Here is a 119,652-nt window from a genome sequence, read left to right on the forward strand (position 1 = left end):
CCTTAACGATTGTTTATTGGAATGCCAACGCTATCGTATTTTAAAAACAAAAATGTTAAGTCAACTATTACTTTAATAAACTTTTATATTAGTTGAAAACTTAGAAAATTCAGGTCTTAGAGCTTTTGATTTTACTGTGATTGAATTTTACCTTGATCAACTGTATTGACTTCTTTGGAAGTTGACTTTTATTAACTTTTTCAACTCAAGTGCGCCTTACTTATTTCATATTCAAAAAAGGTATTGATGATGTTTGTTCACGCACTACGGCTTTTCACGCTCAATTTCCATGCGTTTTTCAACTCCTTGGAAATCATTGTTTTAAGCCATTAAATAATTATATTTTTTAAATCATTTCTGAACTTTATGGCCACGAAACATAAACTAAAAATATTATGGTTTTATTATGATGCTATATTTAGTACCATAATAACATTTTCACGATATATTTTTATTTTCGCATTCTATAACTTCGACAAATATTTAAACAATTGTTTTAATAATCAATATTAAACTAAAAAGAAAATTACTTAAAAAAACATCTAAAATAATAATATTTATACTTGCCTTAATCGAAATTGTTTTCAATTAAAATAATAATAAATTATTAACAATATTGTGATGGAAATGTTTTGCAAATAAGACTTGTTTTTTTTTCATTTTTGTCCCAATCAAATGAGCAGATTTTTTTTCCTGTTCATACTAATTGATTTTCACAAATTTTTTTCAATCTTTACCGACAACAGTGATAAAATTTATATTGACATTTCATTCTTTCAAAATATGAGTTTATAAAGAATTATTTTGAATATATTTTTCACGCGAATATAATCTTAATGAGATTTAAGATTCAGAGTTTGGCATTCAATATTCTTACAATTCCACAGGTGTAATATTTCAATGTAACTAGTAAACTATTTTACCATCACATCTAAAGGAATACATTTAAGATTATAGACTATAGTATATGACATAATATTATAATATGTGTTTAATGTTTATAACTCGCAATACTTGTTAATTATATAATGATATTATTTAACTAAATGTAAACCATTTGTTATTTGGTTTAATAATTAGAATTATTAATTATTTAAGATATGTTCTGTTAATAATATGTTCGTGAAATCCTACGCTTTGTATATTATCATTGTAATTTGTAGCTAAAAGTTGATAATAAATAAACTGGTCCAATATTATAACTACTCGAGAAAATAACTAATAAATCTCGTCGTATTTTTTGTTTAAGAAAATAATAATTTCTGCTGTTCCACCTTTGTGTTTGTTGTCATTGTGAAGTTGACGTATTTTCATTAAACCAGCGTTTCACATTTACAACTGCAACATTACACCAAAACGTAAACCAATAATATTATCGTAAATAAAAATAAAATAAAAAGATTCCCAGTAGCAATAAAGAACACTGTTGATTTTTTTTCAGTCGGAAGAAAACTAAATTACGCTACTGTTTACTACTATTACTACTACTACCTAATACTACTACTATACTACTAACGAGTAAGTAGAAGAACATTTATCAACCTACACAGAGGAAAAACATTGCTGTAAAAAAATGTATAAAGATCGATTATAACGGGGTTGAGTGGGTACAACGTAGAGGATTTTTTTGCCGGTCATTCCGTAGCTTAACAATAATATTATGAAGCTTTATATTTCATGCATGCAAATGATAATTCGTTTAATGATTGAATAATGATTTTAAAATAATCAAAATAATCTGGGAACTCAGATACTATATCGTATCAATTTCGTAACAAATCAATGCAATGACTAATAGGCGTGTTAAATTTGAATTAAATAATAAACCATTATACATACGAAAATCGATTATGAACGAAGGCCGTCTATCAGACTACATTTTTATTGATATTCTTTTATATTTATATTAGTGATTTATTTTTCTATTAGTAACAGTGGCAGGTCTAGGGTTTGATTTTTTTTTTTTTTTTGGGGGGGATAAACATTACACAATTTTTTTTTTTTTATAATTGTTGATAAGTACCTTTAATATCGAGTTATATTCAAATAAAATCAGTGCCATATATACGTATACATATCTTGGAGAAATACTCATCTTTGCCGCATCTGTAGACAGTATCGTCGAAAATAATTGAAAACCACCGAAACTGAAGTACTTTTTCAATTAAAGTTTGTAATACTTCTTAACCACATACATTTATTAACTCATTCTGAGTGTTCTTTAGATGAAGGTATGTTGCATTAATTTAATGCTGATGTATTTTTAAGATGATTCTCAAGTTTAGTATCTTCAGCGGCCACTCGAAAAAGCAAAAGTTCACTAAAATTCCAATTGTCACTTACACTGTTAACGCATATTCTGTTGACATAAGATTTTGTTCTAAAAGATAGTCATCTCTGTGTCCTCGTAAAGGAATATTTTGGCGTCCAAATAAAAAAATCTCCTCAATAGTTGGTTGAAGGCGAGACCGATTTTCTTGTACCTGAGCTTACAGTTGAGAATTCACTTGGTTGATAACTTCCAATTGAGGGGCGTCATATTTTATTAAACATTTTGTACCTGCACTAACTGCATCTTTATGATATTTTAAACTCACATGAGTCGTAAGGTAGCCAACAGCTATATCTTTACTATAAAGTTTTTCAAATGACGTAAGGCGTTTTTTTTTACCAACATTCCTAGTTGACTACTCTGGTGAGATACATATTCACCAGCAAACAGTACACAGTACTTGCAATAAAGACCACCGAGGAAAATATCTAAGAAAAAAAGCGAATTTATCAAGCGAAAAAAGTACTACAAGAATAATATTTACTAGTATTGCTATAAAATATTCGTTACACAGACATTGGGGTTCCACGAATTTTTTTTCTAAAGTGCCAGGGTCGTAAAAGTTTGGGAACCGCTGCAATAGAGTGCAGTGGGTGAAAGTTCTTGGATTTAAGTCTGTGACTGTCAATGTCCCATCCGATTTCCCTCAAGGAGGTCATCTCCCTCTTACTCTTTTCACTATTAGTAAATGGAAAAAAAAATGATGTCCACAATTGTAAATTTCTTATGTTTTCCAGCGATCTTGCCGAATCGACTGTGTTGCCTTGCAGAATGAATTGAAGGACAGTTTATTTTTCCAAACATCATTATTATTGATATAGGTACTCATAGGTATAATATAATACATTATGTTATAATATTTTAACGAGGATTCGTTTTTAGAAATGACTTAAATATATTATATTGTTAAAATCTAAATATTGATATTAATAGTTGCCTTCATATTTAGGTGAAAAATCAAATGATTGCCCCATAGTTTGTCCTATAGAAAAATTTAAAATTGAAACCTTTTTTAAGTGTTTAGATGTTATAATAAATAATTTAAGTGAATATTTTAACACTGAGATGCTGGGAATCTATAAAGATATGTCATTGCTTACAAAAAAAAGGATAAATGAAGTTAAAGCCAATCCAGATTCTTTACCTGAAGATAGCTTTCTACTTTTTTGTAATATTTATTACAGTTTTATGAATCAAGTTGATTTAAAAAAAGAGTACTTACAATTTTGCAATATTTATAGTTCATTTGAAGAAACTATTGAATTACCAATTTATCTTCACACCAAAATGAATAGCAGTTTGATATCAGAATTTGAAGAAAAAGAGGACGAAGAAGAAGAAGAAGAATAAGTAGAAGAAATACAAAACCACGAGAAAGAAAAATTGTTTCCGTCACGAAAAAAGGTTACAAATGTTGATAGCATAAAGACTGTATATAAAATATTTCATATAAAATATTTCAAGTCAATCAATTAGCTACTATATTTCCTTTGTTAGAAACAGCTTTAAAAATTATTTTGACCTTACCAGTTGCAAGTGTCTCAACAGAACGTAGCTTTTCCAAACTTAAAATAATCACAAATAGACTCCGGACCACAATTTCACAAGATAGGTTAGAAGATTTCATGATTATAAGTTGCGAGAAGGATATTTCAAAAAGTATAAACCATGAAGAAATATTGAAAATTTTTTTTTGAAAACAGTAGTATTTTAAGTAAACACTTAATTTAAATTTTAATTCTTTGTTGCATTTAAATTTTTAAAGTGAATAAGTTTTGTTTTGTCATGTTTATGAATAAACAAAGATTTTATAAAATTAATATTAAAAAGGACTTAGTAAGTACTAAGTACACTTAGCACTAATATATTGTAAATAGTTAAATCTTCCTTGAAATCAGTTATAATATCTCAATTTTAAACTAATTTTGAGACATTGTATATTATTATCCTTTTTTACATGATAATATGATGGTATATATATATATATATATATATATATATATTATATATATAATAAGTATATACATATTGTATATATTTTGTATATATTACATATTTTCCTTAAAAAAATGGTTGTCTTAATTAACCTAACTATTATTCATTTTTTAACTAATTAATACAAATTGTCTTCTTTTTTTTCGAACTATTAGATTTGTTATATTTTGATAACACCCAAAAATTATCAAAAATTGAAAAAATATAAGACCAATTTATTGAATATTGGTAATTTGTTTTTTCTAACCAATATTTGTAGGTGGGTGGGTGGTGGGTCATCAGAAATAATTTCAGCAACACATATTTTTTCGAGGATAGCCGCCCACTGGTGAAGTACATAACTCAATAACGCTATTGATATGCCGAATACCAACAACATGGTTGCCATGTATATGAATGTTTGAAAAATCTAAAACTCGTATCTGTGTCACATAGTTACCACTCGTAAATATTTAATACTTGCGTTCATTTCGAATAATTTTCAATCCTACGAATTTTCGTATAATTTTCTCCGCTGATTATTCTGTCTATATATCATCAGATGAATATGTCAAATAGATATGCTTCTATGCCTAACATGGCCATTATGGAATCAAATTCAGCCAAAATGTCAGAGATTAGGTGGCAATCAACACCAAATCTAAAATTTCAGCAAGTCGCCAACGCTATTCCGCAGAGACCGGAATCATCAGAACATCGCGGTGACACCAAGAGTCTGCTGGACGACAAAATGTGTGTATCTGCGCCGGATATCCACGAACGTCAACATTTAGCTGGCAAAACACTTGCAGTGACTGGGTGGCAATCGACGCCAAATTTAAAAGGTCAGCAGGTCACCAGCGATATACCGCAGAGACCGGAATCGTCAGAACATCGCGGTGACACCAAGAGTCTGCTGGACGGCCGGATGTGTGTATCTGCGCTGGATATCCCCGAACGTCAACATTTAGCTGGCAAAACACTTGCAGAGACTGGGTGGCAATCGACGCCGAATCTAAAATGTCAGCAGGTCACCAACGATGTACCACGGAGACCGGAATCGTCGGAACACTGCGGTGATGCCAAGAGTTCGCTGGATGGCAGTATGTGTGCATCTGCGCCAGATATCCCCGAACGTCAAAATATAGCTAGCGATTCTCCAGAGTTGCCGCTTTCGAATGCGACGCAAAACACGGATGGTCCTGCACGTCGTTCGTTTTGGCGCCGGACGAAGGAATTCGGACGAATCGTCAGGAGGTTGTTTTGTTGTTGTAGTTCTATTGACACGACAGACTAGTATAATGTACATTATAGAGTTTAACGTCCCCAATTATCGTTGTAAGTGTTATCATACTATTTTCATTGATAGTGACATATACAAATAAATATATACAAACTAATGTTGTCTTCAATAAATAGCATTCAATCGAAAACTTGAATAAAAATACATTAATATGACCCAAAATAAATTCAATTAAAATTTGCTGACACACTTAAAACTTAACATCAAATATGCATTATTATAATCCAAAATAAAGTGAATATCGTTGTTACAACATGACTTTGTAAATTTTAACCGTTATATTATAAAACAATATCTATTATTCTTATAGAGTTGCCATTTTTAATGTGCAACGAGGTTCACAGGATCAGCTAGTATATATATATATATATATAAATGAATGTTTTTCTATCTGCCTGTCTATGTGTGTGTTCTTTATGCATTCCTAAACCGTCCATCCGATTGCGATGAAATTTGATACGGAGATAGATTAGATTTTTCTTCTTTATCTATACATACGCATAACGCATGTATGTTTTTTTTATTTATTGGATTTTAGTACGGTTAGGATTTTGTATTAATTGAATGTATTGATTCGCCGTAGGTTGAATTAAGTAAAAACGACAAACTTTGATACTTTAGAGTTAAATTATACACTTACGTACGAACCATGCAGGGTCTTCGATCCACCGCAGGTAGATTCCTTATCTGATAATATAGGTACTGCTCGCGTAATCACTGCAGGCGAATATCACGGACAACGCCGGTCGGTGGCTATTATAATATCATTTACACTTAAAAAGACATTGCTTCAACAGCGTGTTACACCCAAAAAGGGTCGAATAATCAGAATTTTTTTCCTGGCAACACCTGGCAACTCAGGTAGTAATAAATAATTACCGATGATAATAATATTATTAGATTCTGCTTTCTGCGATGGTTTTACAATAATGTGTGATGAATTTTGGTTTGTGTCTTTATACACAATCAATTGTTTAAATAATGTAGTTTGAATACTTAGACACGGACAGAAGAAATATGTATATAATATATATAATAATATAAAAATAATTTCGTAAACTTTACAGTTTGCTTTGATTATTTTGATATCACGGGTTCTACAGTCTTATTTATTGTGTAGGTATTGTTAAAAATGTTGATACTTGGTTTATGTTTAAATTAAGTGGTTAGTCAAATAATATCTTATAATATAATATAATGTTGTATGTATAATACTAATTAATAAAAATAAAAATGTATACAATTTTGTAGGTACAAATTTTAAATAAATCGACTTTAAATATTCAAGTTCATTTTGCAAAAACAAACTTGCTCTAAGTAAAACGGCATACATTCAAATTTGTAGTGGGCCAAACATCTTAAATTGCTGTGTGGATACCTTGAATATTAACTCAGATAATATTACCTACAGTATTGGCGTGACCGAAACTAGTATGCAGCTTTCGTTTTTATGGTGAATTTTTTGCTAAATTTGTTCTACACATTGGTGGATTAAAATAACCCTGAACCTATAGAGTAGCGGATCACATATGTGACATGTGTGACACCGTTCCATGATATACTGTAAAGTATAAGTATAAATATGAATAATAATAATAAGGAATAAGGTTTATATACGTAGCATAGTTATCCGAGTACACATATACACAAACAATTGTTAGTATATATAAGAGACACACCATGTTAACATCGTTAGTTCTTGGACCGTTAAAGCTACCCGCCAGCCAACGAACTCCGGATGACGATACTGTTAGTAAGTCTTTCGATATTTCTGTAGTTAATAAGTATCGTGTATTTAATGAGTATTGTGTAATAATAAAAACATATCAACTAGAACTTAATATTTGATCTATCTTTCCTGAAGCTCCCGAGTTACTGTCAAAATATAATTCATAAGGCTCTGAAAACCCTCACTGAATTATCTAAATTTAACAGGTTCCCCAACCCCGTTACACTATTATTAGGTACCTGGAACACGAATGAAGAGTCGTTCTATAGTAGACGGAGAGCGTCAATATGTGCCCTTCTAATAATTTCTTAGTAGGTAAGCTTAGCACAAAATGTATCATGCCGTTCTGCAGATAGTGGTCCCAGCCTAAGTAAGAGGCCCATATAAACGTGCAATATTAAGACAGTGACCAGCGAAGCCGAGGAAACGATTCTGAACTTTATCAAGTCGTAGCATATCCTTTTTGGCATAAGGGGACCAGACAATGAAACCTAACTAGGTGACATTATATGTAACGAATGAAGATATTTGGTGACGCTTAATGAAACCGATTACACGAAACGCCTGACGTGCAATAAAATTGATACTATGTGGTCGGAAATCGAGTGAAGTGGCGTAAAGGAATACGCCTAAATGTTTTTTTTTATCCACTCGAAAACGAGGCATGGTCCGTCATGGCATTATGTAAATCTTAGTACATCCTGCATACGAAAAAAGGACATTACCTGGCACTTGCTAATATTAAGAGATATTTCGACAGTTTTACACCAATCAGTAAATTTATCTACCTAGTACCCCCCGAAGAATATTAAACAGTTTTCCTGTATATTATCATTGTACCTACTCATTAGTCGCGGTACTCTGAATTGCCGAATTCGGACAGCTATGTGCGGTAATGAAAATAAAGTGAAGAACGAATATTATAAATAGTTTAATTTTAATTTTGGTTTTCCTCTTATTTGAATGGGACCATCCCCACAATGGCAAAATTTATTTAATAAATATATAATTAACTATACATTATTATTTATTTTCATTTTTATTCGGTTTGTAAAAAACATATTATAAGAAAAATGAAACGTCAGGATGAAACAAGGAAAATCCGAACTCTATAGAGTTAAAATTTTTTTATAAAGAAATAAAAAACAATTATTTAATTGAAAATAAATTCTTTGACTACGCACAGACTACTGGTACAACGAATTTAAATAAATATATTGGATTAGCAAAAAATAGCCATTTATTTTTTTTTGTTCTTAACAAAAAAAAAATGTTTAATTTCTATAATTAAAGCTTCTATAGCAACACTTTAAAATCAAGATACATTTTAAACCCCTTTAACAAATACAAAATTTTGTTTACAAGAATGCCTGATACATTTTTTTTATCTAATATTTTATTGTATCTATTAATTTATCTGCGTTTTATCTCGATAAATTTTGATTATCTTTTAACTGTTAAATAATTTTAGTTGAGTTTATTTTTATGTTTATCTAAATAGATTTTCGGTTAATAATCTTTATCTTTATTCAGATGAAAAAAATATTGGAGAAATAAAAGTTGAAATCAGAAAATTAAAATTCTGACAAAGAAAGAAAATCACTGCTTCCAATCCTCATATACGACATACCATCAGTGTTCGGACTTATCTAGATAAATTTATCTAGATGAATATCTAGATAATTATTTGTTCATCTTTTATCTTATCTAGATAAATAGTTACAAGGTATCTAAACGTTCATCATAGATAATTTTTTTACTCATCTAAATGAATTCATCTAGATACATTTTTTATTGATAAAAATTGCAAAATTGTACAAACGCATTTAAATATTTATACTGGTTCTCAAACCAAGTTTATGGTTTATAAATAATATAATTATTTTTATTTATATCATCATTATTATTATTATGTTCCTAGTGCCCAACTAAAATATACCTAAATTTAAAATCCATTTAAAAAAAAATTGTATCTTTTTTTTTATCTAGATAAAAAAGTATTTATCTTTATCTTTATCTAGATAATTATGAGTTAAGTTATCTTTTATCTCTATCTAGATACATTAGATTTGCATTATATTTATCTTTATCTAGATAAAAAAAACTACTTATCTAATCCGAACACTGCATACCATACGCAATGTATTATGTACCCAAATAATAATATAAACTTAAACTACCAATACTAATTCACAATTGCACGTTAGTTATAATAATATGATGTACCCCTCCTAGTTGTACAGAAAATATTCACTTTACCGAGTTAAATGTTTTCATGTAGGTTACCATAGGACGTAATGAATGGAAGTATATCTTGCTATTTTCGATAAAATGTTTTGCGAAACCAGATTTTCAGAGATAAAATATTATTGAAGTTTATTCTAAAGACATTTCATGGTCGTTGGGCGGGTGCAATATATACGACGATAATGCGATAATATTTGATTAGACGTTGTTCGTACACACTCGAACGCAACCGACGAAGTGTCCATTGACGTGACCGTACCATTAGCGTAAGGCAAAATGTTTATTTTCATTTCAAACATTTTAATAACAATATTGCTGTTGACGTAACGACGTGCTAGTCGTGACACATTCAATAAAACAGATAGTTATATAAGTTTAAATCTGACAGCGCTCTGGCTTTAAATGAACAGCCATCTTAACCGCCGTAACCGCATTTCATCGACATAACATCATATATTATATTGTGCGGTTGAGAACTGAATTATACAAACGCTCGGAGACAGACTTAAAGGTCATTACCGTGTGCTTAACCGCGTGCGCCATTTAACCCGATCGACCGCAGTTCTGACAAATGAATGTCTATCGTACGATGTGTGAAAAACGTTAGTTCTGATTTTTATTCTCTTAGACGTCACTCGAGATTAATAAATTTGCGGCGACAACTGGCAATCATATATGGTCACCGTCGTAGTACGCGGTCGACTACGTCTTCATTCCTCTCCGAGAGACTCCGTGCCGATGAAAATTCGCAAACTACAACAACGTGGTATAATGTAATTTATTATAATAATATTAATATGCCTAACGTTGGTTACTTGCCAGGTCTTATTGCATACACGTCGTAACTTGTAATCGGTTCAATGGTAGGTTTCTAAACTACTTATTATATTTCTCGAGAGCTTTGCATGTAGGTAATAATAATATAACGCTAAGTATACTTAGCGGAGGCTTCTGACATTCGTGTCAAGGCGTGCGCGGTGGTGAAAAATTCTACTAAGCGTAAAATAACAATAATAATATTAAAAGTACAACACATTAGTTTAAATAAATATGGCATTTAATATTTAAAACAATAATTTATAGTAATATCTAACACGTACAACTCAAGTACTAAGTAGGTATATTGAAATATTTGTCACATAAAAAGTTTTGTTTTTGGTAACAAAAAACCTATTCTTTGGAAAAAATTACATCGTTTACGCTCCAATTATAGGTCAAACACATAAATACAACGTTATCGTCGGTAGGTATGTAAGTCTTATAAAAACGAATCGATCAGTCTATTGACGTATAAGAAACACTTTTTCATTTTTATTATAAATCGTTAATAAATATCACCAATTTACATAAAATAAATGTTTATATAATTATTTATTATGTATTTATAGCATAATATAAAAAATATATATTTTAATTAATCATAATGTAATGGAATGGCTCTCGTGTCTATGTAAAAATAAAACGATCAAAATTTATTTTAGCAATAACGATGGAATCAACAGCGTTGATCATTTTCTTCGAAAAAAAAAACTCTATCGCCACCCGTCGTTCCCAACTGTAACCGTAGTATTCAAGAGTTCGTGCGAAAGGTCCAAGGTACCTTTAAATTTATTTTTGGTATACAAAATATTTCTTTTTTTTTTGTTGATCTTATATAACATCTTGTCATAATTCCCCTTCACACTCTTGTTAAAAACTACGCCGGGGCCACAACTTCAGTAAAAGTAAATTTTCTACACGAACGCGTTAGTACGAAATTACGAACGAACGATGCGAATATTACTGTGGTTTTCACCTATACACGATGTCTTTGCCGAATTCGTTGCCGGATGATAATATACAATATTTTTATAACATAGGTACCTAACGACATTGGTAGTATAAATTATAATGATAAACGATTAAATGTATATAAAAAATAAAAATCTTAACGGATATAAAAATATGATATGACACGTAACAGATTTTGATAACAGGTTATTCAATATTTGTAATAAAAAAAAAAAAAATTAAATAAATAATAATAATGGCACGCAGATCACAAATCTTCTTTGATTTCTTTGCGTTCGGTCGCGGGCTCGTCGTTCGCAACCTGAACGGTCACGGAGTCCTCGGTGTCGCTAACGTAACCGTCGTCTGACGTGTACCGGATGGGATAGATGAGCAGAGGAGACGCAGACAACGCGATTAAATTGCGTTCGTCAAATTGCTCCAACCATTCGGCCCTGTAACAATAATAGATGACATTTTTTTTTTGTTATTTCGAGATGGTTTCCACTCCCTCCCCCCCCCCCCAAATCAAACGAGACCGAACAATACGAACTTCGAGCGTGCTGGTGAATAAATCGCGCTCACGCTTTGCTCGCACAACACTCTGACGGGATTGTCGAAAAATTATATTATATTTTATATTATACGTAACAGTTGTAGCTGATACAATATATATATACACATGAGAGACTATATATTCGAACGTACAGGGTGACCCACAGTGAATTACCGTTTCGTGTGCGTAGGGTAGTTCGAACGAGGACAGGTGAGAACGTTGTGCGCCACTCTGTACCCATATTACAATAATATACGAGCGGACACCATGTTCAATATCAAATGGTATAATATTATTATAATATCGGTCGTTATTATTTTACGTATTATTTACTATCTATACAAATGCGATAGCGATTTCGATACAGCAAAACAAACAAGTATCAATTGATACTTATAGGTAGTATAATAGTAGTAAGTACTTTTTTAAGCACCTACTTTGTAAGTATTAATATCAATACTAATATAATATATATTAATATTATAAATTACAATAATATATAATATTATACCCATCCGTTAGTCGTTTCGATACCGTGTACCAAACAACGCATATTGAAAAAAATCTGATTCCGTCAAAGTTTTAAAACGCGAGGAATTAAAGTTCTTGGAAAATAATTTTAAACTATGTTGTTTTTATTTATCTTTAACGGCCAAAGCCATTCGTCATAGTTCGTATAAAATTCGTTACACAAAATGATATCATCGTAATCGAATCCATCATCTCTTGAACTTTTGACACTATAATCATATATTATGATATACGATGTGGGTGTTCTATCGTGGGTGAAAATAATCACGTTATATTTTACACGCACTTAATTTTGTGTTTTTTCTTCATGGATCGTAAGCTGACTAAAACTATAAAAGTTATGTGTACCCATGTAATCATTTTAATCGTTGTATGAACGTGTAATAATTGTTTAAATATTCTTAAAAAATATAGAAAAGTGAAAAAAATTCGTATATACAACTATTAATTCGTTTCACTAATGCCTATAATATTATAAAAATCAATATCTTTCTTTTTGGTTTAGGACTTGTTTGATTTGTTTTTTTTTGTCTTCATATGTGTATATATTGAGTAGTGGGGTGTGGAATATGCGAAATGTGTGGAGTGGACCTCACAGTAAAACACATTATTACTGAATGCCAAAAATATGATGACATGAGGAAAAAATACGACATATCTCAACAAATCGGAGAAGCATTAGGACCTGACACCCAATCAATCCACAACATCATACAGTATATAAAAGAAATCCAGCTATACAACCTAATTTAGGTCATTTTCCACAAGATATATAATATGTAATTGTAAATATTTTTAATCACTGTAAATTGTAAACTAATGGCCACAGAAGCCGATGTTTTAAAAGATCAATTAAAAAAAAAAAAAAATATCTTTCTTGAAAACTTTAACAATTTACAGTTTTATTTTGTTTATTTAGAGAAACTTAATGTCGTAACATTCAATATTAATATTAACCGTATTTGTGTGTCAACTTCAAGACATTATAATACAGATATATTATGCTATATTATTATAATCAGTAGGTACATTCGTTCGACTTGTAAATTCAAGCTCGGATAAGGCATGAACGCAGTGGACCTATGAACTACAGCCTACAAACCTCGATTGACCACGAATTTAGAGCACGACAATGTCGGATCACACTTTTTTCGATACAAAGCACAAATAATTTTTTAACGTTTTTTGATTAAACACAAGAGCTTATAGTAACTGATAGATTAGATTTTATGTGTACCTAAAAGATAGGGATAGTGTAAAATTGTTTACACCAGTCGGACCAGTCGGACCACAGTACAGTAGGACGTGCGATTTTAAACTTATTATAGTTATAACTTATTACATATGTGTTTAAAATAAAATAAACCCTATGTAATTGTATTTTATTTTAGATTCTGAGCGAAGCGATGAATGTATTGATTTTACAATGTGTGTTTATTTTTTTTATTTTTTTTTTATTTTTGTGTCTGTCATCATCTTTTAGGACAGTAAAAGTGCTTGGATTTTCTTCAACAGTAACTTTTCTGATAGGAAAGTGAATCTAGTTGGTACTTTAGGGGGTCAAAAGTAAAAATTTCCCAGTAGTTTTCACAAGCGACGTGAAAAACAAAAGAAAAATTAAGAAAAAACGGGAATTTTTACGCAAAATCTGTTTTCGAGAAAATCGATTTTGGTTTTTGGTGAAACTCTAAAACAAATGACCATAGGGACATGAAATTTTGACTGAATGTTTATTTTAGCATTTTCCATACACCATAAATTTTTGAAAATATTTTGACTCTTTTTGAGCTGTTTACGGACATTGTCAGTTTTCAATTTTTTTAGTTTTTTTTTTCTATAAATATCAATAAAATTTTATCTGTTGAGTAAAAAAACTTGAAAATTGAATAGAAGGCTCCTAGGTTATTGTTTCAAAGATAGATGAAAAAAATTAAAAATCCATAGTCACAGTTTTTATTTATAAGCATTTAAAGTTCAAATTTTGACAAAATACGGAAAAATCATGAAAATTAGCAAATTATTTTGAGTTGAGAATTCATAAAAATTTTACTTTTTAAATCTAAGATTTGAAAATGTAATATAAAATTACTCATAAGTTTGTCTACCTTTATCAAAAAAGATGTCTACAAGAAACTTAAATTAAATTTTTATGAGCGTCTGAAATTTATATTTTTACAACATTTGATATTCACTCTCATGTAACAATTTTCTTATTTTGTTGTAATTAAAAAACGAATGACTGTAGATACTTGAAAATTTCACTGAATGTTTATATTAGCATTTTCTATACACCATACAATTTTGAAAATATTTTGACTTATTTTGAGCTGTTTACGGACATTGTCAGTTTTCAATTTTTTTAGTTTTTTTTTTCTATAAATATCAATAAAATTTTATCTGTTGAGTAAAAAAACTTGAAAATTGAATAGAAAACATTAAAAATACATAGGCACAATTTTTTTTTATAAGCATTTAAAGTTCAAATTTCGACAACATTTATTAATTATTTTGTAGTTAAAAATGTATAAAATGTTTAACTTTTATGGCTAAGGATTGAAAATTTAAAACAAGGCTCCACGTAAATAGGTTATATATAAATTACTTTATTCACAATAATATCATCAAATATACTTGGTAAAATCATAGGCTGACTGACCGTTTTCGCTCAGAATCGTTTTTCTTATACAATGATATTATATCATTGAATTCAAATTTAACACCATCCATTACAGTGACCCACTTGTAACCTACTGTACAGCAGAGCGACATCCACTTATCCACCTTTTTTATTGTTATATACGTGTTCTAATAAGTTGAAAATATTATATTACCTATAATTTATTTAAGTTTGATAATGATGGGCTTTTGTAAAACGTTTGTATGTACAATATACTTATAAACACGAATTAAATGGTTAGTCAAAAATCTGTTCACAAATGACTAGTAAAATATAATTATTGGCTAGCACATAATTTTTCGGTCTACGAGTACTGCCGTACGTCTTAATCCAGGCATGGTATTGGATTCAAAAGTTTGTTTAATATTAGTTCAATAACATTTCCAAAACCAGCTATTAAATATGTTATCAAATCTAATATATGTTTTTAATTTTGAAAATCAACAACACTCAAATGTATAAAATTTATAATTAAACATTTCAAAATATATGATTGTTCAACAACTTGGTTTATTATTTTTTTGCATGGTCATTATGATAGTTTTATAATTAAATTTATCTCTGAAGGTAGGTGGATATAATGAATGAATTATATTTAAATGACATTTCATAATATTGCGCACTTGGACGATGAACTGTTACGAGGAAACAATAATTTGTACTTCATTTTTATGTTGAAGTAAAATAAAATGAAATAAAATGTTAATTATAAGATTGAAAACATTGAGAGGTACGCTGGTGATATCGCAATAAACGTTTCCCAGTCTTTATTTTACAATATTATGCTTAATGATGTGATGGAAATAAATAAAGAGCACATTTTAAATATATAAAATGCAATATTAAAAAGGTGGGTAAGTGGGTACCCCTCTGCTCTACATTAGGTGTCTAGTAGATCATTGACCTCTGTAATGGGAGTGTTAAATTTGAATTCACTAATATAAAAATCATTGTAGGTATAGTCACGAACGAATACGAAGAAGGTCCTTCGTTTAATATTATAGTATAATATTTTTAAATTACGAAAACAATATCTAAAACCGTTTTTTTTTTGCGCGGTGAACGTTTGGACACGTTGACCCAAAATCCAACACGTTTGGGTACAAATAGACACATCGTATGAATACATAGAATAAAATATATTTGAGTACATAACTATTACTTAACGTGAAAAATCAGAGAAGTATGGATACACATAAACAAGACACGTTTGGGTAAAAAAAACTAACGATAACATTTATACGTAATACACGTACTGTACTAAATTATTTTAAATTGCAAAAAATAAAGCAAGACGAAAATAATGGTTTTTGATTTTTATAGATTGAATATAATGATTAAATTTTTTATGTAAAATATTATGTTAAATTATTACATTTTTTTATAGATTTTATATAATTTGTAGTGATAAAAATATTTTTAAACTAAAGTTACAAAAAAATAAAAATGTTTGGGAGACAATTATAAGAGCCAACGACCTCGTGGTATCTTCTGGGTAATGCTAATTATTATAGTCTATAAAATATGTAACATAGTAATAAAAAAAATGTGCTCCTAAACGTGAGTAAACATAGTACATACCAAACGTGGTATTATTTTTTTAAATATGATGTACCCAAACGTTTGTAATGATATTTTTGGTGTCTGAAAAAATGTGTACCCGATCGTTTTATAATTCCCGAGTAAAAATACCGTTTTTTGCCTAAATTAATTAGTAATTAGGTATTTCTTTTGATAAAATCGTCACAATCTGATTTTGTACCTATGGAAAAGACTCGTTTCTAGTTTAATTATTAGCGTCGATATTAATGATATAGTATTCATTATTATGTTCTTTCGTACTACCAAGGCATAATAATAAATGTATGAAAAAGAAACGTTCGTCCGCTTTAGAAAGGCATACTTTGCTCAGCGAGAATGGGTATATTGACCGTATCGAACGTTACTCAGTCTTAAGTCCATGTAAAATGATATGGAAACATATTATAATGATTCTCTATTCAACACTCGAATACTACGGTATTACGATAATAATTGGTACGAACGAGTTCCGTTTGACTTCTCACAATGCTTATTACTACCTACCTTTTATAATATATTTATTGTTTATATCTTTTGGTATAATATATTCGATCGTCATTATTCATTCACACGCGCAATAATAATAACACACACACACACACACACACACACACACACACACACACACACACACACACATACACACTATACACAGAACTTACTGAGGATGTTGGTTGAACATTATCGGCAGGAATTCGTCCACCGGCAGCAATTTCTTTAACGGGTTGGCGTTTAACAGTTTCTTGGCACCACGTCCGCTCAACAAATATCCGAGTGTCCAATACGAATAGCCTGGCCGCACTAGGAGTTTTGAGTTTTCCAACCGGCTCTCATTGTTGTCGTTTAACGACTTTCGGCCAATGTAACTGTTTCGACACGCAACAATAGTATAATAATAATAACTTACATAAAATATGACGAACGCGATACGAATGGTAAGTGCCTTTTACGTATATTTCTACAATAGGTTTGTAGCAACACATTTTTTTATACGTACACTAAATCCCAAGAAACTTTTAGGCGTCTCAATTCGTTCAATACCATTTGTAATTTGAAACGGAAATACGGTTCAAATCTAGCGTCGTCTTCTAGCACCAAAACTTCGTCTAAACCTTCATAAGTTGTCTGAAAAAAACAAAAACAAAAATAAATGTCAACGTTTTCACAGTTAGGTAAATATTTTTATTTAAAATCTAATATTTGTAATATAATATTTCTTAAAAACGCCACTTTTACAATATTGTATCCATGACTAGGTCGATTTGATGCATTGTATAAAAGTATTTAGTATGTTCATAAATTTTGCAATTTTAACAACAAACAACAGTACAAAATAAACATATACTTAGTACCTGGTATTAATAAAATATTAGATCACACAGATGTATTTTTTAAGTTTTATTTAAATTACATTTTATATGGTTAATATACATATTATTACGTTATATGCGGCGCTAACTACTCGAAAATATACATAATATATATTCTGTGAAAATAACTGTAATTTAACTTCTTGTTTAGGTACTCAAGTCGAGAACCATGTGTTCTTAATCAATTCTGGAAGTGTTATACTTATATATGTTTTTGAATTTATACAATTACAAATCGGTACACGCATACACCTATAATAGTATATATTAATTAGTTTTGGACACTTGCCTAATCGATATTAGTCAAAGTGTCAAATACGAGCGAATCAATAAACACTATATTCAGTCAACGCTTGCAATCGCATTCCGCCGTGATAGATGATCGTTTATACGGGTGGGGTAACACATAAAACAATAAATCTACATGGCCGGAAAAGTGGTGCAAAAGAGAAACACATAAAACAAAATAACTACACTATTTTCCGCGTATTTTAACAAAAAAAAAAAAAAACTGATTCCAAAACTAGAAAAAGAATACAATTTAAAACGACAAAACCGTGGACGGGTCACTTGCAACATTGCAGTTGTTTACTAGCAACAAATTACATGAAACATGTTCACTAGGTCACGCGTTCGGAAACCATTTCGGTATTGTCTACGACAGAAACGTAACGCAAATAATCATAACATAAACATCTGTTGGATATTCGTTGGTTCTTTTATTAGCCGGTTTATTTTTATTTTATATTTTCAATTAAAACTTTTCATTACTAAATTGCATATTACAATATAATATACCTACGTATATATTGTATATTATTCACGTAGGTACATATTATCATGCACATGCGCGCAAAACATGTTTTCGTATTACAATAGATACAATTTCGTGCCTTCTAAAGGTAGGAAATGTATAAAATTATGCATGATACGTGCCTAATAAATTACAGGGGTCTTATTTTAGTAAAATAATCATCAAATAACCGTAAATCTAATTTTTGTTTGTCTACTGTAAACGTATTTCGATAATGGGTCTCCGTCAATAGCTTAGCTGCAGACAATGAGTTATTTTATAGTAACGCCATTGTGTACGGCACTTATCGGCGCGCACGATATTTCGCGGTCGAGAGATAAAATTGAACATTCATTATTCCGCGTGGCTCCGCCAAAAATAGTGAACATAAACTTCCTAATGAACACAGATATAGTGGCGGAGGTCACTATACTGTCGACCCCAACAACCTCAGAAAATTACCACGACGTTAATAAAATGTGAAGTATCTGTTCTGTCTATAATGTATGTACATGTGCTCACAGTAGTCGTTAAATAATTCCGATAAATCGTATTACAATCTGCGTTTTCCGCGTGTACGAAAGAAGAAAAAACTGTACATATTTTCGCAAAAGCTAAATGTTAAATGTATTTCCAAGTACCTACCCGTTTAATTTGCCCGACTGCAGTGCTTTAAAACAAGGTCTGAGCGTTTGCGTTTGTGCCTTGCGGTTTTATCATAATATATTCATTATTTTTATCAGCTCCGCCCCCTCCTCTAACCTTCTGGATTAAAACTCTAGAAACGCAGGTGCGATATACTACTGGTGTATAGGATTAAGTTTTAGCGGTATTACAAAAATGCGTTTTTCGCTCTTCAAACGTTTTACCCTCTATATTCCGTTTATAACTATACACTGCCATATATTTAAGACATACATCTCTGTATAAACGTGGTAAGTTAAATTCGAATTAAGTTTTGGTGGTGTATGCGTGTCAAACGTTTTACTCTCTATAACTATACGGTGATCGTGATAGACGATACAATGCTCCTGACACGTGTATTATATTATGGAATAATTGTCGAAAATTATAGGTTCGTGCGGGGGCGTGACGATCCAACTGGAATTCCGTTCCCGGCGATAAAACACTATACATTCCTAGAAGTTGTATAAACCAACACGCAATTTAACCTTAAATTTTCATTAATTTTTCAGAGCATTTCAAAATAAATATAAAATTTTGATCCAGCACGGCGATATAAATAGGCAAAATGGGTACACCGCAGTCGTGGGTTCATTTTTACCGATATTTCATTACTATAAAATATTACGATACTAAATTTTAACGCCTAACTAGTAATATTACATTAACTGGAAAAACTTAAAAATCAAATAGCCTTGCATATGATAATAGTTACAACTAACTCCAAACGTCCTTTGACCGCAATTTTATTGTTTTAGCGCTCTCGCCACTACCACGACAGCGTTTAAACTGTGATTACGGTAGCATTCTTACCACTAATTTTCCCATAAAATGATTGTCTCCACACGGCTGACCACTGTTGTAGTCATGGTATACTTTACACCAATTCCGTTAACTCTGCCACGACATTCTATCATCAAACAAATCCAGTGCACTCAATGTGAGTTGACATGTGAAGTAAAAACATTAAAAACTTAAAAAATATGTTACAAAAATTAATTTAACGTAAATTCAGTTAACTCTCATCATAATATGCTCACACGGTAAAATAAATTAAAATACAAAAGTGTATATTAATTGTTTTAATATTACTCATTGACTAAAGGTACTTGTGGTTAATGGACATTGGGCACCCGTAAAATACACCAATAGCCCTCAGAGTTATTGTTATATTATTATCCTGTGAGGCGTCAATCACAAAAAATAGTTCTATACGCAGAGGGTTAAGAATAATCGGATTAACAATAGTTCAAACAATTATTTAACATTTACTGGCCTGTCCCAAATTCGTACAAGACGAAGTGTACGGACATAATCAGCTTTAGGGCTACAAAAACATTTACAAACCAAATGACTACGCCCTAGTTGCCAACAAAAACACAACGATATCGGTTGAATATAATTCATAATGAATAATGTCTAATATGAACTAATACCAATAGGTTATACAGCTATAATATGGAATCCACCGGAATTATAGACGTAGAGACCTGCAGGTCCTTTCGTGGCCTGTTTTTTTTAAATGTTAAAAATAATATTTTATTTTTAAATCTTAAAAATATAATATTATTATTCATAGTCATAAGAAATGTAAACAATTATTTCATTATAATAAATATTTAAACAGATAGATCAATATATTTTGTGACAGGAATATACCCAAAGAAAAGTTTTAATTTGTAATGATCGATCGATATTCTATCAAACAAATTCGCCCAACTCAATCTCACTAAAACCAAACACGATTAAATTTTTCGATTAAGTAGGTATGTGTACATATAATAATCGTATTAAGATCTTAAAAAATAATATTTGTTTTAATGCTTTGAAACATCCAAAGATAAAAAGAAATAATTTTTTTATCACATTTTAGAATGTTACTACAAAATTTACCTTTTCATCGTTCGTTAAATATTTTTACGCAAGTAAAATATCAGCGGAACAGAGCACAATATTCTTATAACCGAAATTTAATTATTGAAACTAAAAGAATCCACACTTACATTAAAATACCTAAACAATTATCTAATTAAGTACACTCTAAAAAACTCTTGATGTATAAAGGTTGTACAAACATATGTACCTAACCCTTAATTTAAATTATGCAAAATTATTTTTTTCTTAATTATTATAGATGAAGACGATTGATAAATACAATTTAGTACACATTGTGTAACTAAGCATATAAAATACTAAAAATATGTTTTTACATTAACATAATATGAAAATATTATATTTTAAGCTATATTATCAATAAACATTAAAAATTTAAATTCTTTATCGAAACTCAAAAATTAATGCTATCATCAACATTTTGTAAATAATACACAATAAATTAGACGAAAAATTACAATCATTTTTTTAATACTCAATATTCGTTTTATTACTAGCCCTAAAAGATAAAATGAGAATAAAAGGATAAAATAGGATTTTCATAAACATTTTTACAAAATATATAGACTCCATATTATGCTAAAATAAGCTTTGTATGCAAAATAAACATTTTTATGAATACTGTGTTATAACACTTGTCTACAGTTTTATCCTCGTTGAACAGTATGTAACTCCTCAGGAAAAATATGTTAAGATATACAAATCCGGACTTCGTTATCTTTATGAAAGATGAATAGCATATGAAAACACAAATCATGGGTAGAGCAAAACAATTTAATTCGTGTAAAGACTAATACAGGATTATCGCATACACTATTGAACAATACAAATAAACTGAATTATTATTTCATTAAATATCGAATTACAGTAGTAATAACAATCGATTTAAGATTTTAAATAAATTAAAAGTCGATGTTTATTAATATTTTTTTGATTAAAAATGTAAAATAATTTTCCTCTAAATGATTATCGCCTGTTGTATAATTAATGTTATATGATGAGTCAACTTCGCTATATTATATATTATCGTTAAAGTTTATACAAGTATACTTCAAACAACATATGTACCCACTACCAATTACTGCAATTTATGAATATCAGATGGTATTCTGTTATAAGACGTGATGTATGCTCCTAATGTAGGCACTATATTAAAATGTACATTTAACGCTAAAATGGCATTTTCGAAAATAAACAGACGAAAGTATATACTTAAAGACCATAATTTCAAATTGTTGAGACATAATTGTTGTACTACTTAAGAAGTGTCATGCGGAGATAAATACTTCTGTTTTTGAAATGAGAACCCACCCCCCACTAACTCCCTCTCCCACTTCGACTGTAAATTATTGAGCGGATAAATTTTCTGAAAATGTTGACGTACCTATCAAAATCATATTTGAACGAGTATACTTCAAGTTATTTCATTTAATTTACAAAGAATAAGAAGGTTCATTATAATGAATTTGAAATGAATAGAACCTAATGGTGATTTGAACATTTTAGTAATTTACACTAATCTATCAACATTTATAGTTTAAAAAATGATCCAAATGACAATATTTTTTTGTCAGTTAGTTTTTTGTTTTTATTATTTGATCTGAAACTATACTTTAACGAAGTCTAACATATCCCGATCCCATCAGTCACGCTATTAAAACTAATCATGGATAAACTCTTCCCACCTAATCTTGTACACTTAGTATATTACAGTACTATAATGACGTCATGTCTACGTTATAATTTATTTTATCAAAACCACTGTTGAAAAATTCGTTTATAATTATTGCTGGCAATGTTGGAGCATATACATTCAAAAAAGGAACGCTAACAATTAAAGAAACACCAATACATCGCGTATAACTTAAAACTGACACAATTCTTACATCAAACACATTATAACCAAACATATGGACAGGATACAACTAAATCTTGCCCAATCGTCTCGCATCGTTTACATAGGAGTAAGTGCACGTGCACTGTCATTATACACATTAAAGTAAGTATATAAATTAGTTCATTCAAACAAAGATTTCGAACAGAGCTCAGTTCAAACACCGTTGGCAAAGCCTTTTCAAAACATTTCTCGTTTTGTGAAAAGATTATTGTGCTATAAGTTATAACGTTTTTGTCATTATAACTGAATCACGATTATTGATTTCTTCTAAATATTAGCACTCAGTATTTTCCTTACAGGCTTACTATATTTGTTTTACAGTTTATATAATTTTATATAAATGTTATATCGTTTATTTACTCATCAATATTTGTTAAATTATCTATTAAATACTATATAATTGTATTATCATAATTTGTATTCTTTTTATTGAATAATGAAGCTTGAGCAAACGTATGATTTAGATATTAAAGTAAATAAGTTAAACGACTTTGTGATTATGTAAATACTGTACTATAAATGTAACCATACAACTGGACTGCATCACTGACTGTACTTACAGTTTATTGTAGCTAGTAGTTTTTACAAACATCCAAAGGCCCTATATATATGCATTATCGAGGTCGCTCTATATCCGTATAACAATGAAAATATCAGTAATGTTATAACTAAAAGGTTAATTGTCAAATACACTATCGATACGTGCACACGCGCGCTTAAAATTATTGAATACTAATACTAATTGTGTACTTCCACACTTTTCTTTAAAATAAACGTGCTCTTCATAATATGCAAGAACATTAAACATAAAAAAATGGAAAAATGGAAATTATTAAAACATAATAATAAACCACGTTTAAGACTTCTGTAAATTATTACACAGATTAATATTAAATATTTTTTCTAACAATAACTAAAGCAAACTCGAAAATACATAACGACATCCTTTAAATACGACCTCTAAAATATAGATGAACATGCTTGTAAAATCATAAGCCACCGATTTACATCATAAAACTTATGAAATTATATAGAATTAATATTTAATATCATTAAGCAAAATAATATATTGCCAATGAATTATCTTTTTAAAATCGTTCAATAATTCTGTTTGCTAAAGTATTTTATGAAATAGAAATAAATACTCGACTTTATTTTAACATCTTGATCATAAACTATTTATCATAACTAATTTATTTTCTATTGCATAACGCGCATGGGTTATCTAGACGATATCAAATATCAAAATTGTATCATCTTCTATAAACTAAATATAATAATAAAATCATAAATCATATTATGATGAATAAAAATATAATTAAACTGAAAAAAAGAAAAGAAAATCCTAAATCCAAGTCTAGACTCAACATACGTTTACTCGTTAAAATAAGAATTCGCCCTCGTGTAGTGGTAATAACGTAAAATAATTACCATATGACTAAAATCCTTCGAAAATAATTTACTATACAATTAACAAAATTAATAACAACTATGAAAAAAAAAAAAAAACAAAAAAATGTATGTAACTTTAAAACAACTCAAATACCTACTTCAAGAATAAACGGTTAAAAAACATGCAGGTAAACCGCAAAACTTCTATTGAACCCTGCTGTTGAAAACACCATTTTACTCTAAAACTAAAGTAAATATAGGTACATAATAATATCATCTATAACTTATGAATTCACGGAACGCGCTATTTCCCTCGTTTTATACGAACTGGACTCCGATAAATACTGTTAAATTCGTGAATTGTGTAACTCTTAGTTCTGGGACTATATACACGTAGTATACAACCTTATAAATTACTATAAACTTTAACCTTCGTATAGTTTCGTGAACTACTGTGGTTTAACATATAATGATTTAGATTTAGAACAAGAAAGTATACACATTTTGTATATATATTAATATGGTATAAAACTATATTCAAGTAGCATATTATATTAGTGCAATGTTATTATAATCAATAACCAATTTTGATTTATCTGACAAACTGCAGATATATTGTAGCCAGCCGTTTCCTATATTTCTACGTTTTATACGGCCGAGCATTCAGTTATGTTATATGTATAGTTCAGTCACACATCCATATGAAATCCATAAACAAGAAAGTCTTTTGTCGCTATATGAGTTCTATATAACATTTTAGATTATTTATTCGTTATAAACGAGTGGATTCATATGTACATAGTCATAAAAAATATAAATAGTAGATGATGTTACAAGCTATAAAATCTAAAATTACTTATAAATTATAAATGAGGAGAAATTCAGTAAATAATACTACCCCAAATGCAGATAATTTATAAACATTTAACTATTTATTCTACTATACAATAAAATATTTAATTAAAAAAAAAGTAAAAATAATTCTTTGAAAAACAATTTAATCATACATTTCTAATTCTTTCCTATTTAACACGGTTGAACGACAACAAGCACAACTAATCACACAATCTTTCAATTATATTTTCCGCTGTAATTAAATTACAAGTAAATAAGTTTAAAAAACAAAAATAGATATAAACCAACGGATAAGACCAGAAAGATACTTTTGGAGTATATTTTCGCTTAAAAAAGTATTTATAGGTAGGCAATAAAAAGAATAATTAATACAAATGCATTCCTGTATTTTTAAACCATATAATTGCCTGTGACTAAAGTAATTACCTAGACAATTGTATAAAGGTAACAACGCAAAAACTAAAAACAAATTATATAGAATTTTATAAAATTATATTATTTGTAAATTAGAGAATTGTTAATTTGATATTTAGAGTGAACGGGCTACAAAATATTCTTATCATTACACATGCGCTCATTAATAGTGAAAGTTCATAAATAGAAGTTTTCCAATATAATATTATGACTACTATATTATAAACGTACAATATGATAATATTACATTCCAATTGATTGGTACGCGCGCGTGCGTATTTTAAATCATAAAACAACCGCTATAATTGAAAACTATTTTACTATTGTGTAATAAAATGAGACACAACTATTTTGGAAATCTAATAACGACCAGAAAATTCAAAATATGCGATAGGGGTTAATAACGAAAACATTGAAACGTCGTATTGCAGTTATTATTACATCAAATTATTATGTTACAATACTTATACTATAATATATAACGCGTTGACAAAAACACTTTGGTCTTTCAATCGAGAGAATTGGAAAAACATACAAAACACCGTAATATATCCTAGTCTTTACATTAAACACACACACACACACACACACACATACACACACACCCCTACATAAATTCTACTCTAGTTTCCTTCTATATATTATATTCTATAGAGTATTATAGACACACCGCTTTCGATGTCGGTTTCGACGGACGTCCGGACAACACCGACGAGAGGCTGTTGTTGTATTACACTATAGTAGTGTAACCTACCTAGCCTTCCTATTCCACGTGAATGCGCACTTGTCCGTTTGACATCACGAATGAAACTCCTCTGAGATTTATTTGTAGTTTGAACACAAAGAATTATCGATTTATAAGACGCTTTCGGTATTATTGTTAGATTTTATTATTTCATCAGACATAGGCAGATCAATTGAATTTTTTTCACTTATCATTTGATAATAGTTATGTTCAAAACAACACTTCCCGATAAAAAAGGCAAACATTCGTGTTATACATAAACTACTCTATAGTAATGACTAATAAGTAATGTTAACTGCATACAGTATATAATGTCATAACGTCTAATTTATTAATTATTCAAGTTTGTTTGTTTCGTTTACGGTCCTATGATAATAATTGAAAAAATAGCCTTCGCAATTCACAGTACTATATGATACATACAGGGTGATTCCCCAAGCACGCTCAACATTTTGTTTTCCTTTATAAACAAATATTTATTTAAATTTAGATTTTTAGAATTTTAAAGTTTAATGCCCATAATATATTAACAAAAATACCCTTTTTGTATCGTCCCGTGTTAATACAAACTTCTTTTTTTCAAATATGAATCTCTCTTTTTTATTTTAAATTGTTGAGTAGGTAGTTGGTTTTTTTTTAAATGTTGATTTACATAAATTCAAATTCAAACAGTTAGGTAGTTTTTTACCTACTAATGATAATAATCCAAGGAAAATAAATATGGGGGCTATGATGAATTGAAAATTATAGTATTTAATTATTATAAAAATCATCTGAATAACAATAACAGTACAACATTGTGGTTTTCATTAAAAAAAAAGTTTGTATCACCACTGCAATCGTATTAAAATCTAAGTACATAATTGAAAATATGTTCTTTAAGTTTAGGTACTAAAAAATTACAAGTCACAATTTGTATTTATGCATTATTAAAGAATAAAATGAGGTGCGAGCGTGCTTAGCAAGCAACCCTGTATATATATATGTATATTGTAAAACCCCTTTTCTTCATAAACATAAAATAACACTTTACAAATTAATGCGACATATTGCGGGACAACATCTTAAGTAACAATAGACTATAGTATAGGAAAAAGTCCATTAAACTAATTGTATTATTATTAATCTTATTGTTTTGAAATATAATTGTTAATAAACATATAGATAGACATATAGCGACCCAAGGCTTGCCCAAGGACTTGTGGCGTCCGGCGCAAAGACAAAGAGACCAGGTGCGTACATATTAGTGGCGCCAAATTTCCAACAGACCCGCAGGGGCATTTTCCCCACATCACCTTAAAACCTTCTCCAATTCAACTTTTGAATTTTAAATTAAACTACTGAAAACGCTTTTTATTTAATTAATTATTGTTAAAATGCAATAAGTTTATAATTAAAATAATGTACCAACCTATAAAATTGTTTATTGTATTCAAGTTGTTTTTGGGCTAAAATTGTAAAAAAGTTTACAATGTAATACATAACAGACTTAAGTAGATGATAAAATGTTTAGTTAAACAACATATCGATAAAATAATCGATACGAAAATCAAACATTATTACTAAATTTTCTTATAACTGATTTAATCTCTAACACCACCCACTCATGGTTATATGGGGACTGCAGTACATGAAAATAGGGATCATTGGTGACTATAGTGTGATCAGTGTATTTAAAAATAACACAATTAGGGGATGATGCGTTAATGGTTAGATTAAAACGTTGGTTATTTGATATTAAATTTATGGGTACGGTATTGTATAAAAATCTGTAAGCCAACACAACTGATACCATTGTTTACCTCGATATCATAAAAACACAATTGTTTCTCTTGTTCAAATGTTAGGTTCTTTATCGTTCAGATGTTTCTGTGCGAGTGAAACCCATAGTTTCTCACTCCGTGATGACTATGTAATAAAGATATTGATGGCGTTTAATATCAATGGTTTAACCTCCCTAAATTTAATCAATTTAACAAAAATATAACAAAAACATACCATTATAGTCAACATTTTTGTATAGAGATTTTTATATAGAAAAATTTAATTCCAAACAAGTGGTTAATTAGTTATAAATATTTAGGTTTTGATGAGCGTAATGGAATGCCACAGAGAGTACCGCACAAAATGTTGGTTAGCTACTCCACTTATCAAAACTTTATACACCATTATAGCTTATCGACAATTAATTCAAAATATAATTTGTAACTGCTCAGAAAATATTCTGAAAAATAATCACACTGTACGTATACTATTACAGTAATATTATATACTACAATAAGTATACATATAAATACCACACTACGGATTTCGTTTTAAGACATTTCTCAACTTCATTACTTAACACCCCCAAGTCCCCAACCAGCACACCCATCCATCAGTAAACAGGCGTCTTCCTCGTTCATCTTCTGCGTGACATTAGTTTTCGACGGTGCAATATCATTGGGATAATGGATTTACGACAGTTGAAAAAATCGAAAAGAAACTTACGACCACAAAATCCTATTTATAGTCTCCGCGGCGACAATATCATCGTTATCGCCAACGAACCAACGACACATGCATGTGCCGTAACTAATATTTATTTTATCACGAGTGGATTTGAGACTCCAAAAAAATCACTATAACAATAATGAATTTTCTTACAGCAATAGAAGAAGGAACTTAAAGGATAAGTTTTTCATGGCGCAATTCTCAAAACGGCATCATAATAATATCCAATCCGAAACACGAGGGTAGATCAATATTACGATAAATTTACGAAACAATACCACCTCACTGAAACAATGATCGCTTATAACCAACCTTATTTATAGTTGAGAATGTTTATACTGTTCTACAATTTTTATACTCCATTCTCGTATCTGTACAATATACATATTATATTGATAATTTATAATGCACCTCGTGAGCGAACTAATTCACTAGGTAACATATTATATAATGAATAGTAAAAATATTATTGATATATTATGTCTATCGTAGTATACACGGGACACGCTCAATAATAACTTAATTTAATTTAACAAAATATTTAAAATAGCATTTTTACCTTTGCCCAAATTCTGTAATGGCTCATGAAGCATCCAATCTCTCCTTTAGTAATTGGCCTATAAAAGACAACAATTAAAACATAATTAAATATAAAACGTTCTTCAAAGCAAAATAATAAAACTAATTTACCGTTTATAATAGGGGTCTTTATAACCAGGCATGAGCCTCACGCCCATGAACTCCAAATCCGTTTCGGTCAGGGCTCTGGAAATAAAAACACAATTAATTTACACTCTACGTTATCGTCGTAACCGCATTCAATAATTTAGGAGCTTGGGATAAGTACTAGGTATAAAGGTGTATTCCAGATTACTGACACTTACGCTTTATTCGTTTTTACAATGGCACTCGAACTACATAATACCTACGATTCAAACCATCGGCAATTTATTTTACTATATTGGACATTTCTTTAAGACCAGCCATTGAACGTGACAATTTCGAAATTAACTACTAAGTGAAATTCTTTTTTAATGTATTTATTTTAATTTATCTAACATTTTGGTTATTTAAATTCAAAGCATTGGAATGTATTTAATCTTCGGAGGTCACATACAATTTCCCATCTATGATTAATAATTTTACGCTTATCTGATCTAAACAATCTTAAAGAAAACATCCTGCTAAAACGAATCCATTATATTATTTAAAAAGCCCTAATCTTATACAAGATAGCAATTTGGTTGTCAAATTAAGAACTCGACACTTATTGTTTCAACCAAACCTGTTTCACCAAATACATGTATACACTTGAATAAAAATATCGACAGCTCTCGATTGTATAGAATATTACACAGCTGCTTTTCTAGACATTTCGAAAGCTTTCGACCACGTATGTTACCAATATCTCCTTTTAAAAATAAAACTTTCTGTTTCCTTAGAATTTTTTAACGATTTAATTCTATCTAACTGAACGGACTTTTACATTTCTCGTTGAATCAGAACTTTTCTACGAAGCTCCAATACAATATAATGTTCTTCCAAGGACCAACATTTAATAACACGTTCGTTGCAAACTACAAAGACGATAAAGACATTATATTCTTCCGTAGGGCCCAGTCATCACTACTGAAAAACAACAGTCACATTTAAGTAGGGAACCTGGCCAATTTGTAAACAAAACGATGCTTCGAAGTTACTGAATCCAACTAATCTAAATCTATACACATAGGATTTTCGTTAAGAAATGGAAATTGTCCAATTTAATAATATACAAATACCAAATTCACAAAAGACTAAATATATATGAATAACGTTCGACAAACGTCTTACTTGGTCTCCGCATTAACATAAAATAAGAATCACACTAAACAACAGAAAACGGTTGCTCCATAATTTATGATCAAATCATTTGAACTCACCACGCATATCTAACTATAAATATTTACAAGCTCCTTCTAAAGTCAAAATTAACAACAACCAATATTATTATTTATTACTTACATTGCAAACGTATAGATAGTTATATTACATTTATTAAAATATAAAAAAAAAAATGTTTGTTTCTTTCTAAGTCAAGATACACATCGTATATAGATGCACATAAAAAATCTGAAATTATTATAAGTACCCAAAAATCATTTAAATGTATATAGTAAAATATTACATTTTGTAGTGACGTATTAATTGTATGATCATAATGGTATAATATATACGTGACTCAACAAAAACATTGATTACATTTTTCACCCTTCGCCAAATAATATGATGAATATTATCGTAGTTTAATCAAATTATAAAAATGTTGATCGATTATCTCATTTTAATAAGAAACTTAAACATCTTTGAAATTAATATTATACTTAAGATGAAAAATGAAATACATATTCAGCAAATATGTAGAGAAACAAGAAAAAGCTTTAAATATGTGAAAACTTGATTTATTTAATTTATTTTAAGATGGGAAAATGATTTATATCGAGGGAGAAATTGAACAGGATAAATGGTAAAAAATGAAATATACAACAAAATCCTTTTATTAATTACAAAAGACTATAATATTATAACTATAATTATTTTTATTTTAACTGTTAACGAAACTTTAAAATTAATTTTCCGTTACATCATAAAAAAGAAAAACAATAATAAAAATCAACAAAAATACAAGAAACTTTATCTTACTTTAATAAAACAATTATAAAATTATAAACAACGTCAGTTATATTTCTTAAAGTTTCTTAAACAAACGATCCAAATTTCAAATGGATTTTAACTTCAACTAACCATTTTATCGGGTACCTTATCTAAAATTCAACAGAATTGTATTTCTAATAAATATGTTAGTCGGATACTTTTAATTTATGAATTCTGAAACTATTAAAACTGGAGTATTTATAAAATAAAAATATCTTCACATATATGCTTTTTAAATCTTCATACGCAATTAATACCTACCTAGAACATTACAAATTCTCCAGTACCTGACAATTTCTTGAAAAAGACGAAAGCTTTAATAAAACATTATTTTAGATTAAAGCTAAGCGACACTCAACGACTTAAAAATTACTCTAGCATAAAAATATCATCGATATATAAGTACATTGTTTTCATCGGTACACTGATCCTTATATTGTTTCTATAAGAATATAACCCACTTGAGTAAAAACCAATAACAACATTTATTAGAGTTTAGGCGAGTATTGCGAGTATTAAACTGAATAGTGGCAGAGGATTGGGTAAATATTTTAGGTAAACATATCACACTGCGGACCAAATATATTACATGGAAACAGATTGTACCACATGATAATAAAATGATAGAACAACGTAAATCATAGAGCAGTTGGCATCGTAAATGGTTTCAAGTTGTATATTTATCACTCTAATGGGGGGGAGGGGGTTAAATTTAAAATGATGTCCGCAACGGAAAATGTTATGTCACTATAATACAAACATGATATCATTAAGCTATTCACAGTTATTCTTTTGATTCACGAACACTAAAGATTATCAAAAATAATTAAGCTCAGCATAAAACATCATCTTGTCCGGAAATACTTTGAATAATACTATTCAGTAGAAATGTTTTGTTTTGTTTTATTCAGTTAGTTAGCATAAATATTTTACAAGTTATATAAATCATATTGTATACCATACCCTAAATTTAAATTGTTTTCGCATAATGGTATACCTTCGGAATACAATCATAAACATCAGCTTGAACAAGGTTGATTTTATGTAATATTATAAACGAATTATGTGATTTTAAAATCCATTATAAGTTTTGAAATATTAAAATTATTATATAGGTACAATAGGTACATACATATATATAATATATATATACGGCATACGAATTAATAAGCAGAAACTTCAAAAATTATTTTTATTTTTTATTGAGCGAAAAATATTTTAAAATTTAAAAAAGAAGCACTTGCGTGAATACAAATTATTTTTCCGCACCATGGTGCGGTCAACGTTTGATTGGTATAATATTGTAGTCTGCGTGCATACAAATCAAACGTTCGCACAAACCATATTTTATAAAAAAAATTCTAAAACGACTCTCACCCGTAGCCTTATAAATTATAGTGTTCCCCGCCGAACACAACTCAAACGAACAAATTGTAAACAACTCGTTCGTATGTGCACAACAATATTAACTTTTTCAATCAATAATGTTATAATTTAATTTGCCTAAATTTAATTTGTGAAGTACCTAGTAAAATACACACTAGACTCCTGAATATGATTTGAGTGGTTGGCACTCGTTAGCGCAACTCGAAATGTTATTAGCTGCCTAAACTTTTTGTAAAAAACCACAATGGTTCATTTATACGAATAGATAGCAAGTTTTTTTTAGAATATAAATTGGAATTACAAACAGATTCGGATTGTTACTTTTAAATTTGAAAAACATATTTTTTTAATACTCAACGGAATTATTCATAACACAAAACCAAACGCAAAAATTATTAGTAGTTTCGATATAGGTACATATTTTATTTGCACCAGTTTAAGTCGGTCAAACAAAAACAAAACTAAATTTTACTAGTGCAGCCAAAATAAATACTCACATCTCACATTATATATATTTAATAACTATAATAATAATAATACACCACGATTTACGTGAACAAGTTATTAATTAATGTAAGTCAGACACTTATCTATTATCTCACTTGTTTTCATAAGCATTAAATATAATTAGTATATGCTTATAAGTTTTACAAGATTAAAAATTACATCTATCTATTTTTTTTTTTTTTCAATGATTTATATTTACAACAAACTAATTATTATTTTGAAATATAATATTTTTACCTGAACATTTTTGTTAGTAACAGCTTTGAAAGAGAGACAGAGGCGCCTGTAGCCTTTTTGTATATTATATAAAAATGCAAAATGACTGAAATTTAATAATAAAAATAATTAATACCAATTAAAAATTATTTTGTACAATTATTCTTCTATCCTTCCAAAATAAAAATATTATAAAAAAAAATTCACTATTGGTATTTTGTAACATAAATATCGAATATTTAACAAGTAATTTAATATGAATTATAACCTTTAAATATTTACATATTATTACAAGACCATTTATGATTTGTTATTATACCAAAAATAATAAATCGAGAATTTTGAGATTTTGAGATTTTACACTGTTGCACGGTTATCGAACTGTCAAGATTCAAAAATAGTTTTATAATATATAAGCTTAATATTATGACGTTCGCATGTCTATATTAGATAATTTGTATTTAATTTCATCATCGAACAAACATGTTAAAATACAGTAAATTATTCTTTCTTTTAAAAATTATGAATACAATATTCAAACAAAAAACACATAAAAAAAAAGAAACATATAATAAATAATATGATACAAAAATATTATGTGGCTTGGCGCAGCGCGTTGGCTGCTACCAGTCCCGCAATACGACTGAGAATAAGTAACGCCCGCTGACACTAATTCCCGGATGGGTGACCACCCCCGGGTTTGTAGTAGTGAAAATCTTAACACACATACACGTGTTTGCTTTCCTACCGTAACAACCGTAACAACATCTTAGCATACCAAACTTACCAACCACAGTTCATGATACCCTATAACAGCTAATGATCATAGTTTCAGGGCTTAAGTTCAATATAAAAAATAAAATACCTACATAATATATTATCTATAAATGAAGCGAATTGATTATAAGAGGAATATTTGTATAGGTGCATAAAATATATAATTACGTTAATTACAGCAGCGACAATGACAGATGCTGTTTTTTACTTTGTATGGTGAAGTTACGTTAAAGCAAAATTATCATTAAATAATATTCAGTCCAATTGTATAAACGTAAGAAGATTAAAATACTGGTGTTCGGTTACGTAAGATACACTTAATAATTTATTATTATTATTATTATTATTATTATTGTTACTCAAGCGTGTTTAAGAACGGAAAATACGAAAACAAAGATAATAAATAGTACGAGACCCGACAGCAGTTGAAATAATTGTGAAAAAAAAACGAACGTAAGTGTATATAAATTGCATTATTTTTATTTCCCGATTGCAGTTCGGTTTATTCTTAGAGTAAATAGTTTTTGACTCGGAAGGAGCGCGCGTATCGTGGAGGTATGAGGAGAATAAATCTCGCCCCTCGGCTATCTTTTTTACAACATAAGATATTATATTAAAGTTAGTATTTTTTTTATTTTCAATGCGTGCATAGTTTCATTTTTTACCTTGAGTAATAAATTCAAACCTGCGTTACCACAGCATCCGAGACGAATTGAACAATATTTACATTTTCAATTCTCTGTAATTCATACACCGAATTTGGTCAGGCTCAACTACATTTTAATTTATTCAATAATATCAATCATAAAAATTATTACATACCTATTATATACATCAGATACATGCATATGATATTAATAATCTATGATGCCTGCAGCTAATATCACCAAGTATTTTATTTATTTCACACACCTAAGTTATATTATGAATATTAACGGGAGTAATTCGGAGTATATTATAAATATTAACGCAGGGTATACAACATACGTGGGATGTATAGGATAGTAAAATTCTGAAAGCAAACATTATTTTGTACGTATATAAGTAATATTATTATAGTGCATATTTGACATTAATTAATTTCAAAAATCCAACAAACTTCCCCCGTCGATTATCTATGGGCAATTTATATAGGTGGGGGGAGGGGCACATGGTTCGACGCCGAGTAATTTTGTAATTCGAAAGCGTAAATATTTGTTTACTTTGGTCAATAAAACACAAAAGCAAACAGTCATCGATAAGAATTTACAATACCCTCACACGAATCAATCATTTGGCATACCGAAAACGGTTTTATTCCGAATACGCGTTATTGTTCTTATCACCCGATATATTATTATTTATTGCCAAAACGGTCGATTCACGGGGTCACGTGTTTTTCTTAGACGTATTAAAAACGACACCGCGTCACCGCGTATATATAAATACGACTTACAGATAATGTCGCTTCGACAAAACGTTTCGCTATATTTCATGATTGATTTTTTTCCCGCGAGAAAACTGCGACATCTTAGATCCCGTGAGGGAAAACGCGAAACGCCATCACGGCGGTGCGACGATGTTTACGACGGCGGTACATTCGCGTCACATCTATGCTCGCCCATTTTTAACCTACACGATCTACTCGTATATCGGCTCATACGTAGAAACATTTGGGGTGTTTGAACAACCGTTTACGTCGGAAAACGGTTTCGTATATTATGTAATGTATTCGTAGTGATTCAACAAGCATAACGCACAGCCCTCCATCCCATTTTGCTCTCCTGCAATCATGCGTTTATTCAAATTCTAGTTTTTCGAATAACTAACTAGGTGTATACTTAAAGGTGATATTTTCAAATACATATAGTTGTCGTACGGCGTTACAAAGTGTTTTGTGGTGATGAAATGTCTTTTTTCAAACAAGAACTTCATATTTTTAAAAATGTCAATGCATCTAAATCAAAGTTTGCACGATTATCTGAGGTCGTGGACTTAAAGTAGGAATACTAATTATGATAGTCCATGGTTTAAAAGTTATGAGGACTTTGACTATATTATTAAAACCATAGTAATTAATAGGTATTAGTTATTAATATCTGTCCATTCAGATTTTACAAATTGTAAAAATTGTCTGAGAAATAAATAAGTACTCTACTTACAGTGTTTTTACAACTGTTTTCCGCGGAACCCTGGGGTTTCGCGAATAAGTCGTAGGGGTTCTATTACTCAAAACTTCTATCCTTCTCTTTTGATAAGTTATTAATATTAATTTTCATAGAGGTTCCGCATAAAAAAATAAAATATTGTTCGGTGTTCCGTGATCTCAAAAAGTTTAAGAAACACTGCAGTCTATTAAATATTACATTCATGGCTCATCGTATGTTCAATTTATACCTAACCATAACTCAATGAATACATTATGTACGCGCAACATATATAGGTAGTAATTTTAAAAAAAAAGAAAAAGAAAAAATAAATGTACAAAATATAAATGATGGAATTTTTTTAAAACGTGACGTACACATAATATAGTGCGGTGTTAAGTGAAGTTCTACTCGCGTATATACAAGGTAAGTAAAAGTATGACGTACAACAGTGTATGTATATCGGTACCTATAACCACAAAGCACAATACTCAAATGCTGTCCGTCGTATGAATGTAATATATTTATATATATATAAATCAATTTCACCGGGGAAAAAAGGAGAAAAAAAGCGGCGACAAGTGACTATTTTTCTTACACGCCACGTAGTAGACGGTTCTCTTTTTCTTTTCGTTCTTTAAACATTCGTTTCGTGTTTGTGAAGGATTTAAAAATAAACGCATTTTGCCGTTTTTCGGACCCAACGGCCATCTTGGCGAAATCGGTTTGTTTTTTAAAAAATATTCTCGCACACTATAAGAAAACGATTGCAACGGGCAGCAATACGAATATTGTGCTACATTTTATTCGCGTTCCGTGACTCTAGTGTGTTATAATAAACGTGATATACATGATTATGGTTAGGAAGGGGGGGAACGACAACGACGACTCACCTCGGCCGGAAGGTTTGTCCGCGGCGGCGCGGTGGCCTCATATATATGCGAGAGGAAATTTTCTCCTCGACGTAAGTAATTTGTACCAGTGCGGTGAGCAGGTACCTATATATAAAATATATATTAAGCATTACAAGTGTATGGGTGGGTGTGTAAATTTGTGTGCGTGTGTGTGTGTGTGTGTGTGTGCGTGTGTGTGTGTGTGTGTGTGTGTGTGCGTGCGTGTGTGTGTGTGTGTGTGTGTGTGTGTGTGTGTGTGTGTGTGTGTGTGTGTGTGTGTGTGTGTGTGTGTGTGTGTGTGTGTGTGTGTGTGTGTGTGTGTGTGTGTGTGTGTGTGTGTGTGTGTGTGTGTGTGTGTGTGTGTGTGTGTGTGTTTGTTTCATAATGTTAGTATAGATATAGTCGTAGACCGCGTACCACCTGGCACCGAGGAAACGTGTTTAGCAGCTATTATCAATTTTAATCTCCGGACTTCACTTCCAGATAATAATAATAATATTGTGTAGGTGTTTTTCAAACGAACAGCAGTTAATATTTATTTTTTTTTTAATTCTGCAGTATTACGTTCCACGACTTCACCGCAGGATGAACAAATAAAGTACTTGCAACATAACAGACACAAATAATATATTTATGTCTTGTTTTTGATTTTACTTGCTGAATTATTAGGGTACGCAGAGAAGTTCAGCAAACGAATGCCTCTAAAATCACCAGCTACAATTATTTTCGATACTCAAACCTGGTATAACACCAAGTACCGGGCACTACGGTCATCGGTAAACCATCCACAAACATAACATACTCTGGAAAGCAAATGTTTTACTAGATACACGCTCTGTCTAAATAAAACAAGACAAAAATAAAATCTACAAGATTTTCGACCATTTTATTTAAATTGAATATCAAATATCGAATCTAATGCACTATTTCATATAAAAATCACATTCTTTGATTTTTTTGTATTTTTTTCATAAATAATAATAAAGTACTGGGAAATTGCAATATCTATAAAATAGATAATGTAAAAGCGAAGGTATACGATGGAAAAAAAGTAATAAGAAAATGATAAAAAAAAAACAGTGAAACACAATACAACTCTAATTTGGATGCGGGGGCTTTCCGAAATATTAAATAACGCGCGCTCAGACACATACGTAGCGGAAATTATGTTGTATTATAGAGCGTAACCTATATATTTTATTTTCACAGTTCCTTTTATTTTATTTTCCGTGAACAATTATATACAAAACAAACATTTTTTATGAAAAATTCATTTAGGCGCATTTTTAATTCAAATTACGTTAGAACCATTGCACTTTTGAATTAGCTGCAAAATGTATTCACTAAAAACATAAATATTATATAATATTAAAAACGTGTTTTTATATCATAAAGATAACACATTTATATATTTAACTATACATTTAATCATCATAATATCATTCCAATTGACGTTTATTATGCACCAAAAAAAATAACAAATAATTACACTAATAAATTGTACATATCATATTATGAATAAAAATCATCGTCGCATAAAAACATTTAAGTACCGCGTAAAAAACAATTCGTAGACATTAATTTGTATTATCTATTCGTGTGAGTTTTATTTATAAGTTTATAACATAACAAACTAACAATATTACACAAAACCCTACGATTGACGAGTGAGAGAGGAGATGGGACGAGTGAAAGAGTAAAAATTAAAAATACCACATAAAAATTTATTAATATGTCAACGTTGTATATGTACTATATATAATATATTGTATAGATTATCATTACGAGTAATTATATTACCACTATAAATTCGTAAAATTTACACAACTAAACAATTGTACGTTTTACATTCGGTGCCGACAAATCACATCGAACAAATAATTTATGGTTTTATATAACGACTGGTGCTTTTATGCCAAGTTTGAAAACAAATTGTATATATACACCGCAACCTTGAATTATAGTAAACGCACGCGTCGTATTCGTATAATTCGTTAGATGAAAATTTTTTTAAAAAAATGCACTCTTTTGTTTATCTACGGGTATACCTATAAATATGTTAATACAATCGAATAACGAGAGATCTTTATGGAATGGTATAATTTGAATTTGAAAAGTTTTCTTGGAAATTGTTTAATCGAACAAAATGTAATTTTAATCGACGGCCGTAATTAATATTTATACAGTGCACCGATTCGAATGAACGTATAGTAAATATACCAACACGAGCTTTTGTTTTCGGTAAATATGAGTTACAATTTATTATTAAATGTGTTAAGGGCCGTGTGGGAAATCTGTCATTGTAAGAAATACCCGGATACTGTTCACGTTGCCCTATATAAACACGTGCCAAGTAAGAGAATATCGATAATTTCTAACGGTGTTCAGTCATTATTTACGAAATGACCATGTTAAACGGACCACATCAGATCACATAGCTAATATACGTACCCTAATAAGAAGCAAGCCATTTAACGCGACCCCAGATGGATCAAAAGTCATAAATGTTAATACGAACATTATTACCAATGAACGGCAGTACGCCACACACAAGTATCGTTTTCAAACCTATTCTAACTAATTGAATTCATAATATTTTAATAAGTCAGATATTATGCCAATCTCATCACACTTTTAATTCGATCCTAGAATTATTTATAAGATAAAAAACAACAAGTTTTTAATTAGATAACAAACACATTATATTATTCTTAATAGTTTGTAACTATGGACTAATTCAACACAACGCGCTGTAATAAATAATAACATTAAATAATATTATAGTTATTAAATCGCATATTATATGCATAATTTTGAGTTTTATCGTTAACACACACTATTTTCTAGTATGAATTCATCACACAAAATGGTAATAATTCGAGAGTAGAGTGTAAAAATCATATAATATTACTATTGAAGTTGTACACAATTCGCAGGTGACTTGATAAATATGTTATATAAATTCCGTTAGCCGAATTGTATAAAACATTATGGAAATCGAATGGACCAAAATCGTGTATAATATATAAATGTACTAATTGAATAGTTAAGTTTTTCAACTAAAAATAATAATAAAAAAATAACAATTATTACAAAATCATAAAAACCATCATTTTATGAAGAGCACAATAACCATTAACCATACATATCTGTGATAATACAATATATAACCTATAATAATACAGAAAACTAAAAATATAAATTCACCACTGCGTGCAACTGAATTGATTTTAACATAATAAACAAAAAAACGATATTTCGTTCTAAATATATTTTACAAAATTCTAATAAATACGTGCGATTAAAAACAAAAATTAAAATTACATTGTTCAAACACTAAAATAAAAATATATATTTATATGTGTATGTACTAATTCTAAAATCTACTGCGTACCTTCTCAAAGTCTAATTTACAGAGCTTAACATACGTTTCACGTTAAATAACATTTAATTACGATGTGTTGGTCCAACTTACATAATAAATTAAAAATTACTGATAATATTTAAAAATAATTTAAATATAAATTGAAAATTTAATTACATCATACTTATTTTGGTACTCAATAAACATATATATATATATATTATTTCTCAAATAGTTGCTTGATAATTTATTAAGTTCAACTACCACACAACAGTATAAAATGACAAAATAACTAATCAAGTTAGACAATTCAATTTGGAAATATATTTACAGACATTTATCAGATGTTCATTTTTGCGAATTTATATGCACGAGATTATTTTAAAAACGATAAACTAATTATACACTTATCCATAGTACTTACCTAAATAATAAATGTATTGTTTTTTCGATTTTTTCATTGGCTATTTATTTTATAATAATAATACATTTTTAATTAGATACTAAAAACTGTGTAGAGCTTTCATACTTTTAAAAATGATTCCTACTTAAATCGACTTTTGATTTTCAAACTGCAGTATAATCACGGTTTATTATAGAATATTGCCTAATGCTGAATATTTTCCCATACATTTTTATGTATCGGCATACGATAATCGATATTGAATAAATAGTCTATTATATAGATACATAAACGTTAAGCGGAGAACCGCATAGTGATATGATATGGTAACTAAATGTAATCACCCTAAAGCTTGCAACCTAGCAAAGTACTTTTTTTCATTTTGAATTTTAAACAGATATAAAAATGTAAAAAATAATATTCTGTAATATACCTATAGTTACTATATAAATATACGAAAAATCGATATTTCATTTGGATTATCTAAAGTTAACTGTAGCTAAAGTACAAATGTCACGTAGGTACACGAAGACATACTGTCTGATTAAGTACTAATGATTTACAATTTAAAAACAATGATTAACCATCGAATGCAAAAAAGAATTCAAAACAGAGCTCGGTCTAAAATAACAGAAATTGAGATTGTATTTCAAAATTATAAAACGTAAAAAATGAAAATAGAAAATAGAAAATTAAAAATTATATTATATATAGTAATTAGCAACAAAACTAAAATCAATTTCTGAAAAAAACACGACAGTGATTTTACCATTTTTATAATAGTTTATCTAGCAACATAATATAAGCTTTCGTAATTGTCTATAATCTAAGTAGTTATCATTAATGTCTAAATTAATACCGATCTATAAAGCTCTATGATTTTTGCCTATTGATCCAAACATCACAAGACTCAGATGAAAATGTAAAAGTAATTGAATGAATAAACGTTTTAACATAATGAAGGATTTTTTTTAATATTGAAAAAAAAATACAAACAAAATTAGTAAAAAAATTAACCGTTTGACACACATTAATATTATATTAGACAAACATAATCAAAACTCAAAAAAATCTATCACTATAGTACATTTTATATATATTTTTATATTTTACGAACAGTTAGTTTAAAGCGCGTCATGAAAATTACAAGCTTTTGAGGGCGCATCGGTACGGAAAACCGCTGCAACAGTAGATTTCGTAACAGTACGGTAGTACACCTCGTCGACAAACGTAGTCGAATCGTATGTATCACACTTACTACTTAGGTAATTTATTTTAATTTGTTTGCTAGCAGTATAAACACAAACATCAAAAAGAAACTAAATTCATTCCATCGAATTATTGCACAACAAAAAGTTTCAATGCAACGCTCTTCAGAAGCATAACATAAAAAAAACGACAAGGTAAAAAAAAAAAAACATTCAAGTATTTATTTTTAATTTGCTGTTAAAACATTATAATATTTGGACCTGATATTAATTACCTACAGGGATTTATACCCAGAAATATCGCTTTTTACGATTAAAAACCACTAGCTGCCTACATACAAATATTTTTAAACAAAAGTTGAATTTATTTTTATTTTTAACGAAAAAGATTTTGAAACATTTATAAACTGTATATTTCAAAATTTAAATTGAACATTTCAATAAAAAAATTAAAAACTAGTTATTATGCGTTAGTAATCATTTAACAGACAAATGAAATTTGTTGACGAAAAATTATATTATTCTTAAGACTAACGTTTTTCTAGTGAACAATAGACAAATAATACACATTAATTTGTGTTATATTTTTAACTGTACCTATATTTATAAATGGATTTTCTTGAAGCTAAGTTTAATTATAATTTTTCACCGTGAACTAATACAATTTAATAATATAAATTAAAATCTGATTGTTGTGATATACTTTGTATAAGAATCTTAATAATTTAAAAAAATTAATAAAATATCAGAATTTAATACTTTCTTTGTTAAGTAATATTTTTCTATTCTAATCTATTATCTCATACCTAGTTCATGTATTATCAAATGCACTAAAATATATGATACAATAAAAGTGAAATAATCATCTAAAAATAAACACTAAAATGAAATATTTTTTAAATGATTCAAATTCTACTACAATAAATTTCAACCATATTTGAATTTTATATTTCAAATAAAATATCGATTCATGCAAAAATTGCAATTAAATTACATATCTACATATCCAAACTCATATTTGAAAATTCCCTAGTATTGTATAAATTAAACAATGAAAATTGAATTGCAAATTAATTTTTGTTGCGTACAGTTTAAAATTTAAATAATTTACGGTTAGAGTTTCTTATCAAATTAAGTTATTTTTTTAAAACATAAATATAAAGTAAATATTGGGATAGCTTTATGTAATATTTCAGAAAGTTAATATAAGCATTCTAAATTAACCAAATTTAACATTTAAAATTGTTCAATATTTACCTTTAAGAATTGGCAAGACCAATATTATTTTTTTGAATACAAAAATAAAATGCACTACATGTTAAGGTTGATTCTAAGGAAAGTGATTATTCATAATGCCGAGTTTTTACCTGTGTTCATTGTTTTTGGTAAAAGGATTGTTTCAAAAGTTTTATGTAAACTTTACGATTTAAATAGTTATCTATTGAATACATTGTAGATGTTATATTTGAACTTTTGATTAGTTTTTCTTAAGAGTAAGAAAAATATCGAAAAATTGCAAAAACTGGTTAAGTTTATTTCTATGCCAATTTTTAAGAAAATTAATTTTTTAAAACTAAAAAATAATAATCATAAAACTAGAACTTTCACCAAAAACTAGTTTTGGTAATATTTACGCATTCATTTTTGGTTAAACATCGACTATTCATGTGTTTAACAAAGCATTTTTTTAAATTTATGTTTTTTCTTTTCATTCCTTTGTTTGTGAATTTAAAATATTTAGATAATACCTATTTCTATATGGTCTGATTAACTTTAATGAAAATATTAACCTACGATAAATAGAAAACTCTTGAAAAAATGTAATCGATATGTATAGATATTTTTATCCTTAGTAAATTAAGGTTTTTGGTAAAGTTACAACGATATCAAAAAAAAATGTATACTATTATTATTCATAGCATTAGATACAATTCGTAATTCCAAATATATTATAATACAATTCTGACAAATTGTATTTTAATAATTGCTAAAAATGTTTGTAAGTACAGTAATTCTTTCTTCTAACTTGCTTAAGATGTTAAAAAATTCTTTAAAAACTATAGAAAACCGATCTCCTCTTAAAATCGTTGTTTTACGTGCTTACATTTAAACGTACCTACTCAATAATACACAACTATCCTGTGCTGAGATTAAAGAAGAGAGACAATTTCCCGATATCTAACTGATCTCAGAATCCTGTCTTGGTTTTTATTTAATCTTTTAAAGATATAATATTATAATATGTAATTTCAACTATATTATTAACAGGTAAAGTTTGAAGAAATATTTTTCTAAAATTTATAGACAGTGTTGCTTTTTCCAAGTTTAAGTTAACACACATTTAGCTAAACAGAACAATATGTTGTTTAAAAAACTTTAATTTTAATTTAAAAAAAAGGTTGAACTGTTGAATTAGAATCAGTAAATAAATGTCTCATAAATTTTAAGTAACAATCGTTTTGTTTAATATAAAGAAGATCCGTTTCATCTTCCAAGTAAATAACATGTGAAAACAACTATGCATAAAAATGTGCAATCGCCGTAAATTTTATTTGCCGTTAAAAAAATATATTTCGATATTTTAAACATCTAATGCAATATGTAATGTTTAAATTATTTTAACCCCATAAGTATTTTTCAACTTGAGATATTAATTAACTTTCCTTTTTAACTAACAGCTTCAAAAGAGTAGTCACATTGACATATTATGTCATATCTACGTAATACTCAAGTAAGTATAAATTGTTGAAAAGTATCTTATACAATGCATTTTTAAATGTTTAGTACCCTGAATATTTTTCAATAAAAATATAATATAGTTATACAACATTATAATATGTATGTAGGTATCATAAAATATTTCATACCAAATGTTTACAATACTAAAATATTTTAACTGCTTGAGTAGATCTCTAATGATTTTTAGCAATGGTTAACGAATAATAATATTTAATCACCAAGACGGGCTTGAATATATTCACAGTTATAGATGAAATTTAAAAATTAAATTAAATTAATTTCCTAACCTAAAATTTAATTAATAGTTTAACATATTTAATTTTAAGCAACATATTATTGTATTATTACTAAATGTATTAATTAATATAAATCGTATTTGTCACCATTTATCATTTAAGTAAATAATATGTAAAAATAGTTGATTGGTATTTGAAAATAATTTTTTAAAATAATAAATAGTTCAATTAAAATATTTGCCTATTATTTATTTAGATAATCCTCGGAAATAGTACCTGATATTGGTTTTTAAATTACAAAGTATGTTATTATTCTGTAAGGCTGAAATAAATATTTCTTCTTAACACTTCAAAGTATAAATTAAAAATCAATCATTAATTGTTTAGTGTTCTATTTTCTAACATTATCATTTTCAATAACGTGAAATTATGAACCATTTTACTTTAATAGTTAGTATTATAGATTGCTGTAACTTTTACACATGAAAAACAATTTTTGACACACAAAATAATTATTACCCTTTAGTTTTATTAAGTTTACTTCTAAATTACACAAAATTACACTACCTAGTCAAATAAAAATAAAAACACTAGAATTCATAACGTTAAATGACCTATAGTATTATTATAAATTAAATCGTAAACAATATGGCAATATTAAAGTTTAAAAAATATAATATTATTCTACCTAATGTTTAAGGTTTCACTAAGGTTATTTAAACACAATGTATCTTCAAGAACAACGGAATGCAGAACAGCCAATTAAGTTAAAATATATTAATAATACAATTTTTCTGATAAATATTTGATTAAAATAAATAATGTGATAAAAATAATTGAAAGGGTTCAAAATTGATCAAATATTATTATTACTTCTTTAAACAATTATTTAAGTATCATCAATTTACATACATATAACAGGGATACTTTGTAATTATTTATTAGGTATTGGTTTTACACACTGATAAGCTAAATTTGTTTTAATTTTGGTACCCGAGAATAAAATACGTTTTGACATCAACTCTATAAAATAATTATAATTTATTTGACAAAACACTATATATAGGTAATAAATTATGCATAGTGCATAATAATAATAATAATAATATATAGTATTATAATAATATAGTATTTTCCACGACCACGATATATTATTTTAAATTTATTTTTTCATTATTTCGAAAATATAGAATATTCATCGGACATTACAAAACCATTTATATACCTACCAAACCGTTTATTGATTTTATTGGCCTCTCCAGACAAGCGCGGACAGGTTGGTCGAGATCAAAACTATAAGTGCATAGTAGGTATAGGTAATTTGTATCTTTCTTAAGGGAACTTGTCAACACTTTGGCGGCTCTTATCATAAGAGTACCTGAACTGGTAAAACAGAATAGTTGTAATTTATTCGCACTTGTAGCTTACCAAACTTAACACGATAACATGCTTAGGACCGCGACGAAGTAGGGTAATTTGTAGATATACGCCGAGAAGTGAGGCACAATGACAGTTGTACCTGTATAATACGTGTATATACATTGCAAACAGACAGTTTATTGTGTACAGCTATTATGCTCATTGCTCATAACAACATCCGTCTCAATAAATCTCATTTCCATTTATATAATACGTATTATATATGGTGTACGGATGATTAAAAAAAATAAAAATAAATATCCAGATAAGATTAATGGGAAAAAAGTTTTGCTATTTAATAATTTATAACAAAAGAATTATTATAAAAATATTACCATTGTTCTAGATAAAATAATATAAAACAAAATTAATGCAGTTTTTTTTATTAAAATATCAAATTATTATACTTTTCAAGTAAAACTACAAATAAAATAAATATCTGTAAATATTTAAATGTTTTGATTTAACTATCCCTGCAAGTAAATAATACGTAGGTATAACTTATCGTATGAAAATCCGGTTTTCTTTTTGTTTTCTCGATGCGTTGTAGCAAGCATGATACATTTGTTATAATAAAATTAAAATGTTAGATTGTAATTATTAGGTACGATAATACGATCATAAATCTTACACCTGGCGTTTAATTAATAACATTAACATAAACGACCCCTTCTTTTTTTAATGCGCAATTTTATGAAACAGTTGCAATACACGTTTGTTTAAAATATGAAACAAATAAACAATGTTTTATATTGATAAAACCAAATTTACTTTATACATATTATACTACCAGCAGACACAGATCCACCTTATGGTTCGAAGCTGCAAGTTTAATAAAAAAAAATCGATATAATATACCATTTAATATATTAATCATTTCCGGTGACCGTAGACTTTTTAGATAAAGGTTAAGCTACAAGAAAAAATTGTGTATATGAAATAATATTTTCTATTCTTTATTCTTTATCCTCGTCGTAGTCCTTTTCTTCATATTACATTATATATTTTTTAATTCTGGTATCCGTTTTAAATAAATTGTCCAATACATTATTATACCAATATATAACCATTGGCAATATTCATTAGACTTTGACGTCAAGATTGGCAACGAACCAAAAGTCCAAAGCTTTACTGTTTATTTTATAACCAAATCATGTACAATAATTGCTTGCATGACCTATTCCTTTCTAGAGCACTTGGCCTTAAAAGCTTAAGGTATAACAAAGTGTAATTCAATTTTCTCGGAAGCTTTTAATATGATTTTATTTTGAAATATGGATAACTTCTACAAGTCAAATGCCATACCAACTGTGCCAGCATATGCAAATGATTACGGAAAGTTTTTCACGCTTTTGAATGACGAGTAGAGTTGTAACTTAAATTTATAATTGTTGGCATGACCATACAAGAGTTTAGAGCAATAATCAAACACCGCTAGGTGATCAGTGATAACTAGTAGGGGATATACAAAAAAGAATATTTGCTAAAAGAAAAACACCAACAAATTTTATTTTTTTATTGTATATAATAAGAAATGTTTTTCTTCAATAAATTACAATCTTATTATCATATTTGTATGCCTATAAACTACGTCATTGATATTTGATAATATAATAATTTATAATTAGTAATACTTACCTAAAGTTAGTATTATTTTATTATATATTTACAAAATAATTGGAAATTAGCAAAGATATATATAATGCTATTATAATACAAAAAAATCAGCTAGTGACGCTGAGGCGTAAATAACGGAAAAATTAATAACAAAAGAACGGCTTCAAACAATGTAGACAAAGTAAATTTAAAATAAAAATGATATTGATTTGTAAATCACTTTAATCTGTATAAACTAGTTGAATCTTTCACTTGGCGTGTCTCAAGGGGAATTGTGTCAAATGCAGAATTCACAAAAATAGGATTCGGTATTATTGGCAAAATATTTTAAAGAATTATTCATACAATTTCACTGACATTTACAATCATTACCTATTGATATGTAGTATCATTGACAAAATAAAATTAACATTATTTTATCAATACTTTAAAGATGAAGTGATGATAAGTATAACTTTTTTGTTTGGCTAGCAATGTTATAACAAGATCTAATGCATTCAATTTACTATTTTAATACGAAAATAGGGGTTTTACTTTGAAAATTCACGAACAAAAAATAAATTTACAGACCATTTTATTTCTTACTTTATGTGTATATCCGATATCAGTATTTTAAAGCGCGGCAAATTTCAACTTACTCATTCACAGTCCTAAATGCAGCATAAAATCCACCTTGTTTTTAAGACAAAAAAAACGACAATGGTCCATTATACACTGCATTGTCTTCTCCAATATTAGAATATATTACACAAACAATAGGTATTAAAAATGATTAAAACATTATTACACTAACACGCTTTCTTCCAGAACAAGTATTAAATATATTGTATAAAACAGTGATAGTAAGTAATAACGGAAAATAATATATAATAGAAAATAATACCCAATCCACAGCTATTTATACCCATGCTTTTAGAAACCACGTACCAGAATTCAACAAATTCATGAAACCTTGACTTGAGATAAAATTTAATCCACCTTCACACGCCTAGCTAATACGAGAGATTATATTTAAAAAAAAACAAAATATATTTTAGGAGAATAAGTTACAATAATACTAATAAATAATATTTTAGAATATTATTAGATTGCACTTAATTAGATTTCAATAATATATAAAACTTGTCCTATAATATATTGTATTTGTTATAAGTCTATTAAAAAGATAAAACTTTTTATTTTTTAATTGTATATAATAATTTATAATCAAATTTGTCAATACATGAAAAAAAAACTTTGAAAAAATAATTTTTCATTTATTCCAGAAATTAAGGGAATATTTAACTAAGTGAAAGTGTGCGTAAGAACTTACATAGTTCTTAAATTGTTTTAAATTTAAATAAACTCAAGGTCCCGAAAGTTTTTTTTATATGATTAATTCGGGAGCTTTCAAATGCCGTCATCGTATATATCTACACCACGTTTGGTAAAAATCGACTTTTTAATTTTTTACATTTTGAATTTATATTAAATATTATGTGAGTTAAATAAAAAATAATATCTTTCTTGATATTAAATTATTTTTCGACGTTTCTTAAGTATACGTGTTGGTCCACATTTTATACTTTAGATACCTACACCTACACCTTTATTTTTTACAAATAATCTCAAATATCATTTAGTACCATATACTAAATATTTTATATAATTAATACAGACAGTATTCCATGCGCGTGAATCATATGAGATACTTAATTGATCTTTCCAATTAATATCCTTTTAGTACATTTCTAAGAACTCATATTTTTGTGATGTAAAATGAAACGGAAGTACCTACGAAGCATCAAAGAGGTATTCATTACCACGTTTTATTAATTATAATGTCCGTACAAACATATCGATAAATCAGATCTTAGGTAATATATTTTTTTTATTATAATTACATATTATAGTGTTTTTTTTATATAATAAAATATTTTAAAATACTATGTTATTTATTTCCACAATCATATTTCTTATAGTTTTTTTAAAATAAACATTAAAAAGATGAGAGAATATTTCCTTAATGTGAAATAAACTAATTTCATTAACCATTTAATAGAACACATATTGTATGATAGATTTGGTACATTGGTTTCCTTGCTTTTTTGTAGACTTAACGACTCAACACGGTTAAACTCACTTATTGCCTATTGATGAATCCATTATTCTATTAACTGTTGCAAAATAATTTTTTATTTATTTTTTGTGTTAATCATTTTATAAAATAATGAATATAAGTAGCATTTTAGAGGTTAAGATAAATATGGCCTATTATAGGGTTATGTTAGTTAGTAATGTATTATACTTTTTAATTTAAAAGCTATGGAGGATAAAACTTTTTCAAGAACTTTTCAAAATTTATATTTAAGTAAGCTAGTAAGAATAAACAAAGAAAATTTTAAACAAACATCAAACATTTTTTTCTTCAAAGGGAAAATCACAGGTCTTCCAGCGTATAAGTTTTCGACAAATTTTACAATTTCCTGGAAAACTGCTGTGAAATGAAAACAATTACCTGCGTAAAGTACCATCTGTGAACGACTTTCAACATATCGATAAGTCATATTAAACTTTTGAGAATATTTTCTACTCGAAAAATATTAAAAGAATATTATATTGAAATAAAACCATTATTATACCCAATAGATAAGACAACAAAAATTACGTTGTGGACGATATAATATTTAATAAGTTAACATTTTAAGTTATATGTAGACCAAATGCATACTTATATATTTTATTATTACTAGTAATGTGCATGTGTATTTTTCACAATTTCTAGAGAAATATTAAAAATAAATAATCTCAAAAAGTTTAACATTATAACGGAAAAAAACATAAACAAAACATTCAAAATCACAAAAACTTTAAAATTAATTTACACAGTATGACACTAGATTGATAATATTATATATTATTATGATAGTATTAATTTTTAACACAGTACAGTTCAAATCAACAATTTTAAACTAATATTTATCCATATTTGTTTATATTATTGATTTAAAAAATATAAAAGCTGAAACAAAATTGAATATATGGTGTACTAAACTAATATAAACGAATTCATTCGATACTTGTGCAACCGTCAACTAAAGTTATATGTAGTTTGTAGGTGAAACAACTTATTAAATAGGTACAATTAATACAGTTTATAATGATAATAGTCGAAACAGACAAGACTAGGACTTGATAATAATATTTACATTTCTGTTAATACTGTCTTATAATAGACCACTATAATAGTTATGCCGTATGGTAATTTTATAAAATTAAAGATTTGATTTTTCGATTAGGTTGAAATAATATTTTATTGTCCACAGAAAATAAACGATAATTGTTTAAACCTCAAACTTTAAGATATAAAATATTTTCAACGCTTAATATCCTAAAATTTAAATCCCTTGAATAAATATTCAACTGCTGTATAAAATATGACCCTGGTCCCCCTTCGCAAAACTGAAAAATCTTTCCAAAAACACAATTCAAAAAGACTACTTATTTATAAAAATAAATCATAAGTTATAAATTAAAATATTTAAGTTGACGTATAATACGTTTACATGCGCATTGGAAAGTTTGTTTACTGTATACGAGATGTAGGTATATTATATTTCGTAGTAGTCGTACCTGTGATCTTAAAATAAAATTATGCATGATAAAATACGAATAACCTTTCTTAAAAGACCTTGTTATAAGATGTTACCAGTAAAAACTTCTTGCAATTTATACGGATTAAAAATCACAAGTCCTGAGGTGATATGCCAACAGAAATTAAGACGGACGTCAGACTTATCGACATATATCGTAGTACCGCAACACCAGCAGCCATCACCTACACTCCATATAGTTTATCAAATAATAATCAATCATATTCCAAAATCCACGCACAACTCTCCGCCACCCCCAACCCCCCCCCCCCAAAAAAAAAAAAAAACGCAACTTATCGCTGTTTTCCCGAATGATTCTTGATGTCCGTCACGATTTAACACGAGGGTCGTTGTTTAAGTCTCGTGTATCACAACGTTCATCGCAGTTACTAGTTACATCTTTAAAACAGTTTCGATCGTTTTTCTTCCCGGGGACACAGTGTATAGTCACGTATTATAGAACTTTGATTATAAACATAATATACATTATAGTAGCGCTTTGTCACCACTGGCGAGACTTGGGAATCATTTATGTATAACATCGAATAATAATCAATCAAACGCCAAAGGCGAGCGCATCTCTTTACCACCCCACGCACATCACGCTTAACACCACTATTAAAACGTCTCATGGCAATTTTACCCGAACTCCTACGCCGAGTCTTAACGTCGCGCGTCGGTCGCGGTGTGGCACGAGTGATCCATTCAGAAAAGTCGCGTGTCACCGTTTATATCGATACTCAATACCTATATAGCAACATTACCACGTCTTTAAAACGGTTTTGGTCGTTTTGTGTCCCAGAACCACGGTTTAGTATAGCGTATAAAACTTTGGTTATAAGCATACATAACAGGGCGTAGTCGCAACTGCCGACTTTAAAATCGTTTGTCTGGCATATATAATATAATATATTATACGCATTACCACACCTCGCCGAATATGTATGTATAAAATATACACGTATGATATGACCTCGGGGACCTATTTAAAATATTCTCATCGCTAAGGCCCAGCACCGCACGGTCCGGCAGGCAAACATGACGTTCAATTTTTCGTTTTTGGGAATTAAACACAAATAAACTTTTAATTTTACGCGTACTTATATATGGTAACATTTACATACGTACATTGTCATTCGCATTGCGTTGAGCACGTAAAAAACTAACATATTATAATAATTGCGTCGAATTCATTAATTATTTATTATATTTCCGTCACTCAGAAAATTGCGTTAAACAATACTGTCGCGATAAGAACGCAAATCACGGCGAGCAGTTTACGGGACGTCGATAAATCAATACGTCATTTATATGTGTACTGAACGTTAATGGTTAGAAAAATATTATATTGGTAGGTACCTAATATATATAATAAACGCGTACCTATGACTTAAATGGAATTTTGATCACTCGTCCACATTCTTAATGATTACCCTGTATCAATGTGTATATATAATATTATGTATTATAATATAATTTAATGTAAAATATGTTATATAAGCGAACAAACGAGCGCGTGAAATGAAAATTAAATAAATCCCACACACACTTGAACGTAGTAAACCTCCTACTAGGTGCGAAGTAAATCACTTGGGTTTTGTTTTTTTATACCTCGCCCGCTGTCACCTTCATATGGATGAATGTCTATTACAACCACATATATAACCGTCTATTGCAGAGACTCGTGTGTGCGAATTTATTCATTAAAATGAATTCAAGTTAATCGTCGAGTTCAATTGCATGATATATAATTTAAATATAAACACAACGAGTACTATATATTTAGGAATATATATAAAATATATATATTATATATATATAGAATATAAAATTTACAAACCGTTAATGGCTTTGGATCGTTTCCATAGGTGGAAACCTAGTCTCAGCTGACCCACGACGGTGAATTAAATTATACGGCCGTATACGTTTTAATCGTTCTTGTTTTTTGTTTTTGACTTGAGTTTATTTCTCGAAAATCTGGGTTTTACTTTCCCCCACTTATTATTTGGTGGTACATCGCGCGTACGATCCAAATATATCACATTAAATTCAGAAAAATAGGTACGCAATACATGACCTTGAACCCTTTAAGCAAATACACATAATATAAACACATTATTATTCCGAACGATAAATAGTGGTTAGGTACCGCATACATTTTAATTAAACTGTTCTGTTAGCAATTATTTATTTATGAATGTAAGGTAAACTACAACTTTGTCATAAAAAAATTAAAATCATACTCAGTTACATTAAATCTTTAAAATAGATATAATATTATATAATATTACATTATTTTCCACTCATTAAATGGGATGCACAGAAAACACCCATGACACTGATGTAGCTAAATTGCCTATCCACAACGCCGTGTTGCCATAATTTTATTATTTAAATGTAAAAAAAAACTTCTTTTCATAGAAACCGAAAACTTGAACTAATGGTAGTAAATATTTGAATTGAACTTAGCAAAATTATGAATTATCGCACAGAAAATCTGTTTGTTATAATTGTTGTACTATGTGATAATTGTACTTAAAATACACAAAACTACATATTTCACAAAATTAGTTAGATAAAAAAAAATGCAAAACATAAAAATGCTTTTAAAAAAAAAATGTATTTCACATTCACTAAAATATTTATTTTCAGTGAAAATTGTGATAATTAAAATATACATTGATACACCATATGAAGTCATATGAAGTCTATCTCAAAACTTACAAAAGAACCTCCCAGAGGTTTTAAAATTATTTTACTTTGTAAATGTATAGGTAGATACTTCTAACAAATACGTATATTTAAATTATATCCCTTGGCACTATGTAATCAAACTCAAATCTAATTAAATGTAAACTTTTTTATAACGAAATTCAATCGATGTCATGGATACAATAATTCAACTGGACTAAGTGTACATATTATTATAGATACACAATAATACCATAATTCACACACAATAGTTGAATATTATGACTGACTAATTACTGAACTTTTGCTTATACGACGTTAAATATGTATATACATACATCGGTTTAACTGGTAATATTTCGACAGACAACAATTATATAATAACTAATTGTTGAATAATTTAAAAACGTAGAGACATAAATATGTTTGATTTCATATCGAAGGATTCATAACAAACACAAATTTACATGTTTTTTCATTTACATTTTTGGTTTTATTATAACTATATATTAACAATAATATTGATAGTTGTATACAAAATGCCTCTTCAAAGTTATTCGTACCTCATTCATGCTAAAATATGTTAATTTTATTATTGGTCATAAAATGTCTCCTAACTTTCAAGAAATATCCTTTTATTTTTCTTTAATTTACTATTTGTATGTTATTTCTATATTGTTAACTATTTTCATTAACTAAAGTAAATCAAACACACATTTCAATAAATGAAATAATATTATAGATACTTATATATTTTTTATTTAATTAATACTAGAGAACGATGGATGATAAGAATAACATATTATATTATATATTTATTTATTTTTATTATTGATCTTAAACTCGGTAACTATGGCCATTAGCTGTTTTTTTGTTTGTAGGGGGGAGGAACGGTTGGAATGGTTAGTTGAAATAACATGTTTGTATGTGTGGCAAGGATTTGTAGCTAAAAATCCAGGGTGGTCACCCATCCGGGATCTAGCAACACCGGTCGATACGTACACTCAGAGCATTTCCGTAGTTGAGTGTACGGACCACGCCACACCGCACCATAACATATTATATTTTATAACTAAAAATGTCCATTTATAGATGAAAAATATATATGTTTAAAATATATGAAAACATTGAATATGAAAGTATAGTATATAATAAAACAGTTCTTCTAAAATACAGTTGTATTAATTATTTATGGTAATTGATAAATATTTTCATCGTGATTATAATTTATATCAATACCGAGAGAAAATAAAATAGGTTCAATAAATATTATGTACATGATAGAAATTATTTATAATTATAATAATACTATATATTTGAATACAATTCGAATAAATTTATACACATTTATAGTAACATTTTAAAATAAGGAAACAATAATTTAACATTATTTATCACCATTCCTTCAATGATTTAAAATTATATGTACTTGTACAGATTTCTCCACAGAGTCAATGGCTCGGAGCCAAATGGAGGGAAATTTAGATTTTACCAGGCCGAATATTTTCTACAAAAGCTCTAATGCTCTATGCAAAATGCATTGTTCAAAAACATATAAACAGTGTTTATTTGACACTGTAAATAGAGATAACTATTATTGGTATAGTGCACATTATTTTACAAACATTACATACTGAAGTTCAGTAAGTAATAGTTAGTTAACAAACAAATAGATCATCCAACATTTTTATGCACCCTTCAGTTAATTAGTTACAAACTTTTACGTAAGTTTTTTTTAAGTATTTTTTAAAAACTTAAAATCACCAAAGAACTTTAATAGTAATTCGCTTATAAGAAAACATACGATATTATTGCGGTAAAAACTTTTATAATAAATAGAAAAAAAGATGCCATTTTTAAAAACCAAAAACTTTTTCTACGTTAAACACTTAAAAAAACATCAAGCCGAAGAATTATGCTTGCGTTTTCATTTTATTTTTTTATTCTTTTACACACTTTTCAACAAAATAGTGTTATTCAAGGAAATTAAACAAAAAAAAATATTCAATGCATGAAAAACATTTTTTTCCTTATCATAAGAAATTTTATGAACCCTATAGAGGAATAAAATATGTGCGATATAAAAGGTAAAGTAAAAATACGTTTTACTGAGGAAGAATATGCCACGTTGACAACAAGTAACAAATTTATAAATCACGAAGTTGATAATTTATTCAAAACTTATTAAAATACATTATTATTGGGTGTTAAACAAATTATTATAATATTAATATCGAGTAATGTGTATATAAACAAATTATAACACAATATTATTACACGTCAAGAATTCTACGTGTAAATAATGTCTAAGCTTTTTCACTACCAACATATTTATTTGTACGGTCAGTTTATGTTTACATTTACGACTTCACAAATATAATCATAATTTTGATTAATACTAACACGAGGTACATTATGGTTCCGTGATGGAGTATAATATTATGCACTTTTTCCTTATGTCCATAAAATATAATCACGTTAACTGTAACAAAAACACTCGCGTTTGGAAAGACTTAACATGTCACAACATAATGATGAGTTTCACCAACAATAATAATAACTAATAATGTAATTAATGTAATTTCATAACTAATTTTATGTCTATGCCTATCTAAACAATTCCCATTACTTTTATTCACTAACAAGTAACAATGTATTTGTTCAAGATTCACATACTTTTAGTGTAATAACAGAGGGTAACACTTAATTATAAAGAGTATCATATGTACAAACATACACATTAATATATAATACATACATTTGAAAAATGTATAAGTATATATATATATATATATATTCAAAATCGTATCTACATAGTTTATGGGTTTAGATTGTTTGACAGATAAACAAGAGTACCTACCTATCTAATATATGATGAGAGATTTCTGAAGTGATTTTTTATGTGGTAAAAATGTGAGGAAGGCATCGCTGTCATGTATATTTCAATAGTCCATGATTGTGTGTTGTAAAATTATGACTATATCGGGTGTCCACATGAATTATTAAATTACGCGATGTTGTTTTCTGAGTGCTGGTTTTGACGGATACCCTAGTTATAAGATATCGTTTTTCAAAGTTACAAAATATATATAGAATGTTCACTTCGATATAAACATGGGGCGCATTAGACTAAGATTTCAATGATGTTATTTGATTTTGTCAGCTCGGGAAATCGGTTTTATGTAATAATACATTTTGATTTTTTTCTCCTCAAAAAAAAAAAAAAAAAAAACGATAGCAAAAATTTCTCTTTCAAATATTTATCGGTTTAAAATAATTAGTTAGAATATCTAACTTAGATACTAAATAAATATCATGCGTAACAATAAAATTGTTTACTATAGGTACCATTATTAGAGGTGAATAAGATTTTCCAGAAGTTTTAATTGAAATAAATTGTAAATTATTATGATTTATAAATAACTCAAGTACATAATTTACCACATCAGATATTTCAAATCTTAATAAAGCAATTATTAAAGTTCAACTATTTCAAAGTTCTGAGCATAATGCACATTATGCACTTATGAACTAGACGTCAATCGTCACTAGCATTTATAACTTATATACCAAAAAGTATACGGTCTCACGAAAGGTCTTATTCTAGTACGATAAACAAAAGTAAAACCTTTCGTAACACTTGTTATATTGATTGTAAATTATAACCTTTAGTTTTTCTATAAAAATAAACTAATAAAACATATCCTAAATAATAATATGTAAAATAGTAAAGTACTAAAATAATAAAACTTTTCCTCGATATACTTGAAATTTTATCAGTAAAGAGTATACTCAGTATACTTTTATTTGGCGCGTTTATTTTCAACAAAGCATCTTTGTATTGTAAACATGCATACGCCATATATTTTATTGTATGAAGTAAAAGTTATTTTTTATTATGAGGCCTTATCGATATCTTTTTCAAGAAATATTAATTTTTAATATGTTCTCTGTTTTAAAAATACATAAAACATAAATTAATACATTTTACGATTTGCTTTGATTATTACGTTATTCGTTGCTACCGACAGTATTTACGATAACTGCATGATACTGTTGCCATTATATCACATGAGACATGTGTTGTAAGTTTTTTTATGGGCGAGAAAAATTGCCACTATGAGAAAACCGGTGGTGGATGAAAGGGCAATAAAAAAAATGTGTACCCAGGAAGCAAAATCCTAAATACATCACTGTTTACTAATAAAAAATTTGCTTTTAATATCTATTGCAGCAATACTTTAGATTAAAAGAAAAATTACTTTTAAAAAAATAAATTTTAAATACCTAGTCAACAATACTATTAAGATAAATATGTGTTTTAAATATTTCATGACAAATTTACATTTTTAAATTATCTTTATGATTTTAAGTCTAAGAAAAAATAAGACTAACAATCAAACTTAAAATAATATGATTTTTATATAGTAGTATTTCCATTGTTTTTATACAATTAACCATCGTTTTTCAATATTCTGTATTTTATATTCAATATATATATATACTAACTGTATAAATACATTTAATTTAACAATGATAAGCACCTATAACAACTTGTCAATGAAATTCAATCATTTTAACATTGAAATTTAACATTAAATTAAATCCAAAAATAATTAAAATCATGAGCCAGCATTATTTCTGAAAATATTAAATTATAGGTATAATTTATTAACGTAAGTATACCTACTTATTTTGTTTGAACAATATATATAAATGGGTTGACATTAATAATTAACATTATAAATAAGACATACTTATCATTTAAAAATCAAATGCCAATACTATTTATATAAGTAAATAATGAACTGTTGAAAAATGAACATTTCACTGATATAAGTCTTCACTAATTGAAATCAAAAGCAAATAACTGCAAGGCATATTCATTATTAATGTTTTTAGTTCATTACATTAATGAATAAATCGTAAACAGTATTTCGAGAAATACATTGTATTTCTACAATTAAACAAAGTTATAACCATTTACTATTAACCAAAGTTTCATTTTCATAAAATGATTAGATTTCTTGAAATAAAAATTTGATATCAACATTTCCTGTAGTAGTTTCTAACTTTGCGTCAAACTAAAAATATTCGTTAATATTATTACGCCATGTATAGTAAAATAAATATTAACTAGTTAGGTTAACGTTAACAAACAACAAAACTACAACCAAAAGTACACTGTAAATAAGTTTTGTAATTGATTTCATCTATTATAAACCTGACAAAAATATGTATAATTTAAAAATTGAGAATGATGGAATACATTTTTACAAGAATTATTTACTTTTTATTCAGTAAAAGTATTTAAGCTTTCACAAAAAATGTGTGTTATTAATTTTTCAGAAAAATACTTTTTACAGTAGAATATTTTATCTAAAAGTTACAGACATAACACTTTAAAGCTCCACGTACGCGATGAATGCATAGTTCATTATATTATGTAATTGTAAATGCATGTATCCATATATTTATGACAGTGGTCGAAAGATGAATGTAGACTATAGTTCGGGTAAGTCAACGTTTTTACTTACATTTCTAATTAACAGTTATTTATATAAATTAGAAAAGAAAAGAAATTTACAAACAATAACAGAAAACATTCGTTATAAATCCACTTTTAAAAGAAACAATAGAGATTTATAGATTTAAAAAAAACTAGAAAATTCGACCAACGCAATATTCATAAAACGAAATTCTGATGGAGATCGAACGTAACGGGAAAATGAGAACTCAACACTGCATCATCGTCCCACATTTCTCTATCGACAAGATAATGTTATATGTACACTATACGCGATAATCGAAATCCCATCCGATTTGTTTGGTAATATAATTAATATTTAAACAAAGAAAAAATAGATGAAATATCATCAATACAAGTGATATCAGATGAAATAAACAGTCTTCCACTTCTTAAACAGCAAAGAAATAAAACATATAAAATTTCTTTAACGAAACAAACTAAATAACTTTGATAAAAAAAATAATAAATAATACCTATTTAAGATTGTTTTAGATTCTGAGTGGAACGATTGACTTTACAATGTGTGTTTTATTTGTGTCTGTGTACACGATAAGTAGTCGAAATTTTCACTGGTTGTTTAGATTTACATTTTCTATACACGATAAAATTTTCAAAATATTTTGATTTATTTTGAACTCTTAAGGAACATTTTTAGTTTCCAATTTTATTAGTCTTTTTTTCTATGAATGTCAATAAAACTTTATTTGTAGGGTAAAAAGCTTGAAAATTGTATACAAGGCCTCTACTATATTGTTACAATGACATTTAAAAATTATTAAAAATCCTTAGTCACAATTTTTTTTTATAAGCATTTTAAGTTCAAATCTTGACAAAATACGGAAAAATCACGAAAACTAGCATATTATTTTGAGTTGAGAATTGATAACAATTTTTCTTTTTAAATCTAAGATTTGAAAATGTAATACAAGGTTATTCATAAGTTTGTTTACCTTTATCAAAAAAAAAAATGTTTACAAGCAAATCAAATTAAACTTGTATAAGCGGTTGAAGTTTATATTTTTACAATATTGGATATTCACCCGCGATTTCTCATGTTGTGGTTTTGTTATTTTGTTGTTTTCCAAAACCAATAACTGTAGATACATGAAAATTTTACTGAATGTGAATATTTTTATTTTCTATACACCATAACATTTTGAAAATATTTTGACTCTTTTTGAGCTGTTTATGGACATTATCAGTTTTAAATTGTTTTAGTTTTTTTTTTATAATAATATATACTATATACTGTATATATTACCTATGGTGTACCTAACTCTTGTTAAGTATTTAAGTAAATGTTATTAAATGCTTTCATAGTGTTCAGAATTCTTTTTAAATTAAATATAATTTTCGAAAGTATTTTAAAAATATACTACCCTAGACGTTTAAAAACCAAATACTTTTTAAAAAATTCAAAAGAATTAATCGTCTCACTTATGATTGTTTTTTGATAATACTTATATTATTTTATTTATAGTTAAAATTAAATTATTTAAAATTTATTAGAATATTAAATTTATATTTCAACGACTGCTAATTTTTTAATTAATATTAAATAAAAATATCTCTAATTTTAATTTATTTTCATTTTTCAATATAAAATTTAATTAAATAGGTAGTACAACGTTTTGTTGATACTTAAATGCGACATTAGAACTTTAAATTAGTAACTAAACTAGTCACAAAATGCATTTCCTTACCTATACGTAAGTAATAAGTATACAATTAAATAAGTGAAATTAAAAAAGTATTTAAATACGTCATGCCAATTAGGTATTTACATATTTTGTTCTTAAATGCGTTTTCTTAAAATTAATTGAAATGCATTTTTAATAGGTACATTAACTGAATGGATATATTTGTACCTGTATTTAAATACAATTTCAAAAGTATTTTTTACAAGACTGCCAAATATTAGGACGACTGGCGGGAAATGAGTAGGTAACAAAAATATAAATATTAACTAAGATTTATATTTCCAATTTTTTTTTTTCGATTGGGTCGATGTAAATGTGTGGAAATTTTATTTAAAATATCTTTAGTGTACCAAAATACGGTACATTTAGTTAGGTATATAATATTTATTTTCATATATTATAATAAACCTACTTGAATAATTGTTAATTTTTACCACATCGAGAATTTTAAAACCGATTATTATCTTAATAAATAAGCATTAAAACAAAAAAATCACTGACATAACTTAAATGAAATATGCAAAAATATACACGTTTGAATTTCAGAATTTTTGTTGTGTAATATTATCTCATGTAGTATATTTTCATGCTGCTATATTTAAAGGAAAATATGATTTTTTTAAATTTGTAAGACCGAACTCTGAATATAATATAGGTACACACTTCACACATAACAACTATAATATAGGAGACATCATGCTAAAATAAGACATTCTAGAAACTTTAGAGATATTGAACCCTTAAGATCACAAATTGTAACGCATATTTCTATTAGAGTGATAGATATTTAATATTTTAATTTAATATATTTAATATATTTAAATATAATTATTTCATGTAAAATGATACCTATACTCTCGAGATTTCAAATATTTAATAATACTTTTTCTAAATTATTCAACGTTATATAATAATAGTTTCATTTCATATATTTTAAGAATTTTGTTGCATATTTTTTTAGCTATACATAGTTTTGTGTTATATGCACATTCATATGTAACTATCAAAAAAATATGTCATCTCCGACACTATTTAATGATAAAGTTAATCAAATCAAAGACTTAGTTATACAATATACATATTAAGCATCTAGTTTGGTATGCAAATGATGCAGTACATATTGTTGAAGATAACTTCTTGCAATAAATTCTTATTTGCTCGTATGCTCAAACGGCTTAAGCAAACCCCAAAGATGACAAAATACATGAATAATAAATAATTTATACTCTGACAAACGCACGTTATAACGTAATACTTCTAATTATAATTTAATTAATAAGTACTTAAATATGATTTGATGCAAGTAAAGAACTGTAAAGCTCAAACAAAATTTACTTCATTTTTACTACAAATTTACCAACATGTAAATATCTAGGATTAATATAAATTGTTTATATTCGACTTAGATGATTTCGTATTCATCTAGCGTTAACTAATAACAACATGGTATAATCAACAAAGAAATGCAAAACTATTATGTGAATCATTCAAAAAAATACAAAACGAAATTTAAAAAAAAAAATCTATACCGAATACAGAAACATAGAACTATAGAAGGTGTTGGGCAATGTATAGTTTCGTATCACTCGCCTTAGCACAGGATAGTGGTGTATTATTTACTGTAAATTTGAAAGCAATGATAAATCATTGCGTTCGAAAAAAACAATTCTTACCAGATTTCGATTCCCTATAATATTTAAATATAATACGTTATATAAATACGTTTCAAACATTTAAAGTGCACTGCACATAAAAACAATTAGGAGTACCTACAGATTTTCAATATTTATTGAATATAGTAATGCATATAACAGATACTTAAATCATTATACTAAACCTTGTTTTAAGATTTAAAATTTGTATACCAAAAATGCAGTTAAATTAAAATAAATTAAAAAATAGGTGGACAAGTGGGTGTTGCTATAACGGATGGTGTTAAATTTAAATTAAATTATATAATATCATTGTATAGGAAATTATTAAGTATATTAATTGATGATATTATTGTGAATTAAGTAATTTATATATAACTTATTTACGTGGAACCTTGTTTTCAATTTTCAATCCTTATAGCTATAAAAGTTGAACATTTTAAAAATGTATAACTACAAAATAAATATTAGATTTAAAATTTGATAAATTTTGTCAAAATTCAATCTTTAAATGCTTATAAAAAAAATTATGCCAGTGTATTTTTATTATTTTGCAACTACTAAAATAACAATATATCAACAGCATTATATTAAAATTTTATTGACAATTATAAAAAAAAAAAAACTAAAAAAATTGAAAACTGAAAATGTCCGTAAACAGCTTAAAACGAATCAACATTTTATGCTGTATAGAAAATGAATAATACATATAAACATTCAGTGAAATTTTCATGTATCTTCAGTCATTTGTTTTAGAGTTACAACAAAATAAGAAAATTGCTACATGAGAAATCGAGTGAATATCGTAGATATCACATTTACATATCGAGTATAAATATGAACTTCAAACGCTCATAAAAATGTAATTTGATTTGTTTGTAGTCATTTTTTTTTTTTTTTATAAAGGTAGTCAAACTTATGAGAAATCCTGTATTACATTTTCAAATCTTAGATTTAAAAAGAAACATTTTTATAAACTACTAACTTAAAATAATTTGCAAATTTTTGTGATTTTTACGTATTTTGTCAAGATTTGAACTTTATATGCAAATAACAGAAAATTGTGACTAAAAAACTGTGTTATTTACATGAATAAAAATAAAAAGTATTCACAACAGTATACTTTTCACCAACTTTTTAAATGAATTGAATGCCCTTATAAATGTGTTGTTATCACTCATCTTATACTAGTGTCCTCGGTCGTCTAATGTCTTATTATGTCAAATAATTAATTTACAATAGGTACCTTGCAAACTAAACAGTAGGAAGTAGGAACTAAACTGTAAGAAGTTGCCACAAATTTCCTATATTTTAATTTGGTTAAAACATAAAAAAAAATCAAAAGATAAAGTTCACCACTGGGAGACTTATTTTTAACGTGTTTATAATGTTTATATTATTATAATATTTCAAATAAAATATTAACAAAAAAAAATTGTCTAGAATAAATAATATTCAGTCTTTATATAAAAATATATTATTACTACACAGTGTTAGGTATATTATAAACAACAATAATAATAAAATACTTTAAAACTATTTTAAACGAGTGCAAAAACAAATACTTTAATACTTAGACGATTTTTTTAAAATAAAACGTTTTTAATATTAAATGATTGAGGCACATATTCGTTAGAACAGCTATAAATTGTAATTAAAATCTTTAATCTTTAGAAAAATATGGCGTATATGATAATTAATATATTTTTCAAGACCGGAAATTAGATAAGACTACTATCTGACCGTAATCCCACTACTGTTAAGCTAATATGAACCACTATTCAAATGAGTAGAGTCAGTTGCATTGTCACTTAAACATTTCCCAAAAAACAAATATAATAAATTGTATTAAGGGTAGAAATTACACAACAATTCTTCTCTTTTAGTAAACCATAAACTATGGAATAAATAGTGGGCCTTTAATCGCTTTAAAACTCTATGTATGTAGTTAGACGGGTACAAATTTTGCTATTAAATTCTAAAGTGGCAATAATATTATATCATATTATTAAGTGAACACAGCAAAGCTATATTGACATTTAATCTCGGTAAAATGAAGATATCGAAACTTGAACAAATCCACTTAAATGTTTCTAGCAAATTAAAAATATTTTATCCGTGTATTATTTATTGGAAATTCAATGCATCTGTACAAGCTAAAAAACAAAAAATTTGTTAGTAATAGAAAAGTATTGAACTAGGGTCAAAATACTATAAATTGTATTAGTATCTTATCGTGTCATTACTAACTAATGTATCATAAACTTTACTTCCGTTGCAACGTAGGTACGGTACCGCGGGTACACTCAGGCTATATAGTATACACTCTCACACACACTAACGTAAACGAAGAAATAATCAACCATACTATAACCCTAAATATAAGCCATAAATGGGATATATTATATCAGTTTTACTCAATTACGAGTTTAGCTATTTTGATTGTCTGTCGGGTGGTACTACTGAGTACCTTCCCTCTCTGTTATATCAACGCTATTCTCCATCAAAAAAATTACTTATTGTATAAAATGTTTGTATAGATTGTAATTATTCTTTTAATAAAAAAAAAAAAAAAAAAGCTATTTTGATGAACTTGTGTCTATAGTTATAACTTATAAATTATAATTTATATCATACACTTTACGTTAGTAAGTAACAAAAAATATACCTACGATTAATTGTAATAGGATATAGTAAAACTAAAACTACTAAATACTTTTATACTCCAGATGATAGATTTTTTTTTTAATAATATTTTTGTAACCTTTTAAAATGAACCGTATTACTTCAATCCCAATATTAAAAAAAATTAATATATGTAGGTATAAGTAATAATTATAGATAAATAGAGTATATTGTACAATATAGAAATTAGGTACTAACGATAAAAATACAGAATATTATAATGAAAACAACCAGCTGTTAATATTCAAAAACGTGTAAGATATACAGACTACCTATCCCATGCATCTTTAATACTTTAAAGATAAAATTTTGCAAAATCTATAACCCCACCATTTTAAAATAGAATTTAAATCATTGTTAGACACCTTGCGTAGTTTTCGTAAATTTTTCTTCGATTAAATAATAATAATAAATAATATTATTAACACGAATTATTTTCATATTAGTTTTTTTAATATCTACCAAATGTCCCTGTTTACATAAACATATTATACTTGAAAGTAATAAATGTACCTACCAGCTACCTGTTATTAGTTTTCACTTCAATCTCAAACTCATATCAAATCTAAATCAGATATTTAACTACCTACCCACTAGATTGTTTGTCCCTCTCAATAATAATTTGTATAACTAACAATTTTTTCAAACTATTAATGTATTTTTAAATACGTTGTAAACAAAACTGTAGAATATATACTTTTGTTTAAATGTAAAATTCTATAAACATGCCTTAAAATAAATTAATAATTGAACTTGTAATTTTTTTTTTAAACAAAATGCTATTAAAATCTAAAATCTTTAATAGTAAAAAAATAAATAAACTTTTTTTAAGCATAAGTACTTTTATAAAAAAATTAATATTCTCAGCTATCCACACAATAATATAGTAAACATTTCAAATAAGATTTTACAATCTGACAAACACTAATAGTTAATACCCTATATATAAGCTTACAATACAGTTTAATATTTAAAATATGGTTTTGAATCTTAACAATGAGTTACATAAATAACTAGGTATATTATGTAAATTGTATACATTTAATATTTTCTTGTTTGTTCACATTTGTATATAACATTTCGATATCAAATGTTTAAAGGTATCATATTATAACACATAAAGACTAGATTAATCACTTAGGTCAACACAGGTTATCACTATTTCACCTTTCAGCATGAATCTATTCATTATTTCCAATAATAACAGAAAAAAATAAAAACACGTCATTGTTAAGTCAATACTCTGCTCAGAATCAAAAATGTAGTATACGAAACACTTTAAAATACTCGTATTTAAGATTATATAAATAAAATATAATACTGGTGAAAACAGAAAGAATTATTATTTGTATTATGATGTTATATATTATATGATTTATCTTAATGATATAAAATAAAACATTATTAGAGCGATAAATTATAATAAAACTTACAACTTAGTGAGACTTACTTACAACTTTAAGACGATCAAGGGTTTAAGACAAATGGCGAAGTTCACAAACGCCAAGAGAACAATATTATATTACTTTTATAGTGGTCTCGCAAGTGGATGGGATGTCATATTGAAATTTAAAGACATTTTCATCACATATTATTAAATACCTAAATGTAATTTAAGTTACGCCGTTTTTTCTGCTTTGAAGATGGCAATTTTCCAATTTTTTAACATAACTTAGGTACAACCAATTTTCAATGCAATATAGCACATTGAATGAAATTTTTGGAAAATGTTAGGGTTCTAAAGTATTTATAATCGTAAAAACGGATACTTTTCACAACGTCCACTAGGAATCTAATTAATAAAATTAATCGAAATATGTAATGACTAATACTTTAGATATACCATCATACGTGTAATCTTGGGTGAGGGAAAGGCAGCCCCCCCCCCCGCCCCATCCCAAAAAATTGTAAATTGGGGGCCAATATATAGTTTTGCTCCCCTGTTTTAAGGTCTATTTATTGAATATGAGAACACAGTTTTATTTTATTTAAACTATGGTGTGATCTGAACACGTGTGATATACAAAATATATGGTCCGGTTTTTCTAGTTCCTTTAGCGACTGCGCCTAAGACTATTCAATAGTCCCAAGACATTTGACATGCGATTTGTCTCGCCCCTATAGACCCTGATAGAAGGTTAAATCGTTGTTCCAACAATTTCCAGGCGAATTAGTTTACAAGTTCGCGGAGTCACCTCCGTGTCTCGTGACTTACGTATAGCTTACTGACCCGTAGATCCAATATCATCTATTAGTGCAGACGATCCCTTAAATCCAGGAAAATGAAAATTTGAAACCACCAATTAAATCCTAGCGTACGAATTGCCCATTACATAGGTATCGATTGAACCGACAGTCGATATCTCATGTATAATTATTATTACGATAAATAGACCATAATACTCAAGTTAATACGCGTAACTTCACCAGTAGGTTACGCTTCTCACTCTTAAAATATAAACTAAATGGATCGTAAATGAACAATTCATTTCTCAAACAAATTGATACAACATTTCAAATTTAACACCGTTTACATTCCATATTCAGAAAGTTCTAACAATAACATACTAGGACACATTCCCAGTTCAATTTATTTTATTGGCATTTCAAAATTTACAATTAAATTGCCATTTAAGTGTTAACATAAACTCAAGTAAATCACGACTAGCTAGAGCTGCACATCTCAATCACGGCTACTTACTGAATCTTACTTGAATCGTTTTATATGAAAGAACCAGCTGATGTAATTTCTGTTTTTGAATCCTATATTATCGTTTGAAAATATTTTTTATATTACTATCAAAAATGCGACGGTTTTTATAATCAGGGCGCGTGCCGGATGTTTCACTCTAGTACACTCACGCCTATATAAATATATATGTACATATTATATAGGTAGTAGATTATCGTCACTATATAATTTATGGCATGGTACAACGACACTTTTTCTTCATAATAATTTTAATAATAACATTAAATACCAAATAATAATTGATTTAGTTATTATCATGTAAAGTACTATTCATTATAAATTATAAGTACATCGTATTCTGAACAAACATAATTAACTAAGCCAAAATATCAAAACATATTTATTTCATTCACGGAACATTAACTCTATTTTCGTATTTATATTCAAATAATCGACAAACGTCATAATCCGTCTAATATACACTACATTTCGTACAATATAAGACATTATAGTGAATATTTTAACTATGTTGAGTAAAAAGTGATTTCTGTTTTTTTGAAACTGTACGTAAGTCATAAAAACACTACGAAATCCACTTTGGTGGATTCTTACTAAAAAATATATATATTGCAGCTGGTCTACAAATGAAAATAGCAATACAGTGATATAAAATATAATTATCCAGTGGAAATAAAATTAAAATAATAGCAGACTTTCCTTCTTTACCGGTTATATCAACCGTATTAATTTTTAGTACATACAATATACATATATGTACCAAGTAGTGTGTCCAAGAATAATGGAGACCTTTTTCAATTTCGCTACCATTGTCAAGATTTCTATACTTTTAGTTTTTAGACAGTATCATTGTGTATGTTTATATACGTGTGATATTATTGGATTTTTATACAATTTTATACTATATTAGGTACTCCGTTAGCCATTATTAAATTGTTAATGAAAGTAATATGATACGAAATTAATATATTTTTTTAAGTACTCAGTATAAATCACCCTCTTAGATGAAAAAAAAAACTAATTAAGATTTATAAAAAAGAACATAAAAAACAAAGCTCGAGCTCTGTTAAATCAGTCATGGTTTTACTTATTCATATTTGATCAAAATACAAAATAAAACATTTTAATAATATAATAAATCATAGTTACCTACGGATTACCTATACCTTATAGCAGAAGTATTCAAACTTTATCATCCCACGGCTCTTTTGTGTGTACACAATATTTTTGTTTGCTTCCAAATTATTATGAAACAATTGAAACATTACGGATACAATATTATAGCCGATATGGATGATAATAACGGGGACTTTAGAACTATAAATAAAACTTCAAATAGTCGAGTAATGTGTTTCATTATTGTTTCTATAATCGCTTTAATGATTATAAATAATATTTATATTAATTATACTTGACCTACATTAAATTTGGTTTCCTGTGCTTTGACGCGGATCCCTACAACTCTCGCGACGCCGCTGGGAGCCGCGAAGCATAGTTTGAATACATCTGCCTTATAGGTTCTAGGTAAAAATATTTTTTTATATGTTTTAAATATTTTTAACATCACACCTGTTTTACGTTATGCTAGAAAATATAGGAAGAACTATTCTATTTCGAAAAAAATCGTTGTATGGATATTCTGACTACATGGTATTAGTAAATGTACTAATATAATTTAATGTATTAAAGTTGTGTAACAAAATAGCTTTGAAAATTTCGAATGGTTGGCAGTATAGTGATTGCCACAATATCATTTTAAACTTTTGAAGAGCAATATTTTTTCAGTGATGATGTATCATTTTCAACCAAAGCCTACGCAACTTGATATCGTTTCCCCTGCCGTATTTTCTTGAGCTATCAAGTATAAAATTGTTATAAATTACGAATAAATATACCAATGCACTGTCAGACAACTAATTTAACACAGATATATACATTCTTCCAACAGACTTGGCTATATAAGCTGGCGCCAGTTTAACAAAGCATAACAACATTTAGATTAAGAACTAATATATAAAATAAAAAGTGTCAAAAATTCAAATAGATATTAAATTACTAATGTATATAAAAAGATATAAAATTAAAAAGCTTTTGGTAAAATTGGAAGTAGTGACCATTAACAATGTTGTCTTATGCAATTATCGATGTCATGGTGTATAGTATTATTAGTATTAGATTCTGAGTGGAGCGATGAATGTATTGATTTTACAACGATGTGTGTTTTTTTATTTTTGTGTCTGTGTTCACGATTAGCAGTCGAAATAATGCTTCGATTTTCAACTTCAGTATCTTGTTCGATGGAAAAGTGAATCTAGTTGTTACTTTTGGCAGGTCAAAATTTAAAATTCCCAATAGTTTTCAAAAGCGCCCGGAAAAACTAAATAAAAATTAAGGAAAACGGGAATTTTTACGCAAAATTGGTTTTTGAGAAAATCGATTTTGGTTTTGGGTGTAACTCTAAAACAAATGAACGTATATACATGAAAATTTCACTGGTTGTTTATATTTGCATTTTCTATACACGATAAAATTTTAAAAATATTTTGATTTGTTTTGAACTGTTGAGGAACATTTTCAGTTTTCAATTTTATTAGTATTTTTTTCGATGGATGTCAATAAAACTTTATTTGTTGGGTAAAAAAGCTTGAAAATTTAATACAAGACTCCTACTATATGTTACAATGATATTTGAAAAATATTAAAAATCCTTAGTCACAGTTTTTATTTATAAGCAATTAAAGTTCAAATCTTCACAAAATACGGAAAATCACAAAAAATTGCAATTTATTTTGAGTTGAGAATTTATAAAAAATTTTTCTTTTTAAATCTAAGATTTGAAAATGTATTACAAGATTATCCATAAGTTTGTCTACCTTTATCAAAAAAAAAAATGTCTACAAGCAAATCAAATTAAATTTTTATGAGCGTTTGAAATTTATATTTTTACAACATTTGATATTCACTTGATTTCTCATGTAACGATTTTCTTATTTTATTGTAATTAAAAAACGAATGACTGTAGATACTTGAAAATTTCACTGAATGTTTACATTAGCATTTTCTATACACGATAAAATTTAAAAAATAATTTGACTCTTTTTGAGCTGTTTACAAACATTGTCAGTTTTCAATTTTTTTAGTTTTTTTTTTCTATAAATATCAATAAATTTTTATTTGTTGGGTAAAAAAGCGTGAACATTTAATGCAAGGCTCCTGATATATTTTTACAATAGCAGTTGAAAAATATTAAAAATACATAGGAACAATTTTTTTTTATAAGCATTTAAAGGTCGAATTTGGACAAAATTTATCAAATTTAAAATTTAATAATTATTTTGTAGTTGAAAATTTATAAAATTTCCAACTTTTATAGCTAAGGATTGAAAATTTAAAAGAAGGTTCCGCGTAAATAGGTTATATATAAATTACTTTATTCACAAGAATATCATCAAATATACTTTGTAATATCATAGGCTGACTGACCGTTTTCGATATTATATCATTGAATTCAAATTTAACACCATCCATTACAGTGACCAACTTGTAACCTACTGTACAGCAGAGCGACATCCACTTACCCACCTTTCACTATATTATATAGTAAGTATTCACTAATAAATAATATTGAATATTGTAATAATATTCTATTTTTATTTCATATTATGCTTAGATTTTATTTATTATCTTTTTCATTATGCAATTTATAATTTTTAGAAAATATTATAATACGTTTCAGATATAGACAAAATTCAAAAAAATACGCAATTCAAAAATTAATACTATTGATCGTATACAATCAAAACATTGAAGTTTATAAGACACTATAAAATTAGTTTATACAGATTTTATAGAGTTAAGACCATCAGAGACAAAATTAAATAGATTACATAGAATTACATAGGTAGCTGGAGGCTTGAATTCGAGGAAAAGTCTTTTGCATTATTCCACAACTTTTTAATAATCCTATATATACATGCGTGAAATTATAGTCAGTTGTTTATTTTATTATTTTGAATATGAGAAATATTTTTCATAACAAAATTCCATAACTCAAGCCTCGAGGGTTTAAGCACTTTAAACGTTATGTATAATTTAAAAAATGTATTATATTAATGAAAATTTCGTTTTTTATTTAAATATAACCTAATAATTTGGGTAATATGATTTATTAACATCTTCCTACAAAATTAATCGTATTTTCATGTTCCTATAATGAATATACCAGAAAATTCTACTAAAACAATTTAATTGTATGTATTTGTAACTCATATGCATATACAATAACTAACTATAAAACCAGTTTTAAAATATACAAATTAATAACATTTTAATATAATGATGTATGAATGTTTATAACAGTGTATAACACGTAAACCGAATCGGCCTTGTGGGAACACATTTGTGAGGAAACTTAATTTCCTCTAAGATGAAAAATGTACACCATGAATATAATATGTTCGTATAGTATCCTTAACTTAACTAAAAACTTTATTTAACGCCATTAACTGCATTTGAACCGAGTTTCTTCTTAACCAAAAAGTTCGGAATACTTTTTATTTATGGTGTTCTCTCTTTTGTATATAAAGACGTCTAGAATTTAGATGGTATAATAAACAGGGAATATGAACGAGATTTGAAATCGAATAATATGCTTATTTTCTTTACCTATTGATTCCATGCAATATTATAATAAATATTATTAAATGTATACATATATATTATATATACCTATATTCATATTTGTATAAACTTTTTTTTTACTTTCATCACAATTTGTATTATTAGATATACATATAATAATATTTTTTGTATATTATTAACTGTATCTTATATTGTCATTCCCGCAAAATCGTTTCCTAGACATTTAAAAAAAAGTAAATAAATAAATCAGTTCTTCAGTTGGAAACTCGGAATTAAGTTCAAATTATATAAGTATTAAACGGTATCATATTACACACGGATAACATCATAAAAACAATAAATATGTTATAATATAATACTAGTAAGCTCCATGCACTTCGTTGCCCGAAAAAAATGCCAAATACGTAAATCAACTATAAAATACATTTAAAAGAACACATTAATTTTCCTACATTTCTTTCCCAAGTAAAAATGGTATTATAAATCTACTTTACAAAAGTAACTTATTTTTTAGAGTCTAGTATTCTCCACGGTAATTACAGATCTGCAAAATTATGTGCCACACGCACTTAGTTTGGAAGTTATAGACACTTAAGAGGACGCCACACCCGCATGTGTTATTTCCGTCTTACAAACGCGTAACATACCAAATGTACGCTCAAAAATTCAAGTTTTATGCCGTTAGCTTAAAAATTAGAATGAATCGACCTATTTTGAAACTTGATGGTAAGAACATTATCTGTGTTTTGTTGGAAGTTTTTTTATGATGATTCAGTTTTTAAGTGAGATATAGCGTGTATAATAGATGTAAATTTAAAATGCTCATAACTCACTTAAAAACCGAATGATCGTAAAAAAACTTCCAAACAAACATAGATAATGTTCTTATAGCATCAAGTTTCATAATAGGTCAATTCTCTCTAATTTTTAAGCTAATGGCATAAAACTTGAATTTCTGAGCGTAAAATTGGAATGTTACGCATTTGTAAGACAGAGACAACACATGCGGGTGTTGCGTCCTCTTAAATACCACCGCCGTATTTAGTGTCATATAATGGTGGGTGCGGACGGCAGGTCACCATACTTGAGCAATTAATTGGTCGCAACGCTATGCAAATCTAAAAGTATTAATCGATTGGTTAGTCAAACAGTATATTATCGACCATAGTCATAAACTCATAACTATCAACTTGAAAAAATAATACAGAAAACATTATGAGAGTTACTACGACGACGACGACGATGATGGGTAATGATGGCCGGGTGGGTGACTGTGCAATCATTACGTGGAAAAAAAGTGACCAAATATCAAATACAGGTTAAAAATCTTAAATTATATCCAGTCATACCTATAATGACAATTTTATTTTATGTAACCAATAGAAACCATTTATACTATGCAAACAAATTCTAACTCTCATTTCCTACTACCTAATTACTATTATTATTACTAAAGTCTATAACTATTAACCAATGGCAACCATTTATAAAAAAAAAATTTTTTTGATATCAATCGTCAATCTTAAAATCTTCGTGTACCTAACTGTATAAGCACCTCTATTAAATACGAATTTCTTAAAATCCTTCCATAGTTCAACCTTTCATGGTGGTACGCAGGTACCAAGAAAGTTTCAAGTTTTTAGCTATCATAGTTTAGGCTGTACGTAAATTAGTCAGTCAGGACATGTTCGATTTATATACATAGACAGCTATATAACTGCTATTAAGAGTTTATTTTCTCTACCATTGTTTTTTTTTTAATACGTAATTGTAAAACATTTTGTAGGTGATTTTCTTGTAAAGAGCTCTACAATTATTAATATTGGTTATCATTTTTAAGTTTATAATATTTCAAAAAAAGTTTTTTTCTGTGTTTTACAGATCTCATATTATTTATTGTGGCTTATAGAATTGTTTTAAATTTTATAAAATTAGTAATTTACTATGGAAAGGATTTGTATATTGCCGGGTGGAAGGGAAGGAAGTGGTGTACCTTGAATTGTTTAAGACCATTTACATTTTCGAGTAGGGGCCCTATTTTATACTTGACTTTAGGGCCCCTCAAGTGTCTAATTACGCCACTGGTATAGGTGTGTAAAACACGTCGGGTTAACGATAAAACTCGGCGTCGTATTTTTAATAGGACTGAGGTTATTTAATAGTTATATCCGTATATTGAATGTGCATATAATATATCAACGATGCAACAAAAACGGGAAATTCGAATTCAAATTTACAATCTCCCTTGTGCACACGCGTATCTTTAATCTATATATATAGTATATAACAATATACGCACAGTTATGGTATAATACTAAGATAACGCCACACCCGCATGTTGTCTCTGTCCATAGGCGCAAGTAGGGAGGAGAGCTTTAGAGCCAAAGCTCCCCAAAAAAGTCCATAGCCCCCCCCCAAACATTTCCTACATTTTGTTTTAAGCTTATTCAATATTATAAATGTAAGGTTTTAGCCCCCCAAATCCCAAACGCTATTTGCGCACTATGCCTGTCTTACAAACGTACAACCTAGCATATTTTACATTCACAATAATCTAGTTTACTCGGTTTTTTTAAAAATTAGAGTGAATTGATCCATTATACAATTAAAAAGTAAGATTACTATCAAGAGAATTTCGAAGGCTTTTATTGATATTTTAATTACGAATCAAGTCATAAACATTTTAAAATTGTACATTTTTTCATTGTAAGTTGCTTCAAAATTAAAATTATCAACAAAGACCTCCGAGATGCTCTAGATGAATTAATCTTACCTATACATATTATTCTTCATAATAGATCGATTCACTGTAATTTCAAAAAACAACAGAGTAAAATGGATGAATGTGAACGTAAAATAATTGCTACCTACGTAGTTGTAATACGGACAAAACACATAATATGTATATATATTGTACGCTTGTGGCGTCCTCTTAATCCAATTTGGCCGGTCGCCGACCATTCAACCACCGATCAAAATATGTCTGTCCACAGGCCCGAGGACAGATCAAATATAGGCACGTCGCCGCTGATCCAGGCAACGTCCGCGAGTGCTGCAGGGCGCGCAATATGGAAACCGCGGACAGCATCAGCGACCGATGCAACTACACGAGACCGATGCCGAACAACACGTGGGAAAACGACGTGGTGGACGCGCACTACTCGCACTTTCTGTACATCACGTTCACGCCGGTGCTGATATCGCTGTGCGTGTTCTCGATAATATTCAACGTGATCCTGCTGCTGTCGGTGCTGTGGATCCGGCGGCCGCTATCGCCGACCCTGTACATCAGCCTCAGCCTGGCCGGCACCGATCTGTACACGTCGTTCCTGCTGGGCCTCAGCTTCACCGTCAACAGCCTGCTGCCCGAGGGCTTCCAGGTGTACCTGATGGACACGTGCACCAGCCTGGGCCTAGAGGCGCTCCGGCTCGGGGCCATAGTCACCACCGCGGGCCATCTCATCGTGTTGGCGTTCAACCACTACATCGGCATCCTGCGGCCGCTCCACTACCCGGCCACCGTAACGCACGGCACCGTCACCGTGTTCGTGTTCTTCCTGTGGACGCTACCGCCGTCGTTCCTGTTCGCCTACTTCAACATGATACCCTGCCAGGCGTTCCAATCGCCGCAGTGTCAGCTATACGAGTAAGTATGTTTTGCGAGACCACCCGAGCTTCAGCAGGTGACAAGTATCAACCATTTGTTTTTGCGACATGTTTCTTCAAAAAAGTTTATGCCGGTTTCTAATGTGTCTTTATATCTGTTTATGTTGCAAGAAACAAAATTTACTGTAGTGGTTTATTATTGTTCCCATTTTCACGAATAAAGCTTAACGACTAACTCTGATACGGCACGCCCAACAAAAATTAGTATGGCTTGTATGTGGAAAAATTGTTACCCTCATTATGTTGACAGCACAACCATAGAAGACGCATTTAAAACATATCCTCCAAATTATGTGTTGGTAACTTGTTTGATATTGTCAGCAGCACAAACATGAAAATGCTCTATAAGTACTATCGAAAATAAAATCCAACAAAATCGGGGAGTACTCCAAAACTGTCCTATAATTAACAACGAATTTGTTGGATATATTTCATGTTTCTTTTATGGATGTGGTACTAACTCTACGACGGTCAAATTATTTCTGATATTCTATTTTGACACTTGGTCGCAGAACCACTGAGCAACGTGTTTGTAATGGTTTCTATGATTTTTCTGTACATTTGTTGGTAATGGAGTGAACAGTGTGTTCATATACGTCGCAGTTTGTTTGAATAGAAAAAAAACCCAAGTCAACTTTCAATATACGTGATATTAACAAAGTTTAAAAAATAAAAAGCTGGTCAGTGGGTGAATCTCTGCTGCACAGTAGGTTACAAGTACACCAGTGTAATGGATGGTATTAAATTTGAATTCAATGGTATAATATCATTGTATATGAAAAACGATTCTGAGCGGAGACGGTTTGTCAGCCAGGATATTTTATATTATATTTATATTGTTGTATTAATAATAACAAGTATAGCCGGTGAATTGAATTAATATCATTTGCATACTATCAAATATTTTGTAATTTTGTATATAATAATATACTTAAGAAATTTCAAGTACCCAAAGAATAATATTTTTAAATAACAACACAAAACTAAAATCGTTTTCCTTCGTTTAAATATCTAATTTCGTCCAAATTTAAACTTAAAATAACTACAAAAAAAAAATGTGTTTATATATTTTTTAGATTTATTGGTTACAGTATGGACATGTTTTAATTTTTCAATCCTTAGCTATAAAAATTGAATATTTTATACATTTTTAAGTGCATTTTTTTACATTTTTAAACAGTTGTAACTTTTTTATCGTGCACTATTTTAAAAACAATGTCATGCTCTCCAAAATATTGCTTTCTTAAAATTGTGTTTTTACTCTAAAAGTCTAAAATATAGAAAAAGTAATCACTGTTCTCTGTTTTTAGCATATATATATAATATATATACAACAACTACTAGATAGCTGTCTCCATCTTATCATTGAAGTCGACCGCCATTTACAAAGCAGTCAATGTTTAGAAACACAGCTAGTATATTTATACATATAAGTATAAAAGTATATAATATGTGTATGAATAAATTTATACATTGCCTGCTTTATTTATGGTGCCAACTTCAACATCATAGTATAAAGATAGTATGTAGATGGCTAGGCTATCTAGTTTTTGTATATATCTTACACTTTAATCTTTATCTTAGTACTTTTGCACTACGGGGCTATGCTATATTGTCCTCTTAGAATTTTGTCACACTCAATTTGTGACACTGTGCATAATCTTATAATAATTTGTATGACATGTATTTTTCAGTTTTTTAAAAGAATCAAAATTCAGAAGTACATTTTCGGCTGTACTATTTGCTGCTCTCGCCACTATGGGAATAGTATACTATCATATATTTATATTGGTGAAAAAACATCAAGCTTCTCGCCTCCTGTACAAACAGAGCGGCAGTGTGCATTTTAATAAACCAAATCAAGTAAATATTATATAGCTATCTGTTATTTAAATTTTGCTCTAATCCCCGCAAAATCGCCTGAATGCTGTAGGTACATAGACAAACAGAATCGCAACAGAGTAAAAACGAAAAGGCGCTTTACACAACGTTACTAATTGTTGGAAGTGTTGTAGTTGGATGGATGCCAGCATGTTTACAATACTACCTGATATGTACTGATTGTATAATTCAACCAAATTGGGCCAGTTTCACTGTGAGGTTTTATACATACTTTGCAACTAATTGTCTTGTAATTCTTAAATCAGCAGTAAACTCATATATTTACGCAGCAAGAATGCAAGAAATTCAGGTTAATATTTTTTACTCATAAATAATTCTTTTAAATTTATTTTTGAGTTTTTTCTAGTATTTTAATAACATAAATTGAGCTTTTTATTAAACTGTACAATCGCAACCTAATTATTGAATACTAAGTCAAAACCAAATTTAAATGTCAAAATATAAATTAACTGTTCTAATGTTTGTATTTATATTTTTATTAGGTAGCAATACGTAAAATGTACTGTACTTTAAAACAAAAACTATGCGGTGGCAACGATGAAATGGATGTTGCTGGATTTGACCAATACAAATATAGTAGATCATCAGCAAAAAGCAGAAGAACAGTCATATGCAGAATATCAGTTCATCAAAATAAAGATGAAAACTTAACAGAAATCAACCAGGATAATATAAATAATGATCATGAGTTAACAAGCTTTAGTAATTGTTCTAAAAAAAATGAAACCCCTAACACAGTGACATACCTTTAAAATTATTATTATTATTTTCTATGTACATTTTTGTGTTTATAACTTATATAAATGACCATTATTACATATTTATTAATAAACTGTTTATTCTATAAGTTTTACCTTTTAAAATAATTATATTAACAATGCATATTATTTAAAATATTCTGAAAATAAATTACTAACCTTCCATCTGTAGCTTCGATAAACGTTGCATTTAGACCAAGTTCATTAAGACAGTAATGCATACGGTTTCGTCTTTCTGTTCTTCGGGCTAAGTTAATTACAAAAATATTATCCAAACCCATATTGTCTATAGGCGCACTTGGTAAATCAAGATCTGATAAATTACTTGAAATCTGTAATGGTTCATTATCAACTAGAAAATATTAAATGACAGAAATGTATTTGGTATACATGTTATATTCTTAATCGTCAAAAAATATTAAAATACTGATTCTTACCAGTTATTTCTAACTTTATATTTGTCAATTGATTTATGTCCATTTCTAGAGAACTATCTTTTTCAAGTGGTATAGTTATAAAACCATATATTTCATCATTACAAATATATAAAGGAATACCTAGTAGACAAAATAATATATACCAATTTATCATTATTCATAAAATTATAAGAACTTTATAACATTCTATTAAATGTCGTAAAAAGGAAAACTACTAACAACTTACCAGAAAAATTTGCAGACATAGCAAATATAATTATATCATCTACGGGTCCCTTGTAGTTGGGCAATAAACTATGGTTAAATGTTAAGTAGTTAGTGATCTCAAATCTTAAATCAATTAAAACTGAGCTGTGAATCATTGGTACTTGATAGCACCCTTTAGTTTTCCACTCTACTATAGGTGCATAATCAGGAGTTCTCTTGTAATAATAATTGTCAGTCATACCACACCAAAAATTTGAATATAATCCATCAGACTTCAACATTGGAGCAACAACTGGATATTTTTTTTTTATTAAATGTCTTAAGGTAGACTTATTGATTATAAACGCATCACAATCTAAAAACTATAAGTACAATAGTTAAGTCATTAAGAGTATAATGACATTTAAAATATATATATATATCGAACTAGAATTATTAATTATTTACCCAAATATAATCAGCCCAACTATCTCGTGCAGTTTGCAAAGCCGATTCCCTTAGCTGAACAATATGCTGAAATCTGGAATGGGGCCAATGTGCAGGACCGCTTTCATCAGCATACTTTGTTGAATCATTATCTATTTTGACATTGACTGAATGGTAAGCTGCTCCTGATGTTTTTAACCATTTATTTAAAATTAAAGTTGAATTATCTATGTTATGATCACTCCTAATCCTAGAAAATAAAAATATTTGTAATAAAATATTGCCAATTCACTATAATATTTTAAAAATAAGACAACATCCATTTTGTATTATATGCTATATTCCTATGAAACAAAAAAAAAATTAAAACCATTAATTTAAATGAGATTATTTGAGTTATAAGATATCCATATTTTCTTTAAACTTTCTATAAATGTCTAATAAAAAAATCCCATTCCCACATAATATAATATTAGTAAAATAGTAAAATAAATAGTTGTTTTAAATCAAACGTGAATCAAATACAAAAAAGTTTTTAAGGGGCCTGGTGTGGCTTGGTTGTTTGTCTCAGTCACTAATGTATTCTAAGGTGAAGCATCGGTCGGTGTCGCTAGTTCCCGGATCAGTTTTTACTGATGAATCCCCCCCCCCCACATACACATGTTCCTCAAACATCTGTAACCCCCCTAAAAAAATTCTAATAGACATAGTTGATGCTTAAGATCAATAAATAAAAAATGAGGTTCTAGGTTCTTATCTAAAAAGCACTATTAGGTATACTCTATGTCTATCTCTATGTCTATATTAACCAAATTACATAATACATGTATGAAATTATTTTTATTTTAAAAGCAATTAAAGAGAAGTTAAATGTTTAATTTATGTTACTTAGAAGATAAGTGACATTTTCCTTTAAATATAAAATCAAAATTAATTTAAATAGAAGATTAGCCAAATGCCATTTCTCCCTGCACAACAAACTTTTTTGTATAATTGTATATTCACTTGATACCTATTAAAGGTAATTAAATATTACTTAGTTAATATCACAGCATGTAAATTAAGAAGATTAAGGGATCGGAAGTAATGCATTAGTAAAAAAAAAAAATTTTTATTGAATTCAGTTTTGTCATGTTCCTAATACCTAATTAATGCATACATCAATAATCGGAGTATTGACAAATAAATATTATTCTAAATTCTATTGACCTAGCATATCTTGTAAGTCTAGAGAAATTCGGCAGTAAATTCATTGTCGTTATTATTATTATTATTATATTGTCTGTATCCGCCTAAAAACACAGTATGAATAACAGAGGTTGGTGCATCACAATAATTTGTATATTTTTGAAAGTTAAGGTGAGTAGTGACAGACTGTGGGATTTACAGGATTATTATATGCTATTTATATAGAATTTGAATGAAATACAATCTCTGGGCGCGCTAAGCGATGGCTAGTATTGTCACTTCAGAGCGTTAAAATTGCAACCACTTTGAAGCCAAAATAAAAGGGCATGTTTTTTTTTCCATCAATAACTCAACAACTCACCACAGGTGCATCCGGTCCTTGGGATAGTCCAGAGATTCAAGAGCGCTGAAGAAGTACGGAAGAGTGTGAGCCTTGTTCCTTATTAGTATGGCCACGAACACGGTGTTTGGCTTGCGGTCATCGACGGCCGATCCCAAAGCCAACGCCAATACTGACACAAGCGTTGTCCACGCGACCATAGAACCAGACATGGTGCTGTAGGTCGTTTCTGGACAATTCGAACGAGCCCGGTTTGGCTGCCGATTTCGGAATGGCGCCAATCCGGCGTGAGACGGTATCTGTGACGGAGAAAGTGACTACCGGTCCCCGGTTGATAACGAATGACTGATAACGGTGAATGATAGCGGACGACTGATAACGACGGTGATTGATAACTTTCTCTCGAACGAGCATAAAAATAAAGAATAAATTATAATAAATTGAATACTTTAAAGGTTACACACAAAGCTGGGCAGTAACTAGTTAAAAAGTTAAAAGTTAAGTTAATAGTTACTTTTTTTGATAACTTTTAACTTAACTTGTTAAAAAAAAATAGAATGTAGAAAATAACTTAGTTAGTTTTTTTTTTTTATATCAATGTTTTAAACATTTTCTTTTAAATTCAAAAGAGAAACATTTAGATTAGACAACATTTAAAACTGAAAATAATTATTAATTTCACAAGTTTGTTTTATTACAGAACTAGCAGCAGTAGATTAATTTATAATTTTATATTTTTTGAGTAGAATTTGATTAAATAGGTACTATATTATACTATATTCTATTGTATATTTCTATTGTATTTTAATGGAAACAAATGGAAAAAAAATCATATTTCAAGATTCAACTACTATTTAGTTGTTTTTAATAAATAAATACGAATATTTAAATTATACTGCAATTATATAATTTTGATCTGTATGTAAGGGGTACAGCTATAACAATAATCCAAAACAGTCGTATAATTTATAAAATAATATAGTCTGTGCATTTGTTATTAATTTGTTTTACTTTATAGTTTATACCAAAACTAGTTATTTTCCTACGATGAGATAAAAAAAACATTTATGAGTAAGTAAAAGGTATTTAAAAAAAAAAAAAAGTAACTTAACTTAGTTATTATTTTCATGAAAATTTGTAACTTAATTTAGTTACTCGAATTCCGAAACTTTTTAAAACTAACTTTAACTTAGCTTAGTTATTTTTTATTTTAGGATAACTTAACTTTAACTAGTTAAAATAATTGGTTAACTTGCCCAGCTTTGGTTACACAGATTAGATTAAATAGATTTTAGATAGAATTTCTTCTATTCCGTGTAGGTTATAGCCTATAGGTACATAGCAATATATAATAATTATTACCTAATATAGTAAATAGTAGAGAGCCTAGATTAAAAAAGGCTCTCTAGTACATAGTATTTGAATAAATATATTCTTTATCTCGATGCCGGCGTGCGACAACGTCGCGGCACTGCACCGCAGGCTCGCAGCGTGGCCGGGCAGGTCACCAGGTCACTGATGCTGGTATCATTACTTCATAGGTACTTTGAACCAGTCATGCTTTGGACTTTAAATTGTGATTATTAGAACACAATAAAAAACAAGATTTGAAAACAACAAAATATTCAGTAAATTGTAAATAAATAAATTCCGATATGAACAATATAAGTACGTCCTTAAGTTGATAAATATAAGCCCGCCGCAGGGTCTTAAGAGGACGCTACACCCGCATATTGTGTTGCTCCGTCTTACAAATGTAAAACAAAATCTGTTTTGCGGGGAAGCAGGCACGACACCAAGTCAGTGTCCTTAAACTACCCCGTTCAATGTTATTTTTAAATATTTTAAATAATATGGTGTCTTATTGTCCTGAATCCCGGATTTATATTATATAAATAGGTGCTAATATGAAGATTTTTTGAAAATGTTGATGTGTGCTAATCGAAATTTGAATAAGTTATATTAACTTAAAATTTGAAAATTATATAATACCTACCTAAGTAATTTTAGTTAATATTAAAAGGTAACAACATTTTATATTTTTTGAAAATTCGCCGAGTATCTATACTAACTAATAAGTAATAACTAATTACTAATATAAGTGCTTCCTAAATGAAATGTATTTTATACAGCTTTTTAAAATTGTTATTTTATGAACTATTTTAGTATAATATAACAAATACTTAAAATCAATATTTTCAAAAAAAAAAATTTGCTTCATAATTAACAGTAAAAAAGATAGTTCTCATTTGAAAAAATTAAGTTTTATTGCCACAAAACAAAAAAAAAAATTATAAATGGTAGGTATACAAAATCTAAATAATTGAAAATAGGGTTCTTAACTACCTATGTCTCATGTCTATGTAAGTAATTAAAAATTTAAAAAATCATTATTATAGGATAAAAATGGGTAATGGGCGTGTTTGGTGCCACCCTGTATATAATAATATAGAATTTATTTAGGTCAGTACTTTATGTTAGGTATATTTTATACCTTAATCACTTCATTATAACTCACGTCTCACATTAAAATATGCTACTGCAAAGAAGCTTATTAAAAGCTTTTAGACTGAAGTGGAACCCGTCTCACATAATAATAAATTATGATGACATCGTAATTCGTAATATACAAATATAGTATTCATAATCATTGATTTTACATAGATACCTCAATACCTGTGTATATTTTATGTGCAATAAATTAACTACGTTCTGTCATATGACGATACACGTATATACCATAGTGGACGGTCTATATTAATCAACCCTTTTGTTTATTTTGAGTGGGTATAGTCGTACAGAACATTAAAATTATTTAGTGACCATTGGACCATCATAAATAATAAACATGTATAGTCATATATAGATTAATAAATAGAGTATATAGACCATCGTTTCTCGGCCTTTTTAGTGACCCCCAATATAGGATATAAAATATGGCCAATCACTTCGCGACCCCCCCCCCCCCTACATCTATATTAGGTACAAATTTGAACAATACAAATATCCTGTAAAGATAGTAAATTATTATATTAAGATTCGACTGCTGCTGCAGTGCAGATTGTTTTCCACACTATGTGAAGAAATGGGCTCCAAGAACAAGTCACTGCTTTTCTGTACCGAAGTTAGGTGGTTGTCGCTAGGAGAAGTTTTAACGCGGATTTTTGTGTTGCGAAATGAATAAAAAATATTTTTTAAAGATCGAAACAGCACATTTTCAACTTTTTTTCAAGACAATGATACATTACTATTTTTAGCTTATTTGAGTGATATATTTTCACATTTGAATGACATGAATATAAGCTTACAAGGCCGTGAAAAGAACATTCTAATAATGTCAGATGAAGTCGATGCTTATATCAAAAAACTTGGTATTTGGATCATTCGTCTCGAAAAATGAAATTTTGATGCATTTGATTTAACATAAAATTACATTGACAAAAATGTTAACTTAAAAAGTCCTATTCTTGATCGTGTTTTGCATACCATGAAAATACATTAAAAAATAAAAAAATAATAATAATAACAATAATAATAAAAATACTTTTTGTCACGCCTGCGCCGAAAGCATAGTTTTCGATGACGGTTGAAGCGTTGGAAAGCGATGTTTTTCCGTCCAGCGGGCGGTAAAGTGGAAATCCCCAAAGTGCCGGGCGGAAAAGAGGAAATCCCCAAAAGTGCCGGCCGCCGGGCGCGTATCCCCTGCACAACCAGAAACTAAAATGTATACCTATACCACGGTCCTTACAAAACATAAACTTTTGGTTACATCCTAAATGTATAGTATAACCTCCTTGCATGACGCATAAACATTGAAACATATTTAATTTGCACTGTTTCTAGATAAGTGCGTCGAACGATGCGTTAGTAAGTTTATTTCACGCAATTATTGTATAATAATCTTATCAGTTACAATAATAAAATATACAAAGTGAAAATTGTAATTTTGAAATAAAATAAAATGTCTTCCATGAAATTGTTTTTGTAGAATAGTCTATAATTGTTGCATAGATCCCTGCATACCCTTTTCCATGAACGCAGGGGCGGGACAAAAAATAGTATGTGTGGCTCGCGTGGGAAGGCCATTTCAGTCTTGGGCGAAATGCGGCACTCGCCTACGGCTCGTTAGGTTAGCACACGACGCCCGCGACTGAAATGGCTCATTTCCCGCCCTTGCCACACAATATACTATTTTGTCACGCCTGCGCCGAAAGTTTAGTTTTCGATGACGGTTGAAGCGTTGGAAAGCGATGTTTTTCCGTCCAGCGGGCGGTAAAGTGGAATTCCCCAAAAGTACCGGGCGGTAAAATGGAAATCCCCAAGAGTACTGAGCTCAGATATCACGGGTATTCTCTGAACAAACAGACACTAAAATCTATACTGAGGTCCTCATAAGACATTAACTTTTGGTTGCATCTTATATTCATATTATAACCTCCTTGTATGACGCGTAAACATTTTTCTTTCATGAAATAATTGTTTTCGTATAATAATTTGGTTGATGCATAGATCCCCCTGCATAATGCATTACCTTTGCTTTGATTACATTTTTTTGCTCTCGTTTTATTTTAATATAATAATATTATTATTTACTACTGAAATCTATACCACGGTCCTTACCAAAACATAAGCTTTTAGTTACATCTTATATTCATATTATAATAACCTCCGTGCATGACGCTTAAAATAAATAAAACCAAATCGTTTCTTTCGTGAAATACTGTTTTCGTAGAATAGTCTGGTTGTTGCATATAGATCCTAGCCTGAATTACATTTGCCGTGATGGCGCGATCAATGAACGCAGAGGCGTGACAAAAAATAGTATGTGTGGCGCGTGCGGGAAGGCAATTTCAGTCGCCCGCGACTGAAATAGCTCACTTCCCGCCCTTGCCACACAATATACTATTACGACTTATTCTTGTACCTAACAAATGTACAAACAATTTTTTATCCTAATCGGTCGAGCCGTTACGGAGGAGTTCGTACACTAACACTGTGACACGAGATTTATATATAGGTGGTATATTAGATGATTAAAAACTCAACAATTTTACATTATTGACCATAGACTTATAAGTTCCCCACGGCTCCGTGTTCTGAAAATGATCTGAACCCTCCCAATGACAAATTCCTAAACACCCCACCGGACCTTACTATATGACAATTGACAAAATAAGACAAATATAGGTTAGGACTTGTTACATTGGTGCAACTAGCCACCCACGGGTCTGTTTCATTCAAATATTATGTAAAGCCCCTCCAAGTAAAAAACTGAAATTGTGCCTATGATTATAGCTCAGATCATACATAGTGTTGATACAATGATTCACCGTGCGTCGTGACCTATGAACTAATACAATATAGGTTTATATGTCTATTATGACCGTGACGCAGTGGCCAGTGGCATAGCCAGGATTATGATTGGGAGGGGGGGGGAAGTCAAGTATAAATATAAACTACAAGTTTTTTACAGTTTTCGTATATAAATAATACATTTATTAGTAAAAAAGGGCAATTTGGTAGTCACCTAACTTCGCCATTGCTGTAGCCCGTAATGACGTAATGTGACCGTATAAATTATAGTAATAATGCAATACTATACTATTTACTATATAGTAGGCGTGGACTGATAAAAAAGGGCACGGGATGCTACACAATTTAAAGGACAAATAACAAAAACTGTCGGGGCACATTTAAAACATATAGATTATTTATACATTTTATTTTGTTTTAAAAAAATATTAAAAATTGAATATACCTACGTTAAAAACGTACATAATAAGTACCAAGTTACAACAAACTTTCAATATTAATTTATTAATTAATTAATTAATTAATCAAAACCGTAAGTTGGTAATGATCTGCTGTTCATTAGGTGTCTTGAGTCTTTAAATATATCATAAATAATACTAGATAAATATAAGGCAAATATATTTTAGGGCAAGGGATGCTGTAGCTTTCCAGCATCCCAGCCAGTCCGCGCCTGAGTAGTATGAACTATAAACCTATTATATGATAATACTACGACAGGGTCGTACGACTTGCGAGTGCCGAGTTCGCTTGAGACCACGAATTAAGATATAACTATATAAGTTTAAAGTATATAAATAGATATAACTATTTTAATTCGTAGTTGCGAGAGATCACGGCATGGCCATCGATAATCGATGGACGTAAAATTATTCTACGACACGTTATTTTATTATGCTTCATAACACGGGACTGGTAATAAATGATCCGCGGTGAAAACCGGAAAAGTTGCATATCACAATAATTGTTCTCATGCGGACGCAGGTGGGCGAAATACAGAATATTACCGAGTCTACCCACAACCGACACACGTCATGACAAAAGATTTTTGTTGCAAAATTAAATAAAAAAATTTAAAATAATTGATCACAGTCGCCACGGAATAAAACTCTAAATTTTCAATTTATATATTATTTTCATAGACCTAAAACTAATGGACAGCGCTTAGAGAGAGAGTCTCGTCAGGGGTACGATCAGAGTAAAAGAGAACGTGGGGTAAATATAGTATTAGTTTCATACGTCAATGATTGAATCCGTATTGAATTCGTATGAATCCTTTCTCTTTTTTCTCTTTTCGTTCTTTCTTCTTTCTTTCTCTTATGATATGATTCCCGTGCATTGACGGCAGGGCGGAGTGTAATGCGCTGTCCATTAGTTTATAGGTCTATGATTATTTCTAAATATAGTTTTTTCAATTTTTCCTTTATATTAGATAACAAACAGTTTATGGGTACCGCGGTGACCGAGCACACCCCAATCGGCTTCGTAGTTCGTACCTATTCCCTATTGCCGCGGTTTTTGTGACTTGTTCAGTGTTCATTTAGTTGTTTGTTTCAATTTTCTGTCATATTCTCGTATAGTCACTTCGTGTCTACTTGCATTTGGCCATTATCAATTCTCTGAGATTTCATGTGGGCTATCCGACTGTTGATTGCCGATCGATAATAATCAATCATTCGTTTTGTCTACGCTCTAAAGTCTTCCACGCGAATATCAACCATGAAACTGTTGACGCACAATATGCTGTCATCCAAAAGTCTGGAAGGAGTCATAATAGGATATCCGCTTCGCATTGATGTGAGTGATTTTGTTGTTGTTTTTAATTTAATGCTGTCGTCTCCTTATTTTAATATTGCGTGTACTATACATTATTTTCGGCAGGCGAAAGACATCAGGATATCCCATTATCCGTTCAACAAGGAGTTTGTGAAGAAAATGATACCGAAACTCAATTGGAAAGTTTTTGTTAACGCAGCTAAGCAAGTATGATCATCACTCGTCGGGTTGTTTCAGCGTTGTTACGCAAGCAGTTTACATTAATGATATCATGATATTAGTGGTTTATACGAGATGTTGTTTTTGTTTTCTATTCCAGATTGGCCAAGGAAAAGACCTGTCTGAGAAGATAGTTGATGGCTTTGAAAACGATGAAGAATATCTCAAAAAAGTTCACCATCTACTCATGGAAGTAAGTCGGGGCTAATGTATTAAATACTAAAATATAATCATCATTATTCTAATATACTAAGACGCTTTATAGTTATAGTACGATTTTGTTTCAACGATTGGCCTTATCTAATATAGTAACTTGTCATTTGTATTGAACATTTTTCAAATTGTTTCTGTTCTGAAGTATGGATTCACTTTTAAAAATTATTAATCATTATTAATAAATTATAAATTATATTATTCCAAATTGAATTTCATATATTATATTAATATATAATAACCAATCTTGATGTCACAATCCAATAATACATTTTCTGTATATCTACCTGTTTATTTCATTTAAAGTAATTTATTTAATATTTTACTATTTTATAATGATGGATATTCTTACAATTGTATTTATTTTATTTAGGTAGATGTTATAAATGGTAAACTGATATGTCCAGCAACAGACAGAGTGTTCCCAATATCAGGTGGTGTACCTAACTTACTGTAAAGTTAGAATTAAGTATTAATAAACATTACATTTAATGGTTTCTTTTATGTTAACATTTTACATAATGTTTTTTTATAATTTAATAAGAAAATGTATTTAACCTGATCTACAATTATGTATCGTTAATTAAAATTAAATTACTTTGTACCAGTTGTGTAGTTGTAGTTACTTGTGTATGGTATACTGGTATGTTGGTATAAATACAATTGTTCTTATTAATATGTTCTTATTAAAACCCTTTATCCAAGAACTACTATTCAATATGAATACGTAAGTATATTTAAAATCAAGTCAAGAACTTATAGATCATTGAAGAAGACACAACACATATTATATTTTAAGTCAGACATCCAATTTGGAAAACTATGTTTTAATGTTTTATTGTAAAGAACAAATGGTTAACATTTACATTTCTTAATAAAAAACAATTAGGTAGCTAATACAAGACAAAAAGAGTTGTCCACTTGTCCATATTGTAGGTAATATGTAAGCAATATAATAGTGCACTGACATTCTCTTAATATCGGCGTCCGGCACTGCCATAGACACTACTCCATTAAAATTTCAGTAGGGGGGTTTAGTAACTAGTATTTCAATATATTTGTACAATATTGCAATAGTGATAAATGTTTATTACGAAGTACTTAATATTATCTTAGTTACAGCTACCATAGGCGGATTTATGGTTTTTATTTGTTATTTCTATAAAATAAACTATACTAGTACAATAGTACCTATACATAATAATATTTATATAATTAAATAAGTACATAAATATGGTTTACCAGTTCAAAAAAAAAGTCATGAGGGGTTTACAACACCTAAATCCCCGTCCATAAATACGCCACTGGCACTGTAGGTACTATAATATATTATTAACTGCCTAGTGCCTAATGACTCAATGTCTTGATTAAATAAATCAATTTATAATTATAAGTTATAACACAATATACTATGTAATTTCGAGGAAATCGATTTTGGTGTAACTCTAAAACAAATGACCGTATATACATTAAATTTTCACTGGTTGCTTATATTAGCATTTACTATAGGTAAGTACACGATAAAATATGGACATTTTAAGTTTCCAATTTTTTTAGTTTTTTTTCTGTAAATGTCAATAATATTTTATTTGTTCGCTAAAAAAGCTTGAAAATGTAATAATACAATTTAATACAAGGCTATCATATATTGTTACAATGCCGTTTGAAAAACATATTAAAAATCCTTAGTAACAGTTTTTTTTATTATTTGAAGTTCATATTTTTACAATATTGGATATTTACTCGATTTCTCATGTAGCGATTTTGTTGTAATTCAAAAACAAATAACTGTAGATACATAACAATTTCACCGAATGTTTATATTTTCATTTTCTATACACCATAAGACTTTACAAATATTATGACTCGTTTTGAGCTATTTACAGACGTTTTCATTTTTTGAATAATTATCTAAAACTAAGACCTATAATTAGAGAGCCTTTATATTATAAGTTAGCCTTTATATATGCATCATCTAGGCTATGATACCTACGATAAAAATACCTATAATAGTGCATTATAAAAAAATATTACCTATTTAAAATAACTGCAGTTATCGTATTCGTACTCTTACTACAACTGTCACACCTACTGCACTATTCTTTATTATATTATATCAGTAACCGTATGGCGTATACTTTTCACAACTTGTTACTATGTCACAAATCACAATGTAATAATATTAATAGTAATAAGATAATATTTTATTTTATTATATCGCGCTATACCGCCTATGATCTGTATTTAGGTGTTTATGTAATATATATAATATGTATAATCTATTGCCGATGGTCGATGCCATGATTGGTAAAAATCAAAAATTATCGTGTTTTTTTATCTAACCTTATTATTATTCTATATTGTAGAATTGTAATATATAACTGATTTATAATAGTAAACTTAATCCTAATTTTATTTACAGTTTTCCACGCCAAACTAACGTATATTAGATATAATATGAGAATATTAAATTTTATAATTTTAATAAAGTATTTTTCACACAAAACTGGCATATTATACAGAGTGGTTTTAGGAGTTTTATTTCAAATGTTCCAAACTTCCAAATTGTTCCATATTTCATTAGTTTTAACTGTTTTAAGACATTTTTTCCGTTCCCAATTATATCATGTTATTATTAGATATTACCACTCGTATGTAGACCACGATTATAAATAATAAGTTTACGGTTGTTGTTACCGCAAATTGAGTTATAACCACAATCTCGATAGATAATAACTGTATGTTTAGATAACAAAATAAAAAGGAAAATAAAAGCTGTTATCGTCTTTAGTCTATACCTATTTAGTATTAATTCTATTATTCTGCGTCTCTGCGAGAATGCGAGATCCGTGAACTTTACCAATTTTCATATTACCTTTATTATTATCAAAGCGATTTGTTTTCGGTGCCATCGATTTGTTTTCGATACGTGATTCGTAATTTTTCGTCCTCGTACCCAGCTTGCTGCTCTCAGACCATCGATGGTGGTCCCATTCCCGACGATACATTGACGATTGCCGCTCTGACTAAACGCAAAGACAGACGACAGCAATAATAATAAATTATTATCGTTGGTATTGTTATTATGGTCCCGCATCCGATATTCGTGATGAACGCTGAGACGTCTCGTTACTACATCGACAACCTGTACACGCAAGACAACGCGAAATGCTATCAGGCTCTCAACTTCGTCAAGAACTCCATCATGGGTAGCAACAGGCAGAAGGGTATGGTCATCGCCAACGGCATACTCCCCCGGCTCTTGCAGGTGATTCATTTTGTCCCGGTCGTTCGCAAATTGTCGGTCAGGATTATTTGGCCGACTATCTGCGATAATTAAACAGTCATAAATACACTACCATGGACGTGTTAGTGCCAAAAATAAACCTAGAACGGCTAGAACTACGACTACCTATCTGATAATTTCTGTTAATATTATATTTCTGTAGGCTCATCAATTTTGAAGTATAACATTTTACCCTTAAAATAAGTTTTCCATCAGTAGACCCGATATGTTACAGTATAAACATTAATATTATTATTGTACTATATTATGTGTTTTTCATTCTTATTCTTGCAAGACACAATATTATATATATATTATAAAATTACTTATTGCCTTTTTCCAGTACATTTTATAAAAGATAAAAATACCTAAGAGAGACATATTTCCTTGATATAATCATTTAATAATTTAAATTGTTTTTTAGGTGTTACCTGACCAAACAAAAACACCGGATATCCGTCTGGAAACTGTAGTCATACTTGGCTCATTAGCCAAAGGATCTGAAGAACAAGTTAAGTCACTGGTAGATGCCAATGTTGTGACTTATATATTCAACGCTTTCCTTATGGACGATGAACCAAAGTTTACAGAAGCGTGTCTTCGTTGCATATGTACCATTCTTCAATTTCCATTTTCTGATTATTCTGTAGTGTTTAGTGATGCAGCAATTATAAGAAAGCTGATTAAAACTATTGAAGAGTCTATTAGCAACAGTATTTGTGCCATGTCTATACTATCTTATTCTTGTCGTACCACAGCTCATCAAAATACACTATGGGAAGAAGGAATCGGTTTTATTTTGGCTAATCTACTGAACACTGAACTGGATGATTTGTCCATTGCCACATTGAAATGCTTTGCTCGTGTTTGCCAAGATAACCCAATGATTTCTGCAGCTCTGGAAGAAACTGAATATAATGGCAAGACAATGCCAGAAATGTTGGACTCAATGCGAGGTGGTGACCGACCAACTAGTATGCGTTTAGCTGCATCAAAATGCATTACGTGCCTTTATAGAGCTGGAGCATTAGAAGTAAATGATTCTAAAGTAATGTTTGGAGCATTGCCAACTCTTGTGCGTTTATGTCAGAACGACCAAAAATGGGAACATCGCGTAGAAGCAGCTGAAATTTTAGCTGTACTCATTGAGGATGATGCTGAACTTCAGTCGTTAGCTAGCATATCAAATCACCTGTTACAAACACTAGCAGAGTTTGTGAATTATCCAGCACATCCCTTAGGAGAATATGGTGGCACTTATGGAGAACATAGATCTAAAGAAATGAAGCAAGCTGCTTTCAAAGTAAAATTAAATCATAATTTTTTTCTAATTATTTATTACATATTTGATAATTGTGTGTGTTTTAGGTATTTGCATCTCTTGGGGCAAATGATGAAGAAATTCGTAAGCGAATAATTGAAACTGACAATTTAATTGATCACATTGTTTTAGGCTTGAAAGATCCTAGCCCTAAAGTGCAATTAGCTGCTGTCCGATGCTTACATTCTTTGTCACGGTCTGTTCAGCAACTACGTACAACTTTTCAAGATCATTCTGTTTGGAAACCTTTAATGACATTATTAGAAGGTGCTTCGGATGAAATTCTGAGTGTTACTTCGTCTACACTATGTAATCTTTTATTAGAATTTTCACCATCAAAAGAACCCATTTTAGAGTCTGGAGCTATAGAATTATTTTGTAGTTTAACCAAACGAGATGATCATTCATTGAGACTTAATGGAATATGGGCGTTAATGAACATGGCTTTCCAAGCAGAACAAAAAATTAAATCACAAATCCTAAGTACTTTGGGAACTGACCAAATATTCAATTTGTTGTCTGATTCTCATATCAACATTCTAATGAAAACATTAGGGCTGTTAAGAAATTTGCTTTCAACAAAACCCCACATTGATTATATTATGAACCTCTGTGGTGGTGATATAATACAGGCTGTTATGATGATTCTCGAAGGTGATAACTTGCCCGAGGTAAAAGAACAAGCATTGTGTATTCTAGCCAACATTGCTGACGGTGACATTGCCAAAGATTACATAATGAGAAACAACGAAATCCTGAAAAAAATTCAAGAATACATGACAAATTGTAATGCAAAATTACAAGCTGCAGCAATATTTTGTGTATCAAATCTTGTGTGGAAAGAAGATAGTGGTGCTGCCGACAGACAAGCAAAGTTAAAGGAAATGGGTATTTTTAAACTGTTGCAGCAATTGATAACAACATCAGATTCACTATTATTTGACAAAGTAAAAACTGCATTGACCCAGTTTTCTGACTCTTGACAAATCAGCTGTTACAATTTACCGCCTTCTGTTGGTGTGTAAGTAAAATTTTTATTTATCCATCCTTTCATTAAAAACAAAACCTATAACAATTTATTGTAATCTTGTTCCGTATGATACAAATTATAAATTATAAAAGGCAATGTTATCATACACATTTGTAAAAATTTTCTTTTAATTCTTATAAATCTATTGTATAATTTTTTTTTTATATTTATTCATTATTATATTATTTGTTAATTATTTTAATTTAGGTGATAAATATTTTGTTTTCATCATAATATGATTAAACCAAGTATAATTTAATATTTGTACTATTATTTTTCTTGCCCAGTAAAATATACAAAGTTTTCATTAGATTGAGATGATTTTTGTATCTAATAAAGTGTTTATGAAACATCATTGAAATGTAAGGTTATGAAAAGACAAACTATAAATTAATAATATCCATAATTTATTTCAACAAAGGAATCGTTATTTGGAAGAGAAATTTTTACATGTACATGAATATCCAATATTAAATTCTGTATGCACATTTTATCCTAAATTCCATAAATTGACAATATTGTAGCCTATATTATGATCGTTGTAAATAACAATACAAAAAAATACAAAATTAGTATCGAGCACCGATATTAAATTACTGAGTGAACATAAATTGAAAATAATTATAAGTAAATTATTATAATTTTTTTATTTGTAATAAGTAAAAAAAATTATATGTATATATATAAATATATAAATAAATAATAATTAATAATATATGATTTTTTTTATAAATTTAAAATATTGTGACCCAGTCATGAAGAAAGGCTACATCATTGTCCCAAAAACGGGATTATGTCGACATATGCTCGGCCCATATTCTTCGTAATCTTTTTTCGAATGGCACACTGTATAGAACTCAGGCTAAAAAATAAATTAAAAAATATCCAATATATTGTGTTAATGAAACATTAATTGAAAAAGATAATACAAATTTGTACTTACTGAAGAAGCTAACATACTACCACCAAACCAAACAGCATATCTTTGCATATTGTGAGTATACACTTGAACATCAATAGGTTTTGGCTAAACAAAAGGATATTATAAGCAATTTTTATAAATTACTGTTTTGGTAAAATTTACTTTTAAATTATCTCCAGCTATTGTTTCACTACGTTTCAATCTAGCATCAACTACACGTTTGATGTCCCTCTGAAGACGTCTACCAAAGTCTTTAAACATAGTTGAACCTCCAGATAGAACAATATTATCATATAATGGACGACGCACATCAATTGGACAATTTTGAATAACTGTGTCAACCATTTCGGATATAGGAGTGGTAAAATCAGGATTTGAAAACTATAAAATAACAGAATTATTATTCCTTATTATAAAAGACGAGGAATACATACTTCAGGGTGGAAGAAAATTTCCGGTCCCAAGAACCGTTCATATCCAACATCTACAGAAAATGGTTGCTTAGTCACACTGTTAATTCCATCATATTTTCTTAACCATTTTGATGGTTCTGAATCATACTTGGCAAATTCTTTAGCAATATCTGGACATATATAGGAGTAACGCTCTTTAATTGCTTTAGCTGTCTCTAAACTTTGTTCTGGTGGAATACCAATTTCTCTTTCTCTCAACAATGACTGAATAAAATATGTTATATTACGACCAGCTATTGGTATGTGTTTGATGCAACTACCAATTACGTAGCCTTCAGCCTGAAATAATAGATAAAAATAAAAATATTAATTAAGAATCAAATTTTATACAAATATCATATTGCTCAGAAAAAGTATACGATTATAAATTTGACCGGAACCAGTCTTACATTATCCATATAAATATTTAATCTATTATGCTGATGCATTGGGGTAGCCGGGTAGGGAACAATCAGTTTTAGTTTCCACGCACTTATAATATCTCAGCACAGAAAATAATATAAGAAATATTTTTTTTTATATAAAATTGTGAGTAAATTTTTTTCTTGACTTGTTTTATATTAAACTTGCTGAATTAGCCGGTGTTTCCCGGAAAAAATTGTAATCATTCAACTCATTTGGGTGTAACAACGCAATGTATTTTTAAGGGTAAATGATTTTATATTATAATGCATAGCCATCCCGACCGGTGTTGTCCATGAGATTCACGTGTGATTATGCGAGTAGTATATTATCAAGTAGGCAATCTATCTGCAGTAGATAGAGGACCCTGTGTGGTTTGTTCATAAGTGTATAATTCAACTCTTAAGGATCAAAGTTATACCAAGTTTGTGGTTTTTACTCAATTGAACCTCCTAAGGCAGATTAATACAATCAATTAATACAAAATCCTAACCAAATGTAACCGTACTAAAATGAGATGAATAAAAAAAACTAAACCTTTGTATGTATAGATAAAGAACAAAAATAAGAAAAATGCAAAAATTGGTCCTCCAAAACCGTAGTTTGATCTTGAGACATTCTGTACTAAAATACATTGAAGTGCCACTGCGCCAACATGCATTAAAAGTTATTATATTTATTAAAACCAATAGCAACTATTTACAAACATTTCCATCGTAAATCTCAAAGTGCACTAAAAAGTCAATGCACACTTTAATTTAAGATGTCTATACTGTATCCAGAATAAGAACACGCCAGATTTATGTAACAAAACTGGTTTTGCCCGTGGCCGCCTGGTGCGTTATTATTCTGGATAGATTATAGTTGCCACTCAAACTGCTACTATAAATCCTACAATGTAGAATGTTTTGAAAAATATGCAACCAAAATCAATGCATTTATTCTAAAGATTGTAACTTATTTGAAACATAGATATTTTTATTTCATAATAATCAATAGTACGTAACGGCCCAAGGTTTGTACAAAAAACTAAAACATAAATCACAATTATATGCATCACTTAAGATTTATCTTAAAATGGTTTTTTATTGAAATAGAAATAAAAATTGACTTTGCAAACTTGTGATGATCTGTCCTAACTTGAATTAATCTCGCACTGCAAATGATGATCTTGCTGCCGCAAATATGAAAACAACATTCATTTTTCATATACCAAAAACTACTACAAATGCATTGGCAAAAATGCCATACAACTGATCTGCAAAAATAGTTATAGGGGGACACCATATTTGTCAAGGGGAGGGCAAAATATTTTCCTTTTTATATTTTTTGTCTCACTATCCTATATTAGTTGACATGTTTTCTTTCATATAGATGAGGAATGTAAAAATATTTATGAATTATGCGTAGATGACTGTTAAAACTTAATCTTACAGCATTAATTTCAACTAATTGTAATATAGTTTTAAATAATCAAATACATTTTTTTTTATAAATAAAATGATATCGTTGATTTTATAATTTTAGGTAATTTATAAAATTTAATATTTCTTGCTTATTCAGTCATTGATACCACAAACTTGAAAAGTTTAAGAAGACACCACACCTGCATGTGTTGTCTCCGTATTTCAAACGCTTAACATACCAAATTTACGCTCAGATATTCAAGTTTTATGCCGTAAGCTTAAAAATTAGAGTGAATCAACCTATTGTGAAACTTGATGGTAAGAACATTATCTTTTTGTTGGAAGTTTTTTTACAATAATTCGGTTTTTAAGTGAGTTATGAGCATTTTTAATTTACATTTATTATACACGCTATCCCACTTAAAAACTGAATTATCGTAAAAAAAACTTCCAACAAAACACAGATAATGCTCTTACCATCAAGTTTCATAATAGGTCGATTCACTCTAATTTTTAAGCTAACAGCATAAAACTTGAATTTCTGAGCGTAAACTTGGTATGTTACGCGTTTGTAAGACGGAGACAACACATACGAGTGTGGCGTCCTCTTACACTATTGTAGGTATGCCATCTATGAACATTTAATTGTATTATCAAAAAAGTAAAAACTTGGTTGACACTACAGTATATACTTATATTTCAACCAAGGTCCCACCACTACATCTCATAATCTATAAAAACAATGTTCTTAGTTCTGACGTTCATAAATGAGTATAATAAAATCACACAGTAAAAAAAAAAAAAATGTTTTTATTTTTAATTTAAAAAAAGTTTATTTTGCGATATTTTATATTACAACGGTAATGATTGAGGTTGGGATTGAAATGCACTTTGCATCGTTTTTCAAATCTAGCTACGCGATACTCTTTTTAAAACATACCTACATTGAATTTTTTGACGATTTAAAATTTAAGGTCATTTTTTGCATTCAAAGATTTTTGGAGGATTTTGAATTTTATATAAATTTAAAATTTTGTTTGAATTTTGCACATGTTTTTACATAATTTTATAATGAATATTAAATTAAATAATTAGTCCCAATGATAAATTTTGACTGTAAAACTTTTATACAATCATTTAAAAGTTTAAAATGTATATTATAATTTATACCGAATTTATTTTAAAATTTATATCTTTAATTTATAATTTAGTGCACTATTTAAAATTGTTATGGCATTTTTAAGTTTTTTTAGAACATTAAAATCATCAATAATAATTATAATAATCAACCCAGAAAAAGCCAAGGGAGGCAACTGGCCCTACTTGCCCCCCCCCCCCCCTGTAGACGCCCTTGGAATCCGTGGTACAGCATATTTAGATAGCCTTTAAGTTCTGAGCACCTTCATGCTATAAACTATTACATTTGAACTTGTGTTATATTTCAATTAACAACTATTTTATTTCAACTAAAGGAAATTGTCTAAATTAATTCAATCACTCAACAATACAACCCAATATCTGGATAGCTGGCAGAACAGCACGCTACAAAATAAAATGTGTTATTATATTATATTTTACTTTTCAGTTTAATAAAACAAAGTAAATGAAACTTTGATAAAATTATTAAAGAAAAAATAAATAATAACTACTTAAAATGTATAACAAATATAAAAGACATAATAAAGTATGATAAATTGTATTGCAATAATCAAAAATAGTGTGAATACTTACTACTGGAATTATATGGGTTACACCATCACCGCTATCCACTACAAGACCCGTCAGTATACGTTCATGAAGAGGCCGTGATTTCCACGAAGCAGACAATGCCAATACAGCTTGTACAGCAATATAAAGACCAGGAACATTGAATGTTTCAAACATTATTTCTAGAAATAAAAATTGTAGTTACAATCGGTATTTACCTACTCGGGTATTTATTATTATTTAATTAAGTATTATTTGTTATAATATAGAGAAACATTTTAAATTCTTTAATAGCCAACTTGATAACTATTTCATCATAAAATATAATAACACTACAGTAGATAACTAATTGTTCTACTTCATATTTTACTTACCAGCAGTATATTCACGGTTTTCTGGTGTATTTAATGGTGGTTCGGTTAGTAAAAAATGATGATCTTCAGGCTCAGCTCTTAAATATTTAAAAATACAGTGTTCTAAAAACCTTTCCATCAAATCCCAGTCTTCGACCAAACCATGCCTCACTGGGTACTACACAGTTTAATTAAATCAGTTAACATTTTGTTTTTTTCTTTACAGAGCAACATTAAAACTGTAGTTAAGTACTTTAATGGAATAGCCCTTGGCATCAAATGCCTCATCTCCTATGTAGAAATCCAAATCTTCCACGCCCTTTGTAAGCCGTCGAACCGTCTGATCACCAATCTTGGCCGACTCCTTGATGGCAATCGCGGATGGTATTATCATCTGCGGCTCTTTGTTGGGAGCAAATCCCAACTTTGTATACCTGTACATCGGTCATAATTAGGAACTAGTAGTTGTCAAGTATGAGTGAGGGTGGCGATTCGCCCAGTGTATTTAAACAGAATGACATAATAATATTATGGCCTGGGGGATGGGCCAACCGGTACTCACCCAGTCCCCACATCGATGACGCATGGTGGAAGTCTGCCTAGCATATCGTCGAACTGAATAACTCGGTCAGACAGTTACCTCGGAATAAGAAAAGAATCGGATAAACGAAATTAAATAATCACAAACAAAATATGAACGGGTCGTAAATCGTTATGATTCTATTTGATTATTTTCACTACTACAGAATCTGATTAAGTCCAACACTAATCATTATTCATTATTCTTTATCAACATTATCCGGTCGAACCCGATGAACGACGTGAATAATATTTTTACTGATAAAAGCTGTTAGTACCATGAAAATGTATTGTGTTCTATGGTTGGTACCAGAGATACCACGATTATAGATAGTACCACCCACGGACTATTATATTATATTATATTATATCTTACTATCTTAGTCCGTCGTGGTACCACCCACAGACCTAAAAACTATCTTGGCCTCAGAACAATAAATAATTATAGCCATCAATAAATTATTACAGACACGAATTAAGATATTTTAATAAGTGATTACAGAATAGTACCACCATGGCTAAATATATATATTTAGCCGTGAGTAGTAAGTACCACCATGTCCACGATCAAAGATAGCTGTTGACACGGTCCACGATTTAAGATATCATTATGTTACATTAGTCCGTGGCCGTGGCTATGTCCAATTCTAAGGTACAATTATATAGTTAATTAAATATCTATCACTCAAGGTGGATTTACCTTGTTACCATATTTGTAAATTGCTTAGATCATGTACAAATTTTGTATGATCGTGGAAGAGTAAATAGTAAAATGGACTATTATCCACGCGAAAATAAGCGAAATACGATAAAGATGAATCGTTATCATAAAAACGATAAGATAGTTAATCAATTTTTATTTATTATTTAATATTTTTGGAATTTGGACACTTCGATGGAATAGGGAATTACCATTTTAGACACTTAACTGTCTATTATTAATGTATAACTAATATAAAAATATAATGTTATAATATATGATAGAATATTATGTTGGCATAACGGTCGTCTACTCATCTCAAACTGTCCAACTCTCGAACCTCGATTAGTGTTCCCGGATAAAAACAATTTGCAGATATTCCGAATTTGTCTAATCCACCGTCGTCATTTGTGTTCAGAAAATGGACGAACCTTCTACCAGTTCCGATTTGTGCAAGAAATTGTCGTATTCCATACATTCTTATTCGAGTTACTTGCCGACTTACGTACCAGAGTAAGGACAGCTTACTTTATAACATTAATTCTTTATTATTGTACAACCATTAAACAATACACTAATTTCTAAAGGTATCGTTTTTCATTACATATCTATTTGTGTATTCATCAGAAAAAATTAATTTAGATATTTGTTTCAACTAGGAAACACGATTATGTTTTCACTGAACTCAACACCATTTAACTAAATATTGTAGAAAATAATGTAAATTAGGTAGCTAACAATGATTGTATAGAAGTTACAAAAAAATTGGCAGAAAATTGGTCATATTAAATATGATATGAATACTAAATTTTTTTGTATAATTTATTGATAACTGTTTTAAATTCAGAAAATTTAATTAAATCAATTGATTGTTAAACTGTTCAAAAATATTTTTTATGAATTTGGAACACTAATATATTTTTTAATTCCTAAGTACCTTATTAAATTTCATTAAGTAACTATTTTTTTATGTATGTATTGATTGTTTATTTTACCTATGATGTATATAATAACTATGATAAGGTTATTATTAGTAGGTACAACAAACAATTAGGTACATCATAGTGGTAACTCTCATAATGCACTATATAGTTACTCTTAAATTGTTATAATATTTAATTTATTCTATATATTATAGAATTAATTAACCATGGCAATTAAAATTACTAATTTGAATTATTTTAAATTAGTCATGTAGTATATGATATTCTAGTAAATAAAAATGTTTACTTATGTCATTATTATTTAAATACCTAACTAAAAACAAAACGAAAAACAATCCATCTAAAATACATAATTATTAATTTATATCTTTTAATATTTAATATTTATTTATTAATTATTATTGTACTTAGATCAAAGATTTGATGGATAAGATCCATGTAATTATTATATTGTATTACATGTCACAACCTTAAAAAAATATTAATCTTGGTACTGATCCAATATTCTTACCATGCATAAATCCCTTAAGCTTATATACAATTTACAGCTCTATATAAATATATCTATTATATTTATAGAATTTTATATTTTATTGTAAAAAACTGATATTTTAATTTTATTAAATTATAAATCTAATTTTACTAGTTTATATTCAATTAAAATTTGATGTGTTTGTATGTTCACAGAAATATTTTACATGATAATCAGGAAGATCAAAGTTCTAGATGGTCTTCGATGTCTAATAGTCCACCTCAAGTACAATTAATAATATTATATATCATATATGCTTTAGGTGTATTTTATTATTTTACTTAATATAATTATATATTAAATTACAGTATTTAATTTTGAAGCTACAAAATACTTCCATTGTAAAGTACATAAAATTTGGCAAATATGAACGACCGCATGTATGCAATTTAAAAAGATTTAAAGTTTACGGTGGACTAGGAGAAGATACAAAAATTGAATTGCTCTATAGGTATAAACAATTATTATGATTTCTTTATATTATACATTTGTATCTTATTATACTTTAAATACTTTTCTTATTGTTTTTAATTTAGTGGCCTCAACAACAATAGTGACTTAGAAGTATTTAACTTACGTCACACTCTTGATAATAATTCAATGATACCTGTAAGATATATCAGATTAGAACCTCTTGAATCCTGGGGTTCAAATTTCAATTATAGTCTTTGGTATGTCGAGCTACTTGGCATTGATGATTCTCATATTATATCCAGTGAAATCGCTAGATTCTATCAAGTATAATCTATAACTATAAAGTTATTTGTTATTAAATTGTTATAAAATATGATGTTATTATTAGCTTCGAGAAGAAACATTAATTCGTCTATGTCTCAAACATTTTCGTCAAAAACACTATGACCTAGCTGCCAATGTTCTCTTACAGAGTTCTCATATAACATTAGAACATCCTTTCTTATCACAACTATATGATACAATAGTAACACAGGGAAATTATGAGATGGCTGAGACTTCAATGGATCAAGCAATAAATGGTTTGTTCTTCAAATATTTAAAGCCTTATCATCTAAATCAATTTTTTTTTTTTTTAGATGGCTTTTTAGAAGGTTTTATGAAAAGTCAAAGTTTCAAACCTATTTGGAATTTAGTTAAAGAACACGATAATTCAGTAAAAGAAGGCCATGTATGCGAGGAGGTCATCAAATGTGTATTGATTCAGCCGATGGAATGATATATCTGCTTGGCGGATGGGATGGACATAAGGATTTGTCCGATTTATGGTGCTTTACTATCGCCACTAGTACATGGCGTTGTATATCAATCAATGTAGAAGAACACGTAAAGTTATTTATTTTATATCAGTTAAAAATTATATGTAAAATTATTGAATCAATAAATATCTTTTAAATAGGGTGGACCAAGTCCACGATCATGTCATAAGATATGTATTGACATGGAAAGGAAGCAAATTTTTGTTTTAGGAAGATTTTATGAAGTTCAATCATTTATTGGTGATTATCCTCAGGTAGCATTGACCTTTTATTATTAATATCATATCTATTATTTTTATTAAAGTTTTCTTTTTTTTTAAGAGTGATTTTTATGTCTATGACATTGAACAAAGTCAATGGACTCTAATATGTGCTGACACAAATATAATGGGTGGACCCAAATTATTGTTTGATCACCAAATGGTTATGGATTCTATATCATCGACTATTTATGTATTTGGTGGTAGGGTGGTAGCGTCTTCTACTAGGTTTGAGCTAATTATAAAACTTAAAAATAACATTTTAAAGAAAAAAAGTTAGTATTTGTTTTATTTATTTTAGATGCAGTTCTGATGAAACTCATAAAACAATCCAGATTTTTCGGGTTTTTACAAATATCATGTTCCAACCAATACATGGACATGTATTTTACCGGACACATTCCACGAAATCAAAGTCCAAGATGGACTTTTGACACATAACCCACAAACAGTAGCATCGCGTGGAGGACATTCTATATTATTACATTCAGTTTGTGTTTTTTTTGTTTATAATGATTATTATAAATTTTGATATAGAGCAGTGGTCTTCAACCTTTTTGGACTCGAGACCCACTTTTTTAGGCCTACATTTTTCGCGACCCACCGTAAGCTTTGTAGAAAAACAAAAAAAAAACTAAAATTGCGTGATGCTTTGTAGTAATACTAATATGATTGAATAAATAAACATTAAATTTTAATAGGCAGAATATTTAATTATTATTAATTAAAAATTATAGAATTCACACAAAAAAATATATTAAAAAAGAAATATGACACAAAAAACTTAATGTGATGTTTGTCCTTGACTGTTTTCACATAATATATTCCACCTGCTAGAATCATACCAGTATATGAAAAATATACTGTGATTTGATATCCATTATCCAATAGAATATAGATTATATAAACTGTATTTTTATTTATTTCATCTATTAAATTTATTTTAAAAAGAATTGCGACCCAATTTTAATGCTTACGCGACCTACCGGTTGAAGACCACGACTGATATAGAGCATACTCTAATAAGGTTGTTTTGTCATCAGAAAATGAGACGGATATATATATTTGGTGGTCAACGGCAAAGATGGGCGCAAAAATGTCCAGAATTCTTATGGTATGATATTGAAACAGGGGTAACACAATCAATGCCAATGCCATCAACTGTTGATAAGCCACCTATGGGGTATACACAGCGTGCTACAATCGACATGGATCATGATGAAATATATGTTTTATCTGTAAGTATAATTATTTCTTGATTATTATTTTTCTAATTATCTTATTGTAATAATATCTTTGTTACTTAATGAATGAAGAGTCTAAGTAAAGACAAGGATCGCAGAGAGGATAAAGTTCAAAATGCATTCTGGGTGTATTTTATCAAACAAAATAAATGGTAAACTTATAATATATTTTTATTTAATTCTATAGAATAATAACTAAGGGACTTTATCATATACTTATCAGCCGAGCTCGGAATTTAATACATCATTGACTAATTGTATATTGTGTAATTAAATAAATTTGTGTCAATTAGATTTCGAATAGGCAATTTCCTAAGCATATACACGAAGCTCTGAGCCCTGCTTATCTGTAAGGCCTGGATTTACAGAAAAATACGTAAACTATGCACATTGCACTTACATATGAATAATAAATAAATATGCAAATAAAATTCACTTGTGATTAATATATTAATATATATAATATACATTGATTTGTAGATACCGAATTTGGTTTATTTGTGTTCTGTGTATTAGATACTAATTACTAATTTTGTTTTAAAAGAAAATTAAAATATATATATATTAACAAAAATAATTAAATTTCAATTACTTTATCATTTATGAAACTTATATGCTTTTATTTAGAAATGTGAAGCATAAATTTTAACCAAATGTATAAAAATAGGAATTTGCATTTAACTTCGGGTCTTACATACATATCAGTCTTGTTAAAAATGTTTATATTTTATTTTAGATTCTTATATTATATAGTTTTGTTTATTGTTTTTTTATTACATTATTTAGAATTTTAAATTTTAATTCTAGGTAATTTAATTATAGAATTAAAAAATTAAATGAATATAGGTCACATTAAATAGAATTTATGTTATTAAACTCTGTCAATATTTAACACAAATTGACAAACACACAGTTTAACAAAAAAAAAAGTATTTGGACATCTTAAAAAAACATACTTTTACAAAACTGACCAATCTGTAGTGTAGTATTTAAAAATCATTTTAACAGTATCCATACCATTTATATTGCTTAAATAATAAAATGTGAGTTTGTAATTTTTATAGGATCTGTATCTACAAAAATCATAATTCTGATGAACAATATTGGAATAGAATGCAACACTTAGAACCATGTCCTCGTTTTGCGTACCAGTTGGTATATGATCAAAAGAATAAGGTTGATGCTTCTACTACTAATATTTACGGATTATATTTTTTCCAATTATTCTATAATCTGGATTATATTGAATTAACAAAAATTATGTTTTTATATTACACTTAAGACACACTATTTATTTGGTGGTAATCCTGGAAGACCTGATGCTCAAAATTTAAGACTAGATGATTTTTGGGAACTCAAAGTTTATAGATGTACTAACACAGAACTCAGCAGCCAGTGTAAACTGTTGATTCGGAAGTTCAAGTAAGTTATATGTTTATTTATATCTACAATAAATATCTTTAATATTATTATTATGATGTTTAGGTTTCAAGAAATTAAAAAAAAAGATAAAGTAGCTGCCATGCAATTTTTACAAACATCTGTATCAGAACTGATCGATCATTCCGACACGGAGCAAACTCGAGAAGTAAGTCAAGTATGCTACAAAACAAATCATCAAAAATGAAATGATTTCAGTTAAGATCATTTCTGTTTTATACTTTTATCCGAATGAATAGTCATACATTTGTTCATATTATCAGTTGATTGAAATACTAAAATTACTTACTATATTAAGTAATAATAAAATACCAATAAATATTTTTATTTTGTATCAGCGAACAAAAAATATTCCATGTAAAATTGTATACTTTTGATATTGGAATATAAACCATTTCAATTCCTATTAAACAAATGAAAAATAGTTTCAGGGAACTGCAGCTCTATTGTTTAAAGATGATAACCAAACTGGTGATTTCAGTGAGCAAATACACAAGTGGCGTTGTAGTTTGTTTGACAAATTATGTGAATTTTTTCCTAATTCAATGGTACAGCCCAAAGAAAGTTTAGTTGATTTGATTCCCTTATAACTAGACTATGACTGTTCAACATTTTTAGTTTTAATTTTACTTGTTTTGATTATTATATTATTAGTTCCTTCATTCTCGCGTTATTTTCTAATTTAAATTTGTAAAAATTATTGTTTTAATTGAAAATACGACTTATTTTCGTCATAATTCGTCTCATTATTAATATTATTTGACATTGAATTTAAAAATGAATGCTACTGCGTTTTTTTCAAAAATCAACTTGACATTAAAAGTATGTTAATTACCAAACTAATTGGTAATTTTTTAACATTTACGAGCAATAATAATACTTTAAATGATATTATTTAACTTGTATTATACTCTGAAACTTAATTTAAGTACTCACAAGGTGTACTTGGAGAATGTATATTAATTTATAGTGGTCTAATAATTTAGACTTTTGTAAATAGTTTTTTTAATTTCTACCCACTCCCTCCTACTCTACCCCTAGTATTAACTAGTCACTATTTGTATAATGTTCTATGTTGCAAATGGGTTCAATTTTCTAATAATCTAGACTTTTGTAAATGGTTTTTTCATTTCTACCTGCTCCTTCCTCCTCATCTACCCCTATTTTTAACTAGTCACTATTTGTATAATGTTGTATGTTGCAAATGGATTCAATTTTATATAAAATTAGTTGTAAGAGTTATCTATTTGATTTAATTTGGGCAATTATTGAATGTTAACTTAAATTAATATTTTTTTAAATTGTTATCTTAATTTAAAATATGTTAGATTAACCTATGTTCACTTTTTAATTTAATTTTTATATAAACTAGATTAAAATGAATACCAAAATAGTATGTATCAAGTCTTAATAGTTTTTAGCTTTATTAATGACAATTTTTTATATTTATATTATGATCTCTAAACACTGATTTTTACCACTAAAAATTATTTATTATTTATTTATTTATTATTTGCTTATAGTTAATAATGTTATGTTAATTTACTTGTAATTTTATAAAAATAAATCATTTTGATTTTGTAATTTTAAACTGTAATCACAATTTGTAATCGTAAAAAATAACTTTAGTATGGCCGTATGGGTATGCGTGAGTAAATATTAGCATTGATTATAAATACTAGTATTTGTAATCAATGATATTAGGTATTTATTGGTATATTGTCATTGTCAACAGGTCTGTACACTATATGTTGTACATGCCTTTGTCTATTATATATGATCAGATCTTGAAAAAAATCTTTAATGGGTGAATCACATCCAATTACCCTAAGTCCCCAACCAATACCCTAAAAAGTAAACAAGTAGTACTTATAAACCATTCATGAAAACCATTTTTTTCTTAGTTTGAATTGAAAGAACAAACACATGTATCTTGCTTTCAACACATTATTGTTTTGTTGGTATCGAAAATGAATACAGATTTTATTTTATCAATTATTTGAAAGTGGTAAAATATTGGGAAGTTAAGCTATGAAAAATATCTGCGCCTGCCCATATAACATAATATATTCATATTGACAACATCCTCGGTAGTATAGTAGTAAGCCTGATACGCTGATATAACTTTTGTTCTAGACTCTAGAACTTATTATTATACTTGAACAATTTTCACAAATTATAAAATTTAGGTAACTTGATATCATAATATTTTAATTTAATATTAGTACCTATATAGTTTTTAGTTTTTCATAGTCCCCATACAGCCATACCCAGGACTATTCATTATTATTCTTGGAATATTAAGTTCAATAACTCAGAAATTACTATTTCGTGTTTGTTTTGAAATAACCTTTTTAAAAATATGATCTTTAAGAAAATTTCAAAAAAACAACTATTACCTATATAATTTTAACCGACTCCTTGAGCGCCATATCTAGTCTTATCAGCTAACTTATAATAATATTATTGTTAGTAAAATAATCAATATGGCTAACCTGGAAATAGTGCAAATTAACAATTTTAAAAACTTGATTTAGTTGTTGAATTTTAAGAGTAGGTACCTAATTTAAATGTAGAAAATTATAAACAATTGATTAAACATTGAATGGCGAAATGAATGGTTAAACATGAACAATACATTGAATGAAATGAAAACATCAACAGAAAAATGGAACAAACTGAAGAGATAAAGTTTTACCTATTAAAAAAAGCCTTAGAATTGGTTATACAAATGACACATGTCCATCTTATGGAAAAAGTGTCACCAAGAATATGTCGTACATGCGGTTATCCGACTCGGAAATATTAAATTTATATTCACGGAATGCAGAGACATACAAGAAGACCTTGGTCCAGATGAAGATATATCTAACAAAGAAAAAGTGTTAAGTGGATGTTGCTCTGCTGTACAGTAGATTACAAGTGCGTCACATCCATTATGGTGTTAAATTTGAATTCAATGATATAATATCATTCAATCATTGTATAAGAAAAACGATTCTGAGCGAAAATGTTCAGTCGGCCTATTATATTACTAAGTATCTCTCTCTCGTGGTATTCAACCCTTAAGGTTGGTTTTGCAGTTGGACATGTGCTCTCCACTCTTCACTGTTCCCAGCTAACCTCTTCAGTTCGATGTAGCTTGAAAGTCTGGCATCGGAAATCATTTGCTTGACAAATGAAGTTCTTGGACGTCCTTGGCCTCTTTACCTTACATTTTCCCTTCTATTATTCTGTAGATTAGCTCATTTTCGTGCCTCAATATGTGACCAATCATGTTCCATCGTCTTGCCCTGATGGTATTGACTTTTGAGTATCTCTCTTCCTTCATGTATTTCACTGAGTATGCTTTCGTTGGTACGGTGTTCTATTGAACTCACTCTCTCTACATCCTTCTCCAACACCACATTTCAAAGCTTTCGAGTGTCTGTTGTTCTGCCTTATTTAGTATACATGTTTTGCAGCCATATAGTGCCACACTCCATACATATACTTTTATGAAGCGTTTCCTCACTCTAATAGTCATGCTATTGGAGCATAACAATTTTTTCTTATTCATAAATGCTGACTTTGCCTGTGCGATTCTAGATCTTATTTCCATGACGCATCTTCCACCTTGGTTGATTATACTGCCTATAGGTATTAAAAATGTTTCACTTGTTCCAGCAGCTGGTTTCCTGTTTGGATATTAATTCTACGGATTCGGTCTGATTTTTGGCATATCATAACTTTAGTTTTTTGCCAGTTGATAATCAGATAATATTTTTGGAAACATCTTGTTGTTTCTTCCAGTGCTCTTTCCAAATCGTGCTCATTTTTAGCTAGGTGTGCAATATCGTCGGTGAATCTTAAGAAGGATATTATTTCTCCACCCACTTTTTTTCTGAGAAGTGTTACTCTAATTTCTTTAATAGGCTGTTCGACATAAATATTAAATATAGTTGGTGAGAGTGGACATCCTTGTCTTACACTCTTCCTAATTATCGCTGTCTCTGTTTTGTCTGTTATTAATTAATCTTTTATTGTGGCTGATAGGTCTTTGTATAAATTATATATTATCCTTACTAAGTATATTTAATGACTCGTTTGATGATATTAAGGTAAATAAAGTAATTTATATATAACCTATTTACGCAAAATCTTGTTTTAAATTTTCAATCCAAAGCTATCAAAGTTGAACATTTTTACCCAACAAATAAAGTTTTATTGAGATCCATAGAAAAAATACTAATAAAATTGGAAACTGAAAATGTTCCTAAACAGTTTAAAACAAATCAAAGTATTTTTTTAAATTTTATAGAAAATGCAATTATAAACAGACAGTGAAAATGTCATGTACCTATGACGTTCATTTGTTTTAAAGTTGCACGAAAAACCAAAATCGATTTTGTCAAAAACGAAGTTTGCTTAAAAATTCCTGTTTTTCCTTAATTTTTATGTTGTTTTACCCGGCTCTTTTGAAAACTATTGAGAATTTGACCTCCCGAATTCACCAACTAGATTCACTTTCCCATCGAACAAGAAACTGTTGAAGAAATTCAAAGCAGTTTTACTGCCCCAAACCGCGATGACAGACACACAAAAAAAAACACATCATTGTAAAATCAATACATTCATCGCTCCGCTCAGAATCTAAAAGTAATATTACTAATATTATTAACCTGTACAAATTAGTTTTAGTTTAATAATTATAATAATAATTGAATTAATAATTATAGCTAGTAATTTATAATTTATTTTTCTATCAGTAATAATATGATACGATTATCTTAATTTTCCAAAAAACATCGTAATATTAATTATTATTATATTTATAGCAATATCACATAATATTCTGAATATTTATTGACTTATTGACCTATTTTTACCAACTTATAAATCAAAAGGTAGATACCGATCTTGACGTGACTTGAATGGTGTGATAGTGTGAATAGGTTCGCGGTATAAAAAGCTTAAAAATAATCTACCTTTATAATATTATACATTTTGAAAATTTCATAGTACCCAGTACCCACAGAAAATCTTAATATATACATAAAATATTTTATGCGATATTTATTATTTTGTATGATGTAATCCGGTAATCGAAATGGATCATTTCAAATTCTGAATACACCTATCTTATTGTGACTCATTTTAAATTCTTCGTCAGTAATTTTATTATTTTTAGTTTTTACTTATTTAATTGTGGTTATCTTACGCCCCAGAGACTGTCCACAACTACTCCTCAATAATCAACCCCTACCCTACTCTCAAAATGTCAAATACCTTGGACTAACCCTAGACCGCCGGCTTACAAGGGCCCCTCATATACGCTCCAAACGTTTAACGCTTAACGATCGTAGCCGCCAACTAAGACACCTACTGACCTCCTAACATATTCATCTGAATAACAAACTCCTTATATACAAAATGCTACTAAAACCAATATGGGCCTATGGTATACAGCACTGGGGATCAGCAAAGCCTACTAACATCAATAGAATACAAACCTATCAATCTAAAACTCTAAGACAATAATCACTAAAGCACCATATTTCGTTTCCAACCACACACTACATCACGACCTCTCCATACCCTTTGTTGCAGATGTAGCTAAAACACACTACAAAAGATTTCACAACCGTCTCTTAAACCATACAAACCCACTCATGCATGATATTTCTTCCTTGACTATCCCCGGAAATCCTCCTAAACGGCTAAAGCGCAAATGGTGTAGAAACCTACTGACTAATTAAATTTCTTTAATACTCATGTTTTCTTTTTTTTTTTTCTCTTTAACGTAGTACCTCCAATGGGAGACTTCTACGATCTGTTGTATCTACTTTGTTACTTTTATTATTCCTCAATATTGTTCTTATTGTTCTTTGTGTAACAGATTGAATAAAACATTTAAAAAATAATAATAATAAAAAAAAAAAATTGTGGTTATCAGTTAATAATATTATACTATTTTGTATACATATTAAATACCTTGGTATAGTGTACATTATAATATTATATCGATAACTTTGAAAAAAATATGATGAAGTCTCATTCACGACAGTAGGTATCCAGCATGCTCAAAATTCACAATTTCAAAGTAAAGAGAAGTACAGATCAATTTGGTAAAATGTAACTCAAAACTAGTCAAATTTAATAAGTTCCTAGCTATATAGTAGGTTCTACAGAAAATATTAAATGTCTTTTTAATAATTAATAAGTCAAAAATGTATTGTCCTATTTATTTATTTGGGGCCCCTACAATACATTCAGGCACTCAGCCCAAAAGCCATCACATATAGCCTATTACCTAAATCCGGCTATGGTTTGAATATTAAATTTCACTCGCTCATATAAAATGAATGTGACTTAAAGCTAAAATTGTTTCTATTCCAGAAATTATAATTGTTGAGGAATTCATCATTCCGCTTACAATCTAAAAACGAATAATAAATGAGAGGAATGTGCGCATACGTCGTAAATATCCAATGTAAAAATGTAAAATAATGATCGCTATTCCAACACTGTTTCCACTTACTTAATATCCTGTTATATGTTGTTTAAATTATATAATAGGTACAATATTATGACAATGCTAGTGCCTGGTAATAGTATATTATTATAATATATACGCGATACGTCGTTTCGAAAATTACATATTTTATTTTATTTGGGATTATTGATCTACACGCCACTGCTCAATCTACGAAATAATAAAATAAAATTACCTACTGAATATTTTATATTATTATACTATGCATAGTCGATATAGATTCGATAGATTACATATAGTACAGTGTAATAGTGCCCCGGATTCTGGAATTTCAGAATTAAGGGAAAAAATCACCAGTAGAATTATACGGAGGATTAACTATAACTTAATTGGGAATACATACTAATATTAACATGTTAGTAAAATAGTTAGTTGAGCGTCGGCGATTTGTCAATAATTTTAATTTTCAAACAAGATATGAGCATATTTAATTTGTAATATTTACATACCTACCTATATCTTGCTTGAAAATTGCTATTGAAAAATAGCTAACGCTTAAGCATAGATAATTTATATGTATTTACCTAAAATTGGATAATATATTAATCAATTCATTCTTATATAATATTAAAGTATGTTTTTATTCAAAAAAGTAAAAACTTAAAAAAAGGTAATGACTAATGATAAAAATTTAAAAATATTAGTTTTTTTTTATTATTAAGTATAAACCATATTTTGTCATTACGTATGGGTATTATTTTTTACTTAAAATCGGTATCAATTTTTAAAATAATACAAAATATTAATTTTATTTCTATTTTATAATTTGTAAAATAATTCTTGTGAATTATTTATATTTAATTATTGTTATTATTTTTTTTTATTATTATAACCTTCGGTATCGTGAAATACATTATATATATACATAAATTTAGCTATTTTATTTTTTAGGTTATAAGACAATTTTTATAGTTTTTACTTGTCAACATAATTTACAATAATTTTTTTTTCCTAGTTAGGAGATTTTTTCTAACTACCGGAATATCCGTACAGTAGACTTCGCAGTATATATATATACTGCTGGATGATGGCGGTCCTCAATGACCTCAAAGTTCAATCTTATTCTACATAATTTATTATATTATCTCAATTCATAGTTATATTATAAATTATAATATCATAGGTAGTAGGTATAGGTTTATTTTATTTATGATTATTAAATAATAACATTATTATAATAATATCAAATTATCATCATGCAGGTTCGTCGATTGTTTTGGGACATCGCGGGCTTCCGAAAAAAGTACCGGTGGCATTTCATCGAAACGTATAACCGACGACGCGACGTCACCGCGCGAGCGTGGAATGGAATTATATAGCCATTTAAGATGGGTGGGATTTAAATTTTTCGCATGCGGGGTTCACAGATTGGCCATTTCCTCATCCTGCGGGCTCATGTAGGATATAATACGCGTGTATGATATAATAATAATAATAATAATAATCATAATCATAATAATAACGGTATAATATCATATTCGTTCACGGCAACTGCAGCAGCATCAGCCGACAGCCCGTCCACAAGTCTCGCGCCGGGCCCTCTCTTCAAAAGTTTCGTGTAAATGTAACATATTATATTATATAGGGCGACGTTGAAACGCGAGCGCAAAGGATATGCTATGTCACACACCTATAATACCCGGTCGGTCTAGTTTAAACAGAATACCGACCATTTAAATAGCGGTCCATCATATTATCGCGTTCCGAATGTGTGACACTGTGATTCTCACGTGCTGTCAAAATCGCTATGGCTGATACGAAAATCGTATATAGGCACGAAAATATGACATCACGTCATTTCACATGCGAATATCTTCTAAATGTTTATTTTTGTTCTAGAAAGGAAATCTCCGTTTAATAAATTTACATTCAACGGAAACTTATAATATAATGTCATCGACACTGCACTTACGCATATTACAATCTGTCCGGCGAGAGAACACGCTGATTCTATATACCTATAGTTATATCCAATTCGCGTACACACGGTAGTGTGTGTGTGTGTGTGTGTGTGTGTGTGTGTGTGTGTGTGTGTGTGTGTGTGGCGGGGGGGTATTGACCAATTTGACCCCCCCTGGTTTTATTTCACTATACGTAATTACATAAGAATAGTATAATTTTTTTTTTTATAATTTATTTATAAATGACAAATATTTAAGATGAACAAATTGCAATGTTACCGCCACCATCGAATTTCGATTAAAAATTTACGGTGAGAGGATCGTCGCCACCGAAGTTATTATAATATTAGATATTGGACATTTAAAATTATGTTCCATTATAATATAATCAACGCATTTTATTTTAGACATAACTGATAGGCGATAACTGTGCAGGCACGTAGCCAGACACTTTTCCACAAAGGAGCCAAGTGGCCAACATTTTTTGGGTAGAACCCGATTGCGTACGATTTACCTTTTAGGGAACACGATTGCGTATGTAACGTTGCCAAATTTATAAATATACAAAAAGTTCACCATGTATATATACACAATATACATATATTTCAATGATCTGCAATATCAAAGTAATTTCAAAAAAATATAAGAAAAAATCTAAACCTTATTTAAAATAAGTAACGATATGAACGGTTTATGAGAATCGTCATTTTAAATTTACAATCCTTAGCTATACAAATTGAACACTTTATAATTTTTAACTACGTTCACATCAAGTACCTAAGGGTAGTATTAAAAAAAAAACTACGTTCTAAAAACATCGATGACAATACAACAGTCTTGTTAAGTATTCGAATACTTGTATTTAAATACTTTATTTGTATTTCAAATACTTTTTGACCAATATATTTTAAATACTAAAAAAATTCTTTTTATTTGTATTTTTATTCTAGAATACTAAATACTTTTTTTAATTCTCGTGATCTAATCCAAATTCCAATTACTAATATTTTGGAATGTACTATTTTAAATGTTGTTTCTACAATATTATTTTAAATTTTTCTAACTTCTCATAATTTATAAATAAGGTTTCGCCAAAATACAAGCACAAAAACGCTATCAAAAAAAAAAAAAATTAAAATAAGCGTTTTCCTTGGTAAATAAGTGTCATTGTTATACACATTAGAACATCGATTTTGAGCTAAGACGGTTTTGTCGTTGACCTAACATATAATCATAATTAAATCATACATGTACCTAATAATGTCAGTTTAATATTATTTGATGTTAAAACTTAAAATAACACCAAATTATATTAAATCAACTTAATTCTATCTTAAAAAATATTGTAATTATTTAGAAAAAAATAACAAGTTTTATCAGTGATTATAACTCTAAAATTTCTATGTGTGTATGTGACTTCTAGCATGACAACGTTGCACAAAAATAACGTACACAATCGTCTTATGGAAAAGGTTGAAAAAGGTACCGCCTTTAAGCAGCGTACGCAATTGTATTCTACCCCATTTTTTAGCTCCTCCCTGCTTTTTGTACCCCCTCATAACACAAAATCTATAAAAAATTCTACATTTTAACAATGTAATTGGCTAACAAGTTTAAGCGGATGCCACATTCGCGTGTGTTGTCTCCGTCTTACAAATGTAAAAAATAGCAATAACTGTTTTTCGCGGAAAAGAACCGAGAAGGCTATACAGTCATAACTAAGAAATTAAATTTTCACCACATAAAAAGTAGAACTTTGGCTGTGAAAAGTTGTTTTTATTTTTTCGATATTGGAACTAAAAAATAGGCATATTCAAGTTTTAAGAAACCAAAAATAATGGATTTTGAAACGAAAAAAACTTTTTTTTGTATAAGTGATATCAAAAAAATAAAACTACATTTCACAGATAATGTTCTCAACTATATTGTGTATCAATTTGGAGTCTTAACTTTCACTACAGCCTAAGTTTGTAACAATCACAAAAATTGGCAAATTATTTTGAGTTTGAAATTCATAAAAATTCCTCATAACAGTCATAACTTACGTTTTATTAGTACACGTGTTAAAAACATTGGATATTCACTCCATTACTCATGGAGTGATTTTCTTATTTGGTTTAATTTAAACGAATAACTGTAAATTCTTAATATGTTCATTAATTGTCTATATACTTTGTAAAATTTTTAAAATATTTTGAATTGTTTTGAGCTGTTTACGGACATTAACAACTTTCAATTCTTTTAGTATTTTTGATTCCGAGCGAAACGATGAATGTATTGATTTTACAATGATGTGTTTATTTATTTTTTTATTTTTTTTAGTATCTGCCATTACCTTTTAGGACAGTATAAGTGCTTGGATTTTCTTCAACCGTACCTTTTCTGATAGGAAAGTGAATCTAGTTAGAACTTTTGGTCAAAAGGAAAATTCCCAATAGTTTTCAAAAGCACCCGGAAAAACAAAAGAAAAATTAAGGTAAAACGGGAATTTTTACGCAAAATCTATTTTCGAGAAAATCGATTTTGGTTTTTGGTGTAACTCTAAAACAAATGTAGGTACATGAAATTTTGACTGAATGTTTATATTAGCATTTTCTATACACCATAACATTTTCCAAATATTTTGACTTATTTTGAGCTATTTACGGACATATTCAGTTTCTATTTTTTTTAGTTTTTTTTTCTACAAATATCAATAAAATTTTATTTATTGGGTAAAAAAGCTTGAAAATTTAATACAAGGCTTCTACTATATTGTTACAATGACATTTGAAAAATATTAAAAAATCCTTAGTCACAGTTTTTATATATAAGCATTTAAAGTTCAAATATTGACAAAATACGAAAAAATCACGAAAATTAGCAAATTTTTTTGAGTTGA

General features: G+C 28.7%; 6 protein-coding genes across 6 annotated transcripts; 4 read left to right on the forward strand and 2 right to left on the reverse strand.

Annotated features, from left to right (window-relative positions):
* Positions 1-10,620: 10,620 nt before the first annotated feature.
* LOC132938758 (glycosyltransferase 25 family member) lies at positions 10,621-83,315 on the reverse strand. Its single transcript, XM_061005776.1, has 10 exons — positions 83,008-83,315; positions 81,480-81,708; positions 81,052-81,394; positions 80,826-80,945; positions 80,548-80,740; positions 29,927-30,001; positions 29,796-29,853; positions 17,698-17,825; positions 17,363-17,566; positions 10,621-11,810 (listed from the first exon to the last, which is right to left on the reverse strand). The coding sequence occupies exons 1-10, from the start codon at positions 83,196-83,198 to the stop codon at positions 11,624-11,626; spliced, it is 1,728 nt and encodes a 575-aa protein (XP_060861759.1). The 5' UTR covers positions 83,199-83,315; the 3' UTR covers positions 10,621-11,623.
* LOC132938759 (trace amine-associated receptor 4-like) lies at positions 42,826-80,538 on the forward strand. The gene is made up of 5 exons (XM_061005777.1): positions 42,826-43,005; positions 77,056-77,708; positions 79,423-79,591; positions 79,662-79,919; positions 80,113-80,538. Exons 2-5 carry the CDS (start codon positions 77,131-77,133, stop codon positions 80,380-80,382), a joined length of 1,275 nt encoding a protein of 424 aa, XP_060861760.1. The 5' UTR covers positions 42,826-43,005; positions 77,056-77,130; the 3' UTR covers positions 80,383-80,538.
* Positions 83,316-89,730: 6,415 nt separating the features above from the next.
* Positions 89,731-91,111, forward strand: LOC132939224 (multifunctional methyltransferase subunit TRM112-like protein). The gene is made up of 4 exons (XM_061006293.1): positions 89,731-90,093; positions 90,178-90,279; positions 90,392-90,484; positions 90,878-91,111. Exons 1-4 carry the CDS (start codon positions 90,016-90,018, stop codon positions 90,959-90,961), a joined length of 357 nt encoding a protein of 118 aa, XP_060862276.1. The 5' UTR covers positions 89,731-90,015; the 3' UTR covers positions 90,962-91,111.
* Positions 91,112-93,285: 2,174 nt separating this feature from the next.
* Positions 93,286-96,400, forward strand: LOC132938045 (armadillo repeat-containing protein 8-like). Its single transcript, XM_061004711.1, has 3 exons — positions 93,286-93,772; positions 94,215-95,093; positions 95,159-96,400. Exons 1-3 carry the CDS (start codon positions 93,590-93,592, stop codon positions 96,092-96,094), a joined length of 1,998 nt encoding a protein of 665 aa, XP_060860694.1. The 5' UTR covers positions 93,286-93,589; the 3' UTR covers positions 96,095-96,400.
* Positions 96,401-96,762: 362 nt separating this feature from the next.
* LOC132938046 (actin-related protein 3) lies at positions 96,763-102,194 on the reverse strand. Its single transcript, XM_061004712.1, has 8 exons — positions 101,967-102,194; positions 101,658-101,838; positions 101,426-101,582; positions 101,076-101,233; positions 97,498-97,815; positions 97,226-97,444; positions 97,085-97,168; positions 96,763-97,003 (listed from the first exon to the last, which is right to left on the reverse strand). The coding sequence occupies exons 1-8, from the start codon at positions 102,008-102,010 to the stop codon at positions 96,908-96,910; spliced, it is 1,257 nt and encodes a 418-aa protein (XP_060860695.1). The 5' UTR covers positions 102,011-102,194; the 3' UTR covers positions 96,763-96,907.
* Positions 102,195-102,831: 637 nt separating this feature from the next.
* LOC132938044 (muskelin) lies at positions 102,832-109,920 on the forward strand. Its single transcript, XM_061004710.1, is given in 17 exon segments — positions 102,832-103,196; positions 104,315-104,384; positions 104,468-104,610; positions 104,696-104,897; positions 104,962-105,154; positions 105,212-105,286; positions 105,289-105,458; positions 105,532-105,645; positions 105,713-105,879; positions 105,953-105,972; positions 105,975-106,141; positions 106,695-106,889; positions 106,968-107,047; positions 107,960-108,071; positions 108,178-108,317; positions 108,381-108,483; positions 108,761-109,920. Coding segments are annotated over 17 exon segments (2,208 nt in total). The 5' UTR covers positions 102,832-103,104; the 3' UTR covers positions 108,926-109,920.
* Positions 109,921-119,652: the final 9,732 nt, after the last annotated feature.

Source organism: Metopolophium dirhodum, chromosome 2 (assembly GCF_019925205.1).
Source record: "Metopolophium dirhodum isolate CAU chromosome 2, ASM1992520v1, whole genome shotgun sequence".
NCBI lineage: Eukaryota > Metazoa > Arthropoda > Insecta > Hemiptera > Aphididae > Metopolophium > Metopolophium dirhodum.

Bases quoted from the DNA above. Each gene is read 5' to 3' on its own strand.
- LOC132938045 (XM_061004711.1), top strand. From the start codon at position 93,590: ATGGTCCCGCATCCGATATTCGTGATGAACGCTGAGACGTCTCGTTAC. The intron at 93,773-94,214 runs GTGATTCATTTT...ATTGTTTTTTAG, and splicing joins TACTCCCCCGGCTCTTGCAG to GTGTTACCTGACCAAACAAA. The intron at 95,094-95,158 runs GTAAAATTAAAT...TGTGTGTTTTAG, and splicing joins TGAAGCAAGCTGCTTTCAAA to GTATTTGCATCTCTTGGGGC.
- LOC132938759 (XM_061005777.1), top strand. From the start codon at position 77,131: ATGGAAACCGCGGACAGCATCAGCGACCGATGCAACTACACGAGACCG. The intron at 79,592-79,661 runs GTAAATATTATA...TGAATGCTGTAG, and splicing joins ATTTTAATAAACCAAATCAA to GTACATAGACAAACAGAATC. The intron at 79,920-80,112 runs GTTAATATTTTT...TATTTTTATTAG, and splicing joins CAAGAATGCAAGAAATTCAG to GTAGCAATACGTAAAATGTA.
- LOC132939224 (XM_061006293.1), top strand. From the start codon at position 90,016: ATGAAACTGTTGACGCACAATATGCTGTCATCCAAAAGTCTGGAAGGA. The intron at 90,280-90,391 runs GTATGATCATCA...TTTCTATTCCAG, and splicing joins TTGTTAACGCAGCTAAGCAA to ATTGGCCAAGGAAAAGACCT. The intron at 90,485-90,877 runs GTAAGTCGGGGC...TATTTTATTTAG, and splicing joins TTCACCATCTACTCATGGAA to GTAGATGTTATAAATGGTAA.
- LOC132938758 (XM_061005776.1), bottom strand. From the start codon at position 83,198: ATGTCTGGTTCTATGGTCGCGTGGACAACGCTTGTGTCAGTATTGGCG. The intron at 17,567-17,697 runs GTACGTATAAAA...GTGTCGAAACAG, and splicing joins AAAGTTTCTTGGGATTTAGT to TTACATTGGCCGAAAGTCGT. The intron at 11,811-17,362 runs GTAAGTTCTGTG...TTATTGTTACAG, and splicing joins ATGTTCAACCAACATCCTCA to GGCCGAATGGTTGGAGCAAT.
- LOC132938046 (XM_061004712.1), bottom strand. From the start codon at position 102,010: ATGCTAGGCAGACTTCCACCATGCGTCATCGATGTGGGGACTGG. The intron at 101,583-101,657 runs GTACTTAACTAC...TAAACTGTGTAG, and splicing joins CCAAGGGCTATTCCATTAAA to TACCCAGTGAGGCATGGTTT. The intron at 97,445-97,497 runs GTATGTATTCCT...GTTATTTTATAG, and splicing joins AAATTTTCTTCCACCCTGAA to TTTTCAAATCCTGATTTTAC.